The sequence below is a fragment of the Dermacentor variabilis genome, chromosome 6 (assembly GCF_050947875.1).
Source record: "Dermacentor variabilis isolate Ectoservices chromosome 6, ASM5094787v1, whole genome shotgun sequence".
Classification (NCBI taxonomy): domain Eukaryota; kingdom Metazoa; phylum Arthropoda; class Arachnida; order Ixodida; family Ixodidae; genus Dermacentor; species Dermacentor variabilis.
This window is the reverse complement of record NC_134573.1, coordinates 178,260,244-178,404,422: the sequence shown is the minus strand read 5'-3', so window position 1 is coordinate 178,404,422 and position 144,179 is coordinate 178,260,244. Positions and strand designations below refer to the sequence as shown.

Here is a 144,179-nt window from a genome sequence, read left to right as displayed (position 1 = left end):
CGCCTGCGAATTTCATAATTTAATCACCCCACCTAGACTTCTGTCGTGTTTGACTGCGCTTCCCTTCTCTTGGCACCCATTCTGTAATCCTAATGGTCTACCGGTTATGTAACTTACACATTACATGACCTGCCCAGCTTCATTTCTTTCTCTTAATGTCAATTAGAATATCGTCTATACCCGCTGGCTATTTTATCCACCACCACCCTCTTTCTGTCTCTTAACGTTATGTCTAGCATTCTTCGTGCCATCGCTCTTTCGATTGCCCTTGTTTTCGAGCTTCTTTGTCAGTCTCCAAATTTCTGCCCGATATGTCAGCACCGGTATAGAATGCATTGATTGTACACTTTTCTCTTTAATGATGATGGTAAGCTTCCTGTCAGGATCTGACAATGTCTGCCGAATGCGCTCCAACCCATTTTCATTCTTCTGTGAATTTCCTTCTCATGATCAGGGTCTCCTGTGTGTAATTTACCTATAATAGGTAAATGTACTCCTTCACAGACTGCAGAGGCTGACTGACGATCCTGAACTCTTGTTCCCTTGCCCGGCTATTGATCATTATTTTTGTCTTATGCACATTAATCTCCGACCCAACTTTTACATTTTCTCTGTTAAGGTCTTCAATCATTTGTTGCAATTTGTCCCCAGTGTTTCTGAACAGGACACTGACAGGAACAGGAACAAACCGAAGGTTGCCGAGGTATTCACCGTTGATCCTCACTCCTAAGCCTTCCCAGTTTAATAGCCTGAATACTTCTTCCAAGCATGCAACATTGGAAAAATAGTGGCTTCTTGCCTGACCCCTTTCTTCATAGGTCTCTTTCTACTTTTCTTGTGGAGAATCAAGGCAGCTGTGGAATATTTGTAGATATTTCCTGAGATATTCACGTATGCCTCCTGCACTCCTTGATTATGTAATGCCTCTATATCTGCTCGCGTCTCTGCTGAATCAAACGCCTTTTCGTAATCTATGAGAGCCATATAGAGAAGCTGATTGTACTCGTCGGATGTCTCGAATACCTGATTGATGACATGGACGTGCCCGCTTTTTAGCAATGTATGTCCTTCTTTTGTCCTCCTAACTTCACCGAGCTCTATTATATCCCATTTACTGCCCTCTAATTCCTCCAATAGCACTGCTAGACTCGCCTCACTAAATAACGTTCTAACGTTAAACGTTGCCAGGTCCAAATTCCAATGGCGGCCTTGTCCGGACCCAAGGCGTCACAGGTCTGACCACCGCCGCGGTCAGTTGCTTCACAGCTGCTGGGGACTGAGGGGCCGGGGTTTGATTGTTGTATTCATAAAGGAGATTGTGGCCAAGCACAGCACCACGGTGGCCAATCCTGCTCTGGCGAGGGAGTGCGTTACCCGGTTCTAGTCACCGTGGTCAGGCCGCACTCCAGGTCTGTTTATGCAATTTTATCAACACACGGATTTTTTTAATCCGGTGGAAAATTGCCGGCACCGGGATTCGAACCACGGTCCTCTTGCACGCGAGGCGGATGCTCTACCTCTACGCCACCGCTGCAGTTTTCCCACCGCTGCATCTGTAGAGGATACATCTGTAGTTGACGGCAAATCACTGCACACTCCTTTTCGACAGCTTGCTTCCCGGGCGTCTGCTACAGCGCCGACAATGGCAAACGCGCTCGCTCGTTTTCGCATCGCCGTCAAAAGAATGGCAATAGAAGCGTCACGAATTTTTTTCACATTTCTGCGAGAGGCAGGACTGATAGGCAGATGGCGACATATATTTTGCGCAGAAAGATAGCCCAGGCGGAGCTACTGCTGGCCAAGTCTGCCAGGCTACCCCCGCCTGTATAGCAATATCACCACTATCACCGCCACTCTAATACAAGGGGACTAACTGCTTTATATGTCGATACGAATTAGGGAAAATAATGAAAATGAAAACTGCATAATAAATAGTTCATATGGCCTCAAGGCAAAGCCAGCAGCCCCCGCAAGTCTATCGGGATGGTATATGTGATTGCGCTGCACACTGTTGCAGGTGTTCTAATGCCGCGCATATACTATACTCCCTCGGCAACCGGGTTATACGTCGAGTGCCCGCCAACGATGAAACGCGCGCTCCCTTCGCATAGGATACCCGCTGAGTGCACGGAGTGCTGTGAAAGCAACCATGAAAGGTGCAGAAAGAAGCCGTGGCTACCGACACTGCCAAATTTATTACAGGAAACTTCGCTATCTAAAATCATGACGTGCAAGTTTAGATACCTATCACACTTTAACGTCGTTGTTCATCGCTCCTCTATGACTTCTACTCAGGTTACACAACACGATGATACCTCGCACCAAGTCAAGGGCTCGTTTTGAAGTTTCAGGCGGCCTCATTAGACAGAGGTGGTCACAGTTCCCCCTCCAGTCTCCTCTCACCCCAACAGAGTGTCATGACGACTATGATAAGTCAGTATCTTGCGCGCATAGAAAAAAAAAAAACAGCATACCAGACATTAAGCAGAAGTTCGCAGCACATCAATAACGTTACTGTCTTCCACAGCAGCGCACGCCAAATACAGTTATGCACTAAAAATGATCAATGTACTTTGAAATGACAAATCAAAAAGCACCACAGAAATGAAAGCACGCGCCATTTTTGGCTATCAGTTGTGGGGTCTGGCCAATCGGCCGCCACAGCACGTTACAACGCTTATGCGCATTAGCTCGAGCGGTGCAGCGAGACATAATTATGTTCGTAAGACGGCTACCCATTATCGTAGAAATGGCTTCGTACGTCGCCAGCAGCGACAGCTGTTTAAGTATTGGGACTCGACTTACGCGTATGCTATTGGTGCAAATACACTGAAGTTCGCGCCTATGCTCATACACCCCTTTTGTCAACTACAGCGCTCGTCTTTACATCGGCGGGCATTGCAAGCTTGCTGATCTAGCTTACGGACGGTTTTAGCTTTACTGTGAATACATTTTATTTTTTTAGGATAGTTCGTTGGTAAAAATTTGTTCGTAAGTTCGCTTAGTGAACTCCGCACCTGAACCATGTTCCCGCGCGCACGTTTCAAGGCTGACGAGGGGAACGATACAACGGGCGAGAACACGTGGAACCTAAAGGAGGGTGACGTCAGGCCTCCGGAGCTGGATGTCGGAGTTCCAGAACCGGAGCAGAACGACATGACGGAGATGGAAGGGCCCCCAGTCCGGGAGGACAACGTCGAAACCGACATGTGGAAGTTCGCCGAGAGCACGGTGTACATGTTCCCTGAGTCGGGCGTGGCCGCCTTCTTCCTGATCGCCTGCCTGATCTGGCTGGCCGTGATGGTGTTCGCCGGGAGCGCGCACCACGGCTCCGTGACGGACGACGCCAGAACGGGACGCAGCAAGCCGGACGACGAACGCAGGTACGCGCCCATGCATCGGGGCCGCCGATGCTTCACGTCGAGAAAAAAGCTGTGCACCGCTGTTACGCCAGACACCGATGGGAAGGCAGCACCTATGCGAGAACATAAACGTCGTCACCGATTACAAAAGGCAGCACGGAAGTGGGTCAAGCGGCGACACGATAGTTCTCGAAGTAGCTTCCCGTGGCGTCACAAACGGCTGACCGAGGTTTATTTTTATTATTGAGAAATGAGCAGTACTGCATTGGAAAAAAAAAACGCTAAATTCAGCCTGGAAACTTCTGCAAACTATTAGCCTACCAGTGCCCAATATTGCTATAAGACATCAAGAGATGGGAATAATGCCTACAGGTACGACACAAATTGAGAAAGTGTACTTTCCGGAGGTGTGTATATATATATATATATATATATATATATATATATATATATATATATATATATATATATATATATATATATATACGTAGGTGAATATCTTAGTAAATGTCTGCAGAGATATCACAGGTAGCAGATTTTTTACAACAAAAGGGAAGACGAATCAGGTCAAGAAAGGTTGTTAGGCAGGCAAACAATAAGGGGGACATGGTGTGACTATGAACAATGAAGACGATTTGGCGAGGAGAGCGTGCGGCTGGTTCGGACAGCCCTCTTAATTGTGTACTCAGCGTTGCTGCAGTTTGTAAATACTTCGTAAATACACCTGTACGCTTCACTAATTTTGCCCCACGGCAATATCTTCAGTGATAATCTTCAGTGCTATTCGCTGCATGCCTGCAAGAGGTACTGGAAATTCTACAGTGCGAAATGAAAGGCGTAAGCACTAAATCGGGATATCTTGGCAACTTGAAGTCTGCAGATGTAATGTAGAACTGAGGTTGAACAGCGCGAATAAAAGAAGGACTCGAAGAAACGAATACCACATACAAGCGCTGACTGCTATACTGAAAATTCTTCAGTCATTTTATACCTATATATAAAATATAAGCAAACCTAGATATAGAATGGCTGGAGAATTTCAAATAAATTTCCAGTAGGCAGTCAGCGCTTGTCTGTGGTATTTGTTCCTTCGTGTCTTTCTTTTATTCGCGCTGCTCAACCTCAGTTCTAAATACGAACGAACTATAGCCCCCATCAAGATCTTGCAGATGCGATTGTTCGGTTAAGCACGCTATAGATGATGCACAACTGCCGCTGCCGCAGGCACAGCTTGAGAGCAGGTTTAAGATCAGCACGCAGAAAACTTGGCTTACGCCAAATAGGCTTGGGAAGGAAACAAGAGTTTACTTTTGCAGCTGGCCTCGTGAAGCAGCGAATGGAGGTGCTCCGGAGCAAATGCAATGTTTATACACGGTGTATATATTTGCCTTACTCGGTCATGGGCACTTCTGCACGGAGAGAAGGGAAACTCGCTGTGGCCGCGTTCTTGTGTGTGTAGTACGCTGAGGCTTGGAAATAAATAAATAAATATTTGTACGGCTGCGACCTGGCAGTGTTCCTGGCCAGTTAGTTCTGCGGAAGATCGCAAGGTAAAGAGAAAATTCTCATCCCCCGACTGGCACAAATGTGTACAAAAAGGGATTCCCTAGGGTTTTATTTGTTTACTTCGAAAACAAGAGGGAAGCCATGGGTTTAACATGCGTCTCATCCACCCGATCGACTCTATCTTAGAGCTACAGTCGGGTACATCACAATTTTCCCTTTCGCGAACTTTCTTTCACCTTGTGGACTTCAGCAGAACTAATTGGCCAAGAACACAGTTAGTGCGCATCCTTACAAAGCTTCACAATAACGCTCTTATGTGTATACATTCGGACAAGATCGAAATGCATATATTACCTGTACGCATCTGTGTTTCCCACAGCACGCTGCCATGGCCTCCGACTGAACGGCCCACAATGTATAGGACTGCACGTAAGTTCTTACGACGACGCGGCTGCGTTGATATGACGCTCACAGCGTCTTTAGATAGATGTAGAGCCGCCGCCTCTGTACTGAATTCTTCACCCAGTGCACGAGCTCAGGTTGTGGTGCGCAATAACTGACAATGTATTGTGTCGGGTGTGCATTAAATCGGCTTTTCTCCAGAACACAGAGACGCCGAAACATATGCATGGGGGCAACCGGCGCACCGACGCGTTTGAAGTCGTCAGTTACGAAGCTGCGGAAGTTACGCAAGAAGTTAAGTCACTAAAATTTATCACTCCGCGCGTTCCGTCCATGCTTCGTTGCTCGATGTCTGACCTGATGTATGAAAATATAGAGGTATAGCCTTCTATATATCTAAGCATGTCAAAATTGCCGTCTTAACACTCTCTCTCTCTCTCTGTGTGCGCGCGTGCGTGTGCTGGATCGAGAGAGAGAGAGAGAGAAATAGGCGGCGTAATAAAGTAACATACGGCCACGTACAAGCCATAGAAGTCACGTTGAAACCCACTATTGGCATTCTTTTTTCACCACAGCAGCAGAGAATACTGTCCCAAGCGCAGCAGTGAAAAAAAAAAAAAATTCAGTGCCATTCCACTTTGTGAAGGTGGATAACCAGCGAAGCTGTTTATAGGGATGACTATATTGATTTAATATATGTGTAATATACAGGCGCACACATTGGACTCGCCTATATCGACTTCTTGGTCTACGCGAACCTCTTCTACGCACGCAGAAAAAAGACGGGAACCTAGCCATATACAGCTTCACTGTAAAAATTCGGCAGAAGAACTTAAGACTGCTAAAGTGTGGGAATGCGAAAACATTATACCGTTTGTAGACCTCGAAACGTCTTGGACGCGCTCATGAACGGACACACTATAGGCACACCTTTAGACAGCCAGGAGCGTGCAGTCGCCGTGGTGTCGGAGAAGCCTGCTCGCCACGCAGGCCCGGGTTCGATTCCCACCCAGACCAAAGTGCACCAAGTTTTCTTTTCAAAGCCAAATTTACTTTGTTTACAGAAACCTTCCTGAGAAATTTGACGTCAATCCGAGCATTTTTTTTTTTACTTGTTTTCACTCTACGCCATCGGCCATTTTTGGTACCATGTTTCGGTCACGCCAACGCCGACGGATTTTCGCGTAATGGGGAATATAATGCTTTCGCATTAAAAGAAAAAGGATAGTGTGTTTTTCTTTCTGCTTCTGATTCGCAGCACTCCACCGGGACATGCAGGATGGTCAGCGCTTCTCCACGTTTAACGCAGACAGGAAGTTCACCACCAGAAAGAAAGAAGTAAACTTTAATGGAGGCGTAAATTAGTGCTTGAGACCCTGGCAGAGGAGCTAGTGTGGATGCCATGTGGCCGCGACTCGGTTAGCCCACTCTGCCAGCCTGAATTGGCATTTTGGGTCACCCGTCTTGATTGCACGCTCCCAGGCCTCGAGCGCAGGGGATTGCCGAAAAATTGCCCTTGGCGAGTTTGGATGGGCACCTCCAAAGTATGTGGTCTTGGTCTACGGTTAATGCTTCGCAGTTAGCAAGAGTTCACCACCATATAGCAAGTAAGAGTGGGTCCCGTAGGTGCGGCCCATCTTAAGTCGACACACAGTTACTTCAGTTCTCCTAATTTTCGTTGATAGTCGCAAGTTGCCTAATGGAGGCTTGATTAAATAAGGCTTGTTCGACGTCTCAGCGTCTCACATTCAATTGCCAGTGTGTTCTAATTTTCCTACGCAGAAAAGGCTTCAAGCCATCTGGTCATGCTCCCATCGATACATCTGTGGCCGAGCACCCGGCAGATTACAAGCCGGTTATATATATATATATATATATATATATATATATATATATATATATATATATATATATATATATATATATATATACACACACGCAGTGCATAGAAGTGAATAAAACTCGTTGACTATGGGATTTTTATGTTTGCGGAATGACATATTAAAAACTTTACTACACTCAAAGATTCAGGGAATATGATGGCCTTTGGCATATGTTGACTTTCTTGATATGTTTAACAACCGACGTTATTGCGTATGCCTCCACGAAAAAAAATACTTGTTTCCGGGCGCAAAACATCATATTCTGAAAACGATGAACCAACCGCTGCATAAGACACGCCAGCGTGGGGCTTTGATGCGTCAGTATAAAATTCCGGCCATGAGTACTTTATTTGAAGTTCTAGGAAGTACATTCGGATGCATCCCTCTGAAGCGTGCTTGGTAACTATACGACAAATGACGTGTCGCATTCTATCATTTGCCACAGCCATGGTGGCAGCAGGCTTGTTGGAGCCACCAGTGGGTGCACATGCAGTGGGGCATTCGTTTCTTCGCTCAGCTTCCTCACGTGTAGTGAGAAAGGCGTTTTCATTGACGGTAGGTTTTGAAATATAGCATGGCAGACGTCAAATTGTTAATGGCTTCATGGTATGGGTGTTCAGGATTAGAGTGCAGCTTGAGGAAATATGAGAAGCTTACATATTGTTATGCATATTGTTACACATGTTCTTTGCAGGTGGAGTGACCACTCATTTGATTTTACGTATAAACTCTGTACAGGAGTTTTTCTGAAGGCATATGTGGCCAAGCGAATGCCTAAATGCGTGGTGAATCGACTTATACCGGCTTACCGACAGAATATACCTCTCCATCCGGCAATGTTCCTTCATGTGGACTCGTTTTTCAGTGGAAAATCACTTTTGACCCATCTACATGATGCTCATGCATTGCAAGTTATCAATTTGTAGCATGACCTCTCAACGGAGGTTACTGCTGCGATCACGGCATTTGTATGGTAATATATATACGTGCCTCCAAAGCCTTGCATCCAAGGTTTCTGACGAGGCAGCAGAGCTACTGGCACATACATAATTTTATACCATACTTTCATGTTTTATGATCGCACGGCACTCCACAAATTATTATCATGATTTTAATATATTTATATTTTACGCACCCTAGAGCGACCATATTTTAGGCCCATGTACAGCCGTGTTCCGTATATGCTTTGCACTACATCGTTCCATTGAAAAGGCACAATCATTTGTATGGCGCACTTTGGGCTGAACTGGCCCTTGCGCCATTAAGCACAGCGTATGTGGTCATCAAAAGGAGAAAAAAATAACCCGAAGAAGGGCGCGCACGATTGCTTACTGGGCCGCCACGAGCGTCGCATGCATGCGCGTCGCACGTTCGTTGGACGGTCCGATCCAACCAAGCAGTAAACCAAAGCAGTTTTTCGCTTGACAATGAGAAAAGTGTTTACCTTCGCCAAGTGTACTCACAACGTACCCAGAGGTCTAGCTAATTAGAGTGCACGGTAGCGCATTCGAGAACTGGAGACGTAGGAGGCCTAGCTGCTATCCTGCGCGAGGCTGTGCTAACCTGCTTTACGGAAGCTGGCGTAGGCAGCGCCTCAGCCCTTCTCGCCTCTTCAGGGCCGCCGACGCGCTCGGGTGCGAGCGTCCAGTGGCTGGTGTGCGACTCGGCGCCGTGCCTGAGCGAGGCCAGCCGCCTCACGGCTTTGCTGGAGGGCGAGCCGTGCCGCAACTTCTACGACTACGCCTGCCAGCGGGTGGACGACGCGCCGCCGCTGCCCGTTCACGGCACCGCGTCGTCGGCGGACACGCGACTCGCCGACGCGCTCGAAGACACGCTACTCGCCTACGTGCGCGACACGGCGCACGGCGACGTGGCGCCGGCGCGCGAACTGCTGGCCGCCTGCGGCACCGGCTCGGCGCAGGACCTGAGCGAATTTGTGGCCGCCTACGTGAGGCCGGCAAGTGCGCTTGTCACTGTAGGATGCACTGACGGCGCAGAAACACTACCAGGAAGAAGTATGTGACAGGACTGTTCACCTTTTAGGCCAGGACGATCATACTGTACTCAAGTCCGTCCACATGCGTCGCCGTGTATACATTCCAGAGTAATCACTGGTGCTCGCGTCGATTCGAGATTGTACGACAGTATTCGCGTCGCGCGTGCAATCTGTTTAGTGGCGCGTAAACCTCGTTATCGAATTGGCGACGACGTTCACGAAGTGTACGAAAGAGCAAGCATTTCCTGCGCGATAGCAATAAATGCTGGCAGCGATTGACCAAGCGAGCGATCCCTTTCGGGAAGTATGCGCACGCGTGACAAATACATAAATAAACGAACGAGCGCGCTTGGACTGTATGTAGGTTAAACACGGGCCATCTGCGGCAAATTACTTTTACAACCGTCCCAGAACTTTGCAAGCGTGTTTTACAAACCACGTAGGAAGATTGCCCGGCTTCTTATAAGAAAGAAGACGTTAATTATGGGGGCTTAACGTTCTTAAATCGTCACAGTGGATTATGATGGACGCCTGAGCATTTTTGCATTCTGCTGCTACCTGGACGCGGCCGGGAATTGAACTCGCGACCTCGTGCACAGCAGCTGTTTTCGGCGATATAATAATTTCGCTGCCCTCCGCTAGCTACTTTCCTGTATGATATGGTTTCGCATCGAAACAGAGCAAATGAAGCACAATCCCTGCGCCTCGCAGTCGTGGCCAACCAGCGATGTGTCGAGCGACCTCGCCGTGTGGGAGGCCGCCGGACGGCTGCTTCGCGAGCTGGACGTGGCGGCGCTGATGTCCGCGGCGCCTGTGGCCAGGCGCACGGCCACGGTCGCCCTGGGTCCCGCGGAGCTGCTGCTCAAGCCAGGGGATGACGCCTCGCACCGGCAGCTACTCTCGGACGCGGTGCGCGCCGCGGTCGCATTCGTGGCGCCCTCGGCGGACGCACGCACGGTCGCCGACGATGTCTTGAAAGTGCTGTCCGATCTATCCAAGGTGGGCGCTGTCCCGCGCAAGAAGTTTTACTTCCACAGGCCGTACTAGCAACAATCCTACTCAAAGCGCGCGTCATACACGTGGCTTCTTCGCAGTAAGAGCTATTGTGCGGAGAAGCCAGCTTCGACAAATCTATCCGTTTCGCGACTGAGCCATATCCCATTTATGTGTGTTACTACCACACGCGATAGCGTGCGTGCGCGCGCGGGTGCCTGTTTTCTGTGTGTTCTATACACGCTTAAATTACACGTTTAAACTTAATTTAGGCGTTTAAAATAACGTTACTGAACGTTATAGCGAAAGGAAACGTGCGATGCTTCGGCGCAAGGAGCTCCTCTGTGAATTCTTCCGTGTCTGGCCTTCGCATGCACAGATTCAGGACGCAGCCCTGTCGGCGCAAGGGCCTCTGCAAGACACGCTGCCGCTGTCCAACCTGAGCGCCGGCCTAGCTACGCTGGTGCGTACCGCAAGCTCATCTCCGAGCTTCACGCCTTCGTCGGTGCTGGTGTTGCCCGGAGTCGACCTGGAGTCCCTCTCGGCGCTCGTGTCAGGCGGTGCGAGACGGGTGCTCCACTACGTAGGCTTCAGAGCGGCGCTGTGGGCGGCGCCGTTCGTGTCGACCCCGCCCCACAAACTTATCACGGCGCACATGCTAACGCGTCAGCCGCCGATCGCCGACAAGTGCGTCCCTCCTCGCCTGTCCGTCTCAATCGTCGCTTTTGCGTTAACGCGCGCGACAGAACAAGCATGGAGTGTGGAATTAAGTCGCGGTTGTACACGTACCTGTGCACATGTGCATACCTGCGACATGCGAAATGCCTGGAAGTTTCCCGAACAACCACGAGCTAAGCGGCTTCTCGTTCAAGTTTAAAACAAGCGCGGAAAACACCACATACAGGGTCCATTTCGTTCACCCTCCCCTTCGTGAACTACTGCACAATCTCCTTAGTTCATTGCCAGCAATGTTACTGGTGCAGAAATACGTCACGATCGTCCTGCAGAGGCTCTCTGACGAGCGTTACTCGTCCGGCACGAAGCATGTACAGGCCGAGAAGAATGGTGGCGTCCAGGCGGCGCCATGTTGAACTGGTGAAACGAATATTCAATATAATATGAATACCTTGGCGTAACATTTACTCACAATCTCTCATGGTCCGCACACATTGACCAAACATGTTCTAAGGCCTTAAAACAACTTGTATGATTACTTCGTACTATGCAGAAGGCTCCATAGCCTACTAAACTCTTGTTCTTAGGTATAAAACTCTTGTTCGCACCATTATCGATTAGGCCGACATAGTGTGATTACCCCATAACCAAAATAACATAATCAAACTAGAAGCCGTTCAAAAGAAAGCCGTCCGCTTCATTTTTCACCGATATATGACCGCTATTTTTCACCCTCGTCTGCCCTCCCTGCGCTGAACCTAACGTTAGCTTTCCTTACGTCGTGACGTGGAATCATTAAAATTTTCGCGCAACATAATTAACTTGTCCTGCCATACTTCGAACACAGCTTGCTTATGTTTCACCAAGCCTTCTTCCACTCGTAACTTCCACAAGGTTAATCTTATCACTTTCTGTCCCCCTACAAATATCTTCAAGTACAGATCCTTCCCCCCACTATAGCTGTATGGAATTCCTCACATGGCTGCCTTCGTTCACTCCCGATAACCTAATTCGAAACTGCTCTTTATGAAGCCCAGTGTGTGTACCTGCCTAAATTGTGTTTAGTTCTTGCTTTACGTATATGTCTTTCACTGTTTCGCTGCTTTTAGTATTGAAGAAAACGATTTTCCAGTGCTTTTACTGTTGTTATAATACTTAAAGTTGCCAATCTTGTAAGAGTCATTGTTGATAACAATTTTTTGTTCAACACTGTACTAGCGTATACTCCTGCAACAGCCCTCATATGGAGCTGAATAATAATAATAATAATAATAATAATAATAATAATAATAATAATAATAATAATAATAATAATAATAATAATAATAATAATAATATAGAAGTGACGCTCCTTCTGAACAAATTAGGAAGGTGCAGGAGAATCGAGTGCAGCTATGAAAGAGTAGAACGGTCAGGCTGACCCGCTTATTCTGGCAACGCAGGTCGTTGCGCATTTTTATATCCAATTTCCGATAACTCCATCGTTCTGACTGCCCTTTTCTTTGGTGTGGCGTATTTCGCGCTCACCTTGCATGCGAGCGCAGCTCACTCAAGTGCCTTTCTCAAAGGAGGCTTCTCCACAGGTCGCATTGTTGTGGGGATAAGCAGGCATCTCAGGCGAAAACATAAAACGGGGACATGCGAAGCTGACACTTCGGAGTGTTGTTAATGATGGGTAAAATAAAGGTAACGTACCATAATAAAGGTAAAGTGAGAGTGTACTCCCGGCGCAGGCAACGTGCGTGTAGCCGAGCCGTGGGCCACGCAGTGCCGCTGGTGTACCTGCGGGCGGTGCGCGGCGCTCTGGGTCCGCTGACTCTGGCGCGCATGTGGACCGACCAGCTGGAGGACCGCTTCCTGCGCAGCCTGCCGCGGCTCCTCCCGCAGCCGGGCCCCGACGCGCACCTGGTGGCGCACAGTGTGCGAGACACTCCGCTGGCGCGCTTCTATCCGGCGCTACTCGCGGACTCCAAGCGCTGGAGCGCCCACTTGCTCGCGCTCGCCGCCGCCATGGCCAACACCACAGGCCACAGGAACAACACCATGCTCAAGGTCCGCATGGCCGCCGCTGCCGCCGACCGGTGCGTGCGCTGGCGGCGCTTTGTTATGGCTTCACGTGCACGATTTCGCGCCATGAGACCTTGTATACTTCAAATGAAACAATGCGCGTGCGCATAACGGCACACTTGGAGCGCTGTCAACGTGACCGCTCCGGCGCTGCGGCTTTGGTCAGTCGGGCCGCTGACGACCTGGCATGCGCGCATACGCCGGGCGGTCTTCGCATGCAGCTCGGGCGGCTGGGCCCTGGACATGCGGCCTGCGTGGATACCCGGAGGGGCCCTGCGGCTGCCACCCGGGCTGTTCGGCTCCATCTTGCCGCTCAACAGCTCGCTGCGCACTCTGCAAATGGCACGGGTGGCGGTGCGCTTGTACACCGCCTTGGCCGCGCGACTCAGGTGCGCCACGTGTACCAACGCACGGAAGGAGCAAGCGCGTACTGCTGCGCCTGCAGTCTTGCGATCGTCGGGTCCTGTATTTGCTTATCACATGCCTGCTTCGCCCTGTCTGAGCGGGCATTCCAGCGTACGTGAGCTCCCATCCGACCTGCCTCACGGCGCGGCGCGTGCACGCAGGGACATTCCGGGCGTGTTCGATTCCCCCGTGCGCGAGTCTCAGGTGGCGAATCTCCGGAGCGTGGCCCACTGCCTCCGCAACGACTTGGATGCCATGCCGCCGGCGCTCAAGAGCGGCTTTCCGCCTGCCAAGGGCCAGCCCTGGGCCCTCTTTGACCAGGCGGTGGGCTTAGCCTTGGCGCACGATAACCTAGCGGTACGTGTATGCAGCCGCGCGAATCGCCAGATTTGTTGGCGGTATACTTGAATGCAAACTGGCCCACCGGTACATGGCACTGAGTGAACCGCTACAATTTCTGCTATATGGTGTTGAACATCCGACAAGCCACGGGCGGCTCTGAAGGCAGCCTTACCCTTCCCCATTTGCAATAACACCCCTCCCTTTCCACCGCAGCGTCTTCGGCGCATTTAATGTGGAATAAACGTGGTTTCATTCATTCATTCCTCCTTCACCATATATCCCCACCGCCCTCAATAGAAAAACAAGTTCATGCATGTGATAAACGTCGCGACAACGATTAAGAAGCTAATCTTGATGCGATATATACGCAAGCTGGCCTCAGACAAATCGCAGCTGTGGCTAAGGCGATGGTGGAAAACTAATAATAATAATAATAATTGGGGTTTTACGTGCCAAAACCACTTTCTGATTATGAGGCACGCCGTAGTGGAGGACTCCGGAAATTTTGACCACCTGGGGTTCTTTAACGTGCACCTAAATCTAAGCACACGAGTGTTTTCGCATTTCGCCCCCATCGAAATGCGGCCGCCGTGGCCGGGATTCGATCCCGCGACCTCGTGCGCAGCAGCCCAACACCATAGCCACTGAAGAACCACGGCGGGTATGGTGGAAAACAAACATTGGTGTTCGCCGACGTAGAAACATATGTTGTTGCAGCAGTGCTGCGCTCTTGGGCGGCGCAGCAGCAGTTTTGACAGCCGGGTCATTATTTCAGCATGTTCCCCCTGCAGAACGGTCGTTGGGAAACTGCGCTCATTTCCAGCGACAGCCTAGATACGCCGTCTTCCCGTAGCTTTCGTAAGATGCCGTGCGTAAACTGGACGCGTGCTCTTCCCGCCTCACGACGGTCGGTGCAAGTATATTGCAGACTATAGCCCATATTCCCAACGACAACGAAATCTCCGGCATACACCGGCGACAGCTATATTAGTCAAATTGTGTCTTTCGACACCGCCACAAGACGAGTTGGTCTGATACGCAGGAGATGCTGGACACCCGGCGCATTTGGGACAAGGACCTACGGCTGAAGGGGTTCGAGAATCTCTCCTCGGACCAGCTGTTCTTCGTGTACTACGCACTGGACAATTGCCAGCGGTCGGACGCGCAGGCGCAGCGCCGGCTGCCGTGGGCGCTCGGCGGGCAGGAGCGCGTCAACGGGCCGCTCCGCCACTGGGCCCCGTTCGCTAAGCACTTCGGCTGCGTCGACGGAGAACCAATGGTGGCGCCGAAGCGGTGCACGCTGCTCGACGCACACGGCTAGTGTGTGCTATGAACAGCGCGTGGTCTCGTACAGCCAATGCGCTAGTGCCGTTGACTAATATACGAAAGGAACTGACCATTATTTATTAAATTCGCACATATCCTAGCGACAGTGGGAAATGGCTTTGCATTACCACGATATAGCCATGGTATAGCTTCCAGCCTCGATTTTTCAAGTATGGCTGTGATTTCTTCCCCCACTGATCGCACGCCCTCGACTGCAGCGCTACAACGCCGAAATGCGTGCTTCCAACACGAGCAAACTATAAACGCGCCATGTTCAGTCTTTAGACACGATCCGGCGGCGCACGTCGCGACGTTACGAGTGTCGGCGATGCGCCAGCGCCCCGCCCTGGAGGGAGTGTTCTCTGGCGTTGACTTCCGCTTTTTCCGCCAACATTGCGTCTGTTGTCACAACGCCCACATACACACACAACGTCCTTCCATAGACGCTGCCATATTGCGTAAAACCCCTGAAACTATAGACAACAACGGCACCGCGGGGCGGCGCTGCCGCGCCGGCGTGAGAGCGCCGCATGCGGGGTAAAATTGCAGCCAGTGGGTGTACATCTCTCCAATCTCCCCTTAACACTGCTTTGATTACCTGCTGCACCGCACGTGTGTCCGCAGGTTTCGTACCGCGCGCGGTGTGTGTGTGGACCACGGAGGAAGGAAACTGAGGAGAGGCCTTAGCCCCTTCGCGCGCTAGGAGAAAAGTGTGGAGGATGTGACGTAGTATGCTCTCTTCTTTTTTGCTGATTTTTTTTATTTCATTGCCATAGCGGCCACGCCTTTCGGGCCACAATGGTGAATTTGTTATGGTTCTGTGCGCTCACACGTGTTGCGCCATAAGATTCGTAGTGTGGCAAAGGCACCGTGCGGGCAGGTTCGCGTTGGTCTCCGTGTTTTGTTGCGCTGCGTTATCTGGACCGTGCTCTACCGAATGTTGCTGTGGCCAGGAGGGACAGGAGGAACTAAAGTTCGTGAAATGAACGCGCATGCAACGCTGTACGCAATGTACCGCGCCACGGCAATGGGTACGGACGAAGGAATATTCGCGGGAAATTTTGCCCTCTTTGGCGGAATCATGCTAACGTTCTAACGATTGTTTAGTATTGCTGCGGAGCGCGCGCGTCCGAGCAGCACGGTTGCGCGCAGCGCGGCGTGGTTACGCGAGAAATGTAAACAAGAGAGGAGAGGTGGACCGAAAGGCGGAGCAACGCTTTGAGCAACGCCAACTTCCGGCTTCACTTTAGCTTCACAAAGAGTGACGTCAGGGCCTCTCCTGAGTTTCCTGCCTCTGTGGACCATAGTTTCAATCCCTCAAATGACTGTCCGCTCGTCCAGTTATGTCCAGTTTGGATGGATGGATGGATGAAAGGTAGGAGCGTCCTCTTTGAAACGGGGTGATGGCAGTTGCCACCATGCTCAGTTTCTCCCCTGGCGGAACGATTTCACCTCCCACGTGTGTACCTTTCCGCCGCTTCCCTTCAAGGTCGCGCTGCGCGCGAAACGTCACTTGTTTGCGATGGCGTCTCTTCGAGAGACTGGAAATTACTATTGTGTTGTTAACTGCCACAACAGCAATGTAAACGCGAAAGTGTTGATGCCACCAGTGAAATTCAACCGATTCCCAACAAGACGGTACGAAGAAGGCAGACGACAGACATACGGATTACTACGGTGTGCCGAACAAAGTAAGAGAACTGGCGAACGAAGAGATCTCGTTCATGATCGCTCGTGAGTGACGATTTTTACATGCCATCCACATTAATTTCATAATTACTGGGTATATAATCTTTTTCTTCAAATGGGGGGAAGACGAAGAGTTCCGGCAGAACTCGCTCTTTCACATGGGCTGCGCCGACTATCGACGTTTTAGCCGAAAACTCGTCAACTGCACCAGCCCCGACTATCCGATCGGGTTCCACTCGACAAACGCTCCGTTTCAAGACCAAGTTCACGTACGTGAGTGAATTTTTCGTCACCCACGCGACTTTGAAAATTCGAAGCGGCGAAAGCCCCGTTAGGCCTCGATAGGCTTAGCGCGTGAGCGACCGCCTCATCACTTAATAACCGGATCGCTTTGCCGAGCGTAGGAGATGGCTACATCAGAAGACATGGACCTCCAAATACCCCCCCCCCCCCTTCTCGGAACCGGTTAACAACGCCGACGAAAACGGGGACACAAGAACAATTTCCGAAGCGGGGACTAGCAAAAGCCAAGAGATCGCCGCCCACAACCAGGCGACGGACGGCTGGCAGTTAGTTCTATCGCGGCTACAGCGAGAGGCTGTCAAGCACAACCACAGGGAAACGGCCTCCTACAACACGAGTAACATAAACGGACAGCCATCAGCAGTCGGCGCGAGAGGAGACGGGCAAATCGGCCGTCGCAACATGCGCCCGAGGAAGACGAAGCCTCTGCCACCATTACCGAAGAATGACATCAAGATAATGCTGAAGCCCCACAAGGGACTAATGCTCAAGGAATATCTGAGAACAGAAATACCACAAGCGATTATTCGGGCTACCGAGACGATAATCGCAGGAAACGGAACGAACCAGCGAAAAATCACCGCAGAAGATTTCATACTGCGAATCCGAGAGGGAACGAATATCATCATCGTCTCCACACCTTCACTGGAAGTGGCTGACGTGATTCGTCGAATCAGGTGCATGGAGCTGCATGCGAGGCAAGCAACACCCCTTCAACGTGTACGTAGCGGATCCAGATGATAGCTATACAAAGGGGTGGTGCACGGATTCCCAACACACACTGAATCAGCAGATCTCCAGCAACACCTGCGAATCAGGACCCTAGGAGTCACCATCGAAAGGGCCCGAATGCTAGGACGCTCAAATACCGCTCTCCTCACCTTCTCGGGAGGCACGCGCCCCAAATGCGTGTACTACATGGAAGTAGAGATGCGGTGTACGGAGTACAGGCCAACAATCCAAATCTGCCTGGAGTGCATGCAAGAGGGACACCGCTCGGACGTTTGTCCGAACCCCAAGAACATATGCCGTGGCTGCGGACTCCAAAATTCACCCCCTCAAGGACACGAATGTGAAGTGAAGTGCGCCTCATGCAGGGCGGCGGGGCGCGAGACGCGTCGGTGCCCGAACGAACTGATCGCCGCCCAGCGCGTGAAGACGACTGGCCAGTCTCGATCGCGGGAGCGGTCGGGATAGAACAGCAAAAAGGCACCGGGGCGCTGGTTCGAGTCGACGGAAGAGGAGGACTTCTACCGGCACCGATCGAGATCCAGATCTCCACACGGAAGCAGAGCGAAGAGCAATACCCTCTCGAGGGACCCCTCCAGCTCCAGGGCTTCGCAGCGGTCGAATTCGACACTGCCTAAAAAACAGCAGGTGAGCTGGGCGAGGGTTGTTTCTCCCACTGCTCCAAAACAGAATACTGGTGAAAATGACAAACGTATTCAGAAATTGGAAAAGGAATATGCGCGACTAAGAGAACAGCTCTCAGGAGAAAAACGCAAACGAGCATCACTTGAGATACAAATATCAGAGTTAGAGGAGCGTTTCAATAGCACAATACAACAGCTGGAAACGCAGCGTCAGTCTGAAGAAATAGCCAAAACGAAAGCGGCGGCAGATATAAACTCCGTCTCTGCGCAGTCTCTGACAACCCAAATCTCAAATAACGCTTAGATAACGGCAGCACAGATCCGGACAATGAACGCGGAAAACTTGAAAATATTTATGCATGAAATGATGACGTTAGTTACCCAAAGGTTAACGGAATTTCAACAACTATGCACGAACGACTTCGAGAAACACAGGGTATTCGTGGCGGACCAGCTTAAGGCAGCCTCGAAGGCTGTTCCCACCAGAAAACGCGTAATTGGGATAGGAGCGGGTTCGGCAAAGACTAAAATAAGACACTGCGTAACAGAATCCGACGGCTCGGACACGGAAACGTCACGGGCTTAAAATAAGAGTGGGCAACATGGCTAATCACGCTAAGAAATCACAACGAATACAAAATTCAGAACAATTAGAGATATGGCAATGGAACTGCCGCTCCTTATCCAGGAAAGCGGCAGTGTTCCACCAATTAATCAAAAGCTCCGGAATCGCTCCGGACGTGATATGTCTGCAGGAGGTCGGGGCCAAGCCGGCCAAACTGCAGGGATACTACACTCAAAATGCGAAATGCGATCCTCAAAATGCGAAGGTCGCCACGCTGGTGAGCAAGTCGATAAACGCTCCATTATTAAAACTTCCGCAAACTGAAGGAGAGACTAATTCCATAGTTATCAGTGTGATGCTAAAGAAACGAAGTAAGGCACACACACTAATCACAAATCTGTACAGTCCTCCCAAAAGGAAAGGGGACGACCTACCCCACATTCTCTCAGCAACAAAAGATTTAGCGGGCACCAGGGATAAGGCGTTGATAGTGGGTGACTTTAATGCACCCCACATACTATTGGGATACGCGAAAACGTCGCCCAAAGGGTTCCTACTCGAGCGCACCGCAACGGCCTTGGGCTTACGGGCAATCAATCAGATCGGCAAACCGACGCGCACGGGTAACAGCGTCAGCAGAGACACGGCGCCCGACCGTGCCTTTACAATTAACATTAGAGACGCACAACGGGTTTCCTTTGAAGAAAACCTGGGAAGCGATCACGACATAATCCGAATAGCGCTCTCCACGCCCAACATACGGAGAACAATAGGAATGACTAAATTAACTAACTGGCCTCGTTATAGAGAACTCGAGAGAGCGCTGGAGGAGTCGGATACCCCTTACAAAAATGACTTTAGACTGTCTATAGAAAGTCTATAGACTTTTCATAGACGACGTTTCCTTTCTATAGATTTGGACTTTTGTTGATATAAAGTCTATAGACTGTCTATAGACGAAAGTCGATAAAGTTTCTATTTCTTTTTGTTTATTCGCAGTCTATAGACGGTCTATAGAAAAAAGTCGATAAGGTGTTTGTTTCCTTTTTGTCTGCTTCCCCTCTATAGAATACCTACAGACGAAAGTCGACACAGTCTCTATCTATTTTTGTCCATACTTTGTCTTTAGACTTTCTATAGACGAAAGTCGATAGGGTTTCTATTTCTTTTTGTCTATTCGCAGTCTATAGACAGTCTATAGAAAAAAGTCGATAAGGTGTTTGTTTCCTTTTTATCTGCTTCCCCTCTATAGAATACCTACAGACGAAAGTGGATACAGTCTCTATCTATTTTTGTCCATACTTTGTCTATAAACTTTCTATAGAAGAAAGTCGATATGGTTTCTATTTCTTTTTGTCTACTCGCAGTCTATAGACGGTCTATAGAAAAAAGTCGATAAGGTGTTTGTTTCTTTTTTGTCTGCTTCCCCTCTATAGAATACCTACAGACGAAAGTGGATACAGTCTCTATCTATTTTTGTCCATACTTTGTCTATAGACTTTCTATAGAAGAAAGTCGATATGGTTTCTATTTCTTTTTGTCTACTCGCAGTCTATAGACGGTCTATAGAAAAAAGTCGATAAGGTGTTTGTTTCTTTTTTGTCTGCTTCCCCTCTATAGAATACCTACAGACGAAAGTCGACACAGTCTCTATCTATTTTTGTCCATACTTTGTCTATAGACTTTCTATAGACGAAAGTCGATAGGGTTTCTATTTATTTTTGTCTATTCGCAGTCTATAGACGGTCTATAGAAAAAAGTCGATAAGGTGTGTGTTTCTTTTTTGTCTGCTTCCCCTCTATAGAATACCTACAGACGAAAGTCGACACAGTCTCTATCTATTTTTGTCCATACTTTGTCTATAGACTTTCTATAGACGAAAGTCGATAGGGTTTCTATTTATTTTTGTCTATTCGCAGTCTATAGACGGTCTATAGAAAAAAGTCGATAAGGTGTTTGTTTCCTTTTTATCTGCTTCCCCTCTATAGAATACCTACAGACGAAAGTGGATACAGCCTCTATCTATTTTTGTCCATACTTTGTCTATAGACTTTCTATAGACGAAAGTCGATAAGGTTTCTATTTCTTTTTGTCTACTCGCTGTCTATAGACGGTCTATAGAAAAAGTCGATAAGGTGTTTGTTTCTTTTTGTCTATTTCCCCTCTATGGACTACTTTTAGACGAACGTCGATACAGTGTCTATTTATTTTTGTCCATATACTTTGTATATAGACTTTCTGTAGACGAATGTCGATAAGATTTCTATTTCTTTTTGTCTACTCGCAGTCTATAGACGGTCTATAGAAAAAATTCGATAAGGAGTTTGTTTCTTCTTTGTCTACTTCCCCTCTATATGGACTACCTGTAGACGAAAGCCGATACAGTTTCTATTTATTTTTGTCCATACTTTGTCTGTTGACTCTCTATGTTATGGACAATAGTCGACAAGGTTTCTATTTTTTTCTCTACTCCTGGTGTATTGAATGTCTATAGAAGAAAGTCGATAATATGTAATTCCGAGTTCCCATACCCCCCGCCCTCTGCGAACGCGATGATATGGCACTGGTTCATGCACGACGGCACCGCAACCCTGGCGCGGCGGGCAAACCGTCCAGACTGCTAGTCTGCGTTCAGTGCAGCTGCACCGAACGAGGATCGCGGCGGAGCAGGCACCGTCCGAGTCACCAAGGTCTTCCAGGCACCCGAAGGCCCTAAATCTGGCTGCTTCCCGGACGTACACTTCGCGAAGACCAGGTGGTGAAGGTCGGATGGTGAAGATGTGGCAAAGGGGGTAAATAAGTGGCGAAAGCCCGCAGACCAGGTGGTGAATTCACCACCTCTGAGTTGTCGTGGTCTTGAATGTCTATAGATTAACAATAGACAAACATCGTTAATCTGGGCCCAACCCGTGTTCGCTGTAACCAAGCGCAGGTACCGGTGGATAATACATAGCTGCATTTGATATAAGCCACTAAAGTTGTATACTGCTGAGATTGCTGTAGAGCCTATTTGTAGACTTTAGTATACACATAGTGTATACCTCCGCATTTGTTGACCACATATGATCTACGCAGTCGCTCTCGGCAATCCCAAGACAGTCTTCACAGTTGTCGCATCACTTTTGCGGCAGTAGAATAACGGAAGCAAAACGCCGATCCAATTGTTAAAAATACATGTTATGAACGCCAGCTTCAGATACAAGTGGATTCGAAACAGGCATCAAGCTAACAGCAAAGACACTCGTAATGTTTGTAGCTGACAACGCGGACTTTGTGAATGTGCCATGAACCGATGTCGCGCATGTGGTGTTCGCGTTGTGTGTCGTCCGATTCTCGGATACGTTTCTCATTGTCTTCATATCTCGGCTGCGTCACTAACATCGGGCGACTTTTGTTGCCTAATATCCTGCACTATAAACTCATCAACGTTTCTCATTCACTTAAAAATAGGTGCAAAATTCTCTGAGCCCACCCAGTATTTCGCCGGCGGTATGCCTGCGCAGCCACGCATATGAATACCTCAATGCTGCACTGATTGCTTTGACCTATCATCGGAACAGAAAATTAGCACTAACATACGTGCGGGCATCACATTTGGCGGTACGCTGGAAGATATGCTACAAATACGCTGTATTACTCATCGACGCTGGCAATAATGCGTCTAAAAACGTCTGAAGGGCCCCGTAACGGCTTTTACAAACAGCGCATTCATGTTAGCGTTCCAGTCTGATACGATAGCCCACAGCGATTGTCATAGAACCTGCCAGCGCATATCCTTCGTCCACGAAAAAAAATGCATAACGGAAAAGAAAAGCCACCCGTTCCGGCGCGCCCGGCGCGCAGAGAGAGAGAAAGAGACAAAGAAAAAAATGAAGGAGGAAAAGGCGCTCACACTCCTCCGAGCGCGCACGCCCTCCCGCGCGGAGCTCCTGCGCATGCTCGGAGCTCTTGCGCATGCGCGGCGGTGCGCCGTCTCATCGAGTGCGCCAGGCACGTAAACGGTTGTGCCGGTGTGCGGTGTCTCCCTGAACGTTGGTGTCTGTGTATGCGTGTCTTCTTTGTGGCATCACACGTCAACTACACTGAATGGTAAGCTTTATCAAAGACGTTTTGCGTCAATACCTCATGATTATGTGAGCGCATTTCGTAGCGCGAACCGGCTGCATGTAGCGCAGGCGACTCGGGTATAGTGTCGGTTTGTCGTTGACATGGTTTGATAACGCGCTCTTGTTCTCGCTTCTACTATACGGAATGTTTTACGGCGAGCGATCGCTCGTGCTTGTTGATTTTATCATTATAGCTTAGGTGCGTAAAAAAAGGAAGTACACCATGTTTTAACTTGATACTGAGCTACCACTAAGCGGATTGTGTGTGTTGGGCAGCCAGTGTGGTAGATCTCATTTAGTGGCGCTTGATCCGGCCGCGATGAATGCTGCACCGTATGTGTAGTGAAATTCTCGTGACACGCTTTACGTATATATCTCGAAATTGTGTTAGCATCAAGAATTTTCAAACAGACAGGCATAGTTGAATAACTGCTAGCGTACTCGGATGAAAGGCCGTGTTTGCGGGGCATGCATCAGCAGTGTGTGCGCTGCCGTTTTCGCATAGTTTAAAAGTAGCAGTATTTTTAAGGTTCCTGGCAACCAATCTAAATAATTTTTCGGAAGTTACAGCAAGCAAAACACGAGACTTGAAGAAATATCTAGTAGAAATCTCTAGATTCACCCAATCTATTTATATGCAACCACAAACGCTTTTGGAGCATGAAACCTGCGATAAGCTGAGTCACTTCCAGCTTCGCAACTTAGCCGAAAAAAATTAGAGAACAATAAATTAGTCGCTCCGGGAACACCTTTACACGTTTCAAACTGAAGGCATTGCGTTAAGCGTTAAGCGGCTTCCGATGCTTCGGCGTTCTGCAGTTTACGTGCTCTTAATCACAAGGCAGCTGCTGGCGCAGATTCGCATTGTGCTAATCGTGCATGGTATGAAGCCATTGTCGTGCGTAATAAGTGTTCCGGTTTTCATTACTGTTGCATGTAGTGCCGTCGTCTTGGACAGACTGCATACAATATGCGCTGTACAAAAGAAAATAGAGTCAGATTATCAATTTGGTGGTCTTTTCTAAGTAGATAACGCACAGATTATTCAAATAATTCAGTGGGCATTGCATTTGTTCTACCCTTATCAACACACCTAAGAGATCGTAACATGTTTTAGTTGATAAGTAACCTGATCAGTACGCCCCCATTCATGTGCATTCTACTGAAAGTGTGGCAAATGTATTCATCTCGAAGTATGAGAAAAGAGACATTGCAGACTGTCCTAAGCGGAAATAAATTGCAAATCTTAACGTGATTGTTCAAAACTGCAGTCAGTATGCTGAGCATGTTCGTTCGGCACGGGCATATTGCATTAACACCTGAAAAATGTGCACAGTCCAGCCGGGTATCTTTGTTTCAACAAGTATTATTATAGGAATCGTTTGGGATTCTCGCATTTCTTTTATGTTTATAAGTACACTGTGTGTCACATGAACCTGTCTTAAAACGAAACGTACCGTTACTGGCACCGGCGACCATTACGGTTGTCTAACTGCTTATCATACTGTAGTATAACGAAACATCATAATGGTACTGATTAATATTGCCATGTAGTCTTTAGTCAGAGGTAAAAAAAGTTAACTAGAGGCATAAGTGATGAGAGCAAATTATATTGAAAACTACTAGTGAACCGTAAAAATAACTAATTGTATAACTCATTGTATAGTTTTTCCTCACATTGTTGCATTTGCTTTACGTGTGTCTCTGTGTCTTCCGTGCTGTGCTCGTGTGGCCATCAATTACGAACTTGCCGAAGCCCTTGTCAGCTTTATTAATCAAGGGATTCAAGTCAGTTGAATCTAATACTGCATGTCAAGTGACTGACGTGTTATTCGTTTTATCTAAATATTATGGACTGGCAGTACTTGGCAAGCATTAAACCACAATATTTTTTTTATTACACTTAAGCTGCAGGCGTCATAGATTGCCAGAAAATTTTCATGAAAACAGCCAGGGAAGGCTTGGAAAAAGATCGGGAAATTTTAAAATGGCCACATAGGTATGCTGTCTTGTTATATGTCATACAAGGTTTCCAGAGAATCTCTGAGTTAAATATATTTTTAAAACGTTTCACCTGATAAAAATTGAAGAAAATTGGTTCCATTTATTGAAAAATAAAAGAAAGTCAAGCATACTGACAAGGCATTTCTTACTCAATATGTGTTTTTTTTTTGCGTTAACTAAACGTCCTGAACCTCGATAGCCAAAAAAAATGTTCATCTTTCAAAGCACCTTAAATAATTTACTGTAATAGAATTCATTCGAACTATACTATCAGTTCTGTTTCCTAGGATGTGCATATCTGTCGTGCCATGACACAAAGTGCTCGTGTGGTATTTCGGGTGCTCATGTGGTATACCTAACTTGGAAACATGTTAGCACGCCCAAGAGGCCTCATTACCTGTAACAAATTAAGTGACCATATCGATACAATCAGCCCATCTGCTTTCCGTTGAAGTTATGGCCAATCACCCATTCATTTAAAAGTATGAGAAAGACATTTAAATGTGTATTAAGCAAAATAAATTACAATTTTAGGCATGATACTGTGAATATTCCAGTCACGTCTTCTGAAAATATCGCTCTGCACGGGCATACTTAACTACCAGCCAAAAAAAATGTACAGACAGCCCAACTGGGTAACGTTTCAGCAATAAATATAGAGACCATTTGGGATAAGTACAATAATGCATCATATATGAACTTGTCATAAAAGGGAACATACTGTTGCTGGCACGAGCAGCAGTTGTGACTGTTTAATTGTTCACCATACCATACAATAAAACATTGTATAAAGGTGCTGATTTGTATTGACAAGCAGCCATTAGTCATAGTTAAACCGCATTAAGTATTGACTTAGATGGTTTGAGCAAATATATTAAGCTGCTTAATGAACACACAAAGAATATACACTTGTTATTTTTGCCTCATATTGCTGCATCTACTTATTTCCAGCATACACCTGCAGCACCTTTGGGACTAATGACACAAAGGTCAAGGCCAGCCTGGCGACCATGCTTGCCAAGGAGTAGTGTAAATATTTAATCTGTTTCCATAATAGCATACGACATGAATTTAAGGAATTCGTCTATTATATCGAGCAATAAAAACGGTGAATGCATTGCTGGTGCATTTGTTTTATTTGTCGCACTGCATGATTCAGCACTATATAAATTCTTTCTGTTTGTGCAACATATATGAAAGTACAGCTGGTTCAGAAGCATTATTAATCTACTAACGGTAATGCATAAGTGCAGATGAAAAGGAACAGGTGCACATGCATAAATACATTCAAAACTTTTTGCTACCGCATGTAAACAAAAATGTAAACTAACTTGTAGATAGCCGCTACGGAGTTATGGCCTTATACACTCCTTGTAGACTTGTCTATAAGATGTCTGTGTATGTAGAGTGCCTATAGATTAAAAAAAATTCAGATTTGTTAACAAATGTCTGCAGAATGTCATAGAAAAAAAGTGTATCGGACCATAAAGTTCTGTTTTTGTAGACTGAAGTCTATAGAATGTCTATAGACTATCTATATACATTTGTATATAGACATTCCATAGACTTCAGTCTACAAAAGTAGAACTGTATATATAGTTCTACTTTTGTAGACTGAAGTGTATAAAATGTCTACGGACAAATCTCATCTGTAGACATTCTATAGAGTTCATTCTACAAAAGTAGAACTGTAAGCCTATACACATGTCCATAGACAGTCTATAGACTCAGACTTCTTATAGACTAGTCTATAAAAAGTGTATGGCCATAAGTCTCTAGACTGTCTATAGGCAGTGTATAGACAGTCTATAGACTCAGACTTTTCATAGACTAGTCTATAAAAAGTGTATGGCCATAAGTCTATAAACCGTCTATAGACTCAGACTTCTTATAGACTAGTCTATAAAAAGTGTATGGCCATAAGTCTATAGACAGTCTATAGACAATCTATAGACTCAGACTTTTTATAGACTAGTCTATAAAAAGTATGGCCATAAAGTCTATAGACTGTCTATAGACTGTGTATAGACAGTCTATAGACTCAGACTTTTTATAGACTAGTCTATAAAAAGTGTATGGCCATAAGTCTATAGACTGTCTATAGACTAGTCTAAAGAAATGTCTATAGACAGTCTATAGACTCAGACTTTTTATAGACTAGTCTATAAAAAGTGTATGGCCATAAATCTATAGACTGTCTATAGACTAGTCTAAAGAAATGTCTATAGACAGTCTATAGACTTCATAGAAAAATGTCTATAGACTGTCTATGGACTTTCTATAAAAATTTTTGTAAGGGACAGCCCCGACCAACATGCGAGAATGGACTGAATTCCTTCGACGAGCACACGGGGACACCACTAAAGCCATTGAGCGTACAGCGGAGGTGCTGGTGATAGACTCTCACCTGGTCAGCCTATGGGAAAAGAGGCAGAAACTGGCCAAGAGGTGGAAAAGACAATGTCTAAACAAACAACTGAGACAACGCATCGCTCTCTTGGCAGAGCAAGCCCAAGGCCACGCCAACGAGCTCGCTAAAAACGAGTGGGCGACGTTCTGTGGAACCCTATCAGGAACTCTGGAATTGACCAGTACGTGGCGAATACTACGAAGCATGCTAGGCCCGATGAGCACGCGTACTGAGAATAACAAGAAGCTCCAAGTAATAGCAGACAACTTCGAGGGTACAGACCAAGATCTAGTTCATGCTCTTCAGAAAAAGTACATAGGACCCTCACCTGCGGCCGGGATCGTCGTACGCGAGGAGACAATACGCGGGGGAGGCGAACCCTAAATTAGACGAAGAAATAACGTACGCGGAAGTGTATGAGGCGGCACAATCCGCAGTTAAAAACTCGGCGCCGGGCACAGACTCGATCACAAATGCAATGATTCGAAACATGGATTCGGTAGCCCTAGCGAAAATAACAAATATTTTCAATAGCGAGTGCTGGGCCAAGGGAGACTTGCCCCAAGTGTGGAAATTGGCTAAAATAATCATGATCCCAAAACAAAACAAAAAAGAATGCCTCGATTGATACACTACGGCCGGTGTCGCTCACGTCCTGCCTGGGCAAGCTCTATGAAAGGGTTATCCATAGCAGATTGCAGCGATACGTGAAAGAGCGAAGCTGGTTCCCGGACTCCATGATAGGATTTCACACGGGTTTATCTTGCCAGGACGCGTTCCTCCTACTTAGAGACGAAATTCTAACTAATATACCGTACGGCGACGAGAGACTAGACCTCAAAGGAGCCTTCTACGTCTCTCACGCCGCAATATTGGAGGAACTCGAACTCGCGGGTTGTGGTGAGCGTACATACAATTACTTAAGAGCGTTTCTTTCCAACCGCGAGGCGAGCATCAGTATTGGCCAAATCACTTCGGATTTATTTAAAATGCCTGACAAAGGAACACCTCTTCTCTTCTTTTAACATGGCGATGTGTCGCCTCGCGCGCGATCTGGGTTGGATACCCGTACTAGGTTACACGCTCTACGCGGACGACATCACGCTGTGGACGAGCAGAGGTTCACTAGGGGATAATGAATATATGCTCCAAAGCGCAGTATTAGCGGTGGAGAAATTTTCTACATGGTGTGGCCTGAAGTGCGCATCCGAAAAATCTGAGGTCATCCGGATACACGCGAAAGGCTACAAATCCAGGGGATTGATTAACATCGTAGTTGAGGGCCAATTAGTCCTAGAGGTAGCCACGATGCGAGTCCTGGGTTTGTGGCTTCAGAGCGACGGGAGAGCAGTACAGACACTCAAGACCCTCAAATCCACAGCCCACAACATAGCCCAAATGATACGTCGCGTGACGTATCGAAAAGTGGGAATGCGAAAAGACCATACCCTAAGGCTCGTACAGGCCTTAGTGGTTAATAATAATATTTGGGGTTTTACGTGCCAAAACCACTTTCTGATTATGAGGCACGCCGTAGTGGAGGACTCCGGAAATTTTGACCACCTGGGGTTCTTTAACGTGCACCTAAATCTAAGCACACGGGTGTTTTCGCATTTCGCCCCCATCGAAATGCGGCCGCCGTGGCCGGGATTTGATCTCGTGCTCAGCAGCCCAACACCATAGCCACTGAGCAACCACGGCGGGTGCCTTAGTGGTTAGTCGAATCACGTATGGCTTACCGTATCAAATCCTGAACAGGGAGGAGGAAAAGCAGGCTAACACAATAATCCGAACCGCTTTCAAAGCTGCTCTTGGCCTGCCTAAATGTACTTCAACGGAGCGCATGTTAGCTTTAGGAGTGCACAATACTTTCGATGAACTGAGGCAGGCCAGCCTGATGCGACAGAGGGAGCGCCTCAGCTTCACAAAAACTGGTAGGGCAATATTGGCTAGACTCAATATCCCAGCACACCCCATTTATCTCACAGAGCAGGCCGTACCTCTCCCTCCTTAGATGAGATCCAAAATTACAGTAGTCCCAATTCCAAAGAATATGCATCCCGAGTACAGCAAAAAAAAAAAAAAAAAAAAGGCGCAAAGCACGCGCACCAACACATTCAATCAGCGTACTCTAATAATCATAGGTACAACACGTACTACACGGACGCTGCTGTGTATGCAGAGGCGACCGGGCAGCGCTACCAAAGGAGGTACGCTCTGGCAGTCGTGAACGCGACCAGCCAACAGCAAATACCGCGTCGGCCACGGCGGGATCCCGCACTTCGGCTGAAATATTAGCAGTGGCGATCGCACTCGCTCACGCGGAGCGTTCGCGAAGTGACTCGGTCGAGGTCACGGACTCCCAGGAGACATGTCGCATGTTTCTCAAGGGGCACGTCACTGCGGCTAGCCTCGCAATAATCCCCAAATCCTTCAACCACCATCATCGCCTATTCTGGTGCCCGGGCCACGCGGGGTACAGGGGAACGAAAAGGCTAACGCGTTAGCTCGAGGGTTTACTAACTGAGCGACGGCGTCCTCTTCTAAACCCAACCACCCGCACCATCCCTCACAAAATTCCACCAATTTAAATGCCAATGACATCCTTGCTCATCAGCGCGGAGTCCGCAGAAAATAAACCGCCGCCTCACCCACAACTTAGCGGGGAAGAGGCCGCCGATTGGCGTAAAATACAGACCGGGGTATTCCCCCATTTAAAATTGCTAAACGCCATGTATCCCACGCGTTATAGGGCCAACTGTCCTTGGTGCGGTGGCATACCTACCCTAATACATATAACCTGGGAGAGCACTAAGCACCCTCATAGGCCAAATACCAGTAACACAATGGAGCAGTGGGAGGCACAGCTCGCCCGCTCCGAACTGGCAGGACAAAAGTCCTTAATTAGCCAGGTCAGGCAGGCGGCAGAGGCCAGTGGGGCCCTGGACTGAGAGGCTCCGACCACCCCTCCTTCAAACCTTTCCATTTCAATAAGGTTTCTATCTATCTATCTATCCTTTTCTTCAAATAAAAACTTTCGGTTGTTAGACCAGCGCTTGTCCTGTCTTCTCTCTCGTGTTTCGTTTGTGTGCGCGCTGCCCTAGAATGGAAACAACTTTTGTTGCATGCGCTAGCAGTGGTCAGGGTTCAAGCGTGCCGAGAAAGTGAATATGTGCACGATCCACTCACCATGACCGAGTTCATTCCTGCAACACCACTGCACCGATTGATCGAGTTACTGGTAGAAACACGCCCGCGTCTTAGTCGCACAGGCATTGCTGAAGGAGAAATGATTACTAACGCTTTCAACTTCCGTCTCTTGATCACTTTTAAAACATCGCCAAGCTATTTACGCTGCTTCCTCTATTCTATATTGTAGTTAAATTGTAGTTCTATATTGTACTAGTTAAAGCTGTGTACGCATGTCGTAGTTGTGCTGTGCGGCGATATACGTATGTTTACGCACAGTACCGATGGAAGTCCACGGCCGCCAACGGACACAACACTGATTTGTAGCAGAAATTTTGCGGGAAACTGCAAAAATGACTAACGAACACGCGTCGCCTGTGCCGACGATTTTTCCGGCGGCACATACAATGCTGTCTCCGACCGATTGCTCCGCGTCACCTGCATGGCTAAGCAGACGCTGCCCTTTCACCACATTGCAGCCATAAAAATAGATGTCAACCGCACAGATCTTCTTAAAGGGACACTAAAGGTTAATATTAAGTCAACGTGGACTGTTGAAATACTATCCCAGAAACTTAGAAACGCTTGTTTCGTGCGAAGAAGATACTTATTTTAAAAGAAAATGCGTTCTGAAGCCTCCGCATACCTCTAGCGCAGTTCAAGTCGCCCGCCCTCCGATCGAGGAGTGGTGACGTCATGGTCTTATAGTGACGTTGCGCCGTCGGTGAGTAAAGCGGCACCCGCAGCTTGTCTGCGCAAAACGCAAACACGCGGCCAGAAACAGCCAAGACAGAGCCGACAGCAGCGCGAAAGCGGAACTATGGTGGCTAGCGGAAGATAATGCGCGCGACGATAAGCTGGTTCTTTACTTTATGACGCCAACTTTGACGCTCGTTGCAATGGACGACTCTGACAACGACACATTCGCTCGCGATGCTGGGCTCGACCTCAGCGATTTAAGTGAGGGCTCGCGCTGCCGGCGCCGTTGCGTACTGCTACGACGGCAACTGTATGTCATGGCTGTACATATTCGCACATTTGTAGCTTTTCCTTCGTGAAAACCAAATGCCGCACTCTTCGACCTGCAGATATTCTTGCGCTTCGGAGAATGCAGGCAAGACCGAGGGAACAGCGCAACGGGAAAGAAATGCTTTGAGAGGCACTGCACACGACTTCAGTAAGTCGGCGTTGAACCCGTAATTCTCGGGACGAAAGTACAACGAGCACACTATGCGACTTTTCGGCTCCTTGCCAGCGCGCTGTGGCAGAGGTACGGCACTTCGAACGGAGACGTTCACTCGTTGGCACACAGTGATAACGTTGGATTCGCCGCTGCAACTGCCCTTGGCCAAGTTCCGCGGACCGTTCGCGCATCCCACGACATCACATGGACGTGGCATTCTCGCTGCTTGTTCCAAATGCAAGTTTCGCGAGCCAGCAGAGCCTGCGCAGCACGACGCGATAACGAAACAACTGAAACTCCAAAGCGCGCGCAGAGTCGAGCGAAAACGCAACCTTTCGGTCACCCATACTACTGAAGGGCACCTGAAGGGTAACGTCAAAATGTTTTTTCTTAGAATCGAATAGAAGTAGACAAGTAGCATTTTCTTCCGTCTTATAATCTAATGAAATGATCTTTTTAATACGAGTAGTTGAGTACTAGTGACATAAATTATGATGAAGAGTGCTTTCGTCATCGGGCTAGTACCGGAATGTCGCTGGGGGGGAGGGGGGGGGGTCTCAAATCCTGTCATGCATTTGCCTCAATTTTTCAGTTACTAAAGCTCTGTTCCGTTCTAGAGCATTGCTTTATCGCTTTAACTTGACTTCATAGTAACCTTTAATGTCCCTTTAAGGGGGGGACGTGGCTTTGAAAATCAACTTCCTTATTTCTTCGCGGATTTTGATGAAAATTGGCACAAATGTTTAGAATGTCTCTGATGCTTCCATAAAAGTTTCAGAGCGATATCTTGAGAACATTTTATTCAATTTTATTGAGCAGAATCTTTCTCACTCTTACTTTCTGGAGAGCCAAGGGAACATAAAATATTGTGCTCCAAAAATTTTTTTTTACCTTCACATAAAGCACACTTTCAGGGTAGACGAATAGCCATATCTTAAACCTACAAAAGGTCAAGAAAGCGAAAATGTCATGACCTGCACTGCAGCCCAAGGAACGTGACAAAAAAAAAAAAAAAAAAAACGGAGTCAAAGTATGTGAAACGGTAATAAAGAAATCAGCTCCAGAAACTGAGCAGAAAGGCAGAAAAACAGTTTTGAGGAAACGGCTCTCAAAGTTTCACCTTCTCTTCAGTTCTTTTAAAGGCAGCAAATTTGTAGTCTTTGGGGTGTTTTGTGATGTGGCGCTTCTTGTACATGTGGCCTCTGGGCTGATGTGCTTCCCCACCACCCTTTTTCTTTTTATAGGGCATTCTTTGCTACTTTTGCTCTACAAAGAGCATGGTGCCTAGGTTTCAAACCAAGTGACGTGCACAACTCTGCGTGGGCATGAATATAGTTCCAGTGTACATTCAGGGAGCCTGTACCGGCAGGCTGCACAATTGATAGCAATCTCCAGTACAACCAGTGAGGCTTTTTCTTTTCTTTTTTCGTAGAATCGACCATGTTACTGAATGAAGGCTCCGAGTGTCAGAAGCCTCCCAAGTCATCTTTACTTGACAATGGCTGTAGAACTTAGGATCAGAGAGCCAGTGATAGATACGCAGCTGCTTTCCAGAATTGTACTTTTGTATGATGTCTCGATCACTTCTGCAGCCAGGTGTCTGTGCCAGCCCAAGGGGCCTAGTGAACTGAGCTCATGATGAGGTTCTCTTTATGAAGGGGTGGTATGACAGATATTGCTACGAGCTATCGTGACGATAGAGTGAATGCGCAATATGCTTGGTTGCGGGTCGGAGATGACGTCGCGCGAAATGACTAGCCGCAGATACAAGGAGCCGACGCGCAATGTGCTTAGTCGCACAGTTCGACGTGCCGACGCGCGAAGTACCTAGCCGCGCAGTCCGAGGTGCCGACGCGCGAAATGTCTAGCCGCGGGCTCGAGGAGTCGACCCTCGATGCGCTTATTCGCGCAGTTCGAAGTGCCGACGCGCGAAATAACGAGTTGCGGGCTCGAGGAGTCGACTAGTCGATGCGCTTATTCGCGCAGTCGGAGGCGCCGATGCACAAAATGCTTAGGTGAGGGTCCCAGAAGTCCGCGCTCGATGTGCATGATCGCCGAGTCTGAGACTCCCTATGCGCGAAATGTTTAGCCGCGTGCCCGAGGATTGCGTGCGCGTTGTGCTTCGTCATGAATGCCGAAACACCGATTGCTGAAAGGCTTAGCCGCATGTCCGAGGATTCCGCGCGTGAATCTTGGTCGCGTAGTTCGCGTCGCCGATGCTCGGAATGCTTAGCCGTGAGTCTGACACGTCCACAAGCATAGGGATCGGCCACGCTAGTGCGATGTCAGCGTAGCGCCCGTTTTGACACGTCGAAATCATGTCGAGATTACGGCGAGTGGAGACGTCCAGACTCGCGAGGTGCAGAGCCGAGCAGACGACGCGAGCGCTGGACCAATGGCGAACCGCGCTGGAGTCACGTGGCAGGCACGGCCAATCGCAGACTCCGGCACGACCTTCAATCATTTGCTTTTTGTGCGCTTGTTTCTGTATGGCGGAGATCGCTGAAGCGGCAAATTTGAAGAGGGAGAAACGCGCTTTCCAACGATACAAAGATCGCGGCGCTCGGTAGCGCCGTTCCGCAGATATTGTGGCTTGAAAAACGCTGTTTTTTCTCGATTTCCGCGAGATTTTTCGTCGCCTTGGCTGATAAAACGAATTTTTTATAGCAGTTCTAAGTGGTTTACAGTGATGATATTCGGGTATCAGATAGAAAAAGGGTTATAGAAACTGATTTTCAAAAAATAATTTTTTGGCAATGTTTCGCGATGCGTAAGCCGCGTGCCCCCTTAAGCTAATAAATCGCCGACAAGAAATGAAAAACATATTCTATGGTCTCATCTTCCCTACACATGACAAATCAGTCAGGGTGCCAGACCAGTCCCGTATAACAAAAAATTGAAGGAGGAATGCGACAGCAAAGCCTATTAACAGTTCCTTCAATTTTTCTCGATTGCAATGCTTCATTGAATTGATACTTCATTTTTCTTTTTCTCTCGAATTTTTCCACGGTTACAGCATGCGTTTAAAATTGGAGGAACTTGTTACACATGGTACGGTGAATTCTCGCAGCATCATTTGCCTGCAAAATCTTGCAGTTACGATCAATACTGATGTAGGGAGAATTTGAATGGTAGGGCCAACTATCGACGCCTTCGGCAATGAATCTGCCGTTTCATTTAGAACTAGGCCTGTATGCCCAGGTACCGAGACTAAATTAATATTAGTTGAGGTACTAATGATTTAAACACTCACAAAACATGAGAACAGTTAGGTGCCGTGAGTGAAGTGCACAAGAACAAAGAACCGATCTTCATTAACAAACACCTTACACCCGACAACAAGAGGCTGTTTGCTCGTGCCTTAGCGCTCAAGAAAGAAAAAGGATGGCGCTTCCTCTGGACTAAGAATTGCCGTATCAACGCACGCAAGTCCGAAACTTTGCCAGAGGCAGAATTTCTCCCGAGGCGAACAGAATCCTGCAGACCTGCAGGGATAGCAGGAGAATTGAAATAATCTGGGCACCTGCGCACGCCTCCCTCGCTGGGAACGAGGCGGCCCACGAATTAGCTCGAGGACTTACATTCCGAGCTGGTGGGCTAGCCGAAGGCTTCACGGGGCGAGACCGCTTAGTGTGCTACAGAGAAATCACACAACACTACAGACTAGGGCGGGTTAAATATCCTCCGGCTGATGCATCCTTAAACAAGAGCCAGGCCTCCACTTCGCGTCGCCTGCAAACCAACTCGTTTCCAAGCCCGGTGTCGTGCAGCCTCTACTACCCGGGTCAGTACTCCAGCCAGTGTAAGCTATGTAAAGCCAGGGCTAATCTTAATCACATTCTGTGGGAATGCCCACAGGCTCCCTCTGAGGGAAGAATAAAGTCTTTAGAACAATGGGAGACCTTATTACTCAGCTCCGATCCGGAGATTCAACTGAAGACCGTCCAACTGGCCGAAATCGCCGCTAGGGTCCAAGGACTCCTGGCCGTCGTCTAGGTGGGAAGACTTTAAGCCTTCCCTACATCTGTTGGACAAATAAAGTTTTACAATCCAATACAGCCTAGTTCACCGCATTAACTGTGAAGCGGACCTCTCTGTTATCTCTTAACCTGAATCACGTGCATCAATGTCAATCCGTCCTCAACAGACCCCTTATGGCTTCATACTTCACACCGTCCGAACTGGATTCTTATCATAAACCTCCTTGCCGATCCCTCATACGTATTAATGCACGCAGCTTACGGAAACATTTTGATGACATTTATAATTTCCTATCATCGTGTCAACACCACTTCTCGATCATATGTGTAAGTGAAACCTGGCTCAGCAAAGCCGATAACAACTTCTTCTCTTTTTCATCTTATACACCAGAATACTGTCACCGGAGTGACAGCAGTCATGGCGGCGCAGCTGTCTTCATTTCATCAGAGTTGGAATATTCCAGGCATCGGGAGTTAACTATTTAATCAAGTAAATTGCGAATCAGTGTGGATTGAGCTGAATGCATCATTTCTCAATATTGACGCCAAAAATTTAGCGGTTGGTTCCTATTTATCGGTCGCCTTCATCATCCATTAATGATTCTTGTTTAGAACTAAACCATGTTTTGCACATGCTATCGCTAGAACGTAAAAACATTATTATTATGGGTGACATCAATATTAACCTATTAGATGTTCAGAGTTCATCATACACTGCTTATAGAGATACCATGAATGGACATGGCCTCGAATCACTTGTAACTGTACCTACACGGCAGAATATTATTGGTCCGGATACACTAATTGACCACGCATTGTTGAACCTCATGATTACTCCTGGATCTGGTGTCATTGAAGTTTCACGAACTGATCATTATCCAATATTCATGTGTATAAATTTCAATATGAATATTCAGGATATGCATGTTAAAAGAAAAAATCATGACAAAACTTCATTTGTTAGGAAAATTGCCAATGTTAATTGGAACCTGGTTACGTCGCAAAATAATCAAAAAATCGCCTTTGAATTGTTTTGCAATATAATTTCTAATGCTACTTCCTAATCAACCACAATAACCACGAGTAAGAAAAGGTTCGCATTTCCTCGTTGTCCGTGGATGACTGACAATCTTCTCAAATGCGTGCGCAGAAAAGATAATCTTTATAAAGAAACAAAAAGAGAAGCCAATTAATTTGACCCTGCTGACTTATTACAAGTGCTACTCGAATATTTTGAGCAGGCTTCATAAAAACGCTAAAAAAAGAGTATTATGAAAAGGAAAGTGAATGTGCTTGCAACGATTCTAAAAAACAGTGGAAAATTATTAATGAATTTTTAAATAGAACATCGCCAAACCCCGCCATAACTGCTACTCAAGTTGGTGAACAAACCCTGAATAATCCTTCAGCCATTGCTAACGCCTTTGTCAATTCATTTTGCCGCGACCAGCCATGTCTCTCAGTTCACATCGACAAGGCTTATCGTCTGCCACAGTTTTTTTCTCTGTCCAGTTTCCCGAGAAGAAGTGCGCACGACCATTCTAAGCTTAAAAAATACGGGAGCTGGTTTAGGTAATTTCAACTCATTTCATGTAAAGGTTATAGCTCATCTTATCAGTGACCACTCACACATAATAAATCTAATTTTCAAAACTGGCGTCTTTCCTTGCTGCTTAAAAATCGCCAAAGTTATTTCTGTTTTGAAAAAGGGTAACATAAACTCATTATTAAACTACCATCCTATATCTATTTTATCATTTTTCAGCAACGTAATTGAAAAATTATTTGTAGTAGATTTAACTAGCTATTTCACAAAGTTCAGTATTTTGTCATCTAATCAATTTGGCTTTTGATTTGGTTACTCAACTGAATTAGCGCTCATTACTTTAACTGATCATCTTAAAACAGCCATTGACACAGGTAAATTGGCTGGTACCTTGTTTATTAATTTTTCTGAAGCTTTCGATTCATTAAATCATGACATACTTTTTGCTAAACTAAACGCTGTTGGCGTATGTGGTCTAGCACTTTCCTTAATTCGCAGTTATTTACATGATTGAAAACATGTCTATTTCTGATACTCGTTCTCATACCAAATTAGCTAACATAGGGGTTCCGCAAGGCTCAATACTAGGACCATTTTTATTTCTCGTGTACATCAATGACCTTCCAGAATATATTGCACATTCTAGTTGTATTTTATATGCTGACGACAATTTATTCTTCTAACAATTGCTTGGAATCGCCAATATCTTACCTTAATGCTGATGTGGCTAAAATCGTTAATTGGTGCATAGATAATGTGCTCGATATTAATGCTACTAAATCAAAATTTGTAATTTTTTCATCCCCGCAAAAAAGTGTACAGGAGAAGCCATGCATTAACATTGGTCCAATTTCGCTTCAGGCTGTTGACCATGCAACATTTCTCGGAGTTGAACTCAACAATCATGTGAAACTTACAACTCGCATATCTTTATTAACCCGTAAAGCGGCATGTGGTATCAGAATACTAATCAAAGTCCGCCCCTATTTTCCTGTAAGTATATTAATTTCACTCTACTACGCATTTCTTCACAGCCACATCTCTTGCTGCACTTCTTGGAGCAACACCTATGCAACTCACTTGGCACCCCTGCAGCACACACAAAACCAAGCTTTGAGAATGCTAATCACTTACAGCCATTTTTAAACTAGTGCTCTGCCATTACTCCGCACATATATTTTGTCAGTAGTGCATTTAAATAAATGTTCTATTAGTGTCCCGACGTATAAAGTCTGTCAAGGAGAATTACCAATTTCTTTGATAACAAAAGAACAAACCCCACATTTCACTGGCACTCGATTTTTACACCATAATAACTACCTCCTACCGAAACAAAGGACTAACTACGGCAAATTTACTGCAAACTTTTTGGCAAGATCAATATTGAATTCACTACCGCCCTCCATTAAATCATCTCGTCCCATTCATTTATTCAAGAGGAAGCTTCATCACCACTTGTTGGGAAAGTGATTGTGTTGTTTATGTTTTTTTTTACGTTTCTGTATGTGGAATAATACTCCTAGGATCTGCCTTTTGTGTTTATACTTTATTGTTATTACTATTACTTGACTTTGCTAATACTCAGTTCCATAGGATTGCTACTGCTGTAGTTAACCGTATGAAGTGTACTTTTTCTATGTATTTATTGTTGGAGGTCTGTCCCCAGTCTTTGACTATGGGACCTCCCAGAGTCACTTTTTCTGTAAAACATTTCAATCGCATCGATAAACTGAGACTGAAACAATGACTACATAATCTATGGATCGGCTTCATTTACAAAGGGCCGGTACTACCTCTAAAAGTTCTGCAAGAAAGATTGGTACAAAGTCTGGAAGCTGCAGGGAATGTGGACCAATCGAGAATAGGGCTGATAATACCAATACCACATTTTTATTCATTCTGCGTGGCATCAGCTGTTATGACCACATTTGTTTGAAATTTCATTAAATAATCCTGTAGAGTAGCACTTAACATTCGGTACAGTAGGTGTTTTGCGTTACTTGGAAAAATATAGTCAAATTATATGTGAATTTCTTCCATCACAAATGGACTTTACTTCCGCGATTCTAATTTCCAACAGATCGAGAAAAGGTTGTACAAAATTAACTTGAGGTGTATGGAATCGAGGCCACTGTACATTGAAAAACATACTAGGCTGACGAATGAACACCGTTTAGCCACATATTATTGGTGATTCGTATGCCCTTAATATGGCGGCATTTTAAACAATGAATACTGTCGACCTTGTCCTAGTGCGAAGCTGACAATGTAAACATTCTGTATGCACTATTTTGTACTGGTATTCAAAGAGAAAACAAAATCTAAAGCATGCACTTAACGTATTTATCGCTTTACTAACAAAAAATTGGCTCTGAACATTCAAATCGCTAGCTGCCACAACCAAATAGTGGCAATGACAAGAATCGCGGTGCACTTAAAAGTACTGAGCACCAAAAGTGCTTACATGTCCTCTGAAGCTGTGGCCAAAGCTTCGTGTCATTCACCCAACCACTGTCTACGATATCTGCCGAAACAGGTTTGCCAAGCTGCATCTGGGTGTCATCCACATCGATTGTAAACACGGAGGCAGCTGAGACAGGCAAATGACAAGTCACCACGTGATCAAACATGGTGGCAACCAAAGGATCTCCTTGAAAAGGGTCTGTATGTCAGGTGTCATGCACACCGACAAAAATATGACTGGCGCCAGTTTCGGTCTAGACAACGCAGTGCCGTGTCATGGCAGAGTTTCGGTGCATACATCCTATAGCCTCCCAAGTTCCGAGGTGCATTAAAGTTCACAGATTTTCGTGAGCCTTTCAGAAATGGATGCTTACATTAAAGAGACAAAAAGTGAATTTTAGCATTTCACAATTATCGGCTGTTTTAGCACAGCATGATGTCCAATATATTGGACACTGGAACTCTACCCGGACATGTTCAGGGTAGTGGGTATGCAGTAAGCCAAGGGCAAATTTAATATTAAAAATGGCTTAAAAAGTGCAAAATCTGTTAATTAATCAAAATTTCATCACAGAAAAAGAACGAGTGATGAAGTATGAGAAATAGAACTTACTTTTTCGGCGGTCACTGTAGAAAGCCATGCTGCTGAATGCCGCCATTGCAAACTCACCTGGTGGCCAAACTACTAATGCACTTTCAACAAAACTTCATAGGTGGCGCTAGTAGGTGTCTAAAATATTGGACAATTCGGTTTCACGGGCTAAAACATGCTGCGACCTGGGTAGTGGCGGAGTATTTGATGTCCAATATATTGGACAAATGCCCCATAGCCACAACTCGGGAGGATAGTGCCCTGGGACCTCAGTTCAAATCCCGTCACATGGCACTTACGTTCTTTATCCAGTGACTTCTTTATCCAGTGACAGCCCACTTGGAAAGAACCCCACCGACTGACCTACAGTAAACCTCGGTGAGAGAGAAAATGAGTAAGCTATTGTTGCTCAGTGGTTGACAGGCAGATGGCCCTGCAGTCCTGGCCTCCCGTCAGTGTACTTCAGAGTGAATTCCATGTACACTGCTACTTATTCTTAGTCACTGAGGCAGAAGTAGACAAAAAAGCTTTGCTTTGAAACTATTTGTACATTAATTACTGCTTGTAGCATAAAGACCTGTGGGTGAAATGTCAAGTACAGGTCCTATTTTACGTCAGTTCATTAGCACAGAACTACATGGTCTCCTCCATTTTATCTGCCATACAACTCAAGACAATGGTTAGTTGCCACTTGTAGACAGCTTCGAGCAAGAGGTCAGGTAGTGCACCTGGTTTTAGATTTCAGTCTGTTATTCACATACTATAAGGCCTCTGCCGGACTACTTGACGTAAAATGGCATATAAGTTGTGGATTACTTTTCAGTATAGCTCCTCAATGTTTCTTCGCTGTAACTTGGGTAGTGTTATCAGAATACAAATCCGCGTGGGTATTTCAGTTCGGACAGTTTATCTGCACATTCAGTGACCGAAAAACTTCACTACATGGTAAGCTAATCTGGCAGTAGAAGATACCTTGAATTATTCACTATTTGGGTATACATTTTCATAGTTGTAAAATGTTACCACCCCATCCCTGCAATGCCAGTGCATCAAATAATAACGTCCTCAACTAAAAACAGTATTATAAAACAAGAATCCTGTTACCTTTAACAGAAAGATCACAATATTTGCAAAGTAGCTGCAATTTGAAAGGTGCACAGGAACCAGATCAGGGGTGTTTTCTTGGATGTTGTGGCAATTCACAATGTAACAGTACTGACCTCCACGGCCAGCCCACACTCATGCAGCAGGTTTAGCCATCATGGAACAATGGCAAACTGAGCATGCGTGGCACAAATTCGTGAGCGCATGGCGGTGACGAAACATTCCGAATTCTCCACTAGGGCAGGGAGTCACACTGGCTCTTCTGGTGGCAACCTCCAGCTTGGAAACTCCATATTAGAAGAAAATCTGGCATTGGTGTTTACGCACTGCTGGTGCAACGCTTCATCTACAATTGAAATTAAGGATACCTGAATTCCCCCAATGCTCACCCTTTACGTACAGAATTACTTGTCAGTTTCCCAAACGAACGACATCCATCATTCCAATACAAAACTGGGCTGTTCTACTTTCACTAGTATGTACCTTGTTGATTTGTAAATTTTGAAGCCTCCGTGAGATTCAGATGAACTTTCTTCTGCTTTATCAGCCACAGGGCCATGACACAGCTCCCAGCCAGACTTGCACAGCCAAGTGAACAAGGCGTAGGAACACATCATCTTGTGCTGTTAGATCATTTGACACATTAAGTTTGCCACATTTCACCACTCCGCAGGCTTGGCGGGGAAAAAAAAAAAAAAAAAAACACTGCACAGGTAGCATACGCTGCTGTGAACATCTTGGCCAAATTTTAGTTGTGCATGGCATGCAGATCTTGCAAGAGGAGTGCGAAGTAACCTTTCAAACGCTCTCTGTTCAACAGAAACCTGCTCCTCACTCTCCTCACTCTTTTCTGGATGCTTTATTTCGCAATATAGCAGATTCCCGTACATGGCTGCTATTGGCCAATATTTGACATCAAGAAGAGTGTTTGGATCAGTTCACTTCTTCCTGTTGTTACTGTGTATATTTATGGACGTAGTTCAATAAACAGGCTGAAGTAAGCGAAAACCTGCTTTCTAATTCCGATAATTACGTACTTCCAGAAGAAGCCGACTATTGTCTGCTCACGCTCGGCTGCAGCTGCCCGTGTAAGAATTAAACTTTGGCCACCCTGCTTATTGGTGACGTAGCTATTGGGTCCCACTAATTTTTTTTTAACACTCAAGCAGCCGTGAACCACGCGAAACTTACAAGGTCAGACCACACGCACGCTTGCCAGCACACACTCACTCCTGGTCGCTCTTGGTTAGACACCTTGGCAGACTGCTTCGAAATGAGCAAGTTGGATGAGGCTACTATCCGTCGGTCAAGATGGTGCAGGACAAAGCCGGCTCGCACCACGGAGTACAGCCAGACAGGAGCACATGAGCACACACATGCACTGTAGCACTGTCATGCACAAAGCAGACGCTGCAGTTACATTTAGCTGTGATCTGCTACATATATACGCCGCGACAGGTCCGCTGACCGATCGCACTGCGGTTCGCTGAGGACAACCGCGTTTGGCAATCGTAGGCGCCATAATCGGAAATACTAGTAGCGCCTACGTGAACATCCAGAACCAAATTTGAACTGCGTACCATGGTAACACTCAGTAGGCAAAGTGTTTTGTGCACACTTCGCTCCACCGTAGCCTTCGCAGTGCAAATGATTGAAGAAGGAGCCGAAGCATCGCGAACGTATGTTTGATATTTACTAACTCCGCTTCTGCTGAACCCATTGAGGAACTTTTTGCGGCAAAATATTTCTGAAATAATAGTTAAACCTCGATAAAAGGAACTTCAATATAACAAAATTCTCTATATAACAAGGTATTTAACTTTTCATAATCTCAGAACACGACGGCGCAAGCTTAAACTTGTGTCGTTGCCTGCTGGTAGCTGCAAAAAGCAGCATGTTCCAGGAGCGGGAAACACGTGGCAGCCTTCCCTGAAACACTACTTTCCACAGTTGCCAGCAGGTGGCGACAAGTTTAAGCTTGCGCTGTCATGGCAGCAGCTCACATTCCCGTAAGTTAAGGCAAATTTGCACTTTCTTTTATTAAAACCAGGCAATTAAATGTGCCAACTGTTATAGCAAATGACAGATTCCAAAATGCTATCTTTCGGCAAAATTTTGCGGTCAGCGCAAAATCTTTTCAAAAGCACGGCTCCCGGCTGAGGCTGCACATGGCTGTAAGCATGGCTGAGCACATACGCAACCGCGCTCCCTACTTTAGAGGTAATCTGCCGTTTGTATGGAGAGTCATGTAAGCTGTCTTACCGTGTGCTTATTATTGGTGGTTGTGTAATCTCAAGTTTCAGTGACCCGTTAGAGCGAGAGGCAGATGATGCATTCCTTCCCGACTGCCAGCGCTTTTCCTGGTGGCTTCAATGTGCAGGCCACATTATCAGCCGTGGGGGCAGAGTACACACAAAAGCATGGCTGGCTTCGCTTGATTCGTACCACCGAGAACATATCATCGACGTGCGTCGCATGAAACCATATAATTTATCGCCAACTCCCTAATTGATAAAAATTAATTGCTTTCTCATTTAAATTTCGTTTTTTCAATTGACCAATAATTCTGAAAATTCAGCGACCCCTTTTCGTGTGAGAAAATCAATTGGCAACTGTACTTATTTGCACATAAGGTCCAATTTCAATAGAATGAAATTTCGTTATAACAAAGCAAATTGCCAATTTTACCAACTTCATAATATCGAGGTTTAACTGTAGTCTAACTTAACTTCAATAAAAAGTGGTTCATGCCACACATAAGTTGAGTCATGCAGAGGTGTAATCATCACATCAAAATATGCATTGGTGAGCTTCTTTATGTGCACACATATCAAGATGTGAAACATTTACAAACATTTAGCCCAAAATGGGCTGTTTGCATGCACTGACTGGAAGCAAATCCTGCAGACTCCATATACTATATTGTCACACGGTATTCACATACTCTTCGTAGCATATGTTAGGATGAAGTATCAATACTTGCACATTAAAAATATTCTGAACACTCACTAGACAACTTCTTGCATGTAGCAGCACATTAAACGTATTTCGGTGTATGCCAAGAAGGCAAGTTTCCAGCATCACATGAGTTAATAAGAATGTTCGAGATATCTAGAAGAAAGTGGTAAACTGCACGAAGCATGTTCACCCACCATCTCGTATACAAGCTCACCAGTTGAATTTCTCAGCGCTTTATGAACACCAGTAAAGCCCTCTAAGCAGATTTCTTTATAGAGTAACAGAATAAGCAAATTCGTGCATGCCAGATTTGTGCCACTAACATTCACAAATGTGCCACTTCCTAGAAGCATGCAATGTGGTCTTAATACTGTGGACAGTCCACACAATTTGTTCGACTGCTTCTGTGCTCAGGGAAAATGTGCAGCTTTCAATTATACCACAAGGGAGACTTGCACTCTGCTGCATAGTACACACTTTGTTTTTCTTCTTTTATGTACACATGCTGACATGCACAGTTACAGCACCAGCATACATCCTCTCAACAGGCACAGGTGCCATGATGGCACCAATACAATAAACGTGGCGGCGGAAGAAAGCTCCTCTGCACAAGGCCATGGGTGCCACTATGACGTAGGCACCATTCGGCTGTCTGCTCTCTCCTTTGATGGACAGGCCATGACTGTGGCCACCGGGCCACACTTGTACAGACTGAGCAAGAGGAGTGGGGCCTTTATTGTGAGGTTGGGGCGGGGTGAGGAAGGTATGCTATAAGAGCAGAAGAGTTCTCATACAAAAGGGGCAAGGGAGCTGGGAGAAGTGGGAAGGGTGTGTGATATATATATATATTAAAATGCGAATCTTCTGCTGTACATAAAGGAGAGGCAGATTGAGAGTCAATTTGCAAAATAAAATGGCCTATCGCGTATATACACTGGGGGTTAAGGCGGGCAGGTGTGCAACCCACCACCTATCCTGGTGGTTCTGTCGTTGCTGGCACTTCTGAGGTCACCACAGCTGCCGCTTGGGGTGTAGTGGTGGTGGTGGTAACCGCCACGTGACGACCACGCTTGCCAAACAGGTTCCCCAGGAAGCCGTGCCGGGTCCCGTCGCCCAAGCTGGTGGCTGCTGCTGCTGCTGCACCATCCGGATGCTGGACCGTGTGGGGTGACGACTCCCGGCTCACCGAACTGGCCGCCGAGGACTGGAAGGAGACGGACTGGAGGCGGGGCCCGTTGCCAGCCGCTCTGTCTGCTGCCAGCTCACCATGCCACTGTCCAGAGAACCCGCGCTGCCTCGACGAACTGGCCGTGCCGCTGTCTCTGCAAGGTTTAAACTACAATTGGAGACACTAGCAAACAGCCTGGTACCCATGAAAACTTGACAGAATCACATATAAGAAACTCACCATGGCCCTGTGACTGTCGGCCACATGATGCAAGACTGACACAGTAAAGTACAGGGGTGGAAGTGCAACATGAATTGCATGAGAGCATTTCTCATACATGAGCTGTTGCAAAACTGTTAGAGTACAGAATCCCTCATGTAATTTTGAGATTGATGCACTATTGCTGTGGTTATTTACCAAACTCATAAATTCACTGTGAGACAAAGGATGTTGTAAACCAGGACGTACAAATGTGCCCAATAACACAACAGGCGGTCAGGAAGAACGAAGAAAAACAGTGGCTTGGCTATTTCTTATCTCTAATAAGGTAAAGCAACTTTCTTTTACAGTTCCTTTTCTTTTTTGTGCGTGCCACATGCCATGAATATATAGCTACTGATGAGAATGCCTCCTCCTTCATGTGCTGTTTTGAATTCATGACAAAGTGCGCATGCCATACTCACGCTGGTCGTGCAAGTCAAGTAGGGAGTTGGAGAGGGCTGACCGCTTGAGGCATGGGCTCTGGGCCAGTAAAGTGCTGCCGCCTCCATTTCCCTCCCCCGTGGCCTCCATGTCAGCGAGCCCAGAGTCCCGCTGGTCCCAGGGGCTGCGCAATGCCTGCTGCTTCTCCAGTTCCCCTTCAATGCGCAGGCTCTCCATCTCATCCATCTGTGCACAGCAATGGTGGCCAAGTGGGCCTCATTGTATCATATCCACTATAATGTCTTTACTTGTGACTGGCCCCTTAGCAAAGAATCAAGGCAGGCAGTGTTTCACAGATCTTTAAAATGAAATTTAGAATATGACAGAATCCAGTTTCGTTGGGGCAATACATGATAAATAAAGAAGGCATACGCTGATGACAAAGGTTAGAACAATTAATGTTTTATAGGGTTATCAAAAATTTTAAATGAATGTCTGGGGTTTTACATGCCAAAACCGCGATTTTGATTATGAGGCACGCCGTAACGGTACTCTAGATAAATTTTAACTACAGGGAGTTCTTTAATGTGCATTCTATGCACAGGTGTTCTTGCATTTCACCCCCATCGAAGTGCGGCCACCACAGCTGGGATTTAATCCCGCGCCTTAAGACTTAGCAACGCCGTGGTGGCCACTATGCCACCACGGCAGATTTTACACAGGTATGAAATGTTCAGTTTTGTGGTCTTATTGCCTTGTTAGGAGTCATGTTGCTTATACTTTAACATTACCTAACACTTATAAACTACCAATACGATGAATAAATCCAAGACCTACCCAATAGCAGTTCCCGATGCCCCAATTTAAAAAGAAATCTCATTAATCTGCAACTTCACATTCATCAATGAAAAAGGGTGCAGACAGTAGGAATCATGGAGAGTTATGAACTTGTGCAACTGTGAATCGGTGTACAACATGCCATGAAACCAAACACTGTGCGAGAGCTGTTCTCTCAACCTCCTTACCTAGTTTCAATTGGCAGAGTGTTTTATGAAGTTGACATTTCCGAATTTCCCGAGTTTTCCCGGTTTTCCCCGAGTGCCTTTGCAAAATTGCCTGAGTGACACAGAACTTTGCTTTATGTCAAGATGGGCTGACACCACTCTAGTAGGCCATGCTAAAAAATAAAAAAAGACTTCATAAATTTTGTAGTATCTGTTTTATTCAAAAAGAAAACAGAAGGGACGAGTTGGTAAAATGCACAGCAAAAAAAAAAAAAAATATTTGAAAAAAATGGTAAAACCCATTGTCGAACATTCCCAGATAGGAATAAAAAGGAGATGCTTACAGAAGCAAATATTCTCGAAGATGAGCTATTTCTATCAACTGATAGCAAGCTCACTGGTATGAGACCCGAACTTTGTCACAAGTGATATTCTAACAGGTGGTAACCTCAACTGTCCTGACATATTCCCAGCCCGCGCACAATGCCTTAGTGTTGAGTTTCACTGCTTTAAAGAGTTTGCTTTGGTTTGCATTAGGGAAATATTCATCTCAGTGTCAGCCAACACATCTTTTTCTTTAGCTCAAGCTCCTTCAAACAAGTGGAAGCACACTTCCTATCCCGTTCATTCCTCAAAACGGAGGTCCTTTCAGCTCTCGTCTTCCTTCCGCCGCGCGTTTGCCCTACAGACCATTTGAAGCATCCTCTTGCTCAGTTGTACAGTAACGTCCAATTTTTCTGACTCCCTAGAGGCCGCGAAAACGTCCAAGAATTGGGCAGTTTGAAGAAATGAATGCATGTCTTCTACTGTCCTTAAGGGCTAAACTCGCTGCAGGCACATCTCAAAAAGCACGAACGCTTGCCAGTACACTTATTAGGCATATTGGCGCTCGTACCGTGACACGAGATGGTGGGTGCATGCGGGTATAATGAAGGAATACATACTGTTCCCCGTGACAATTGCTTTCCCCCAATGCTTGTTATGCTTCACCGCTTAACACTGCTGTACTGAGGCGAAGCTGACCAGCTGACTTTAGAGAACCGGCATTATGCAACGCGCCATGCTTTCCAAGCTTCGAAGCCAATCACGAAGACAACAAAGGGGGAGTCGGTGCCATTGCTGACAGTGCATATTCGTTCAATGAAAAACATGGCACAGAATGGCAACAAGCTTCATAGCGAACGTCGAGACAGCTAGGCCTAGCGTTGCCAAGGTGGTGGCTTCGGCTGCCAGCAGATCTGCATGCGAGAGCGCCGGTTCAAGGCAACGAGGTAATCAAAATGGCGGCAGTGGTGGCTTTGATTATTGCCATTTCAGATCTACAGTCACGGCAAGAAGTCTGGAAAATTGGACGGCAAAGGGTTCTTGCGTCCAAAATTAGAGACGCTCTAATACATTGGCTCTATGGGGTACATGGTGCCGCCACGAAGCCGTCTGAATTATAAGGCACCCAGGAAGTAGGTCGTTGACTGTACACTGGCAACTCCTCCAGCCGACGACACAGTGTCAAAGATGATTCGTTACGATTCCTATCTGTTACTCAAGCCAGCATTACCGCGACTTTCGTTCCCTTCAATTAAAATTACAGCTGATTTTCCCTGATAAAAGCACAAATTCACTCAGTTTTTCCCGAGTATTTCCAGACTATTCAATATCCCCGAGAATTCCCAGTTTTCCTGGTTGGCAGACACCTTGTTAGCACAGTGCACTGTAAAAGCACGACACCACAACATTCTTCGCTCCATGTCATCTTGTGTCTGGTGAATCAGCTTTACATTTCTAACTGTGGCAATTCTGCACATTTCCTCTGCCAATGTGACCAAATGGCATGGCACATTCAATGATGTGTTTATCTGAATCTAGGCAGATAGCTCCTTTTTAACTAAAAGAGGAGTTACGAAACTCGTAAGTTGGCTTAGGTTCTAGGATTGTGTCAGGCACCATTGGAAATGGAAAAATGGCACAGTGCTAACGCCAATGCCAAAAGACAACACTGTAGCCATTACCATTCGCTGCCACAGTCACCCAGTACTACAGCGCATTGTTAGAGCTCACAGTAACAATACAACCTTCTGACTGCGATGAATGTGTGCAGCACAGGCAAAGCCATTGTTTTTTTCAGAGTTCGCTTTTACCGAGACCATGGTATCAAGTACGCGGTGTCAGTACTCTGGTGCCTACTGTGAACCGGTACAAGTGCATGGCTGGCACTGAAGATTGTAATAAATGTCATTTGCTTTTCGCTGCGGTTGTTTACTGCTATCTTGGTCAGCTTGGATTCAAGGAAAGCTTTTATTTTTTAATTTTCTGCCCTTCTGAATCTGCGGAGTTGGTTCAGAATTGAGGCTGGCCTATATTCGATTAGGTATAGCACATAGCAGCAGAACCTAAAGTTCATGCAAGTGCCTAAATGCATGCTGTTCTTTTCACTTGAATGTGAGCTCTCTGCAGCATGTATAGTGCTCAGCGATTGAAATGTGATACTCGGACAATATTGCGGCCAGTACTTTCTTGCGTCAGCAGTGGGGCGCTGGTGGCACTGCGATGATGCATTTTTGTGTCACATGAAGGCGATCACCAGCAGGGGCCTAGCCAGGGGGGGAGAGGGAGGGGGGCACTTATGGGGCTTCAGCACCTCCTCCATCCCCCCCCCACCCCCCTGAAATTTTTTCGTGCTGTCATGCACTGCCAGCCTATTTCGGCTGGCGGTGCATGACAGCATTCTCAATTTTGTCTCATTCTCATTCTTGTCTAGAATGTTTTTTTTACGCTCGAAAGGACATTTCGGTGCGATCATTGCGAACTCTGGCTGGATTTTGTGGCAATGCCCATGCACCAGGAGTCACATAAAGCAAGGAGCCCCATCCAAGCACAATGTTTCAAGGGTGTTTCGATGGTGAGTGGGCTCGTCGCGGCATATCGCGGATGCCACGGAATTTGCGGACCGCATAGATTTTAATTCCAAAACATTATGGGCATAAAGTTCTTATAAACTTTTGATGCGAAAGGTGTATTGACATTTTCAAAGTGATGCGTTAAATTTTCCATTCCGGAACTTTCTGGGTTTAATGTTGTTCTAAACATTTGATGCCAAAGGTGCACTGACTTTTCTAAAGTCGTACTTCGGACCATACAATGAGACAAGCCAAATCAGCACACTATCAGAGTAGTTGAATAGAGTGTACTACTCTAAAGTTGACAAAGCATGCAGCGAGGTCCAATGAGATAAAGCATTGCGGTGGTTCACTTGTGCCGTCAGATCACAAAAAGGAATATCAACATTTTTTTTCACCTGTGCCAAAGCATCAATGTGAAGACACTAAAGCCAGCAAAGGTAAGTACGTTTTTATTTATTTTTTACTTTGACTTTTATTTGTGGACACATTGAGCCTCTTCAATTCTTTGTTCTCGCTATCCGTGGGCTGCCAAAGCTAGAGCACATGCCTTCTCCTTGTATTGCCCAGACCACCGTGCGGCACACTTCAATGTGCGTTCGTTTTTCTCTGGCTGAGTGGATTTTTGCCTGGCAGTGTTTTGGACGCTTTCTGGCTAGCAGACAAGTTAAAGAAACAATCGTCGCTCGCCGCCATCACTGTGGGGACTCGATGGATTGCAACGCGTTCGCTTGAGCACAACCTCTCCAGAAAGTCTTGTCTCGCCGATGTGAGATACCGAGCAGTATGCGTATGGTTCTCTGTGGACGAAGCGTCTCATGTTTCCTTCGATATACCATTGGTAGGTGCCCAAAGTAGACATTCGACTGTGGTCAACATGCTTTCCTTTATGTTTTTTTCATTTCTGTGCCACTGCCCCACAAAAGAAAAAGTAAGCACATTGCTGCAGCGCAGCAAATTGTCGCATGGTGAAAGTTAGATTTTCTTGCTGCATCTTCTTTTGCAGAAAGTAATGGGCCACGCGACGCTTCCATTGCCGGATACTCGTATTATATTATTACGATAGCAATTATGTGGACACCCCAGGCGCATTCCTACCATCACTGTCTCCCTCATGTTCCATATAAAGTCCAAGGGCGATAACATCATGAACACACGCAGAATGCTGCATGTGCGAGTGAAAGCATAGGCGGGGTTGGAGGATGGCATGGGTGAGCCGACAATGGTGGCTCAGTCTTGTGTGTGCCGCCTTCCGTCGCGCGCGTTTATTAGGGAGGGGCCTTAGGATTCTGTGATTTTGCAATATGTTTACTTGCCTTGTTTAACGCGGTATATATAGTGACTTTTTATTAGATACCTAGATCTATTGGAAGCTTAGGCTTAAACAATGAAACGTTCCTTTCCTTCGAGCGCTTCCTAACCTTACGTGAGGCCTCCTCAAAGCAAAGGACCGATGGAGGAAGCAAGCGTACTCTGAAAGCTCCCTTCACCCGTCCTCACGTAAGGAGCGGCTGCCACATGCCTGGGTTCGAGATTATCTCTTAAAAGCTTTACGCGAACACCATTATTCAATAAAAGAATATGTTGTATCGTCGCACAATCTTTAAATTGAAGAGCTAATATAGAGAAGTGTGGACGCCTTCTTCTAGTTTTGTTTACTAAACTTAAAAAAGGTAGCGCATTATAGTGCAAAACTTGATGTGCTCCAGCAACGCTGGCACGCTGGTGTCGTGCAACGCCTAGCAACGCTTCCATGCCGCACACGTGACTGAAACGAACATGCCTGGCAAGACTACAGTACACTGTAACAAGATGTACCGTGCTCGCGCTTCTCCGCAGGTGGGCAACAGCCCGCATACGCAAGCAAACGTCACGTGGTTAAGCAGTGAGGTGAAGCGCTCGTTCAGGGCCAGGAGTGGCGTAAGGATGCATGAAGGTAGCTTTGGAGCTACCTTATGCTGAGGAAGCACCAAGGAAGCCTTCGCCGAGGGCCCCTCAGTAAGGAAGCTTTCAGAGTGACATAAGGTAGCCCCACCGCAATGAAGGCTTCCTTTACTGAGGTAAGGAAGATTTCATTGTTTGGCCCTTATATGTATATTAAATTTTTTCGTTGCGAGGTTTTGTGTATATGTGCAGTGAACTTTGTTTCCAGTGACACTCTTTTGCCCTTTATCAAGCTGTATCTTCACATTTGTATATTCCATTGTATGTTCCATTGTATCTTCGCATTTGTAATGTACGAAGGCAAGTCAAATGAAAGTGAGCCAACCCATCCCATGCAATAATAATTCGGTTGACTATCTACGAGGCATACGTGTAGCACACAGGCATCTCTCACTTACAAAAGTGACACGTAGGTGTGAGGATAAATGTTCTTTACTGCTCTCCTACACTGGGTTGAACATGGTTACGTGACATAATGGACGCCCAAAAAGTTGAACAGCGTGGTGCCGCGACGTTTTTGACAGTTGAAGGAGTTTCCCAAAAATAAATTAGTCGCCATGTGGCTGCCGGGTACATTGAACATTGCATTTCGTTGGCCACTGTGCAGCGTTGAAGGAAACGGTTCAAAGGATGTGAAAGTAGCAAAGACGATCCAAGAACGGGCCAAAGCCATCGTGGCATCACCCCCAACACAACAGCAAAGACTGATTATACAAGAACAGAGGATAAGCATAGATGAATTGGCAAGGCATGTGAACATCAGTCACGATGCGGGTCACACCATAATTCATGGATATCTCGGTTTACGGCTCTTGTGTGCAATGGATGCCCAACATTTTGAAGAAGACTGAGGAGTTCAGCGCTGCCTTGACTCTTCCGATCCGGTATCACAATAAGTGTGACGACTTCTTGTTTGTAATTGTGACCGGGGACAAATCATGGTGCCACTACTATGAGCCTGAAACAGCTTACAGTGGAAACATTCGAATTCAGCACCCCCAAAGAAAGCAAAGGCCATCATTTTCGCAGGAAAGGTGTTCTTGACTTTTTTTTTTTTAGATCATCAGGGGCCATTACTGATCGAATTTGCTAAACCTGGAGAGACTATCAATTGTTTCTGGTATGGTGAAATGCTGGTTCGGCTGCGTGTCGCAAGCAAGAACAAACGACAAGGAAAATTGAAGAATGAGGACATCTTGCTCCACGACAATGTCCGTTGCCACGACTTGATGTGGTTAACTCAAAACTGGTGAAGTTCAAATGGGAAACGCTGCAACATCCGCCATATAGCCCAGACCTGTCGCCTTGCGACTTCCACATTTTGGAGCATTCAGGGAGGAAAAAAAAAAAAAAAACCCAGCTCAAGGGAACCAGATTTGCGTCGGACAATGACGTGAAAGAGTAAGTTACAGACTTTGAAGCAGCAACCCAAGGAGTTTTATAAGACGGGGATCACGCGGCTCGTTATTCAATGGGACAAATGTCTAAATGCTCATGGAGGCTACTTCTAAATAACGTACACCGTTTCTCATATATTCGCATTGGCTCACTTTCATTTGCCTTGCCCTCATATATGTTGCAGAACTTCTGCTTTCTATATATTCTCTCTGTTGAGACTATAATTTCGGTGCAATTACTCACAATACACGAACAGTGATAGCGTTTCCTGCGCAATACGTTGGAACAGAGGACAGTGTCATGGAGATCTTTCCCTGGCCATTGCATATGTATAAAAATGTAAAAACAGTTCTTGAATGACTAAGTTTCATTAAAATATTTGTCCTCAACTTGTTCATTTCATGGCCTTTACATTTTTCATATCAGCAGCATGCACTGCTTTGCTGGTTTTGAACTGATATACTTTATAAGTTTGTGTGATATTTTCTTTATTTATTAAATAGACAAAAAACATGGAAGCATTGATATCAGTTATTTCGGGCACAATTTTTGGAACATACGAGTATATTCTTTTATAAAAAAAACATATTTTACTTGCCTTGACAGTGCATAGTGTTCAAGAATTAGTTTGCAGCATCTTTGACAATGGCAATGCAGTTATTCACCTATTTGATATCTCGACAAATTCAATAAGGAAGAGGCCGAGCTGCAACGTGAGCCCCCCCTGAACGAAATTTGCGGCTATGCCACTGATCACCGGTGGTGCAAAAAGATGCGGCCGCCATGCTGTTTGAGTATCATTTCAATCACTAAGCACTATACAATACTAATGACTAGCCATGTCTGTCGCAACTATGTTCCCTGCAAACTGTGGATGTTTGTGGACACTTGGCACTCATTAGGGAGCATGTGTGCAGAGCTGACGTTCAACAAGCAACAGACACACGTGCAACTGATAACCAAGCCTACACTTTAAACCTGAGATCAGGAGGTAAGTAGAGCTCTACGACCACATCTGCGAAATCGCTGAAAACAAGCCTGCTTGCCTCAAGAATGGACTCCCTCAGGTCGTCAACAAACTTGCACCGGTCGTGCTCATTCCGAGCATTCAGGGTCATCAATGCCCTGTCGTCGACTCGCTGGGTCAGGCTGATCCCATGCGGGTAATCTGCAGGCAAAGGGGTTAAGCACAGCTAACAAAACACTGAAGCCTTACTACGCGTCTTGGAGCAGCGCCTTGCCACTGAGGGTCCACAACACTCAGGTAATATTGTGAAAAAAAAAAAAAAAGACGACATGGACATAAGAGAAGACACACCGTGTCGTTCTTCTTTTTTTTGCACAATAATACTTAAGCAATGGATTACTAACTTGCCCAGGATGCTGCTCTCATTAAGTCCACAACATGTACACAGGTGAAATGGGAGGTGCCAACTGCACAAGGTCACGCTGAAAGTTGTACTCACAGGGTGCCTCGAAAAGAGCCACGTTCATGCCGCACAGGGGCAGTGACTGTCGGAAGGCATACTGGACACTGTTTTTCTTCTTGCTGAATATTTTAGTCACCTGGGCAGAGGAGAAGTCTCATCACACACCTGGCTTTTTTACACGACCCTGTCTGCCGCACACACACTTCAAGCTATACACATAGATGGTCAGTGGGAAAACAAAACTAAACTTACGAAACGCTGAATCACACACTGAAGAAAATGTGTAAGGCTTTCATTTCCTATGGTCAGATGATTTTGAAGCAATCTTGGGAGTTATTTACAGATACTGACGATAGAAAAGTTCTGCCAATTCCTACATTACAAGGTTGGTTCACAAACATTCATAACCACCAGAAGTGCCAAATTTTGGAACTTGTTATGGTCAGCTCACAGCAGGAAGTGCACAGAAAAGATGTCTTTCTGAGAAATAGCATCGTAGTAGGATGAAGCGCAACAAGTTGGAATGTGTGCTTCGCCAAGAACTGCACTTCGTGCGTGGTAGATAAAAGAGTAAGAATCTCCAGAGCAAGCTGTCCAGAAATCTATACTCTTTAGCTCTCACTGTCTTCATAGTGACAAGCAAAGAGAATCTGAAGGCTCTAAAGAAGGACATGTCCTATGTGTCAGTGGACAAAATCAAGCCTATTCCTTTCTGTAGCACCAGTCCTAACGAACATATTTTCTCCACATATTCAAACTTGTATGTAGCAACAAAACTTATTTACCGTATTTACTCGCATAATGATCCCATTTTTTAGTCAGAAAAATTCACGCAAATTCACACAAATTCACGGGTGCGATTCATTACGCAGGTTGAATTTCCCGCAAAAAGAAATTTTTTCATCCCGCGTTTGCTGCGGGATGACAAAACAGGTCAACAAATAGGTAGCTGCCGCTGTATGTAGTGTGGGACACCGAAATGAAAATGGCAGCCGGCGGAGCAAACTGAACACGCCGAACGCGATTTCTTTTTCTTTTCGCGAGTACATTACGTGCATTGAAACAGTTTCTTCCGTATCAGTAATGAATAATATTGTTAATATTGGCAAGTTTGTAGCAATAACCTAGCCATGTCCACTTTGAGGGGACAGAAACAGATGGGCGCGTTTAGCTGCCAGTGACATAGAAACACATGGACGGCAGGCTGCTGAAACTGTGGCATCTGTCTTCACTACTAACCTAATACGGCGCGTTTCCACTAAGGGTCAGCGAATATCTTAGCTGTGTTACAAGCGTCGGCGTATGAATAGAATACACTTGCAACTTGTATCAGTCTAAACATGGCTACTATCGTTGCCGCTTGCGATTTGCTGCGTGCCCACGAGTGCAGATGAAAGACTTGAAAGGTGCCTTTTTTGCTGTTGTTGACCACAACCTTTATAAAGCCTACACATAATAAAGGCAAGTTTGGCAGTACCTCTTTTTGTCATGGAAGTGCAGAATGTGATGAAAGTAATGAAATGGCACATCTACTTAAGAATGTTTGGTGCGTGCAGACTGCTTGGTTTGTCTTGAGGAGTCGTTCGCGTAGCATTCGACAGATGGTAAGCGCAATAATTATTAGCTAGACTTGGCACGTGACATATCACTGCAGCAAGTTCAGGGTGCGATCATTACATGAGAAATTTTTAAAAAATCAAATTTTGACAACAAAATTCAAGGGTGCGATCATCAAGCGAGTGCAATCATTATGCGAGTAAATACGGTATATGTTAAAGTTGGCGTAAGTGTTTGTACAGGTATAAAGAGCACACACTGTAGCACATTCCCCCTGCTGTATTGTGCTCTGGCTCAAGGCTAAGTTGGAGCAAAAATCAACACAATTTTGTTGAAAATTGTTTTCAGATTCAAACAGTAGCATAAACGTTAAAGTTTAAATAGATGGAAATGTCCAGAATATCTTAAGCATACCAGCATGGCAGTTAATGACATTAGACCTTGACGTATAGAAAACCTCTAAGCATCACGATGTGGGCGAGTTTTAAAATAGGGGTACCCAAACTTCAGGTACCCCAAACAGCGGCCACATTGCATTCCCAGGTTACCCAGAGTGACTATAGTATAGTACACTTGAACCTCATTATAAAGAAATGGGATATAACGAAGTAAATGAAATTCCGCTTTAAATCCCCAAAGGTCCATGTATTTAAAACCTCGTTTTAACGAAGTCAAATTGTTCTGCCAATGGATATAACAAACTAGATTCGTGTCTGAAACCAAAAATACTGATTGTTGCGCACCGAGCATATCGCTTTCTGCCAGGTTGTGCATTCATTCAGCGCGGCAGTTAAAAATTCCAGCATCGAATGCACCATTACCACAGCATATAGCCATGCACATGGCAGCCACACACAAGCAGCAGTTTTCTTATCACACCTCCCTCACTGTGGCAAGTAGCTGGCGAAGCTAGGTGCATCCTCTGAGATTGCCATCTCAAAGGCCATACCGAGCTGCACTGTGCCACATAGCGATGACGCTTGCACGCGGCGTGCTAAAAACTAGTGCCTCCACTTCTGTCTCTCACTGCGGTGCATTGCACTGTACTGATGCAGCTAGGCGTGACCACCAAAACTGTGTGACACTGGCATAAGCCGGCCAAGCCAAGTTGGCGTGCTTACAAGCCACAGGGCTCTGAGAAAGCGGCGGATCAGATAGTTTCGCTTTCAAGGGCCAAATGTGTCTGCGTGTACGTCCACATTTCTGGAGTTGTGCCAAGCTTTGTCGGCCACATACTTTAACGGGTTTGTAAAATTCCGTGAAAGTGAAACAATCTCCGAAAGTCATGGAGGTTGCCCAAGAATACCACCACAACTGCACACATAGTCAGCGCACTGTGTTGTGTGCCACATGCTGCTCGAACACGACGGACTTCGTTTGTATCATAGCGTGTTAGCTGTTCCCTTCGACTGCGTCGTCGTTTCGCCAGTTTCATGGCAATAGGAGTGAGCCAAGTGGAATGTGGAAGTGAAAGACGATCACGTTGGAACATAAGGAAGCTATCATAACGGCTTTCATGTCAGGTGCTAAAAAGTTGCTTGTTGCACATGCTGGAGATTCTTTTACTGTTGTATTATTGAATTTTCATTGCATAGACGGCCACGTAGCAGTTCAGCAGGCCACAGAGCCGTAGTTTTCTTTGCATGTTTAAAGCTGCGCATACCATTGGGCATATACTGCAGTAAAGGGCAACAGCCAGTATAATGAAGTAATCAATAAAACAAAGTAATTTCTGCTACCCCTTCAACTTCGTTATATTGAGGCTCAAATGTACATGGTTCCAGGCTTGAATTAGCGTCGTGTTTGCAATGTTGTTACGGCTGCACAAGGACATTCTAAAAGCAGTCCTCGAGAAATAAAATCCCATACTATTAATGTATGTGCACTTGTTACACGTTTAAAACCCTAGCTTAAAGGTCAAAACTTCTTCTTGGCAGCTCTCCTGCTTGAACTGTATGTCTGCTGTAATTTAAAAATAACTAAAATACTGAACATTATGGGTGCAACAAAGTTGGTGAGACAAACTCTACAAGCATTCATCCTAGTACAGTCTAGTGCTTGTACTCTGTTACTGTTCTTGCGTCAGTCATGTTAAATGTTACGGCTAGTTCTTTAACCCTTTGAGGATCGATTTGTCTCGCCATATGCGACCGCCCAGGGTCGATTTTTTTTTATTGCAGATTCCTATTCTTCTTAGGGACTTAATTCGAAAAAAATATTTTCAGTCGGTATATATGTACTCTTCATTCATGGATAAGAACAATAAAAAAGGAAATAAACTTATAAGAATTAAAATTTGATGCATTCTTATACACATAGTTCAAGGCTTTGAAAATGCGCACACGAGAATATTTCGCAAGACTCTAATGTTCCTGCTCTTACACTAATATGTACGTCCACAGCATAATAGAACTGTGTAGGTACGCGCACTCAAGAAAACTGTGTGGTTGTGTGCCCGTCAAAAAAGCAAAACATGCGACAAACATCCGCTAATCGTCATCTTATCGCCAACCAGAGGCAATTAGTTTTTGCGAGTGTCCAAAAAAAAAAAAAAAAAAAGGGCAACGGAAACGCATGCATGGCAGCATTCTTCCTATGCGCACCCCTGTGAGCACTAAACAAGCGAGAGACAGGTGGTCGCCCTTTTATCGCAACGAGATAGCCATCAGTTTTATGCAAGAAGCCGAAACCGCCCGTAGAACAAGACCTAAACCGCCGCCCACCCACGTGCGCGCCAATGTGCGAGTGGTAGTATATAGATGCGCGGGAGCAAACTAGCTCTAAAACAAACCATGCAACAAAAACCAAGAGAGGGAGGCCCGCGAAAAAAATTCCCTGTATTCCCACATAGTGGCAGCACATGACAGAAAAGAAAAAGTTAGGAAATTGGCGTGCTTTTTAAACATACAGAAGGCACCGTAAATATATGGCATTGACCATTTTTGGACTTGTTTGCGGCGCAGTATATTTACGTCATTGACCCTTGAAGGGTTGATACCGTATTTACTCAATTCTAACGTGCCCTCGATTGTAACTGACCAGAAAAAGGGGAAAAAAAAAACCCGCCCTCGATTGTAACGGGCACCTCATTCTTTCATACAGAAATACAACTTTCTCTTATTTGGAAAAACAAAGATTTACTCCGAATGCATTAAAGTTGCAATAAATAAAAAAAGTCGCAGTTTCACAGAAAATGCAAAGCATCGATTACGATATCAATTTAGTAGACAGCTATACGAAAAGTAAGGGTAGTAGTTTTTTAAGCCGTATAAACTTTTAAACATTCGATTACTAACTAAATTAACAAGGATGGTGTCACACGCAGACAAGCATGAACACGTCTCAATCAACGATCGCAGAAACTCTTTTAAACGCTGGGGTGAAGAAGTGTGGTAGCAGGAGCGAGGAAATTGACCTTGGTGCGGCCTCTCACTTCGACGCAAACTATGTGACGAGAACACAGTGCGGTGTGCCTAGAGGCGCAGGCTGTTGTCTCCATCGCAGATCGCTTTCAAGATAAGATAAGGAAAATGAGTCGAGAAAATGAATAATTTTCCTTTGATTAGTTACTTCTCTCCGCTTTGCGGGTCTCCGCAGAACTATTACACCAAACTCTTGCCTTTGCTTCGAGTTGTTGATAAATTCTACTTCACCCCGAAATCTGCTAGCCACCTGGTTAGCTCAGATGGTAGAGCGGCTGGCCTGGAAAGGCGGTGGTCCCGGGTCTGGTCCCGGACCAGGTCGAATTTTTCTTAAAAGGACACTAAAGCGAAACAACAAATCAGTTTAGACTAATAAAGTATTGCTTGAGAACCCTGCAGGCAGTCATTTCAAAAAAATTGTTTGATTATTAGATGAGAAAATGAAGGTCCAAGTATCAGTTTTTGAATTTCGCGCCGAAACCCCAGCGCCAGTACGCCAGCGTGACGTCAGGGATTCCAAAGTATGTTTCCGCATTTGGGCCACGTTGGCAGAATAAAGGTTCCCGAAACTTGCCACGTTGAATATTTCGTTCCTTTAGAACACAATGCAGTCAATCTGTATCGCTATATATAATTAGTAGGCCCTAGAAGATGCCATCAGAATCCAAGACGTCACAGCCCCCAGGTGCAAGAACTTACGTAGGCGTCGTCACCCGTATTTCGTTCTTGCGCTTTTTCTGGCTTACCAAACATCTTATTGTTGTAAGAGTGGTGTTTTTGGTGTTGTAGAACGGCAATTTACTGATGCAGAAGAAATAATTTTTTACTTTAGTGTCCCTTTAAACTGCGAGGCTTTTCTTTCGAGGAATCTGTATGGGTTTCCTTTGTAGCAATTGCTACGATTGGGTGGGTGTCTCATTTTACTTCGATTAATGTTTAAGCTAAAGCCATTATTGAAAACAGTGCAGCAGAGGCTCTTGAAACTAGAACTAGCCTTCACACATCTAGTAGGTTCACCTAGTAAACATACCGAGAGCATGTACCTAGTAGTTACACTGAGCATGTCCACTTAGTGTACCAGTTACGCAAGCTGGACATGCTTTGAGCACTAGATTGAATTACACAGCCTCAACATTTCTGATAAAATAAAGATAATCAGTCAACTTTAATTAATGAAGCAACCAGTGGTTACCGAGCCTCTTTATACAGCCAAAAATATGCAGCAATTAATAATAATAATAAGCTTTTCATCTCTATCACACTCTAGAATTAATTGTATTTGGTGAAAAACCTCTAGTTACATATGGCTGCCAATTTTTTTTTTTTTTAGCAAGAGATATCACTGAACTAAAAGCGCACGCCAGCCAAACTCACCAGCAGAAGGTCATTGAAGAGGAACACTTCGCGCTGATGAACACCAGGGCGCTCTTTCTTGTGAACATCATAGACCTCGTAGAGGCGGCAGTAGCACACCAGACGACGATGGGCAAGAGCCAAGTTCTGCACACAAAGCATGCATCAGATGAAGCACAGCTAGAACTGTTGGACATGGAGACAGTACAACAGCTTATATATGAGAGGTGTTTTGTACGTGAACACATGCGTCAAGAGGCTATGTTCTGAGCTTTTCTCTTCCAAGAGAATGTGCTACGCTTCAGATGCTAGTTTACAGAAAAAAAAAATCATTGTGAGATTTCCATTACTGCACACATATGCAGTCAGTGACTCTGTGGTCCCCTTCTGTTCATTGGTCTTCTTCATTTTGAGGGAGAGAAAAAAAAGTGTTAAAGCAAAAGGCACTTGAAGACTATACCAACTAAATTCTGGTGCAGAATCTTGAAGTAATGAACTAGCTGCAATTTCTTTTTCATTTTTCATGTCTGCCATACAATGAATTTTCAAATGTACACTCGAGGGCACAATGACTATACTAATTTATAGGCAAAGAACTGAAGCAGCACTTCACAACCTAAGTGCAATTCTTGTCAAAATTTCCAACCCCAGACAATTTTCACTTCTTCACACAATCTCTCTCTCTCTCACACACACATGCATGTGTCCACACAAACAAATAAAACCCCAACGAACCAATAACAAAAGGGACACGGCAGGATGTGTGCCTGCCCTCTGTCCACAAACCATGAAACACCATGTAGCACATGTCTGGCTCCAACTGACAATGCTATAGCTGACAAATGTGTCACCCTTGAAAGTTACACAGCAAATGAACAGAGCCCTTCAGTCATACAACTTAGCTAATCTCCGAATAAGCTCCATGTTTCAATATGCAGAGAGTGATTGGTGAACAATGCAAGGTATGTGCCGAATGTTTTTTCACCTATGGACAACAAAACTAACTACCATAAGTGACACTTTAGAGCACAGCAATAAAATAAGATCTTCGAACACACTATAGGCAAAGCCAAATAAGCAGTGTTTTCAAATGGCACCTTTCAAAAGGCTCCTCATCAGGTTTGGCCATTTTTAATAAACAAGCTTAGTGCATACATGACGCACTGACAACTATGTCTGCAATGTAGGTACTACAACACTGCTCGCTGCGCAAAAGCCATGCTCCTTCACTCTCGAGGCAGCGCGCTCTCAGCCTAAGCGGTCACACGCACGCATTCCTCTTCGCAGTGCATGTTTCGACACACGATGACTAATCATTCAATGAGGATGGTGCAATGCCACAAGAAAGGAGGTGGGGCTTACAACGTGGTGCATCGCTTGGCCCCAGTACAGGAGAAGGCAGGGAAGGAACAATGCTTGGGACCAATGCTAGAGGCAGAGAGAGGGAGCGTCTCCCATTGGCAGCGACACTCCAATTCTGGTGGCATGATAACAGGACAGTTAATTTCTTTTATCTGCTCCAATAATGAACAGGTTTGAAAAATTATACATTCTACAGTTTCCAGTGTATAACAAAAATTTGCAACGCGACCTGGTGAGGGAGCCTTTAATATTAAGTATTGCTTGCTTCTTATCAGGCACTTTGTAGTAGTCAGGTTGTTCCTGTCGCACCTCATATCTGGCTTCTTAAAAAAGTACCTGTTCTATAGTGGGATTGAAATATGGCCTCCTAGCAGGAGAGTCCCAAGATTTATCTAAGAGGCAACAGATGCATGCACAGCTCTCTGATGCAAATGACAACGGCTTTGAGATGACTGAAGTGTCCATCACATAGCATAGGAACAATTTGCCCAAAAATGCAAGAGCACATGTGTCTGTGGCAGTTTCCATTAGGCCACAAACGCAAGAATAGGGCCTGAGAATAGCCGTCAATGTTACGACTATCCTTCACGCGCATCACAACGCACAACAACAAGTTGCTTAAGAAAGCAAGAGCACGCATTTCCTCCATTCTTCTCTTGTGGCAGCTAACACTTTTGAGACACTATGTGACACTGCATCCCCTTCGGGATTGGCCACTTACTACAGACCATCCCTTGTGGCAGTTAATCTTTAAGATTCAATGTGTTGTTGCATTGTGTTGCCTTCGAGATGAGCCTTGGTTATAAAGGAACAGGCTGTGACGTTTCTTAGATGGAGTACAATAAATCAGTTGCTATGCCATTACAGTCATTGCCTTGCTACTGTCATCACACCCAACTGCTTGCATTACACTATCATGTGGGTCGAACAACAAAACAAAGTTAGATAGCAAGCTACCTGCAAAATGCTTCCCATGGCATAGATTTCCATAGTGCATGGGACCTGTACATTTTTTCTGTCAGATCAAACATTTCAAGTCCAACTTAGTCGGCTATGGATGATGACAAGCTTTAGCTTGTCACTAACTGGTGTGGCACATCAGTCCCCAAAGAAAGAAAGTACCCAAGCATACCCAGAGCACAAAGGGGAGTTTGGAAACCGCTATGAAGGAACAACCTACCGGTCGCTTTCCAACAATGGACTGCTGCACCTTGAGCACCTGGCTGACATGATCGGAACCAGGCCGGAATGGGTGCACCTTGATGCGCTCATAGATGCCCGTCAGCATGTCCCGGTCCAGGTCCCGACCTTCGTCCACCCCTCGCAGGTTACGGACGTAGTCTTCCAGCTTCATACGCTTGTCGGCTTTCACTGAGGGCGTGTGCAAGTCAGTGTTCAGTAGCACCACTGAGAAGGCCAGGACAAAGAGAGTATCGGGACTGGCCAGCTTGGCCACAACATCCGGGTTGCAGCGTGCGTACCGCTGGCTGAACACCTCGACTAACCGCTCAATCTTCTGGGCCTCCCCTGGTAACAGGAAGTGGCTCTGGAAACGCCGGAGGGCTAGGTCCACCTGTAGCAAAAGTCAGTACAGACAATTCCTTTACTTTAACTCATAGAAAACTATTAAAACTTGCATAAGTAGATCACAGCGTAAAAGCAATGCTGACCTTGCATACACACAAACTTAAAACCTAAAGAACAAAATATAAAGGAAACCTGTATTTCCATATAATACTGTATATCTTGCCAAGACAATAAGCCAAGTGATACAATGGCTTTTCATGCTAGTTATCACTCATGAAAAATCCATAATTTGCTGAAATAGCACATTTGGGCACACAAATCAGCATCTACACGTACGTGGAAAGAGCGACCATCTCCACAAGGTCATTTCTGCTAAAAGCCCCCGAGGGTTTTTATACCTAAGCACAGCGATGAAGATAGAAGATCACACAGTTGATTACATCCATGCTGCATCCTGGACTGCGACAGAAACTCGTGAAACTCTCAACATACTTCAACGGCCTTTTCCCTCATTCATGACAGTACAACAATTTCGTACCAATCAGCATTGATTTTCTTGAAGACTGGTGACATCAATTAAACCATTGAAATCTGGAAATCTGGGATGAATATTTTTTAATTGCTTCCGATTTAATTTTAAAAAAGCGATTAAATATGATGTCTATTTAATTGTGCGACAGACCTCAAGAGTGTCTCAGGTACTAAATCGCTCAGCACAAGCAGCAATGCAGAATCTGTCAAAGCTTGAAATTTTGATAATAGAGCTTTAACAAGGCAGGCATGCAAGCCACCCTCGTTTTCGTTTTTATAATAGTGTCTAAATTTATTTACCTCTTAAAAAGAAATAAGTGGTTTAATCCTCAAGTATACAGTTTGTACAAAGAATGTAGGACTTGTGGTCAGTTACCCATAATGCATGAGCACTTGGAACAAAAGTTTTATTAAAATCTTCCACTACACACCTCGAATGTTTGAATTACATACCAGACGGTGGAAAAAACACTCACCTGCATTCCGGCGAAATCCAGCTCTTCGACAAAGCACTCAAGCACACGGGCATTGAACGGACCCTGCAGGTCACCCAGGTACTCGCCAATGCGCATCTTGCTCAGGCCTTTGCGTGAGATGAGGAATCTGGCTACAGCTCGAGGGCAGGGGTCCAGGAAGCCACGCTCCACCAGATAACGGATGCCCTTCTCAGGCCGCTTATTGAACAGGTTCAGCCCCACCCGGTACTGGCGCTTGCGCTGCGCCTCGCTCCCCTAGGAATGAGCAGCACAAGACGGGAATTGAATCTGCCGCAACCAGATAGGGCAGGAGACCCACAGTTTCACTCGTCAAACTTCACCTATCAATGCTTTCTCAGTGTGAGAATACTTTGTTTTCTTCTGTGTGCTGTTTTGTGGCTGGCAACTTAAACTGGCACCTACAGGCAAGGAGATGCACAAGCCCTAAACAATGTTCAAGTCAACCGTTATACAGGTGGTGTGTGTTGACACACAGCTCTGATTCACATGGCACAATTTCTCAGGGTTCCTGATGTCTTCCCGATGATACAAGCCTACATTATGATTACAAATACAGTTAAACCTCAATATAACAAAGTTGGTAAAATTGGCAATTTCCTTAATTATATTGAAACTTTACCTCTTAGCTAAATAAGTACAGCTGCCGGTGATGGCAGGTTTTCCCAAATTATTTGGCAAACAGAAAAAGCAAACTGGAATGATAAATTAATTTTGTTGAATTTGAGAGTCGATGAGAAAAGATACAATTTCATGCATGTTGACATCGGTGGAACGAATCAAAGCCAGCCACACTTTCGCATCCACTCTGCCCCTGCGTCTGATAGTGTCGCCATGGCCGCACTAGAAAAGGAGACATGTGCCAACCTGTACCCCTCCCCTTCCTCCCCTCTGTCGCTCTAGTGCAACTAACCGCGTTACCATGAGCTCACTCCATTCTCTATTTCCTTGCCACCATCCTGTTGGCTCATCTTCACAAGCTTTCATTCAGACCAAAAGAATAAGCACGCTGGGAGCAATAATATTTTATCGCACTAGCAGTTTAGTTTATACAGAACACAATGCCATTCCGCTTCTCTTTGTTCGGCATCGTGCGATTTGAAAGAAAAGGTGCATTCGCAAGCAGCAGCTTGTAAGTCAACCATTTGACCATCTGTGTCCACAGAAGTTTCCATTTTTTTGTCTCTGTATTCCTTTGCGCTGGCAGTGAGATTTCATTTATGTTGAAATCATAAAACCATGAAACCCCCTGCAAAATATGATCCTGACCCACCCGCAGCACTTGCTCAGACAGCCAATCAGAGAGGCTCTTGTGCCCTAGTCGTGCAAGATGGTGCAAGTGCGAGGTGTCTTGCTGCATTTCTAGTTCATTGTGTTTCCGCCTTGTGAGCCTTCTCCCGCAGTGTTGCCGTGATGAAGCGGCAGAATTTGCCTTTCGTCGTGAAGCTCGAAATCGTAAATCGGGTCGAACACAGTGAGAAATCGATGTCCAAGGAGCACTTACAGCCCTATCCCTAAGTATAAGGGGGAGGTTATAGCTAAAGCAGCCAAACTCGCGACCCGGCCGTGTACAAATGGCTCATCCAAAATTGCTTCAGACATGCCGGCTTGCGCGTGCTCATAGATGGCTGTAAATTCTGATGAATGCGACGAAGCCGTTGCTGGTGTTGCTGAAGTTTGGAGCAAGCTGTCAGAATTTCCAGAAGCTGTTGACAAATCAATGGTCGGCGAGTTTGTGAGTGCAGGTGATGGTGTTGCGACCATGGGAGAGCCTGAAAACGACATTGCCAACATCGTACTGAGCACATGTGAAAGTGGGCACAATGAGGAAAGCAATGGCGGTCCTTTGCCCACATCTTCCAAGGTGATTGATGCACTCACACTAGTCTGGTCCTTCTGCGAGAATGTGGAAGACTGCGGCCTCAGCTGCTCGACTCCTTAGACAATGTGGTGAGTGCGTGCGTTGCAGGCAGCGAAATTGCCCAAGCAGAAGAAAATACAGGACTATTTCATGCACACTAAGCTAGTTTCATCAATAAAGTGATTTTATAAATGGTATGAGCTTTTATGGCATCCAATTCTTTAGCAGGCTTATATTGAATTATGCTATATATCGAACTGATAGGCATTTTTTGCGAGTTTGATATAGCCGGGTTTCATTTCATTTCATTTTATTACCTTAAAGACCCACGAGGGGTATTACATAAGGGGTGGGTACATATATTTTGGTGAGCGAGTGTTAACACAACGAAACATGACTGGTAACATTATTGGCAAAGTTGGATGAGCACGTGATGGCTGCGATGTCGTTGGGTAGGTCGTTCCAGTCTGCTGCAGTACGGGAGAAAAATGATGCGGCAAAAGTGGTAGTTCGGGCACGAGGTCGGGAAACTTTAAGCGGATGACGAGTGCGATGAGATATGCGGGCTGGAGGGACGATGTAGGGTGCGCGACCTAGTGAACTATGGAAAAATTTATGAAACAAGCAAAGGCTGGCAATGCAGCGAAGAAGTGATAAGGGCAATAAGTAAGATTCAGCTTTCAAAGCTGACACACTGATGTCGTAAGAATATGATGAATGGATGAATCTGGCTGCTCTGTTTTGGACTGATTCGAGTGCACTTATAAGGTAAGCTTGGTGCGGGTTCCAAATGGGTGAGGCATATTCTAATTTTGGTCTGACAAGGGATTTGTACGCTAATAATATCACATGTTTAGGGGCTTGGTGGAGATGACGTCTTAAAAATCCAAGTGTTTTATTAGCGGATGAAATGATGTTCGTAACGTGTGTACTCCAGGACAAGTCGCCACACAAGGTAATGCCTAAGTACTTGTATGATAGGACCGGTTGTACAGGGACGTTAGCTATGACGTATGGGAAATGAAGTGGGTTACGGCAACGCGTGAAGGACAAGATATTGCATTTTTGAGGGTTGAGTTCCATTAACCAATTGGCACACCATTCCTGAATGCGGTTAAGGTCGTCTTGAAGAGATGTTTGGTCAGAAGCGTTATTAACCTTGCGATAAATTACACAATCATCGGCGAACATGCGAATATTACTAGAGACATGCGTTGGTAAATCGTTAATATAAATCAGAAACAGAAGCGGACCGAGGACAGACCCTTGTGGGACACCTGACGTTACTGGGATAGGACTGGAGTTGTGGTTGTTAACGGTGACGTACTGTGAGCGGTTAGTCAAGAATTCTTCTATCCATTTAAAGATATTAGAGGGAAGGTTTAAATATGAAAGTTTTAGTAGTAGGCGTTTGTGAGGAAACTTGTCAGACGCTTTTGCATAGTCTAGAAAAATAGCATCGGTCTGTACGTTAGAGTCAAGATTAGCCTGCAAATCATGAATAAAAATGGCCAGCTGTGTTTCGCATGAGAAGCCTTTTCGAAAACCGTGTTGCGCAGAATGAAAAAAGCTGTGACAATCGAGAAAGCTCATGACATTGGAGTAGATGACGTGTTCCATGAGTTTGCAGGGTACGCTGGTAAGGGAAATGGGACGGTAGTTAAGGGGTGAATTTTTTTTACCCGATTTGAAGACTGGAACGACCTTACCGCTTTTCCACTCCAGGGTAGTTGACCTGTTAACAGTGACTGTGAAAAAAGTAAGCATAAAAATTGCGCACAAATATCCTTGTTATTCTTCAAAAACTTTGGGTTAATATTGTCGATACCGGATGCAGATGAAATTTTCATGGTTTCAATTAGGGACGAAATGCCAGATGACGTGAAGACAACTGGTGGCATAGCATAATTTATCACTGAGGGTGGTGCTGAATATGATGGCGGTATTTCAGTTTCTTTCGTAAATACGGATGAGAAGGCAGAGTTAAACATAGTAGCGCACTCAGCATCAGTGAAGACTGTGCCTGACTCATCTGTGAGGGTTATTTCTGGTGCGTGATGCGGATTGATAACTTGCCAGAACTTTCTGGGGTTACTAGTTGGCATATTCGGCAAGTCCGAGTGAAAGAAGGTATGCTTGGCATCAGAAATAGCGGCGAGATATGATCGTTCAGCTTCATGATATTTCACCCATGCGCTATGCGTCCCCTGAGACCTGGCTGAACGGTAAAGACGCTTCTTTTTGTTCTCCAAACGTTTCAGTGTTTTAGTAAACCATGGCTTTTGTGAATTAGAGTGAAAATTAATTTGGGGGATGAATCTATTAGTTAGACTTTCGAGTTTGTCTTTGAAAAGTAGCCAATTTTCTTGAACACTGCGGGAATAAAAATGTGACGAGAAGACTTGAAAAAACGCATTAAGTTCATTATTTATGGCGTTATAATTTCCTTTGTTATAAAGACAGATGGTTTTATGGTATTTGCGGCGCCGGTTTGGCGTAAGGAGAAGGTTAGCGTGAATTACTTTGTGGTCGCTTATTTCAGGTAGGTATGTAATGAGCTGAACGCTGTCTGGGTGAGATTGGTTAATAAGAGATCTAAAATATTTGCACAGTTCTGTGTTACGCGGGTAGGTTCAAGTATTACCTGAGTAAGGTTGAGGTTATTGCAAAAATCTAGGAATTCCCGTGTTTCTCCATTGTTAGCTATAGGTGCGGGCTTGGTATGCCAGTCAATATTCAGAAAATTAAAATCGCCGAAGAGGAAGATGTGTGAATTCGGATGCTTTGCGGACAGTTGACTTAGTACGTTATTAAGCTGACAGGAAAAATCCTGGCTACTATGTGGCGGCCTATGACAAACGCCTAGTAAAACTGTGTTAGGTGCTGCGTGAAAGATTAGCCACAACATTTCGAGGTCAGATGAATCTTGTATTAGGGAACATGATAAATCTTGGCTGACGGCAATAAGTACGCCCCCTCCTCGTGAATCTTTATGGTCTTTCCGAAAAACTTGAAAGTTTGGTAGATCAGTCAGAATTTCGTTGTCTGTCATGCCACCGTTCAGCCAAGTCTCAGTTAGTATAAGCAGGTTGCTGCATGATGACGAAACAAGGCTAGAAATAATTTCACGCTTAGGAATAAAACTACGAATGTTAGTGTATATAACGGAGAGCAAGAGGTTAGATAAAGAAGTGTTCTTGGCGCGGTTCCCAGAGGGTTCACGACGAGGTGATTGCTAATCTGATTGTGAGGGCCGAGTTGCTATTTCCTTGACTGTTTGCGTGGTTTCATCGAACATGTAGCGCTTGAGACCAATATGCAGTGTCTTAAAATTCAAAGCAAACTTTGTTCTCTTTTCTTTAGCGAACGCAACTAGATGCTTTCGCGCATTTCGTATTTTGAGGGAAAAGTCCTCGCCGACGCTGAAGTTAGTTTCCTTAAACTTATGACCATTCGATAATATGGTGTCTTTAATCTTAGATGAAGTAAACTTGACGATGATTGGACAAGTGTGGTTAGGTTTGTAACGCCCAAGGCGATGGGCGCATTCAATGTTCTCAGGGTTAATTGTTAACCAATGGGCCCGATTTTTATTAGTCATATCATAAGAAGCAGGGTTAATTGTTATACTCAAGTTCTGACAGCAATGGTTGATGACTGTTTCCTTAGAGCCTGCAAAATTTTCGGATGGGTTAGTATCGGGAATGCCATAGAATATAAGATTATTGCGGCGCGAGTGATTTTCTGCATCCTCAATTCGCGCATCTAGAATGTCTAAATGTTGAGCAAACCCAGCACTCTCAGATTTCATTGCTTCGAAATCGGTTTGAAGATCTGAAAAAGCTTGGAAATGGGCCTCCAGATTGGTCATTCGCTTAGTCAAGCCAGCTATCGCAACTTCAGTGGAATTGATCTTAGTTTTGAGGTCTTGTATTTCGAAAATGAGCTTGGTTTGACCGGCGGATACATTTTTTAGTTCAGCGAGCACATGGTCGATAGTGTTAGGGCCGGGGTTAGATTCGATATCACCTGCCAAGAGCAGCAAGGCACGCAAAACATTGCCGCAATCAGCTACAAGAAAAACGCAGCACTGCGGGCTCGGCAGCTGCACTAAGAAATAGTTGCTAGTTTTTTTTGCAAACAGGGAATACTTGTTACCAACCTGCATGATGAATACAAGAGGATTAGTGACTTGTGCAGGAGCACAGCCACCGAGCCCACAGAGCGGCGAAGGTGGTTGCAGCACTTTTATATTGGCGGGTGATGGCAGTGGTGATGCGGCTTTCCATTGGGCAACCAGGAATAGAAAACCGGGTAGTGGCGTTGTCGGACAGGGTGAGGCGTTGATGTTGGGCGGAAGCAGGAATAAGATGCCGTTATCACAGCAGCTGGGTGCTGTAGTCGAGACAGTGGCGGGGGAAAGGGCGAGATGAGCAGCGAAGAGCGCGTTGGCAGCGACGGCAAACACCTGCATGATGAATACAAGAGGATTAGTGACTTGAGCGGGAGCACAGCCACCGAGCCCACAGAGCGGCGAAGGTGGTTGCAGCACTTTTATATCGGCGGGTGATGGCAGTGGTGATGCGGCTTTCCATTGGGCATCCAGGAATAGAAAACTGGGTAGTGGCGTTGTCGAACAGGGTGAGGCGTTGATGTTGGGCGGAAGCAGGAATAAGATGCCGTTATCACAGCAGCTGGGTGCTGTAGTCGAGACAGTGGCGGGGGAAAGGGGCGAGATGAGCAGCGAAGAGCGCGTTGGCAGCAACGGCAAACACCTGCATGATGAATACAAGAGGATTAGTGACTTGTGCGGGAGCACAGCCACCGAGCCCACCCCGTTCAACTGTATATGAGAACATGTGAAATTTTGGAATGCAAAAACCCCATCTCTGCCTGATTTTCCGGACTTTTTGCCAGGACCGCAGATCTGAAACGACATTGATCGAGGCCACCACCGCTGCCATTTTGATTATCTCGCACGCAGATATGCTGGCAGCCGTAGCCACCACCACGGCAAAGCTAGGTCTAGCTACTTCGACGTTCACTACGAAGCTTCTTGTTGTTCGGTGTATTTTTCATTTTGTGCGTGTTAGCAATGGCACCGACTGCACCTTTGTAATCCTCGCCAATGGCTTCAAAGCTCAGAGCGCACGATGCATTACATAATGCCGGTTTTCGAAAGTCAGCTTCGCCTCAATACAGCAGTGTTAGGCAGTGGTGAAGCATTCACAAAGTATCGCAGTGAAGCATATCAAAAGTGGAAAGAGGCAGTTGTCACGGGACACCGTATAATAGCCTGCAAGAAGGTCAAGCATTGTTGTTGCCTCAGACGGTGCACTGCATCGTGGCAGAAGTGTTAAACTTTAATTAAATTATGGTGCTTTACGTGCCAAGTCCACAATCTGATCATGAGGCATACGGTAGTGGGGGAGTCTGTTCTAATTTTGACCATCTGGGATTCCCTAACGGCAACCTAAATCTTGCACGAGCGTTTTTGCATTTTGCCTTTAACAAAATATAGCTGCTGCTGCGGTCGCGATAGAACCCGCAACCTCGAGCGATCTGCACTACTTGTTTTTCTTCATTCCTTTTTCTTTCTTTTTTCCAGGAATAGTAAACATGTGCCATGGCGTACCCTAACTGTTTGTGGGTCGAATTTTTTTATTGCAGATATAAAATCTTCAGACTGCCTATTTCGAAAAAAATTTATCAAATTTTTTTTAGTGACCATAAAATATTTTTCATAGGTTAACATGCATTGTTTATTCATGAATGCAGATGGGCTTTCATAAATACTTATAATAAGAATAAATGATTAGATACACTGAAGTAGATGTACAGTCAATGTCTGATTTTTCTGACTCCCTAGGGGTTGCAAAAACGTCTGAAAAATTGAGCAGTCCAAAAAAATGAATGCATGCCTTTTAATTGCCCTCAAGGGCTCAAATCGTCACAGGCACATACGAAATAGCTTTGATGGCCTGCCAGTGCACTTATTAGGTGTATCGGTGCTCATACTGTGACAGGAGATGGCGGGTGCACATGTGCTCAAGCAAACACTTCTCACTGCATGTTCTTTGTACTATGTGGACAAAAAAGTAGTGGATGCAAGTATTGCTCTAAATGCTGATGAACTTGTACATTCACCATGTACATCACCACCAATTATTGTCAATCAATGCAAACTGCACAGAAAGCTTCGCTTACTTGGATTCCTACAGTGCATGCAATCTGCATAATTCTTTCTTTTCTTTTTTCTTTTGACAATGCAAGACAACACTGAACTATATAAATAACTGAACAGTAGAGGCATGTGTGCTACCCACCTTAGAGCCCAAAGAGTCCTTGGGACTACCCGGACCCTGATGTGGGTAGAGCAGAAGCACGTCAGAGGCTGGTGGCGAACATGAGTAGGCCGGGCAGTCCACACTGTCTTCACTGTTTTCCGAAATGTTGCTAAGCCGCTTGTCCTCCGGTCGAGTTGAGGGCAACGCAGGCTGGCCACTACCATTTGCCGGGGCTGTTGCCGCTGCTGCCTGGGTTGTCGAAGCCTGGCATCATGAATCAAGAAGGGAAGCACATCTCCAGTTGAAGTTGAAGTTTATTTTCACCACCAACAGTACAGTGTGTTTTACACAGAACAGTTGTGGCGTGGAAAGTGGGAAAAAAGCTGCGCTGATGCAGTTTACTAGCCCCACCTCCCAGTTCAACCTCATGCCCAGCAGGCAGGCACAATGCAGCTACTCAGTAGTAAAGTAAGGGCTCCTCCTCAATGAAATGTGAGCAAAAAGCATTTACATTACAGCTACCCTCCCTGTTATCTGTGAGGATGCCGTGGCCCTAAAGGGACACTAAAGGAAAATATTAAGTCGCCAGATTAATAATAATAATATTTGGGGTTTTACATGCCAAAACCACTTTCTGATTATGAGGCACGCCGTAGTGGAGGACTCCGGAAATTTTGACCACCTGGGGTTCTTTAACGTGCACCTAAATCTAAGCACACGGGTGTTTTCGCATTTCGCCCCCATCGAAATGCGGCCGCCGTGGCCGGGATTCGATCCCGCGACCTCGTGCTCAGCAGCCCAACACCATAGCCACTGAGCAACCACGGCGGGTTAAGTCTCTAGATTGAAACATTAAACTTTTGTAATAACAAATTCGTCATTTGCAGCGAGAACAACACTTTTGCAAGCGTGAAAATGATGAAAAATGGAAAATCAGAGTGGTGCCACCTGTCCAGGACTAAAGTACCTCTCTCGTCTAACGCGTGATGTGATGTCAGGGCACCAGGCAGCACTAACCGGGAGATGGATAAGTGGGAGGCAGGTGGTTCAAGGAACGCCACCAATGCGATTTGAGAGAGGAGTGGCTGATTCGGAAATAGTGGCAGAGGTGGTGACACGAAGATTACATTGAATTGACCCCGCCAAAACTGAGACCACAAACTGAAGAGCAGAAGCATAACATTTGGTGGCAGTTTTCTATGCAACACAAAGTAGTACATTGGCACCCAGAAAACCATGATACACTTTTAGACAGATAATCCATCAGATTAACTCAACTTAATGTTTTCCTTTAGATTCCCTCTAAACACTATTGTCAGCTTTGCAATGAAATGTTCGGTTATACAAGAGATAGCATCACACTCTTCCAGTTAGTAGAAAAATGTCTCAGCCACGGTGGCAAAAAGAATATCAGTATTATTTGCAGGTCCCAAGATGGCTGGGGGAAATGATGAGCCCCTATGGTTGGGTAGGGGTAAGAAGTACCAAGCAAAGGTACACAAGAACCAATAAAAACGGGTACCCTTCGTCTCGGACTAAAACAGCCAGGAAAATTCAATTCAATTCAATTTCTTTATTAAATCATGTTAACACTTCAAGATCAAGTCATAAAAATAGCAGAAATAAATTTCTTTCATCGAAATGTGCTAAATATACAGAGAATAAGGATATTCAATGAAAGGAAAATATTTTGAAGAAACATTGGCAGCAATAGGTGGGCAATACCAGGTAGAGTACTGGAAGCAAGTTTCACACCAAGCCACATGTGGCTTTGTGTGGAACTTGTACACAGACTTTTCTCGGTGGATGTGCAAAAGAGGTGCACACTGCATTTGCTTTACATTACATGTGTGACACGAGTGTACCCAGAGATCTTGCATCGGTCTTTCCCCTTTGATCGTGCTTTCAAAGAAAGTGAGTCATGCGTTAAACTTCTTCCTCGTCGTCTGCTCCTGCTCTAATCCAACAAATGATACTTGATACCTGTCATTCAGTGTTGGCCAAAGATATTTAGCCAGAAACTCTGTACTTAAAACCAAAAAGTTAGCAAGAAAAAACATATTTCTCTGTTGTGCTGCCTGTAAGCAGCATTCATCCACAAAGGATTAATACAGGTGATCCCGGATATACCAAACTTGAAGGGAATCGCAAAATAGTTCAATATATTTATAATTTGAAATAGAAAATATGACTATCTGAAGCTTATCTGAGATCTCTGCACATCTCTCTTAATTTCCCAGTACAGTAAAACCTGGTTAAACCGTACCCGCTTAAACAGTAGTTCCATTTTAAAAGTAGTAAAGTCAAATCCCCGACTCAGCGGCCATTGAACATAATGTGTTTTGTATCCGCATAAACCGTACCAGCTTACTGCGTACATATCGGTTAACACGTAGTGTCCCCACTTTTCGTCGCACGGCCTCCAATCAGAACGGCCTCCAAGCGCCTTGTGCGTTTGTGCGTGAAGTCACATCAACATCATTTCAGCACTGTGCCAGAGAGCGTTGTGGCGTCGTGCAAGCAAGGACTCGCATTATTGCCGAAGCTCGGGTAAAAAAAAAAGACGCTGGGTGCTCAGCATAGAAGAAAAATGAGACATCGTTCGTGATATCGAACGTGACATGAGGAAGTCGGCGCTGGCACGCGACATGGGTTTACTGTTGACTACGGTGTGTGGCATTTGAAATGCGAAGTTGCTCAGCAGCGCTGCTGTGACCGCAAAGAGATGTTGGCTACAAGGTTCGACTTTTCACTATCGTTGCCTCTGTTGCTGCCGAAGTGTCGCCTAGCGACCGTGATAAGGACACACGGAAAGCGACAGCATGAGCAACTCAGGCCCGATAGTGGCAGAAGCTGCGCGTTACACGTCATTCTCATGAATGCAATCGTCGCGACGAGAACAGCGCCCCGCAATGAAAAAGGCGCCAGTGACTTCTGCAATGCTACCGCGCACGTGCACGAAGAATATGCAACGCCAACGAGGAATGTGCCATGCGATTGTTTTGCGAAGAAGAGAGGGCCGGCCGAAAAGCTGGCTCGCAGCTTCAGTAAGTTTGAGGCTGCGGTCGTCGCTGTTAGGCCGCCGCGGTATTAAACGAAAATGACACTTTTGTCGAGCTAAGTGAGTAAATACTGCATGTATTTTTCCCCTTTCACCGCACTCTTTCTGAGTTCCATTTCTGACAGGTAAGTGGGCGATCTCATGTTATTTCGGTTTAGCAGTACTACCGTTTAGTAAGTACTTTTTCTGAGGTCTGGCCAACTATGGTTTAACGAGGTTTCACTGTATCGTGAACAGCCAGAACTTACCAATTTGCTTCTTCAAGACCATGTCGCTGCATAAAAGTTGGCTTAATATTTGCTCACAAATATTGCAAGTCACTTGCGCTGCAGAATGGTCTTTGCAACCCTAGCCCTAAAAGCCTGCAATGCCCAGAAAAGACCCCGGGAAGCCTTGCACATGTTGAAGTGCGTGTTGCACATTTTTATTCAGGAAATGGTAGAAATGGACACACTGCAGAAGCGAACTATCCTGTATGAATACACGCTGTGCCGTGATCAGCACACATGTACTGCGAATTGCACGTGAATGTGCTCAGCTGCGTGTCCATTACAATATGCGCCATTTAAACAGCCGATAGTCGTACGTGGGAAACAAGCCACATAAACTGTCGTGCCAGGTTTCACAATCGACTTTCTGTTGGAACCAGTGAACCTCACTTCTTGACCATTCTAAAAAGTCCTCGCATCTCTTGCATGCCACTAAGCGTTCCGACACCTCGTGGGCTCGTATGTACTCTCTCGGTTTTTCACCCTTCCCTTCCGGCCCCTACGTTGGTAACTGCCAATACTACTGACAGGCCGTTTGTTTCGAAAGTGCCCTTCAGCTTTTCAGAACATTTCATGGCCATACCCACTGACATATAACTGTGTGTGCACGAATGAAACGCGTTCAATGTGGACTTGCGTGAACTGCAGATGTAGCGTGTAGTAGTTTTGCTAAATTCAAAGTAATGTAAAGATCAGTTCAAGTGGAAGTTGGGGTCAGATTATTTTGGGTACTAGAATCCTAAAATACTGTTCGTGGAAAACTTTTGTCTACAAGAAGACAAACCATACAGTGCAATATCTCCATTTCAGCATCCCATTCGTGGCGTCACTGCTTTCATGTTCATGCTTTCATGTGGAACGCTATCAGACCTTTCGCATTCTTGAAGCAGAGTGGCGACCTGCACTTGCCGATAACGAACAGCCACAGTTTCCATGAGCCATCAATGTGCGAAGCGAGCCAAATTGGAGCACCCTGCTAATTTTTCACTCATGGCAAGCGCTGCCTCTCAGATTCAATATCTTATTTGACAGCATCTGTGAAAACAATGCCATTTAAAATTTGCCGGCATTAAAATTTACACTGACGTGAAAAGTAATTGTGTATTAGAAGAGCACTTGCAGGGGTATGGTACGGCACAGCGTGTTCGATATATCGAATATGCCGGTTGACGGGAGTTCAATGCCTGCATATTACACTAGTATACCTTTGCATATGATATTCAAGGGGATTTTACAACTGTTTAATAAGGACGATAACTCAATATATCCGAGCTTGATATATCCGGGGTAAGTTGTGAAATTGCATAGGTAAGTGCAAGAGGTGCAATACCATACACTTGTTTCCTGTTGGCTGCAGGAGAATAATGTGTGAGGGTCACCCCATTACAATTAAAACAGCAGGATTGAGTATAATTTTTTACTTCTCATTTTCGCTTTTTTTTTTTATCATGCTTGGCAGCTTATGCATCATAATGAAACACAAAGCACAAGCCAAATACAAGACTGTGGTGCACGAATAGAGCTGTGTGAATAATGCATTGCACCATTTTCTCAGCCATCATGTTCTGTGCAGCCATTTACACGATGCCTCACTATTCCAAAACAAATGACATCAAAACATTGTTTTCTAGCAAATTGGTCCTTAGACAAAGAGGACAATAAATGTGAGAACTTAGATGTTTCTGTATTTCAGTTTTGGTGAATGTTAAGAGGCCACCAATTCACAGAACTCTTGCATATGATCCCCCTAAAAAACAAAGAAACTTCATAGTGTTCTCTGGCAGAATACAGACAAGTCAACTTATAATGACACAACATATAACGACATATAGGTTATAACGATGAGTCGACTTAGTGGTAGCAACTTATGCATTAGGGCCATAAGGAAAAATACCATATATAGACAAATCTCGATAATTCGAACTCGAAGGGGTTCAAAAATTCGTTCGAATTAAAAGAAGGACTTGCTCTTGAAGTATTCGTGCACCTAGCTGGATGCATGAATGGTGCGAGTCGTGAAATATTGCGGCATGCAAGCACACAGCGATTGAGGACCACGAAACTGCCCAAGCCAAGGAGCAGTCAAGGAGCAGTCTAAGCTGGCACTGGCGCAGAGGCTGTCGAAGGTGAGGGAGTTACGAGGGAGTTAAGAGGGAGGGCGAGGGGAGCATAATTGCGAGCAAGGGTGGGAGGGATGCGGATTTGCTTTCCTGCCAGCTTACTGGATGGCGCTAATTACCTCTGCCACCTACTGCCACCGAAGCAGTGGATTTGCTGAGGCCAGACTGGGCCTCCACTGCTGCCTCCCTCTGCATGCTCGCATGTTTTTTCCTTTGTCTGCCGACAGATCGCAGCTACGTTTACGTTCCTCGTCTTGCATTCTTAACGTGACTCATGTCTTATCAAGATGACGAAGTTGTTGGCACTGATCATAATCATATTGGTGTGCGCCCTTCTGTTGGGGCGTCGCCACGTTTAAAAGACAATGAGAATGAGGTACTGGGTGTCGCCTTGATGTCCTTGTATTCAAGGTGTCTCTCGTACAGAATTGGATAGGGCGCACTGTCTCCAACAGCCTTTCCATCAAACGTTACAATGACGCGTCTAAACGCATCATTGTAAAAGAAAACAAGCGCGAACGAGAGCAACTAAGCCAACCAAAACAACAGCGAGTGAAAGTTGACGCAAGCAGATGACATTGCAAAACAAGCGGTCCAGCTGAACCAGACATGAGTACGAATAATGCGGTCAGTCTCCTGTCTGCATAATACCAATTTCCCAAGCTTACGTCAGTGTAAGGGCCACTCTTGCAGCTCGCTTGCCGCTATGGCAAACTCTGAAAAATCGGCCCAGGTTTGACTCCCACCGTGCGCGTTTTGCTGCTAGTGTGGCTGGGGCATTACGGTGCGACGCAGAAATGGTTACCTTGCCATTTGAGAGAGGGTGAAAGTGCCGCCATGTTTTTTTTTTTCTTTTTTTTTTTTTTTTTTCACCCGGTGTTGAGGGGTCTCTCCTAAGCCTTTCCTCTATGACGAGGTCAGGGCAATGCTGGTCGGAGGCACCGCTGCATGATTTGGCACGCTGTTGAGAGCATTGCCGGAACGCAGTATGTTCAAATCAACCGTCGCAAATGCTTGTGTGTTCAAATTACCGAGTGTTCTTGCCCATTGGAATATGCATAACTTTGACGGGACCATAACATCAGTTCGAATAAACGGGATGTTCGATTTAAGCGTGTTCAAATTAACGAGATTCGACTGAATAACAATACATTACTGATTGCATATCAGGTATAACAATCAAAACTATGCTTCTGGATGGCGTTTTCAATGCAGAATAATGGTGACACTGCATTGCTAAGTTCCCCTTACACAAGCAATGCTGAGACAGGGCCAAAAGTTTGCCTACGTGAGTTTGTATCTGCCGCCATTATCGCACAGCGTGTCCCGCCCAGGCACCAATTGCAAAAGCCATGGAGAGCATCACGAGTTGGCACAGCGTGCCACAACATGGCGCCAGCTGCTTTGCGTCCACATCAACGATCATGCTCTGCATGTCCTAATAACAGAAGAAAAAGAAAAAAGTGAAAAGCAAACCTGCACCCACCTTTGCTACAATCTCTCTCTCTAGGCGAATGCAGAAATAAGCGACGGAAGCTGCAAATTTTGCAAGACTCAAAAAAGTATGCGCTTGCGCAGTCAATGATATTGAAGATCCTGAAAACCGGGATCGTTGCAATGATGAAGGCTGGGAAAAGTGGCCATGCAGATCAATGAAAAAGGCGGACTTTATGCACCAGAGTGGAACCCCCCATGGGTGAAACCAACCCGGTGGAAGCCACTGGCATTTCCGACCTCTGGGAGCATGTCGCTACTGAAGAAGAAACAGGTGGTGCTTCAATGGAGGAGCTTCTAAGTGCAAATAGTGTGGCCTTGTTCTGTGAAGAGATCTCCGAAGAGGCAATTACTGTAACAACAGATGGCAATATTGTGCGACAGAGGCGACGACAGCAGCGGCAGCGAGGAAAACATTAACAATGGCCCGTCTTTTGACACCAACCCCAATGTTCCCGCAAAGTGCACTGTCGTTGATCGAGTCGCTCATTGATTTACCGCCAGTGTTTGCACAGCAGCTGGACGCGATGCACGCCGTGGTTGTGAAACTGAAACTTCCGTGAAAGCAAATGCAGATTCCTGACCATTTCAGTACAGCTAACGCTTGACATGTCGTTTAGAGATACAAACAGAAGTTTTACTTTTCACAGCCTACATTTTACATCTAATTTTTAGCGCAAATGGCAAATTTGGTTTCAGGGCTACGAAGGTATGATGGCACCTTTTCTTAAATGGTTATAACGATCGGATTTTTCATTCTTAAAATCATTATGAGTGGACTGTGCCGTACATGCGTACAAATTTGGAAATGTGTAGATACTTGCAACCAGTGTTGTGAGCTGACTTATCCTCATAAAATGAAAAGCCTGATAATATGCATTCTTCAAACTATTTCTTTTTTAATAGAGTCATATAAACCACACATGCCAAATTTTGTTAGCTCCCATGAATAAACAGTAAAATAAGATGTCCATCCTCTTCTAAACAGAAATTAAATCTGCAACATATATTCGCTGCTGACAGGCAGGACAGAAGAATTGAGCTCTATTAGCTGTGCTCCATTATCTTTACTGGTGAAACAACACCCCACTTTTACAAAAGTGAAACATTAAGCTTTTGCAGGAGCTATGTCAAGGCAATTCAGGGTGGTGTTCTCTGAAACACTGCCATTAATATTCCGCTGCTTTTAAGAATGATAAAAGCGCAGCACTTGTCCTGACAGCTGCTGTATACTCAAAATGCCTCTGAAGTTTTAGCAAGCACACTCCTAATACTGTTATTCATGCATGACAATGTTGTGCTATTCATCTAGCATGACATTTAGTGTAATGCATATTTTACACAGCAAAGCATTAAGTTGACCATGGTTCTATGCTGGAAAATAATGAATGAGTGTGTACTGTCAGTTCAGCTCACATGGGCACCTAGGTCAACATTTTTCCCACAGAAATTACCGCTGGCAGCTATCAGACAAGACCTTTCACCTCATCTACGGTTCAGGAAGCAAACACTTAAACTATTCGCTTCAATTACTGTGCACCAGAACTCAAATAATATGACTAAATTATGGCCAATCTGCACTTTAACAAGCAGAGCAGGTCTGCATGCTGGCTGAAGCACCTAATTAGTCTAACCAAAAGGCACCATAGTTCTCTCATCTACCTACTGTAAAATACATTATCCAAATGTTTCTGGTGAAACCCATTGTTTAATGGCACAGAAGTCAACAGAAGCCTCCAGTAGAAAAACAATACTTGCTGTTACAACAGCGTAATCAACTTCTTGCAGGCCCGAGTACAGTCTACAGTGCTACAGCAGAAGACACTAACCCAAAAACTTCATTTCAAGACTTACTGTACTGCTATGCTTCCAGCTTCCAGAGTTTTCCTTTGAGCTGGCAGCAGTTGTGGTGGTGGTGCCAGGAATGGAGGAAGATCGCCGGGGCACCTGCGGGGGCACACGCCTGCTGGCGGCTGCAGCCGCCGCCGCCGCTTCCGCCAAGGCCCCTTTAGTGGGCGTGCGATGGTGGGCAGGCCATGGCAGGGCACCCTCAGAGGACGGTGGACTAGCACCAGAGGGGGCGAGCAGGTCCAGTGCATGGATGCGCCGCGAAAGTCTACGTTCGCCCTTGGATGCACTGGCCAAGTCCAGGAAGCGCTTCTGCATGCAGTGGCTGCGGAAGGCTCGCTGGATGGTCAGCGCCGCCGTGCGTGCCCGCACGCCCCCATATTTGCGCTCCAACATCTCAACCTGCTTGTCCAGAAGGTCCTGCGACAACTCATACCTGCACACAGAAAAGAGAAACTAGGGAGTAGAGTGCATCTTTTAACCATTTAATGCCCAATGCATCCTATATGCTACGCTTAGTTTGATGCCTCAAAATGCTGAATGAAGTGTAGGAAACCTAACCCAAAGCCCATAATTGTGTGTTTAATATGCTGGGGTGAAGTTTTAGCTGCAGACATCGTTACAAACCATTTACAACCTGCAGACATAGTTACAAACCATTTACAAACCTAATTAATTAATTAACACAATAATTAAGTTTTAACTGAAAAACATTTGTTTTTGTTTTTTCTGCTAATGTACTCTCCATCGCTAGAAATAAATATTAACAATTTGTTCCAATTTTCCTTCATGTGGAACTGAGTTTGGACATTACAGCACAACCTGCAAAAGCAGTCAGGCTACACAGAGAATGGCGTTGCCTTTTCATTCTGTGCAGGAAGCAGGGGTCCTTCAATTTGCCAAGAATGAAACAGAGGAAAAGGACACCAAAGAAGGGAGAGTGTGTGGGTCACAACTTTGGAAAATACACACATTATGCACAAGTGAGCTTGCATTTCTTGTCCACCTAATCCACTGTGTCATCCACTCTCAAAGGCAGAACATGCACTTGCTGAAGTCATCAGCTAGCAGCAGTAAACCTACACTGCATTGAAAGTAACATGGGCGCAGACTCAGTTTTTAGGGGAATGGTATCATTGAATATGTACTGTAATATTCACATATGAGTGTTCTTTGGGGCCTTTTACACAACAATAAGAGCGCAAGCACGCCATCCGTGCTGAAGAAGTCAGACCCACTATAAGCAAGGCTTCCCACTTTAGATGTAGGCAACTGACTTGATGTGAAAGAAACAAGAAGTAAAAAAACTGATGATCTTTTCCACACAAGGCTCGTTATCTTATAATCCGGCTTCGTGGTGGATTATAGGAGATCCAATCAGTGTAGGGATCCAATTCAGTGTAGCACAGAAGCAGCCAGACAACGACGCAGATGATCTCATGCACAGCTCGCAAAATTGTGCACAGCGCAAAACCAGGCAAATGAAACACCTCACACACGAGACTCCCTGGAAGTGCCCTGTGAAGCAAAAACAAATGAGGAGGGGGGGGGGGCGGTAAGGAGGAAGAAGAAGACTGATCTTGTTGCATATACGAGACGTGATCCTTCGACTTCAGTATGGGAGAATGCAGGAATTCGCGACCCTTCAAATGTTTTTATCTCTGCTATTAACGAACCAATTTGAAAAATTATTCTGATAGAACACTCTCTATAGGACAAGTAAGAACTTCCAGCGGATAACCAACATTTTCCATGGGGCTTTTAACCAACTAGAATCCGTACACCTCACTCAATTTTGAGCAACCTTCACTTTGCTATTGCTCTAAGGTTAGGCTTTGTATGTGACCATGCCTGTTTGATACAATGGTGCTATAGTCTGAGCTAGCTCTGAAGATGGCCAGATGCCCCAAGCCTAAGCAGAGCACTACCAAGAACACATGAAAGAGCAAAGAGCAGACGTCTCAGTCTACACTGGGTCCCCAAGCCTTCGCTGCTACATTCAAAAATTTCGGAAACATCTACCTGAGGCGAGTTTAGAGTATAGCTCAAAACTTACGACAACCTAAAGCAACGTGTTTAACTACAATCATAAGAAGCCAACAAGCATTGACACCAAGGACAAGATAGGGGAAATTACTTGTACCTACTAAATGAATTAATGAAATTATAAATTAATGCAAATGAAAGTGGATGAAAAAACAACTTGCCACAGGTGAGGAACGATCCCATGTCTTTGCATTACACATGCAATGCTCTACCAATTGAGCTACTGCGGCGATGTTTCCCCATCCACTTTCTTGGGTATTTATGTTTCCTGCTAGAACCCTGGGACGCGTGACTCGTGACGCCTGCAGCAGAAAAGATGTTCCACATCTGCCGCCAAGGTTTGTGAGTGGTGGCACTGGCTAACACTCCCAGGGTTATTTCCTGTGATATCTTCCATGTCACATGGCATGGCCATCAACACAAAGCACACTTGCACTGGCAGGTGCAGTAAATGTTTCAGCTGCCACTTTTGTTGATACACTCATTTACACAGTGTAAAAATTAATGCTTGCAGTACGCCCACCTATCCAGAAGTTCTACTTATCCATGCACTTTCGTTAATTTTGCCAATCAGTGCAAACTTGCAGTGGTGTTCTGTATGATCAAGAATACATCACAGAAAAAAAAATGGTAGCTGGAAAAGTCTGAATGCATTCATCTTGAAACAAAGATTGTAGTAACGCGTCCGGTACTGCTGTTTTGTCTGTCCTTGCTTTTATGATCCCATTCTTTCCTTTATTTCTTTCATTTTTTTCGGGAAAAAAAATATGATGAATGTTATGAGACCTCCCAAAAAGAAGCAACAAACCATACTCACTGGTTGGAGTGCAGTCGTGACCGCTTGAGAGCCTCGTCGTCAAGGCGCCGCAGTGGGGGTGCTTTGCGGGGCGGTGTACTGCCACGGGTGGAGAGACCCCCCTGGTCAGCCCCATCGACACCATCCTCAGGCCGAGCCTGCTTCTGGGGAGGACCTGGCCGCAGCTCAGGCGGCTGGCTACAACACCACAGCACAAATTGGAGAAAATTGTTACTCCAAAAACCCCAGACACTGACAGTACCAGTAAAAAGACAAAGAACCTCAAGGCAGTGAACGAAGCAGCCATGAACGAGAGAGTTGACACAATATCCCTTAATTTGCTTTTGAGCAGTACAGTAAAGGCTTAACAACATAGTGTCAACACACACAGTAAATGGCCACTAAAACATAATAAACAACCACTAGAAATGTCCAACTCAATTGCAATATCCAGCAAAATACAACCAATCATGGCCCAACTTGTGTGTCTGTTGCAAAAGCAACACACACACAAGGGGTAAGACAAGCATAAGTGCTAACTTCCAACTAAATTTCATTAGTAAGAAAAGTTCGACCATGGAACATCAACTAGCCTGATCTCTCACATTGCTAAACTAAGTATGCACCAGCAAAGTGAAAGAACTGATTTTGCATAGGTGAGCAGCATTCACACGCATTATGTGACAATCGCTAGCATCAGTGCACTTTTTCAACCAGATTCATTAGCTACAACTTTGGCCCCTAAGGACAGTTTTCGTTGTCTGAAGACTGATTACATGGTGAGCATACAGTGCAAAGGTACTATAAGGTTCAGAAGACTGACTAATACAAAAGAGAGCCATTGCCGTTGAGCTTCACTAAGACAAAGGTATGGATGGTGCGGATAACTAAACCAAGAGTGATGAAAATATGTAATCGAACATGCCAGTTACAGCTAGTCATTCACTGGAATGCACATGGTGGTGTTTAATGGCATGTACAAGTCACTTGATCACATGGAGCAGATAGCTTGTCAACAATCATGCTTCCACCTTCATCTCATCAAAAAGTGACCCAGATCCTCTTGAAATCGCTGCTTATATATATTACACTCAATACCATTAATAGGATGAAAGGGTCAAGCCATAAGTTTATGTTTAAGCCTTACTCACATGAAACCACTGATACTGGATGGTGACTGTTCAGAAAGCAAGTCATCCTTCAAGATACGGACTTCTCAAAAAAGTATGTCAGTATTACCTTCACATTTACACATGCAGTATAACTCAGATTTGATAAGTGCCTTCTTGGTATTCATTTTGTGGAATATGTTGTGAAAGACATGCGCGAGTTGAATATTTCGTGCTGTAAAGAACAAAACCGCAGCGCAAGAAAAGGACACTGCTGAGACCTTTACTCCTATAACCCCTTTCATAGAAGTTGAGGTTCTGATAACACCACTGCTGCCCTAGGAATAAGGATAAAACACAGAGGCTTCTCAAGTTTTTGCACTATCCATAACTGGAATATGTTTTATAAGAGAGTAAGTTCCTTAAAATATTGGTCCTAATAAAAACTGGCCACTGTTTGAGTCTTTCGTAATAATGAGGGTCACTATGTGGCATAACTGTGAGCACTGTACAACACCACATGCCTAATTACTAACAGCAAGATCTTGTTCACCGCACATGAACATAAATGTGTACATCTATTAAAATATTCCCATTTCAATAAAGACCGTACTATCACAAACCCTAACAAGGACAAAATTTGTTGGAGTACTATCGCAACAGCAGTGGCTTCAGCTGTATTGGAGAGAATAAGTAACAAAGAATACACAGCACTGCAATGGATAAGAAAGCAGTTAACAAAACCAGCTGACAGAAGAGAATGTTTGCATACTCAGTTTGGTTTGCCCTTACTCTTAAGGGGAGACGCTCTTAAAAAAAAAAAAAAAAAACATTTCTTTAACATTTGTGCCAGAGAGTTGAAAATCCATTCACTTATAGAGCATTTTAAGCAGATTTCAAATATGTCATTAGTTTCTGTGTAGCTGCTATAGTTCTTCAGTTAATTCCTACACAATTGCAGAATAGATTGATTTTGCAGGCACTTTACCGTGTAATAAATTTTTGCAAAACGCTTTGTACTGTAGCTTATTTAGCTCTTTTTAGACTGCAAAGTGCCAATATCTATTCAAACAGCATGTAAAATTATGAGAACAAAGAAAAACTGCGCAAAAAAGAACAAGTGAGAAAGAACCACACGACACACGCGCAGACTGACACAGGCGCAGACTAAAATTACTGGAACTATAAAAAAATTAGGACACTTCAACAAATTTTTTTCAGAATCGCATGAAATTAACCTTGTACACTTACAATTGTCTTATACTAACGAAATTCGGCATACATACTCTTGAAGATATGTACAGTGCTATTATCAACTTGAAATTGCAATATCTACAAACAGTAAGTTGTAAAAGTACATGGTTATATTTCAGAAAATTCAGAAAAAAGAATTAGTTGAAATGTTCTAACTATTTTTGCGTAGTTTCAGTAATTGTACAAACTGTTTGGCTAGATATCGGCACTTTGCGATCTACTAAGAGCTAAACAAGCTACAACACGATGCTTCTTGTGAAATTTATTACATAAGAGAGTGCCCATAAAGATTACTATATTTTGCCATTGTGCATCACATAACTCTAAAACTATAACAGCTACACAAAAAGTAGTGCCAAATTTGAAATCTGCATAGAAAACTCTACACTTGATGGAATTTTGAAACCTCTAGTACAAGTAATAAAAGAAAGTTTTAAGGAGCATCTCCTCTTAAAACAGGTTTTAACTGCCGCTAGCCAAGTAAAATGCAGATGTTAATGCAATTTATGCTGAGAAATATTTCAGCCATCTGCTGTTTGCTACCTTGTACAATTAAACTGGAGTACTTATGAAAAAAAAAAAAAGAAAACAGGCCATGTTTGAAATAGGTACCATCAAACCTATTACAAACACTTTAGTATATTCCCTATAAAAAGCATTGGTGCACTAACACAAGATCCTGTGGTCAGATGATAAACTAAACTATTGCTAATGCAACAAATAGGCATTTAAATAGGGCCTCAAATGGGTTAAAAAACAGCAATTCTCTGGATGCAATAATGGTGCTTTTGAAGTGCGACTTGGAACAAAACATGCAAACTGGGTGTGCATGTGTTCAGGGAGAATTTTCAGATATAGTGACATACTGGTCGCCAAGTTTCATTTCTGATGCTCATTTTTTTCATCAAAAATATACAAATTACAAGGGAGCAGCAATACAGGTAGTTTGGACATTGAACATTTTGTGGGAACCGCAAAACTTCCTGAATCTATCTGGTGTGTAGTTCCAAATGCACTTATTTACAACTAATCATACAAGAATGAAGAATTTTAGTGTGCAGTCTTGACTAACACCATTACTTTTGTATGCCGCATCAATGAAAGTCGGTGTTGCGTCCTGCTGCACTAGCATGAGATCAAGCCCAACTGTCACGAACACGAGTTCATACACTGTTTATTAATAACGTCATACTTGGAACACTACTGTAAATGAGACATACCTAATAAATAATAAAGCGCTAATGAATTGATGGTTCTCGTCTACCTCGTTTAACTAGCAAATACCTCAAGCAATGAAAAATCTGTGGCATGGTCCGCCAACATGTTTAGTAGCACGCTACCAAGCGAAATTGCCCCGTTTTATTTTAAACACGCGAATGAGGGCACTTGAAATGCATCAATGAGCAGAAACATGAGCAGCCATGCATGCAATTTTACACTGCCTGCAGTGCACCGATGAGTTTTGGAGTTGCAAAACTGCCAATGGGGGAGACCTGTTCACTCAGCAACGATCGATGTAAGCGGTAAACTAATTGCTCGAGTACGCGTGAATAGTGCGACATATATCAACTTGAGAGCAACGGCAGCGTTGCGCGTGTACAAGGAAGGCAGTTATTTCGCTCCTTCAGCGCTTGGCACACGGAGCGTCGCGTTGGCAGCAGTTTCGTTTTATCTCGGACCGGTTGTCGGTTAATACGCGGCGCGTTCCCTTTTCAGTGGCGCGCTGTATGTGTGCCCGACCACTGGACAGGCTGGAGCGCGTCAGAGTCCGAGCTCCCCCCTATGGACGGCTCACCGGTCGACCGCGGGATAGCGGCGGAAGGACGGGCGGTCGCGGCAGACCCGCAGCGCCGAGCCGGGCCCCGCCAGGCCCGCCTGGAGGGCCAGGCAGCGCCACAGCAACAGCAGCTCGTCGCAGCGGCTCGCGGGGGGCATCCACATTGCGAGGGCGGCCACATGGCGCGCACGGGCCCGCGCACCCGCCACGCGCTACAGCTAACCACGAACGCCGAGCTGACGGCCGTTTCCTCATGGTTTCCTCCCGAGTAGGAGCGCGCAATGGCGACCGCGATCTGGGTCAGGCGGCCAGCCTACCTGTGCTGGGTGACGCGCAGCACGGCGCGGCCGTACGGGCTGAACGGGTGCAGGAATGCCCGCGGACCGCGGTCCCGAGTGAACACTGCCTCCTGACAGACGAGCGGGGGCTCGCCGACGCCGAACATGACGGCCGCCCACCGCTGCTCCCGCTGTCGCTGCACCACCACCACCAGCCGCCGCCGTCGTTCGGAGTCCTCTCTAGCGTCCTTGGCGTCCGCAGCGCCCTCTGCGCTCCGCGACGCCTGAGAGGCCATGAGAGGCGGTGCGCCCGCGGCTACGCCTGGCAGCTCCCGGCTACAGACGACCACCACCGCGGTGTGCGCCCGTCCACACAGGCAACAACGCATAAGCGAAGCGTCATGCTGCAGGTAGCGATCTCCATTGCCAGGCTCCGCCGAGCGCCGCGGCCACCCACACGCGCGTGATACCCGTTATTCCGGGAGCCGTTATCGCGCGGCGCCTCAGTTTGACGTCTTGTTCCGAGCGGCGGCGACGCTTTGAGGAAAACGCGTACGGCGCGGTCAGTCGGATAAATGAAAGCGCTCCCCTCTCCTCTGCCCTCTCCTAATCGAGCCTTGAAGCGCGCTCGCCGCCGCAAGACAGCTGTCGCGTGCCGCCGGCCACTCCTCCTCGCCGCCGTCGCAACATGCACCTGCTCTCGGACAGCTGCATGCCGTCAACAGCGGTCTCCTTGGCGGCGGCGTCACAAAAACGCCCAGCGGGCAGTCGCTCACGATTTAAAAGCCCTCCACCAGGTACACGCAGACACATAATGGCCGGGACTCCAAAAGGCTTTGCAGGACATCGTGAAATCGCTCGCGTCAGCTGAGCAATGCGACATGATGCGCTTCTCCACCTACTCTGCGCATATCAGATGACAACCTCACGGAGCAGCTGCTGCGCCGTCGCGCATCGCATTCCTTTCTGAAGTCTATTGGAACTGATGCACAAAGCATATCCAACCGTGCAGCCTTTCAGCACAAACGTCAATTCTCGACATGATCGTTTCCAGACGTGGAATTTGCTCACCTTTGGCGCACGGAAATGCAATAGCCAAGCTTAATGCGATTAGGAGCTAGACTGCTTCGCGAGCTTATGTAGTCTCCCATTCAAGATTCAATTAGGAGGGGTTTCCTTCCACGCATGGTGATGGCAAGGCACCAATCAGATTTTGTCTTCGCAAGTTTTAAACAGTGCGAGGGCAAGCACACTGGACAGAACTTCTACTGGCATATTTCAACCTTACAGAACCTACAAGATATGAAAAATGTATTATCGTAAACTGTTAGGCCTACGGTGTAGGTCAGGTAAACAGTACTTTCCATGCACATGTTTTTTGCCACTTCGGGCATGCATTCCAAATCGCGTCTGCTACACGATCATTTGCGGGCGTAGAGCTCGTAAAAATTCAGGAACGATTGCAACCGTTATTCACAACAGCACGTCTGTTGAAAGACGATATATAGCAAATCTGTCACCTTTCATGCTCGAGCGCCTCCAGGTTGGCGTATCCAAGCTGCGCACAAATGTCGTTTATGTCGCATAACAACGCAGCTTTTTCCTGCTGAAGTAAGTGCACTCTGTTCTGCAACTCCTGTATCCTCAAGCAATCGGCCTCGATGAGCTTGTCTTTCTCCGCTGCGCTCTCTCGGAGCTTGCGCAGACGTTCAACAAGGTCTAGTTGTGGACAGCTTACACCTTCGGTCATAGTGAAGGACGAAGAGCGGCCCCATCACTTTCTTGGCAGAGTCATAATGCAAACATCACACACACATACATTAATCTGTGGCATGTAGCCGCTCCACCGAGCTCACGAGTCAAACAGGCAAATGAACTCGCGCACGACGAATCAACTACTTTCGCGCAATAAGCATCGGACATGTAACCGTTGTTCCGTCAGTTTCGTATTCAAAAGTTAAGCGCTACTGCTTTTACTAAGTAATTTACGCATAATTTCGTTTGTCTTGGCTGGTAAAATGGTAAGACTGCGATAGAGATAAGTTTTCAACTTACTACGAACAAGTCACGTGGCCTAACTTGGGAGGGCGGGGAGGTTTGGGAGGTGCATGCTCTGGAGGGCGATGAGCATGTGATTGTCTGGCTTTGCGTGCTTGAAACAAGCTCGGTGATGCTATGTAGCTGGCGGCTGGTAGGTGTGTGCAGTTTACATGCAGAGCCTTAAAGCACCAGCTGCTGTTTTTGGAACTGTGGTGATCCGGTTGCTCGTTCGTCAGCAGTTTCGGCTGTCGTCCCGGCGTGTTTCACAGCATGAAGTTTCAGCCTTACGAAGCACGTTTAATACCCTCGGACCTTCGTCACGATGAGTGTATTCTACAAGTGGCGGACAGTCTCGATCACCTCAGCAGAGTCGCCAACACAATTCTGGACGGTTTGCAGCAACGGTTGAATGAATACAAGGGCCGCCTCCAGAGCATTCAGAATCGTGCAGACTTGGCAAGAGCCAAGATTTCGGTCATACGTGGCAGCAGCAAAGCCACAAAGGTGAGCAATTGATGGGGCATTAATTGGTGGCTGTTTTAGACCTTCCTTTTTCCACTGGGTATCGAAGACCTCGTCGAGTTTAAAGAAACGCAGAACGTCAGAGTAGCTGCATCACACTCTGCTTCGGAAATTCGAAGCATCCCAGGCTGTACCTTCACAAGAATACCAATTATAAGTGAATAAGCTTATCTGGTAATGCTAAAGTTTGTCTGTGAGCAGGTTCTCCTGCAGGGCTCTGAAAATATATTCTGTAGCATTATTTATTATAGCTTTTCACAAGCCCATCGTTTCAAAAGAGGCAAAGGAAACTTCGTCTTTTAAAAGTTATACTTTTGTATTTGTGTCCTACCACTAGTGCTGGCAAATGCAACTGTACATTGATATGCTTTTGTACTGGCACTAAACCTAAGGTGAGCTTATGATGATATACTGTTTGGTGGTAAACTATATGTCGCCATATGTCTTCATGCAGTTATTTCTCCACTTTGTGCAGTTTGCACATGCCATCATCTGTGGCGATATTCCTTCTCCTTATCTAACACGTGAAGCTTGAGCATGATTGTGCAGTCTTCTTGTAGCGCTTTACTTTGTCAGTGTTCATGTTCCCATTGTATTTGTCAGGTTTTCTCCAGTTACAAGTATCCTGCAAGTGATCCAGAACCTGCCCAAGAGCTGCTGGCCTCTTTGCCAGCCGTGCCACTCCAGCCGACCTACTGTCGAGTGCGAAGTCAACACTTGGCCCCCGATGAGCGACTTCTCAAGGAGAAATTACAGTTCTTCAACGTCCGTCCACCTGCCAAGGCTAACTCTACTGCCACGAAGCCTGTCTGGCAGGATGAGGAAGGCCTTGGCAGGTTGCCAGAAAGCACAGAGAGCGTTGGGAGCTTGCTTTTGTTCAACACTGGGGAAAACCCGTAAGGAATCCGCAGTATAGTAGTTGCCATTTGTGCTGCGTTGCACAGGAATGGCATGAGCAGTGTGGCTTGGTATTTTCTTATAGACCTACTTACGCACATATTCAAAGTTGTGAAAACTACCACAAGCTTTTCAAATGTAATGCGATCACATTTAGCAAGTATAAACGTTAGGAAACACATTTAAACTCTATACTAAAGTTGTCTAGCAATGCCAGAACAAGCCTCATTGATATTATCTTGACATCATGGCATTGAGCTAAATTTGCTGACATCGTGTAGCAGTAAGGCTAGGTATGAAGATGTTGCTCTTAAAATAAGATTGCTGCACACATTTCTTAATGCTACGCTCACATGGGGCAGTGTATTATGATGTCATGATGCATTCACTTGGTACTGAAAGCAAAACTGTTTCACAGAAGCAGGTATTGTAGTAAATTGTTCAGAGTGCTCTGGTACTAACTAGTACTTTTCTGTAATTTGGAGGAATTGGATGTTCATTTAACATATAAAGAGAAATATGTCAGAAATGTCATGGCAGTACTCGTTTACTGCTCTTGATAGACTGCAAAAGCTACTTGACTGAAATTTGCCAATAACGACAAATTATGACAATGAGAGTTCACAATTTTCTTGTACTTGAAGTCCTGATGCAGAGCCCTGTCCTAGATGCATCTCTTGAGTTAAGTGTTTTGATACTGGAAAGAAGGAATGTTCCTTGCTTGCATTGCATTGCATGTTACGCTTCTTTATAATGCATGTGCCATTCAACATTTGCACGAGGTGATGAAGCTGCAAAAGCAAAGCATAGAAACTGTATAGGTCAGATGTGTTGCAAGCAAGTTGACTTGCAGAATCAGAGAATTCCTTATGTTAGCTTTGTATTGATGTCATGGTGACTTTCTGCACACATTTAAAAGTGAATCTGTCAATTTTGCGAAGTTTCTATATCTTACACTGTCTTACAGACACATAAGTATATAATGCATGGGCTCACCCCAATCTGGTAAACAGTGTTACAAGTGGAAGATAGTACCAAGGCTGTTATCATTGTGCTGGTGCCTTTTAATTTTTACTGTAAAAACTGTTATCACATATGCTCCCATTTGCAAACTGCAAAGAATGTTAATTGAGTAAAAAGAAGCATTCTATACTCTCACCTGAGAGTTATTAATTGCTGTGTGACATGCCCATTCGATACAACCACACATAAAAGCTAAATCAAAAACTCGTGTCGTACTAATATACTTCTATGTAGGAAAAAACTGCCATTGGTGTGATCATAGCAAGATACTTCTAAGCGACCAGTGCTGGTGTGGAGCATTGAAATAGGTTTCTTTGTAGCATTATAGCTCAATAGCAACTTTTCCACACGTGAGTTTTCCTCCACCTTGTGGAGGAAACACAGCAGTTCCTCAAATAATGCACAGTGTTTAGCTGGTGATTGTGCCTGTGTACTCCCCTGCTTTTAATTTATGTAGTGAGCAAACAGTTGCATTTGACTTTCCTGTACTTCATAGCTTACAGCAGTGCAGTGGCCAACTCGTGTTGAACCAGTCTGGCATGAGCCTTGCATTACCTCCTTCACAAGTACAGCGAATATTTTGAACTCATCTTGGATTAAGCCTGTCTGTGCTTTATAAAATGAATCGCAATGTCTAGATCCTGCCATGTTGCACTTCCTGAATGCCCAGGTGAATTGAATTGAGTTTACATTAAGATAAAGACAACTGCCATAAATTTAAGTACACCTACCGTAAGACAATTCGAACAATGATGACGTATCTATAGCAGCTTAACTTTAGCAACACAGGCATTAAGGAGTAAACTTCAAGAGCTTTTGAAGGAAGACACATTAAGCTAACATATTTATGTCACTCCAAACAAGTCTCCAACACCTTCCGCAACAGAAACAAAGGCAGGTTTGCATTAATTCTGCCAGTGAGTGTATTTATCATCGGAGCAGTCTACACCAAGGTACTCTGTACACTTCCTTTAGCTGAGAAGTAGGCAGGAAATAACAGTATCAAGAATGAGGTTGGGAAATGATAAATTATCACATATCCGTTGTGGTTGCTTAGTGGCTTTGGCGTTACACTGCTAAGCACGAGGTCGCGGGATCTAATCCTGGCTACAGCGGCCGCATTTCATAGGGGGTGAAATGCAAAAATGCCTTTGTTCTGTGCATTGTGTGCACATTAAAGAACCCCAGGTGGTCAGAATTAATCCGAAGTTCCCCGCAATGGTGTCTCACAATCAGATCATAGTTTTGGCATGTAAAACCGCAGAATTTAATTTTTTTATTATCATTTCATTTGACATTGGCTTGCTAAATCCAGTGCAATTACTTACATGTGTTTTCCGTGCTTCTACAACCACGCCAAAAAACCCTGGATGTCACACTTATGTCTCCAGGTACACAAGGTATGTACAGCAAGACCCCTTAGGTGGAGCCAAGCGAACAGCAACTCGGACAGAAGAGGCACCCACAGGGCCAGGGCTCCTTGGGGCAGCTCCAGCTTCCATGAGTGGAACAGGACAACGTGGGGTACCACAGGAGGGGTTCCTGTACAGCCCAGGCATGGGCCAGGTACCACAAATGGATGCACCAGCTGCCCTTCCTCATTTGCCAGGTGAGGGTGTTGGGGATGTCCACGCTTTGTCGTGCCCTGTCACAGTAGATCAAGAACCCTCCAAATGAACAGGCTTAGCTACCAGTGCATTCTCTGTAAGTAGTGTACATGCATGACGTCATAAATGCCACCAATACCTCATCAGGCCTATCCAGAGCCTGTTTGTGCGTATTTATTGCCTTGGTGTTCAAATGCCATTGTGTGTTTTTGTTTTCTCCTACTTCAAAAACTTCGATCTGGAAAATTTTATGCAGTGGAGCTAACTCTTCTTTTGCTAAGCATTTCAGCTTGCAAACAAATTGTTCCACTTCTGTGACAGCAGGCAGCGACGACTGCAGTTTGAGAGAACCATGGCCTCCGAGATCAGAATTTTGCAGGCAACTTCAACAGAGTGTTAGAAGTTTGAAAGTGGTAGATAAAAGTGAAATACCTGTGATTTGCTTCCTGGCACATTGTACTATGGCATGCCCCGCTCTTTGGTGCAGTTTAGATATCACCAGTTGACCTGCAGTTACCCTTCGGCAACACTAAACTCCAGTGACCCATGATGCTATGAAAACATCTAAAAAAAGAATTATGCAGAGTCCATACCTGATGTCTGTCCAGGTACGCAAAGCTTTTTTAGATTTGGAGAACAATCCATTGAAACACAACACATGGTACGAACAAAGTGCAGCACTCTTTATTTACAGATTACAGTACTGGTGGTGCCACAGTGAGATGAGAGATGTGCTGTGAATTCTCTCAGCCACCATGGCGACCCTTGCAGAGCAAAATTAAGTTTCCTTCAGCATTAAAATGTGTTGAATCACAAGACATGACATGCTTGACCTTGCATAAATGCACAACAAACAATAAGAGATGCACAGAAAATTTCAGTGACGAACACGCTTCCTAACTCTGCTAGAAACTAGAAACTCAGCTAGGATCATCAGTTAAAAGTCAACCATATGAAAGCAACAGATAATGAAGCCAAGGAAAGCATAGGGGAAATTATATTTTATTTTTAATTGAGGTGTAAAAATGAAAAAGGGAATGAAAGTGTATGGAAGACAGTAGGAGCTGAACCCCCTTATGAGCACAGCAAGCTGTCTTTTTGTTCACTTTCATTTTCCTGTACCTTATCATTTCTACACTTCAATTGAAAAAGAAACATGAGCCATTCCACTCTGTGAAGGTGCATGACCAGTGAAGCTGTTGAAAACCACCACTACAACTGCTGAGGGTGGTATGCAATGCTTTATGGCTTTAGAGTAGTGGTAGTAGTGCTATGTCATAGTAATGGTGGGAATGAGAGTAATCATAATTTTGACAGCAAACCACGGCCCAAAGTGGTGCTGCAACAACATTCAAAACAGTTGATAAGCTGGTTATTTTATATACGAAGGGCTAGGGTCATTGCACCCCATGTTGAAAGCTGGAGTTGCCGGTGCAGCTTGTGCAACAGTAATCCTTACTAGGAAAAGCTTGCGGGGAGCACTATGTGCTTCACATTGCTATCACGAGCGCCTTATCATCAATTATGTGGTTCAGATTTTTTTTTTACCTTGTAAGCTGTTGTAAGTTGTGTACCTGTAAGCTGTAATAGTAAGCTGTTTGTATGTTGTATGCGTGATTTTTTGTTTCTGTACCCTCCTTTCTGAAGAGTAGGCAGGCGTTATGCCCCTTCCAGTGGCAGTTGCCAGCCTGTTCCTCGCTTCCTCTTTCCTGTCGAGTGTATATATGTTTTCAAAACAAAACAAAGAATGTGTGTGCCGTTCGCTGCACTTTGCCTTACGGGGGTATGAGCCATTGATAATGAGTTTTCGAAATGCTGTTCTGTGCGTTGTACGTGTGATTCCGAAGAATGTAAGCACTGTTCACTTCTTATTGCTGAGTGCTTGTAGCCTCTGCCTTACGGGGCTATGAGCGATTAGAGTGCTTGCATGCTTACAGGTGTATGGGCCATTGATTGTGATAGTTTTTGTTCACGGCAAACAAAAATACATGGAACCCTAGCCATATACAGCATTGCTGTAAAACAGATCATTTCGCTTATGTTTTCCTTGGCTTCATATGGTTGTGACTAATATATGTGTCCCACGTAACTTGTGTCAAAATTTAAATATATGCAAGTGCCACGTAACCGGACAGAACCAAGGTTAACCTGGGTTAACCAAGGGCAAGTCAGACTATTTTTATATTTTGCCTAATTACATAGTTAGTACTAATTAATTAACTTCTCAAATATTATATTCAGAGAAATTTGTCAATGGTGAGAATTGTGAACCGTCCTGAAAATTTTCCGATTTCGTCACGAAACACCCTTGTAATCCAATGTTGTTAGACAAAGAGCCTGCTTGGATCCCAGAAATAACATTTGAGCAAGTTCACGTAGCCTCATCTTAAGTAGGTAACAGCTTTCATTCTTGTCAGTGTCTTTTTTGCACTGTTGCTTAAGATGTATGCGACTAAAGGGCCCATAGGTCTTGGCAGGTGCCCAAGAAAGCAGACTGGGACACATCATCATTGTGGCAGGTCTCAGTTTATTCCATTAGACATTGGCTGGTACTAGCATGTCAAGCTGAGCACTGGTTTAGGTTGAAATGTGAGCATGCTGTGAATGTGTTGATGCTATTTGAACGGCTGTCACTACTACACACTCGAAATAAACTGGGGCGAACTTCTGAAGTTCAAGTTCATAAACTTCCTGCACTTGTCATCGTAAGGAGTGTACACAAACCATAGACAGCAGTTGAATTCAGCAGTATGCATTCACTGCGCACTTCCCTGAGCACACAAGTGGACAGAATTTATAGGCATTGCCAAGTTGGTACAGTAATTTCAGTCAGAATAAGTGCTTGTCAAGCAAGAAAACGTTGACCCTTTTCACTTGCAGCATGGTAAGCGAATGTTACTAAGGGAGGCAATGTGAGGAGTGGGTCACAATAAAGTACATCAGTGGGTTTGAATGTATAAGGGTTGCAATACTGACATGCTGTTTGTAAGTAAACAAAAAATGTATTTTAAGAATATCTGAACTATCAAACTGACCATAACTTCATAGTTATCTGATGTGGTGGCTTAGTGGCTATGGCGTTGCACTGCTACGCATGAGGCCACGGGATCAAATCCCGGCCTCAGTGGCTGCATTCCACACAGAGAAATATGCAAAACCGCTCATGTACCATGCGTTAGATGCACATTAAAAAACCCCAGATGGTAAAAATGATTCTGTAGTCCCCCACTATGTGCCCCATAATCAGATTGTGGTTTCGTCCTGTAATATCCCCCTTTTTTTAACCTCTTACTTAACAAAATAAACTAACAAAAGGGCTTTTATTCTTTAGTTTGCACTGTTTTGGTAAAAACACTGTTGATTTTAAGTATATGTGACATGGGCTCTGTATTCACTAATTTGATATATAATTGATTTAGATCAGGTGATTGAACTAATACCCTAATAAAATTGCAACTTTATTGATGTGTGACTTATTGTATTGGCTTTAGCAACTATACTTTCACATAGTCAGTACATGTCTACCTCAAAACCCAGGATAGAAACCACACTTGTCAGCTTTGTTTAGCGATGTGTTTGCTGTTTGTACTTACCGATTTTGTTCAAGATCAAAAAAGCATTGTCATGTATGATGTCAATGTAGCCTACTATTGGAAAAGTGAGGTTCTTGGTCTGAAATTGCCCCCTGTCGTATAAGCAGAAACAAAGCAATCTCACAGCTGCTTGGTATGTTTTGTTCAGGAAGCTGCCTAGACTAACCCAGTTATTTTTGACAGAGTAACAAGACAGATATCAGCACAAAATGCTTTATGAAATGACCAGATGTGATGTACATAGTCATTAGGTCTAGATGTAGATGTGTTGTAGATGTGGGGGCTGTACAAGATGCTGGTTCAGCAGCCAATGTGATGTGTGGCACCCAAAATACATGCTGATCTCATCCTCATCCACCTCATCAAGCTTAGTTGTTTGTTCCAGTGCAAAATCTTTTGCAGTGCATTAGGCAAGGGTGGAGACAGTAGCACACATACACACTGTCCTTGTTTACTACACTGATGAACCATCTCGCCAAGATAAAGTTCTGTTCATTCCACGCTTGTGAGCTGTGCTTGTGACACTGTGGCTAGCAAAACGGCACCTTGTGGCTGAGCAGGTGTGAATGGAAGCAAGTGATACCTTCAACAAAAAGAGGGCTTGTCCAAACTGCAACTGAGCCTGGTAACCATGTTTCTTTAAACTTCTTCTGCGAGAGGTACAAAGTGTAAATGCTGCTTCTACATTACTGAATAAAACCTGGCTGCATAACCATTTCTCGTGGTGTTACCACAAGGTTATGTGCTCAATTCATGGCCACCACAGATGCATCCTGGTGGGGGTAAAATACAAAAACACTTGTGTGCTTAGATTCAGATGTGTGTTAAACCCCAGTTGGTCAAAATTATTTCTCACCATGGCCTCTCTCATAGCCTGTGTGTCGCTTTGTCACATTAAACCTCACAGGTTAATTTGAATGACATTGCTTACTAAAGATCTTGTGGATGGCACCTCTGCAGGCATAGCTGATGACCTGTCCTATTCAGAAGACTTGGGGCCATCTATTGCACCATCGTGGCTTCCAGAGCTGCCTGAAGTGCCGGCTGATAGCTTCGTGGATGTTCCACCACCCCTTCCTGAAGGGGATGCCACTGACCTACCTCCACTAAGTACCACTTCTGAGCCAGTGGTGGAGTGTCCGCCTCCCCTGGAGCCAGATGAAGTGCCAGAGGTGCAATCTGAAGAGGTTGTGCCCAGTCAAGATGCCGCGAGTGTGCTAGAATCAAGTACTAGGCAAGTACTCCACATAGGGCTCTCTGGTGCAGTCAGGGTGTCTACCAACTGGGAAAACCGGGAATTCTCAGGGATTTTGAGTAGTCTGGAAATACTCAGAGAAAACTCAGGGAATGTTCGCTTCTATCAGGAAAAATTAGCTGTAATTAAAAGGGAACGAAAGTCTCGGTAATGCTGGTTCGAGCAACAGAGAGGGATCATAACGAATCATCTTTGACGCCATGTCGTCGGCTGGAGGAGTTGCCAGTGTACAGTCAACGACCGACTTTCCGGACGCCCGATAATTAGGGCGGCTTCGTGGAACCACTACATACCCCACAAAGTCAATGTATAAAAATGTCTGAAATTTCGGTCGCAATAACCCTTCGGCGTCCGATAACCCTTCGGCGCTTTTGTATGCGGATCTATTGATCTACCACCGTGGCAAACGCTAGGCCTAGCTGCTTTGTTCGGCGCCGTGTTTTTCATTGAAAGGATTCGCCGCTGTCACCAATGGCACCGACTCCGACTTTGTGGTCCTCGCAGTTGGCTTCAAAGCTTGGAAAGCACGACGCGTTGCATAGCATAATGCAGGTTCCCAAAAGTAAGCTTCGCCTGTATACTGCAATGTTACGCGGTGAAGCATACGCTAAAGTATTGCTGTGAAGCATAACAAGCGTGGGAAGGGGCAATTGTCACGGGACACAGTATGTATTCCTTAATTATCCACACGTCCACCCACAATCTCCTGTCAGAGTACGAGCACCGAATTGTGTAATAAGTGTACTGGCAGGCCTTTTGGTTGTGCCTGCAACGATTTGAGCCATTAAGGGCAGTAAAAGACATGCATTCATTTTTTCGAACTGCTCCATTTTTCGGACGTTTTTGCGGCACCTATGAAGTCCGAAAAAACGGATGTTGACTATACAGCCGACCAAGAGGATGCTTCAAATAGTCCGTGGTGCGAACGCACGGTGGAAGGAGGACGAGAACAGAAAGGACCTACGCATTGAGGAATTAACAGGAAAGGAACCGTGCCACTGCTTATTCCAAGGAGCTTGAGCTCAAAAAACAAAGTGTTGGCTGACGCCGAGATGTAGGTTTCTCTCATCCAAACCAAAATAAACTCTCTAAAGTAGTGAAACGCAACACTGAGGCATCGTGCGCGTGCTGCGAGTATGTCGGGACAGTTCAGGTTGACATACCAGCTGTTGAGACAGAATCTCGCTTGCGACAATGTTCGGGCCTCATACCAATGAGCTTGCTATCAGTTAATAGAAATAGCTCATATTTCAATCAGTCGCAGCATCCACATTTGTGGACGCGACCTATTTTTCGTATTTCTGTGCAGTGGTAGCAAGGAATAGAGCACAGAAATTAAGCTTAGGGTAAATTTATCAATATCAATTATCAATTCAAGTTTATTTGCATCTATACATGTACAGATGACAGGAGTGCAGACAACCTTTACCTAATTTACTTATATTCTACTTCCGAGTGATATGTATTGTTACAGAGTACTGCTTTAGTGAAGGCACTACCATGTTTTATGTGACGTTTGACGTGTGGCATGGCGGTACCAACCTTGAAATATACTTTTTCTTTCTTGAATTCGAGTGGGGGATTTAATTCTTTTTATGAAGAAACATAGCATGGCTGACTTTATAATATCCAAATATTTAATTACCTACTCTAATTCTGATAACTCATCATAAAATGCTCAGAGTCATTCTGCCACCTTAATTTGCTTTCAGTGAAGTCTCAAACACCATCTATGCTTCACATATGTATCGACAGTCGATCATGATTCGTGCCTGAATGGTATATCTGAAAATACCTGTTTCTGTGTGCATCTCATTTTATTCATATTTGAGAACGTTTGATTCGATTTGCAATAAGCTTTACCATTTTTTTTTCAAAGATATTTTATTTGCTGTGCATTTTACTAACCCCTCCCTTCTGATTTCTTTTTGAATAAAATAAACGCTGCTCCTTACTATTGAAACTGGATTGTCTTTTTTTTTATTTTTTAGCATGCTTACTAGAGAGTGACAACATTGGGCGACATGTCAGCCCATCTTTACAAAAAGCAAAGTTCTGTATTACTCGGGGAATTTTGCAATGGCACTCGGGAAAAAGCTTGAAAACTTGGGGAATTTGGAAATGTCAAGTTGGTAGACAACCTGTGCAGGGGCATGAATAAAAAGGTAACCAACGTTGCTGGCTCTTCCACATTTTATGTGATGCTAGCGGGCACAGAAATGCACAATCAATGCCAAGAGTTTACAGGATGTGGGTTTTACAGTAAAGCTATGTTTTTGCATGGTCTTGGCACCCGGAGTACAGCTAGACACTGCATAATGTTCTTGTGATGAAACGTGGAGTGGACTCTGAAATCTTGCATAGGCTGCATGAAAATCCAGCAATATCATAAAATACATCTCTCATGAATTCCTTGTTAGTGCATACTTGCTAATAAAGAAACGGCGACTGCTGTTTTGAAGTCAAGATTATGCATTTCAACGTAGCGCAACTCCAACAAAGCTTTAAAGACAGTTGCTAGCCACTTTGATGTCCCACCATCAACAATTCACTCTCGTCACACCAAATATCAGTGTCTATCTTACTGGATAGCCACTATGGCATGGGCTGTTGTACCTCAGTGGCTGATGCAAGGCTTTTAGGTTTCTAACCCTTCGAGTGCCAGGTGTTTTGAGCATATCCAGCTGCTGTCTGCTGGAAGATTTTCCAAAATGTATCAAATTCAATTTCTGTCTAAATAACACATTAGCAGGGTTTAGATTCTTATGGTATATATTGGCAGTATGTTGCTGAACCTTTTACAAAGTTTCTTGATGTGACTATTCATACAAAAAATTAGTCATTAGGCAAATTAATTTCATTTATCATATGCCTCTTCATTGCTATCATAGTCACTCAAAAGCATACCTTTGTCTGTATAGGAATTCTGCAAGTCAGAGTTCACAAGAAGCTTCTGAACTTACGCATCATTCAAAAATTGCACAGGCTTCTTGCAACGGTCTGCTATGGCAAAAAAACGAGAGATGCGAGCTTGGAGATAGACGTGAGCAACACTAACAGATACAGTCGAATGCCATTAATTCGACCCTGGCGGGACCGACGAAATGATGGAATTATCCGGCGGGTCTAATCAAACAAAATCCAGAAATAACGCTGTAGCACACTACTGATTCATTTGGCTGTATTTCCCTGATTCTAACACGCACCCGAATCAAATGTGCACCCACTTTCTTTGTGTCCAAAGTAAAAAAATACTAACCTAAAGATGACACTAACGCTCCTAAACAAAGTAGAAATCTAACCTAACCTGCAAGTAGAACAACCTGCAAGTAACAAGTAGAAACCTAACCTGCGCCTAATTTTTTAGAAAAAAAAAATGCCCAAGAGTTTAATGTCTTGCACAACGGCAGCCAGTTTTCTAAAGTCAACGTTGCCGCAGTACATTTTTGTTATGCGGTAAAGCATACGAAAGCCGCAAAGGCTGTTTTTGGTATCGTGACCAATTGCACCGCGCAGACAATTTTCAGCCCAATTTTCGTAGAAAACAGAAAAACTCTCATATTAGAATCGGGTAAGTACCGTAAGCACACATTGTTAACTACGATTATTGCTTGAAAATTTTCCTATGGTCAGCTGAAAATAAGTATTTTCGACTGGAGATGACGAGTTCAGTGCATTCGCTGTCTCGTAAGCTCCACCAAGACAGGCACTGCCTCTAGATGGGTCACAATAGAGGTCAAGCGCATGCGTGCTGGCTGGTCAATTTCGAATTAGCTGGCAAAGGCCAATTTTAGGATTGAAATAACTAGGTTTGGTCCCATAGAAATGCATGGGCACCAGCCGGGACCCTCGGGCGGTGCCTTCGGCCGAGATCGAATTAACAAAAAAAATGTCAAATTAGTCCGAGTCAAATTAATGGAAGTCTACTTTACAAGTAAGGTTAGCTTTACCGCACCACCTGTCATACACTACAAACAAAAGCAGCCACACATTTCAGTCCAGTATGTATGGCTCTTTTCATTTGCAGATTTGGAGAAAAGCAAAGAGGGAGTGTAAATTGACACGGCTTTACTTGGGCTCAGCAAGCTGTGTGCTGAGGCACCCAGATGAGCCCAACATAATTATGGTTGTAGGTGTCGTATGTAGTTGTCTCTGCTGTTCACCATGTTAAGTGAACACCAACTAGCCCAGCTCTGAACTTTTGGGGCTTTGTTGTTTTTTGCATCAGTGATTTCATCCCAAAGCTTTTGAGGAGTCGATCACATGTGGGAAGTGAGTCATGGTGCTGATCTGATTGATGGCTCTCTACCTTGCAGGTCAAGCAATGCAGAACCACATGCAGAGTTGTCGATGCCTGTGACAGAAGATGGCAGTGCCCGCGCCAGCCTGCTGGAGTCTATTCGACAGGCCGGCGGCAAGGCAGGCCTCAAGAGTGTGCGTCGTCCACAGCAGCAACGCAAGCAGGTGGCGCAACCTCCCATGCCCTATGTTTGTATTATAGTGGTCTTCATGAGTGTGGCACCGAGTAGTTTGAGTGTTTTTTACCTTCCCCTTTTGTTTCTCACACAAAGCATGCATTGTGCAATATTCAGAGTGGTACTAGGTATATAATTATTTCGTGGAGACACATAAACACCACACAAAGGAGAAAGAAAAATAGGACAGTGAGTGTCTTCTGATAAGGACACCATGCTCACCACTGTGAAGAGGAGTAATGAATGAAAGGAATAAGAGAAGAAAAAGGCACAGAAAAATTCATCACATCACACATGGTACAGGAGCATCACTACGTACGAGAGTCAGGTCAGCCCTGCGGTTGAAAAGAATTCTAAAACAATGTTGATTTACTGTGGCTGGCCATAAAGCATCTAGAATGCAGAAAGCCAGATTCCCACACATGGTTCTTCACAACTACTTTCCCACATGTCTTGAATGCAAAGCAGTACAATGTAGTAGAACTGTGACAGCAGTATGGGATTAATGAGGGCATAACTTTTGTAGGAGTAATGCCCCATAATTGTATATGTGTAAATACAGTATACTGTTGTGATGATGCAAAAGGCTTTCCCTTTCTCCTAACTCGCAAAGCTTAAGCCATAAAATGCCAGTGTTCTTTAAATTAGCATTGTGATATTACAGCGGCTGCAAGCCTACTGTGCCTTTTCAAAAAAGGCTGTGTGTGGCTCCAATGTCAGAGACTGGGCTGTGGCAAGCATCCGCCACTGCTTGTACCAAGAAGCGGCATATGCACAAGACCCCCATGTGTAGCTTGCACAATTTTAAAGGCAGCAGGTGTACCCAAGTTGTGAAAAAGGTCTATAGGAATGTGCTGCCATGTAAACTTGTTAGAACTAGTTATTAATCAAAGCTGTGATTTTCTTTTCATAACTAGAAAAAAAATGATCGAATTAAATTGTTCCTTGCCATCTATTGCTTTATTTTGTTTGTTACAGTATAACATACCACAAAATTAAATACTATCTGCTTTGCCTTTTAGGCAAAGCTGGGAGTATTGGGAAACAATTTGCGACTCTTTGGCAATTGAATACATGTACAAGTAACGTACACTCGTAGATTTCCCTTTATTGGCACAGAAAGTAATCTTCATGTTTGAATGCTGGGAAGCAATGTTGATGGCTTGTGGTTTTGAGATTTTTGCTCCAAACAGCAAGAACACTTCAGTTCTCTATGACCACATGTTACGTCTACCTGTGATGAAATGCTAGGTCATAAAGCATCTGTACACTGGCTAGATTTTCTTTTTCTGTGGACACAATTGCCTATGCCTACACACCACAGGGGACTAAATTTGCGTCTATTGTACATTCTATTGCACAGACTTCAGTTACAGTCAAACCTTATTATAAGAGTCTCACCCAACACATGTACCTCCATTATGTCCTATGTTCCTTACTATAAAGCATATATTCATTGCCCACTGATATCGGCAAGAAACATTTTAGATTTAATACTTTGTTATAGTACCTGATAGTTTATTTTATCTGTATTTGCTATAGCATTATTCGACTAATTGTTTGTTGTTGGCTGAATGTTTGAATGTTGACTGAATGAATATGCCCTGGTGTGTTCACCACCTTTGCCCGTTCCTCTTCTTTTAGGTCATTATTCAGTTGTAGTTGTAGCAACATCGACATCGAGGAAGATGAGGAGAATGGTGGCTGGCTAGGAACAGGCCATTGCCTAGGAATTGAATCGAGCGCGTGGCTCAGATCACGTGCAGCGGATGCAAGGGCCAGGTCATTTATCCGCCGAGGAATGACCGTCAGCTAGGGCCTTCTGCACAGTAAAAATGTGCTCCGGTTTATTGCGGCTCATCATCATCACTGATTTTGCATGCCACATAGGAATGCAGCTGTATTTGCACACATTCTGTCTTTCCATTTGAAAGCATCATATAAGAGGTAAAATGGCTCACATTAGCACAACCTTTAGACCATGCCATAATGTACCTGTTATTGGAAGTTGGAGTGATTTGTACAGTTAATCACAAAAGTTTATAAAACTACTTGTCCCATGCAGCCTTGTATTGACATTTTCAGCCTGTACTATTTTATGTGAACAACAGTGTGCAATTTTACTGGCTATGGTCAGAAACTGCTTGGAAATGCAGCATTTTCTGAAATCCTGTGGTCCATAACGTGTGCTATGTTTAGTACATCTGCGTTTAATGCTGTACTATAATTATTAATATGCAGTCACACTGGTAAAATCTGATCGCATTGCCTTTTATTTGTAAATTGAAATGAAATACAGGTAGCTATATAGATACTAATCATTATAATGTGCAATAATAAGTAAAAAAAAAAAAGCTTGCACAAAAGCACTTAGCTAGGTCAGTTTTGGAGAAATTAAGAAAATTTGCCACACAGTCTAAGAATATTAATTTCTTAGTGTCGGGGATATCAGCATAGTTACCAGAAATAGTTGCTGTTAGGACTGCTAGCAGACACTCTAAAGCAGGTGGGCTTCTACTGTGTGGTCTTGTGTGGTTGTAAACTTACACATTCTCAAACTCTTATCACCTGAATTTCTTTTCTTTTTTACCTAGAGAAAAACGTTGAATTGCTCTTGTATGTGGGGTTAGAGCATCCCACCATTTACTACTGCAGGGTGAAATTTGTAAGCTTCTTATGAAAAACTGAACTGGGCGTATAGTGCACTAGTGAAGAGAATGCTGCATGTTTTCTCACTGTATGTCTTTTGACATAGAAGGCAAACTGTTTCACATCTTATTGCTGCGTATAAAAAAAGTTGGTATTGAAAAGACAGTGTCTGAAATTTGTACTTGTGAATAGATGCAGCTGTAAAAGTTTCAAGGAGAGCTCAGCCTCCATTAGCAGCTGCATGTGCAGAGCTTTCTTTTCAAAGTGAAAGATGGCAATCTGACAGCATGTTTTTAATGGACAATTACATGTTATGTTAGAAACTACTTTTGCTTTCTTAAGGGTCCCGTGCTGATTTAGGAGCTCAGAACTGGTTTATCGTAAAAGTTCAACAACCAACTAGATGAGCTTAATTTCCCTTTGTAGGTGGCACCACCTGGTGGTGATCTCATGTCTGACCTGAAGAGCAAGCTGCAGCTGCGGCGCAGAGGTATCTCGGGTGAGACAGATCATGCAAGCAGGCCCACAACTGAAGTCACATCGCCTTTGGACAGAGTGCTCGAGATGATCCCCCCACCCAAGGTGGAGTCCGAGGAAGCCAGCACCACAGACACTGAGTGGAATGACTCTGACTAAGCAGCACTCCTGGGGCCGTATTCTGAAATGTTCACCTTCCGCGATAGTCACATTCAATAAATCAAGCGACTGCTTACCCGTGACGTCGGCGTGCACTACCAACGCGCATTGTCGACCGCTTCATATCGCATGAGAGCGCGCACCGTGCGAACGCAGAGCTGCTCGGGTGTGTTGTTTTCGAGTGTAGTGGCCGCAGTACGGGTTCTGCGCACTGACTGTGGTTAGTTATGGCAACTTTAGGTAAAATAAATTGAATAAGGAAGTGTGAAATGTTTTACTTTAAATTAATGAACAAATATCACTGTGAAACAACGCGTGTAAGATGCCACCAAAAAGGCTACTGTAAACTACCACCTATCATCTCTACTACACTCCACCATCAACTGAACGCCAAAAGTCATGTTCATTTATTCAATATGTGTCAAGAGCACCCATCGACACTGACGTTAAAATAATGTAGGCCAGAACTACTAGATAGCGCTCATTATTTTCTGGTTTTGCTAAAACCGCCAATCAGTGCGCGCCGTTGGCGGAGGCGTGGCCAAGGCCATAAGTTCGCGGAAGGCGAACATTTCAGAATACGGGCCCTACTTTCACCACACCTACAGATATTGTATGACTTCACTGGAAGCATTCCAAAGGAGCAGGCCAACCTTTTTCTTTATTTCATTCCCCTCCTTTTTTGTGTTGGGTTTAACAAATGAATTTGCATCAATCTGTGCTGTTATACTCTGGTTGGTTACAGGAGTCTGCAGTAGTCACCTGAAAATATCCTAGACTGCTGCTGCTATTAAAAGAAGATTTAAAAGGGTGCACATTCGACTCTGGTAAAGCTGCTGGAAGATGTCATTTCGTGAAAGATTACTATGCTGAAGGTTAACGCATAAAGCTTGGCCTTTTTGGTTGCTTAAGTTGTGTGACCTAATTATAGTGGTAAAGATAAAACATATCTGTTTCATATTGTAGTCAAGTTTTTACCACTGTAAACATGTCTTACAACTAAGCTGGAGGAGCTGGTTGCGGTGTTGGGCTTGTGCAATTAACAAGTGAAATTGCTTCCGCTGATTAGTGTTAAACTTAAGTTGCTGTTTGTGCTCTAAGTAAGCTGCTGGCAAATGCCATTCTGAGGAAGGACAACTGAGCTGTAGAAGCCAGTTCTCTCGCTGCTGTTATAGTACTGAAAAATGTTGGGTTCAGTTAGAGTACACAGAACCATCTGGAGCAATTTTTTTCTTTTCTTCTAGAGATGCGACTTTCACTGCAGTAATTGCTTAATAGTATGAATTAGATTGACCCCATTTTGCTGCCATGAGAAACAAACATTGAGTGTGCAAGGAAAAAGCAAGTAAGTCTCTTATACTTTTGTATAAGTTTGGTGGAAATTAGAAGTGCCTAGTGTATCACAACCAAAGCTGTCCTTGGCGTACAGCATGGTTTGGTCACTTTTCCAGTTGGGGAATTTTCTTTAGGTCTGCTGTTTCATGTGCGTTTCATACTGTCATTTGACTGAATTAAACTGCAGTCCTTGCATTCATGTCTTTTTGTCTTCATCAATACTCTGCAATCATTATTAACTATTACTGCACTATCCAGTAAGCAACACTACCGCAGGTGTAGAAATAAATTTTTGAAACCATATTCCATACAGATAAAAATTTGTGGGGTCTCAAACATACTCTTGGGACAAAGGAACGACAACACAGTAGTGCAGTAGCGCAACGCAGTAGTGCAATGTTTAGCGCATTTACTGCACCTTGCATACGCCAATACAGCCAGCCAAATTATTACCATTAGAACATGCCGATGGGTGCACGACAAATCAAGGAAATCTGACTCACCGCAACAAGATAGCAAGCGAATATGTTGGCTCCCATGCTGGACACCAACAGGTAATTGTTCATGTGTATTGTAACGAAAACGGTGGCGCATTCGAATGATTGTGTTCGTCCACTCCGGTGTCCTGCTCCTAAGCCTTCCACAGGATGGTCCTGCGAATGGCCTGTGAGCATGCAATACGTCCACGCAGCAAGCTGGTCCCAAGCCAAATAGGAACAAGGTACTCCTTCTTTTACCCAAGAAACCCCACTGTTGGGTGGCATTAGCAGCGCAACACTTGCACCATCTCTCATATACTAGTTTGCAACCACACCAACTGCCCCCAGCGCTAAGCCAAATTACAGGAGGCACGAGCCATGTAGGGAAAACAATATTAGAGGATCCATGAAAGTCGAGCATCCCACAAATTTTATGATGCTGAATTAAATATGAATTGAACATTTCTTTTTTAAGTTTTGAATAATTTACAGATATTGAAATTATTTGTAATGGGCATCTTCTTTTTGGGTGTTTCTCAAAGCAAGAAAACTCTGACGATTACGATACTCCATGATGCAAAATTTGAGCGTAGCTCAATACGTGCTTTCATTTCGTGATATACTGCACAGACTGGCAACGACCGTCAGTGCCTTCGCAGAGGGAGGAGCAGTATGGGAATGCTGGCATGATGAGCGGCTTTGGAGCCAGCTGTGGAAGAAGACAGCAAATGCACGAGCAGTAGCACAAGTGCGGCTACGCTGCGGGACACTGACGCTCATACCAGGAACGGGTGCCCGAGAGCTGCGCTCTAATATGTGTTAAAGTACGTCTAGTAATGCGAGTGCTAGTTTTTTCGAACTGTCATCGCACAGCTGAAAAAAAGTATCTAGGCACATTAGGAATAAATAAAGGTTCAGATATATTGGAGCATTGAATAATGTAAACACCTCCTACTATTAATAAAGGTATGGTAATTATAGGGCACTTAATGCCAGGAATGATTATAACAATACCTTGTTACAGGGTATTGCATTATTAGCAGCATCGAGATCATTTAAACATATAAACAGCTCATCAGTTGGTAGAAGAAACACAACACATTTTAGAGCGCAGCTGTTGGGTGCTAGTTCCTGCGTTCAGTGTTGGTGTAACGGAGCGAACAAACACAGCAAAAGGAGAAAGAGCCAACGCTGAGTGCAGTGTTTGAAAGCAGAGGAGGAAGGTGCAGCGGAACCATGAAGTGTAAAGCTGAAGAGGAGGGTATGGCGAAAGAGTGACGAAAAATTATGCCAATCCCACGCACTGTGGGAATCTATGTAAGCGAAGCTTTCCATGCTGGATGCTTTGATTGATAATTAGCGGTGATATTGACAGCTAAAGCTTAATTTCTTCAACGTTTAGGCTAACACAAGAGTGGTGAGTTGATGTTAAATGCTGTTTGTCTGCATATTACACAGAACACACAGGGAGAGGTGTTTGCTTGAGGCATTGTTGGGCGCCATATTTTATAACCTCTGAGAGGGTTAAACATTGTCATTGCCTCACATGGCACATCGCATTGTGGCAGAAGTATTAAACTTGAATTGGATTATGGGGCTGTACTTGCCAAAACCACACTCGAATCTTAAGGCAAGCCCTAGCGGCAGACTCCAGATTTTGACACTTGATAATTTTGACACCATGACATTCTTTAACATGCCCAAAAATCTAAGTGCACGTGCATTTTCTATTTCGACTCCGTCAAAATGCGGCTGCTGCGATTGAGATCAAACCCACGACCTCTAGCAATGCCGTAGCCGCAAAGCTAATGCGGCAGGAACAGAAGTGTTGATTTGACAGTTGACCGCTTCCGTAGCGTCTCCTGGACCTTGCGGTGCATTTAATTAATGCAGCTCTGCTTCTGCATGCCCTGCATAAGTTGCTTGCTTGACATATTTGCATGGCGTTTCTTTTTCAGAAATAGCAGCAATGTACTATACTATACATTGAACTTAAGCTTATCTTGTTTCCCCGCAACCGTTGTCGTATAGTAGTGGGGTTGCCTTGCCTTCTCACGTCACCTCCCCCGACTCTCTTGTATGGGAACTGCCTTCTTCTCCCTCTCCTTCTCCTCTCTACAGTTCTATCTGCGTCCCCTCTGGCCTCGCACATTAGTAGAAAGGGAAGCGCTACAGTTTGTACAATGATTCTGAGGGGAGTCACGGATAATTACAGGTGTCAAGCAGCTAATGTGGCGATGGCCAGGGAGCTCCAGAGGGCATTGTGCACATTCGATGCGGTAGTGTGAAAACGAGTTTCTCCTGTCACCTTTCCCCTCATACTCTTACTTGCGCCTGTCGTATATATACATGCTCTGAACCACCCCTGACCACGACAGCAGTAGCAACAGCAGCAGCAGCAGCAGTAGGAAAGTCGAAGGAAGAGGCAAAGAAAGCTTCGCTTTAAAAGCGTAGTGCCATGCAAGACGCGCTCTGCGGCGACAGCTATACGAGATGGCACCAGAGTAGCGCGCTGTGGTCTGTTCACCGATGGCATGCGGCGAGTGTGTCCACCGATGCCATATATGGAAACAAAGCTCTGCATGAGTGGAGGCCTGTCTGTGATGGCTGCTGTGAATTGCACCCGCGCATCGCCCACGTGCTACCTCTCACGATCTCCCAATTAGCAAGGCAGTCTCGGCACACTTGGCTCCGTTTGCAATGTGGCGCATGAGACAAAGTGTCCATGCCCAACAATATATCGCGAAATGAACATACGGATAATACGTATCAAGCTCCGCTCGAATTTCGCATTAGGGAGTATCGTAATTGTCGGTGAATTTTTTTCATTTTCATTCAAATGCCAGTAAAGTTTCTTATATCCTTCAGCTCCTACTAGGGCTGGAATATTTGCTGTTGGGTTTATATTAACTGGAGCATTATAATGTTCACTAATGTTCTTAAGCCTCTTCAAGCAGTTCGATTTTGCATGCTACACAAGCTGAATAACATGACCAAGAAAAATTATTTCTTGTATTTATGACTGTGTGAGCAAGCAAAGAACCACCTTTAACTTGGCAACTGGATGGAACACATATTAAAAATGCCCTTGAACCACCTCTCAATCTTGATTCGCCTAGTTGTGTGGTTATACATGGCACGTGTAGTTAACAAGTGGGATGTTAAGGTAGCTCTCAGTCTTTTCTAACAGTCGGCTCCTCTTTGCTATTTTTCGAAATGCCAGCCGACTGCCAGCTGATGTCAGATGGCATGGCTGCTTTGAGTAGAAATGGTCTTCAGGCACGGGTACCTCAACCATTTTGATATTGCAGAGAGATGGAAGCAAAAATGTAAATAACAGGAAAGAGTGAAAAGACTGAAGAAAGCAGGAGGGAAGAAACAGCCAAGTATAGTAATTTCAGCTGCAGTTGCCGACACACAGCTCAACTGCAGGCATAATTCTAAATGTTACGGTTGGATTAACAAAACCATTCCTTGAAAAGCGTTGTGTAAAGCCAAAGATGAGTGATTATTTCAAAGGGACCTTCACTGCTCTAATAGCATGGAGAACCGTACAGCACTGAAAAGTGGATGCAGTGATTTTATTTTGTACTAGTGGTGAGGCTTTGCAGACTATGCAAGAACTGATATTTTTATTAACACATGTTTCCACGTGCAGATTTGTATGCATTTTAGTAGGGAACTGAACGTTTCTGTAACATTATTTTGCAGTAGTGAAGTTCAACTACATTCAAACAGGCAAATGCTCGCTTCTTTCTTTTGCAGGTAAAGCAGCTTTGCATAGTATCTTAGCATGTTATTAATGGAATGCTTACATACATACACAAAAGTTAAGACAACACAGTCATGTTCCTGTAACATCAGTAAGAGAGAATATATGACTCGTCAAGAGTGTTGCTATCATGATGGTCCGTGTGCTTTCGCAAGAGTCCGTTTTCATCTGCGTGCACTATTATGGTTAAAATATTTTACCCTTAAAAATCGATCTTAAAAGGCCCAGCATCATCGCTAAGAAGCCCTTCAGTATTTGAGGAGTGCTGTTGGTTGCAGGTAGACATAACTTTCGAAAGACGTGCTGGCAATGGCGTGTCTGAAATTTTTAAAATTTAATTGATGGAGGATGACAACAGAATTTATTGTAGAGTGTAATTAAGTTGTTAGAATGTACCTACAAGATATGCTGTCTTCAGAACTGCTAGCAATGGCTTAACCTTAGCACCTCCTTTAAAGTCCGTCTTGTGCTACGAGCCGAAATCACCCGACTGCACCACTTAACACGAGATGCATGACAAGACACTGTCGGAACTCTTAGGCTAGTTGTTGAGCAAGATTTTCATCTGTGAAGTTTAATTACTGCCTTATCTTACCATTGAAACAGTAAAGACTTTGGTTGGACCACGAAAGAACATGGTGAACATTACACAATTGCATAATTTCACATTCCATTTCCTCACTGCTAATATTTTCTTAGTGGTGCTGTTTTGAATATGCAAATCTGATGATAGAATGTTGAACAAAGAAAACATTAGGTTGTGTCTTTTCACATAACCACCCTGTCTGAAGCTGTCTAGCCCTGCTTTTCTACACAGTGAAATAATTTTATTTCACAGGGAACTTTTAGTATAGTACCGATAGTAATAATAATGTATTAAGGAATAATAATGTATTAAAAAGTGGGGTTTACTCATCAACCCTCGTCGTTGAACACGGAAGAACCCATATCTAATACGGATTCACTGCCAGAGGGTATTTGTGAATGTGCAAAGGAAGCAAAGCAGTTCTGCAAATTGCAGCACACAATAAAGAAGCGTGAAAGTGAACCTATTATACAACATAATGATCAATGGTGGTATTTGGTTAGTTGAGATTAGGAAAAGGGATTGGCATCCTAAGCAGTTTGCACCAAACTAAAGTTTTAGGAAATATGCACTTAAACCAAAAATACCATGGCTACTAAACATCACTGAGCTCAGGGAATGAAGAAGCTAACTAGTTGCCTAGCATCTACTGATCTGAGCATGTTATCAGGTAGTTTCAGCCAACACAGCTTCGACCATTCCACGTGGAAGAGCACATATAGGTTCACTGATTACAACATCATGCAGCTACACAGTCTAAAGACTGCATGAAATAGAAAAATAACCAATATACTTAAGTGAGAAAAGCACACTTCAATTTCATATAAAGAGCATACAAATATCTATTATTCTTTCTCATTCTTTTTTTGACCCTTTCAGTGTCACTGATGTACCGTTAAGTTTTCACATTTCTGTCCCACCATGTCACAGAAATCAGATAGCAATGAGAGGATCATACCAAAAGAGCATTTGTCATTATCCGTGTGATTTCTTTCTTTTTGCATAACCAAAAATAAACCATTGTGTTTGTTTTGCAATATCAAAGAAAAAAGCCCTGATGCCGGAGGTGCGTCGCCTCCCAAAAAACCAGACACTGAAAGGGTTACAATGTTAACACACATGGTTACACTCGCACTACGTACGTCCACGTCTTGTCCTTCACTTAATATAGTCATTGTAAAACTAAGTGCAATATAACCATGATAATTACGAAGTAGTTCAGTCTCGCACTAAGCAGGTCTCCGAAGTTGCAGTGGTGGCTGTTGTATCATGTCAAATGGCAGCTGGTGCTTGAATGAAACCAAACTAGCAGTAACTTGGGTTATCAAAACCACATTGGAAGTTTATTCCCTAGCTATATTTTTACTTCCGTCTATTCTACACTTGAAAGTCGGACACCTCAGCGTAAGCTTTCCATGGAGGAAGAAAAGCAAAATTTTTTTGGAGGTAGATGCAGTTGCCTAATCCACATTTCTAGAACTGCAAATATACATTAAGAAATTCAGTGTAATGTACTGCAATTTATTGTAATTTATTGCAAGCAGTAGACTACGGAGTCCAATAAAACTGTCCAAACAGGCTTAACCACACAAATGACAACCTCAAAAATGAACATGCTTGTACTCAAGGAGAGATAGAAAGAAAACCTGGCCTTTCTGCTCTTGCAAGAAGGGAATGAGTCAAGACTTGCACACCAACCGCAATAACAGCAGAGCTCAAACACCTTCCCTGCTTTGTACACATTAAAGTTGTACAGAGAATGCCTGCAAAGCTCCGAATTTCATCTATATTAAATTTGGGCATGTTTTTCATAACAGTCACCATTACTCTTAAAACCAACACAAATACACTAACTGGTATTTTAATGCGATAGCATATATTTGGCTGCCGGAGGGTGTTACTATGTTTGCCTGAAAAAGAAATTCCACGCGGCCAATGTTTCCACTATAGAATGACCCTTTCTTAATGTTGATGCTTCTCGGCAGGCATTAGATGTAAATCTTCTGCCTTAGTGAAAAACCCTCCAACGATAATTCATATAAATGAAAACGAAATTGGCTCATTTGTGACAGCATGACAAAACATGTAGTTTCAGGTTTACTTGAATCACCCTGCACTTAAAGAACCAGTCTATGTCAGTTCCATGCTTGTACAGGCGGAGCCTTGCATGAAGTCTGTAAAATTGACGCATAAATGCTGAACTTGCCATTTAAGTTCATATTTAAGCAATTTGTATACGCCTTTGAATGTAGGCACATGTTGAAATGTTGGACGTTGTTGATGAACAGGCCAATTTCTTATGGACACTTCATTATTCCCAATATTCCTGCATTAGTTTTAATGTTTCCTTACCATCTGTGGCATATATCACCTCTGAATATTTTCTTAATTGCTGAACGTTTTTACAGTGAAGCATATTCTTTACATTCAGATTGCATCAAAGTATATTCAATGCTGCCATCTGAATGCAAAATTGCAGGTAGGGCACCTGGCAAGCACATACCCAGGATTTTTTTTCAGGGGAGGGGGGTGCTTTCACTAATACAAATGTTACTAATTCCCACCGTTCGGTACAAAGGCACGTAAACCCGCAAGAGAAATGAAATAGTGTATATCACAAGTGCACCTGTGATATACACATATTCTTTACTTGGCAAACCAGGAACCACATCAAATTGTCTCGCGCAGGGAACAAACACAGGAAGGACACAGCCAAGAACAAGTAAACAAACGAAAGCGTAAGATGAAGATTTCTAGGAGTGTTTTTCTAGTTAGCTCTGGAAGAATTATCGAGAAAGATACATTTTCGGAACAATCAGTTCTTTTGTATCCCTCATTTACTGCTCTACCAAGTTAGGTGCCAAACCGACTCAAAGTTATTTGGGAAGGCTGTGAAACGTAAATCATTGAAAAGATATCAGTGGGGCCTTTCCAGCGGGAGCACCTTGAGATTTCGAAAGAAACATTGAAATAATGAGAAAGGCGAAAACATTCCGCTATTTTTTAGCTGGGAGAATATCAATCTGTTTCACGCCCTCAGTTCAGTGGCCTTTCCCTTGACCCAATCAGCGATCGCTTCCACGCCTTGTCCATAATAATACTGTAACAGCAGCTCATTGTTGATCACCGAATAGCTGTCAAGTCTCAAGATCGATTTGGCGACACCTTAGGAATACAGGCGAGTAGTAGTGGCATGGGCATATGCCACTCAATTTCCCCCCAACCCCACTGGGAATATATACCTGGCACCTAGACTACACTGGGAGTAGAAAATGTATGAAATCATTTTATTGTATCTGCAGCTTTCAAAGCCTTCTCATGCCTGAATATAAGAAAACTAATTGCGATTATTTCTAGACAGAGCAGCCTTATGTTAACATTTTATAGCCAAGGCTGTAATGAAAGGCCGTACAGTACAGAAGCCTCAAAAGGCAGTTGTGCTTTTTACGCACCTACAATGCATGCTCAAAGAGAAGTTAGTTTTCAGGCCAGCCTTTCAAGTGTTTAAAAAGTGCAGGTCTAATCTAGGCTATTAGTAGGCTCGTCCATTATCGCCTTTTCCCTCCTACATTGTCACCCACATTTACTCTTCCTTTCCCTCCTCCGCCAGTGCAGAGTAGCTAGATGGAGGAATGTGCGCAAGACAGAACTCTGACTTCTCTCCAGGCAAATACAAGTTTGACTATTGGAGCGAATTTACCATGTACCAAGCATATATGGAAAACCACCCACTTTTTATCAAGTTACCAATAGCTGGTAACATAGCTCGAGGTTAAATACTAAATGGTTATTACCCGTCAAGGCCACACAGAGTGGGGCAATAGAGTAAAATAGAAAAAGACGAGGTCCAACAAGGCTGCCTTTATTGGTGGACATGCACTCGCAAACAATAAACTCGGCAAACTCAACAACAGCATAAATAGGGAGCAATAAGTTAAATTGGTTGCCTGTCCAGGGACAAAAAAATTAAAATGTGGGAACAGGAAGGCACAGGGCTAATGAACTGGACTAGCTTCTGCATTTTGTACAGAGTGCAGGGACTGCTTGCCTCACAGTGTTGATCAAGGCAACAAGGAATGCCGAGAAGAGGTGCATGCCTTGCAACTACCTTCGAGGGTAAAAGGCCTCAAAAGACAAACATGAGAAGTTGATGGCTTGTGCAGGAAGTGACTGGATGTTTCCTGCCCTGTCGAGATCTCTTGACAGTGGTTGCCTCGCGCAGTGATGAACTTGTGCCCCGAACTGAAAAAAAAATCATTTATGAAGCTGTACAACCAACACTGTTGACTGTGTGTATGTATGCAAATGCAGCAGAGATGTGAAGCCTGTGGCTAGTTTGAAACAATGGTGGAGCATAATGGTTCAATGTCAACACGTGTTTAGCCTGCCAAAAAAACCCTCCCTTTTGTTGGGCATCTTTCTGGGCAGTCGTGCTCCTTCTCAAAAGTAAAAACTGAGCCTAAGCACTCTGTACGCAACGCATCACCTAGGTGTGAGGTGTCCATCAGGCATAGCCATTGGGCTCGCCCGTGCGGAGGCGCCACGGGCACTGTGACCACGGGGGTGGGCCTAGCACACGTTGCCGGCCAAAGTGCACAGAGATGCTGACTGGGTGCAGAGGGCTGGGGTCATCGCCCATGCACGAAAAGGCAGGTCCAACGACGGCGGGGTCTAGGGTCACGGGAATGTAGTATGCGCCGCGTGGGTGCAATGCAAATGCAGCAACACCAGGTGGCGCAGGGCTATCGGCTGGCTCAGGGGGAACCTCAGGAGGAGGTGCTGATACAGTTAATCTGGTGGGACTTGGGGCAGGTGCCAGCGGTCCCTGGGTGTGGGAGTGACGCCGCTGCTCTTCGGTGGGGGCGGAATTCCGTTCAATAGTACTCCACTGAGCATCCTTATGGAAGCGGTCTTTGATGTCATTTTTGAACTTGTAGGTCTCCTCAGTTGGGGCTGGAGTCACAGGCATCGGCTTTGGGAGAAGATAATCAGAGCGCCGCATGACCTCTTGTACACTAAGACCTGGATTCTGCAACATTTCTCTCAATTGACTGACGGAAGAGCAGGACGACGAGGATGAACACGAGTTGTCTGGGTGCGGAGCTGTCGGTTCTTGCTTTGGTTGGCGATCCGGATTGTTCCTTAGCCGCTCGAGAAGGGGCTCAGGCTCTGTCGGCGTGTCCTCATCAGAAAGCATCAGGCCTGATGGGAAGCATGGCCCTGCAGATTAATGAGCAAGTCAATAAAACAACCCCTTTCAACTTTGTCTATTTCATGTTGTTTTCCAATTTCAGCACTGTAAATATGACAATTCAACCAACTAGCCCAGCTGACGTTCACTATGCATTGGTACATAATGTCAACAGTGCAGTTAAGAGTGGCCATTAAACATTAGGACACTTTGGACAGCACTGGCTGCATAGAGAAAAATAATTACAATATCTGTCAATAGCGTTCTGTTGCTAACACAGAGTTTATTTGTTTTTGCATGCACCAACCCTCTGTCAATTCTAAATAGCAGAGCTACAAGCGTGCACAACCAATGGCCTTTAGTTACATCAAGGCATTGACTTCGGCAGAATCTGGTGGGCACTGCAACAATGCAAAACTGGTCATTGCCCTTCTCCGCTACGAGAAATTTGCATACCCCAAATCTTCTTTGCCACTTCATGCCCATAGCGCTGCCTTTCTGTTGAGATGCTCACCAGCTCCAGAGATCTTGTCGAAGTGCTTCTGCAGGTGGGCAACCAGCCGTAGGCACATGTCGTCCCCCGCACCATCCAGGTCCACAAGAAAGCGCGCCGTTTCCGAGAGGCACTCCTGGAAGCCCAGCCGGTACTGGAGCCGGTGGTCGCTGTCCACCCTCTGGACTACTTCACAGGTGGCTGTGGTGGGGTAAAGCCAGCACTGCAGAAGGGAAGTATAACGACAGTGTCTGCACATTTACTTACTGGGGTCCTTGCAGGAGTGTGCCTGCAGGTGCCGCAGGTGTTTGATGGCCATCTCGATGATCTCTGTCTTCTCAATGCGGCCTCTGCCCTGCAAATGGGGACACCAGGGAGGGTGAAGGCCCGAGGATGGCACGCTGCTAGGGACGGCCCACATGCGGCGCTCTCTCGGTGCTTTGGCGGGCAGCTGGGCAGATGCTTTTTTTTTTGGACAAGAAACGTGTGACGTGACGACACAAGACATTTACGTTTGATGCCGGCCTACGGGAGCAGTGCGTTCACCTGCTGCAAGAAAGGCCGCTCTCTCGCCGCATCTGTGCTGCGGCGCACGTGCACTGTGACAGAGAGCACACAGCTGCCGGACTTCACCGAGCGAGACGACACACAAGCGAGACAAGCATCTGAGCGGGCGGCCAATGCGCGAGGGGGCGCTCCATGTGGGCCGGTGGTAGCCCGTGGGTGCGCGCGAGTGGGGCAGCTACCTTCTTGAGGTAGACGGCTGGAATGAGTCGGCTCAGGTCGGCCAGGCAGTTGTTCATGCGGTCTCGGCGCCGCTTTTCGATGATCCGGTGAGACATGGGGTCCTGCGCGCCGTGCAGCCAGAACGTTAGCATAAGTGGGGCCGCCGGCGCCCCGGGCGGTGCCGGCATGCACGTGCGACCCGGAATAGAGGGGCGGCCCCCTATTTTCGGGGCGCGCCCATTCCGAGCCGCGGGTGTCGGGTTTCGGCCACGTGAGCGGCAGCGCGCGACCTTGGCGCGGTCGGCGCAGGATCGATTCGTCTGACCGTCCCGGAAGAAGCGCCAAGGAGAGCCGGTCGGGCCAGCGCCGATGGCTCTCTCGCGCGAGCAGCCGCCACGTGACGGCGGCCGAGTCACGTGCGACGGCCTTCGGCGCGTCCTTGGCGCGACCGGGCGGCGGTAAACAAGTGGAGGAAGTGATAAAAGAGAATGCCCAGCAGCAGGGCGCGGCTGCGGTGTGTAGTCGCAGCACTCACTCTGCCGAAGCGGTGGTGCCCTCGATCCCAGTCCAAGCGGCGGGCTCCTGGGCGGGGGCGTCCGCAGCTTGGACTGCAATCCTGGGCACCACGTCTCCCGCAGAGGCTCGTCCAGGCCCTCCTGCTGGGCACACTCACCCGGGCGGCCTTCTTGCGGCCCAGCTCCTCGGCGTCCTCGAGCATGTCGCCCGGCTGTGGCCGCCGCCGCTCCAGGGCGCAGAAGTTGAGGCTCCTGCGCGAGCACCGACGCAGCTCAGAGCTCGGCCGGCAAACGCGCGCGCGCACACGGGGCCTCACCGCTGTTCCATTTTGAGCCGTAGCGCTTGCTCCCAGCCGGCGTCCATTGCGCTACTCGCGCCGCTGCCGTGTGCCACGATAGCCAACCTGCGCTCTGCCGCCGTCGAGGTCTGCTGCGGCGCCGGTCACGCGGCGCGTCACGCCGCCGCTCACGTGCCAGCGCTGACGTCAACGCCTCACGCGACCCGCTGCGTGCGCCGGCGAGCGGAAACAGCGCCGCAGCCGGCGACGCTCTCCCCCTCCGCGCCAGCAAAAGTGCGGTCGCGTGCACCTGCCTGCGTGCGTGCGCGCCCGCCCGTCCGCCCTTCACTTGCGCTGCGTCGACAGGTGGAGCCACCGGCGGGGTCCCGCAATGGACTCCTCACCCCCCACGGCGGCATATGTTGCGGCAAAACACCGCACATATGTCGTCTGCCGCTATTGGACTAAACTGTCGAGGCCGCCACGCGAGGCACGTATTTAACAGCTGTAGCCCCAATAATGGATTGCGTTCGCCGAGCGCGTTCCCAGCCATTCATGAGCTTGTCGCCGCAGCCCTATTTGGACAGGAGAGCGAAGCGCGCGCCTGATTAGACGGGGCGCGCTCTTCTTTATTCGCGCTTTATCTTTGCCCGAAGGAGAGCCACTCGGCGATATCGGCGCGTCGGAATGAATTCCGGCGCAGCTAGACATTTCTACGTGCCCATTGTCGAGAGGGCAATCCCCTAAACACGCGCACGTGCTCGGCCTTTTTCTTCCTCCCTCTCTTTCGTACTTGCTTGCGGCTGATAAGCAGTTATTGCGCATCTGGAGAGATACGGCCAGCTGCTATAAAAGTAACGCGCGGACAGACCGGAAACAACGCTCTCAAGTGCAACGCGCTTTTGCTCACACAGCGAGAAAAGCACTCTAGCTTGCAGACGAGTTCGGCGAAGACACGTACATTAATGCTCCGCGTAAATGAGTATGTCGCACCTTTTCATTATAAAGATGTAAAAATAAGTGCTACATTCAGAGGTGCACTGAACTGCTTTCACAACAGGTGTCGGAAAAGCAAAAAACAAAAGAGTTGAAACATGAGCGGCCGGGTTATGACGGTCGCGAATATAGTGCGCTACATATACAGGTCGGGATTCAGGTCATTCGCTTGATATACGGGTCGCAACCTTACAATTACCGAGAAAAATACTAAATCGAATCAGCGTCACGGTTTGAAACCTTTGCATCGTGTTTCTTTCCTCTCCCCCCTCCCCCTTCTTATTCTGGTGTTGCTAGTGCCCTAGAGCATTTACCGTTATACTAGCTATATCACCGTTAACGGCGCAACCATCTCACACAAACACGCGCACACAATTTCCGTGCTGCCTTCTGTTACACGCGGCAAACACGGCAATAAAATTAGCTGGAGAAAACGACGCGTTAAGCGTGTATACAAAACCAAACTGTAGGTCCGAGCATGAAATTTGAGATAACTACGAGGATAAACTCAGCCCGCATGCTTGACGAAAGTTGCTGGTTATATTCCTCAATATAGTATCTTGTTTCGGCGGCAAAGCTTTCATAACAATTTGAGACCCACAGTTGCTGGTCTACAGAATAGTTGCGGGTAATTGGACAGGCGGCAGTGCCGCAGTTTGCGGAATATCCCGCATCATTCACAGCGAAATGCAACAAAACCAGCATTTGTTGGTATAAAATTAAGGTAAACAACGCCCACCACCCCCTTTAAGAGGAAGGTTTAGCTCGTGCTCAACTCCGACGCGGCCTATTCAAGTACATGTAAAACGCAAAAACGTTTTTGTGCGATAACCCCTGGACCGATTTTAATGAAATCTGTTGCATTTCAGATAAAGTTAAATTCTAGTGACTGTTGGAAGCGAAATTTCGATTTAGGGCTTGAATTTTGTTTAAAAAATTTCAAATATTCGACCGTTTGAAAAAAAAATAGAAGCACGAAGTTTACAAATTTATAGTTCTGCTTCAAGAACAGGTATCGCGGTTTTGTAAACGGAATCCATTAGATCTTTCAAAGCGGACAAAGTCGATATGTCATTTTACATCTTACGTGAATTTGTTACGTTGGTTACAAGGGTTTTGCAAAAGCTGTATTTCCATATTACTAAATTTTTTTATATTCATGTGTAACATATCAGTTTTGTCCGCTTTAGATGCACTATTAGATGCAATTCACATAATTGTATTATCATTTTTCGTTGTTGAGTTACAGAGTTGTAAACTTGATAGTTTCGTTTTTCAAAAATTTTTGATTTCGACAATTTTTAATAAAAAATTGACGACCTAAATCAATACTCCGAGACCAGCAGTCACTAGATTTTAAGTTTTTGTTTTAAATGCGACAAACCTTGTTAAATTTGGTGCAGTGGTTGCCGAGAAAAACGAATTCTCCTTTTACATGTATTTAGATATGAGCACCCGAGCTAAAGCTTCCTCTTAAAGCACAGACAAAACAACCCCGCGCCGTGGTCCCCTCTCGACAGAACACCGCCACTATTAGCCTCGTGCGCGACCGATGACGGCGCTCTCCAATTACTATCCGTGTGTGTGTGTGTTTTTTTTTTCTTTTCCTAGCGGTAGTTTTATTATTTCCAGCATTAGGAGGACAACACACCTTGTATATTAAATGTATCTTCCATATAACCGCCCGATGTGACAGCCGATGTGATAGTCCAGTGGCTATGGCGTAGCGCTGCTAAGCTCGAGGTCGCCGATTCGATCACTTCCCTGGCGGCCGCATTTCAATGGGGGGCGAAATGCAAACACGCTCGTGTGGAGTATACTTAGATTACTATGTACAGTATACTATGAGTATACTATGCACAGTAAACTAAACTGCGCATTACATGACCTGCCTAGCTCCATTTATTTCTCTTCATGTCAATTAGAATATCGTCTCTCTCTCGTTCTCTCTCTCTCTCTCTCTCTCTCTCTCTCTCTCTCTCTCTCTCTCTCTCTCTCTCTCGCTCTCTCTGTGTGTGTGTGTGCGTGCGTGCGTGTGTGCGTGTGCGTGACCATATCTCTCGCGGGCAGGGACACGATCTCGTGACTCAGTCATAAAACATCGCGCCGAGCGAGTAAATGAGTCCACACAGCTTTGGAAACACGATCGCAAGGCTTATTCGCAAAATTTCTCGTTGACTAAGCGGCATTGTAGTTGAATGCAAATTTCACAGTCGGCTCATAATTCGAGCCAATCGGTGTTGCATATTAAAAAAAAAAAACATTATTTTACTAACAAGCGGTTTACCTTGAACATTAGCGGGGCACCACGCGCTATCGTTCCCAATCGTCAAGCATGCTTTGCACTGTTTTCTTACTAATAAATCTCATAACCACTTTCTGATGCAGAAATAAATTGTCTTTTTTTAGGTTAGTATAATACTATTTCTGTTCAACGCGCTTTCCAACTACCGGAAACGCAGAAAAGCCCGTGAACGTACGTCCTACTTTTATACGTCTGCCCCCCCCCCCCCCCCTTCTTTTTTCTGTGTGTTTAGCGCTCCGGCTACTTATTCGCTCAAGCACCAGCAAACCTAAACCCGCTTACAGAAAGAACAAAATATATTGGAGCCGGTGATCTAAGAAAAGGTAATAATAATAATATTTGGGGTTTTACGTGCCAAAACCACTTTCTGATTATGAGGCACGCCGTAGTGGAGGACTCCGGAAATTTTGACCATCTGGGGTTCTTTAACGTGCACCTAAATCTAAGCACACGGGTGTTTTCGCATTTAGCCCTCATCGATATGCGGCCGCCGTGGCCGGGATTCGATCCCGCGACCTCGTGCTCAGCAGCCAAACACCATAGCCACTGAGCAACCACGGCGGGTCTAAGAAAAGGTGGTCGCCTGTTTTTGTTAAACGATAGCCGTAATTATCATAGCTGGACGAATCGAGCCCGGGGAATGTGCACGGTATACCCACGATAAGAGCAAGGACACAAAGGATTGCGCTGAGCCGACTAACACGCAGGGCCAAGCTGTGTCACGGTGGAAGTAATCAATTTTAATTAAAAATTATGCGAAGGTCAGTAATGCAGCACAAGACAACGTAATTTTGCTTTGCTCACTAATTTTGTCCGCTATTCCATTAGACTTTCCAGACCTCACTTTGCTGTAATACCGCTAATGCAGTGAACACATTAACGCACCGCAGTGACCACCTATTTTTCTGAGAACAGCACCAAACTTCTTTCGTGATATGCTTAACGCGCTGGGCAGCAACACAATCTGAATGTCTGTGGCAAACGGAGTGGGCCACCGAAAACGCAGCACGCGCTGAACAGACAAACACTGTTGCAGCGCAGACACAGTAGATGAATGCCAAATGCCGCAGTTCATTGTCGAAAAAGGGACGACAAATCATCATGAGTGGGCCATGAAAACGGAACACGAGAAGCCAACGCCGTACACGCGCGTATGATGACTAGCAGACGACGCCAGGTGCAATCCACACTGAGCGTGGTGACGACTACTACTACGCTCGATTTCGCAGGAAACAGTGTTCTGGAACATTCTGTACATACTGGTCGAAAAAGCCTGCAGACTCGCATCTCAAAAACTCGAGCAGAGCAGGTCGGCCGACAGCTTCAAGTTGCGTTCACGTAGCGAGCGCGGCGCGGCAACGGACCCCCACCCCCCACCCCCTTCCCCGATGACGTCACACGTGAGAGGGCGCCACTCAAAGATATCGTGCAAGTTGTTTCGCCACACCTATGACCACAACGGCGACCACACGCCATTCGCGGACAGCGACAATTCACGGGCGGCTTACGGAAGACAACTGTCATTTATAGACATTTGCATTTTCAATACAGGAGTGGGACTTTGAGCAAGAATTCTTTGTTACACCGGAACCACCAGCGGTGCACGTGCATACAAATCGGAGGACTGCACGCTGCATCCGCTTTATCTTTAGTGTAGCCGTCCCGTCCCGACATAATAAAGGAATATAATGAAGTTTTTTATATTCCGCCGCGATCGAAGTGCGGCCACGTAGGCAGGGAATCAAAATCGTGACCTCGCGCCAGCCCGCCAACGAAATGGAATCTAGCCGGAGCCACATTATCACGAATTCTTTTGCAGAACCTCCGAGCCGTGAAGGAATGGAGGAGCATATTTAGTCCAGGAAATACAACTGAATAAAAAATTATGATGATCCCACGCACTGTGGGAATCGATGTAAGCGAAGCTTTCCGTGCTGGATGCGTTGAATGACGATAATTAGTGGTGATGTTGACAGCTAAAGCTTAATTTCTTCAACGTTTAGGCTAACACGAGAGTGGTGAGTTGATGTTAAACGTTACCTTGCGTGCACCACTGCTGTTCGCGTAGTACACAGAACACACCGGGAGAGGTGTTTGCTTGAGGCGTTGTTGTGCGCCATGTTTTATAACCTCCGAGAGGGTTGGTTGAGCGTTGTCATTGCCTTACATGGCACATCGCATTGTGGCAGAAGTATTAAACTTGAATTGGATTATTGGGCTGTACGTGCCAAAACCACACTCGGATTATGAGACAAGCTGTAGTGGTGGACTCCGGATTAATTTTGACATCGCGACGTTCTTTAACGTGTCCCAAATCTAGGTGCACGTGCGTTTTCTATTTCGTCCCCGTCAAAATGTGGCTGCCGCGATTGGGATCAGATCCATGACCTCTAGCAATGCCATAGCCACATTGCTAACGCGGCAGGAACAGAAATGTTGATTTGACAGTTGACCGCTTCCGTGGTGTCTCCTGGACCCTGCGGTGCGCTTTAGTTAATGCGGCTCTGCTTCTGCACGCCCTGCGTAAGTTGCCCGCTTGACATATTTGCATGGCATTTATTTTTCAGAAATAGCAGCAACGTACTGTACCGTACCCTGAACTTAAGCTTATCCTGTTTCCCCGCAACCGCTGTCGTATCATCATCAGCAGCAGCAGCATTTTTTGTCCACTGCAGGACTAAGACCTCTCCCTGCGATCTCCAATTAGCCCTGTCTTGCGCCAACCGATTCCCACAAGCACTCGCGAATTTCCTAATTTCATCGCTCCATCTAGTCTTTTGTCGTCCTCGATTGCGTTTCCCTTCTCTTGGTACCCATTCTGTAACCCTAGTGGTCGAACAGTTATCTAACCTGCGCATTCTCTCTCTTAACGCTATGCCTATAGCATTCTTCGTTCCATCGTTCTTTGCGCGGTCTTGTTCTCAAGCTTCTTTGTCAGTCTCCAAGTCCCCGCCGTCGTATAGTAGTGGGCTTTCCTTGCCTTCTCACGTCATCTCCCGCCTCCTCTCTTGTATCGGAACTGCCTCTTCTCCTCCCTCTCTTTCTTCTCCTTTCTACAGTTCTATCTGCGTCCCCTCTGGCCTCGCACGTTAGTATAAAGGGAAGCGCTGCAGTTTCTGCAATGCTTCTGAGGTGAGTCACGGATAATTACAGATGTCAAGCGTCTAATGTGGCGACGGCCAGGGAGCTCCAGAGAGCATTGCGCACATTCGACGCGGTCATGTTTAGTCACCACTGGCCTCCTTGAAGCCCTCGGTTTCAGCGAGAGCAGTGGAAAAGTAAACATATCCGCAATAGAGATTAGTAAGAGGCGAGTTGAAGATTGGTGGAAGAAATGTAGGGAAACGACAAAAAACGGAAACGTACAAAAGCAAAGTTCGCAATAGGGGGTCAGAAAATTTGGTTGTGGTAGTTCATAGTGGTTTTTATTTATTTTTTAACCTAGGTAGGACATTAGGCAGTATAATAGCAAGAGCTTGGTGGCGCAACCCACCGCCCCGTTCAAAAGGAGACGCTCATAACATCCATCCATCCATCCATCCATCCATCCATGCGGCGGGGTGAAAAAGAGTTTCTCCTGTCGCCTTTCCTCTCAGATTCGCGCCTGTCGACAGGAAAGTAGCGGGCGTGGAGTTTTCAAGAAAGGAAACGCAAAAGGCAGATGATGGTTAGTGTTGTGCGCACTCTTGGAAAAATTGACACCCTTTGGGGCTTATCTTGTCCCCCAACGATAATCGTCATCCGTCTTGCCCGCGTTTCCTTTCTCTAACGCGGCGAGCCCGATACGTCCCAGTCACAAGCGGCATGCGCGTTATCAGTGTGACGCAGCGTTCTTGACAGGAAAGTAGCGATCGCCGAGTTTTCAGGAAAGGAAACGCAAGCAAGGCAGATGACTATTATTGTTATGGGACAAATTTACACCCCAAAGGGTGCTACCATTTTAAGAGTGTTGTAGATGATGATGTATGGGGTTTTTTGGCGCAAGGGCCAGGTATGGCCAAAGAGCGCCATGTCTGTGCTAATGGTTTTGCAGTGTACTTATGATTACTATGAAGTTGGTGCAACGTGGCTGTAAAGGGGCCTTAAAATATACGCACTGAAGTGCGTAAAATCTGTATAATAAAATTATGGCGATGACGTATGACTTGTACTATGAACATTTAGATGCATACAAAAAGAGTGATACGATAGGTAAAATATAGCAGATTATAAGAAATGCTAGAGCACTACTGCCTCCTTAGGGCCCTTGAAACACAAGGGCCTGGAGGCTTGTGCTATGCAAAACAATTATCGCAGTGGCATCCTCTGGAGAGAGGAGGCGCTACGAATGCATGGGACTAATAACGTGTAAGACCACATCTCTGATGAAACCTAGGACTGTGTCTGCATTAAAAAGCGGTTCTGGACCAAGAAGCATTGCAGGATGAAGAGGAATGTGCTGTCGGTATGCTAATGAAAAATGTCTCTTTCTCTCAGTTTCGGCTTCCCGACACTCCAGGAGGACATGGAGTACGGTCAGCCTCTCCCCGCATCTACCACAAGTTGGAGGCTCACTTCCGGTTAGTAGAAAATTATGGGTGCCAAACGTGTGTCCTATTCTGAGACGACAGAATAGGACATCTGTTCGGCGCGATTTTGTAGTAGAGGGCCAGAATCCTAACTGTGGTTTTATCAGGTGGAGCTTATTATTCGTTTCCGCGTCCCACATGCGTTGCCAGTGGTCCCGCAATCTCCTTCGCAAGAAAGGCCTCAGATCTGTGACAGGCACCGCAGCGGTAGGGTTAACAGTTTGCGATGCGATTGACGTGGCCATCTCGTCCGCCAGAACGTTACCCTCAATGCTCCTGTGGCCAGGCACCCAGCATATAATGATACGCTGGTTAGATATGTACGCTTTACACAAGACGGTGTAGAGTTCGCTAAGTACAGGATTTTTGTGTGTATAGACTGACATCAAGGCCTTCACGACGCTTAGGGAGTCTGTATATATCGCTGCTTTTGGAAGTTTTGATTTTCTTATATGCTTCACAGCAGAGAGTAATGCGTAGGCCTCAGCCGTAAATATGCTTGTTTCCGGATGCAGTACGTCGGATTCCGAGAAGGATGGGCCGACGGCTGCATAGGATACCCCGGCATTTGACTTCGAAGCGTCTGTTGTAGAACTCTGCACAGGAATGCTTGTGCTGGAGTTCTAGGAAATGCATTCTGATTTCGGCCTCAGGAGCGTGCTTTGTAACGAATGAAAGATGTGTCGCATTGTATCAGCTGCCACTCCCAAGGAGGTAGCAGCTTGGCTGGATGCATTAGGCGAAGCTCGGGGAGTGGGACATGTATCTCATCACTAAGTTCCCTCACTCGAAGCGAGAAAGGCTTTCTTACAGAAGGACGATTATGGAATAGTGTAGTGCAGGTCATATCGCTAACAGTGTTAAAACATGGATGTTGATGATTGGAGTGTATTTTTAGGAAATATGTAAGGCTGATGTAAGTTCTCTGTAGATGGAACGACCATTCATTTGATTCCGCGTATAAGCTTTCAATCGGGCTTGTTCTGAAAGCACCGGTGACTAAGCGGATACCTAGATGGTGGATAGGATCTAGGATCTTTAGTGCGCTCGGAGCGGCAGAGTTATATACGACGGCACCATAGTCCAATCGTGATCGAATTAGGCTCTTATAAACATTCATCAGACACTTCCTGTCGCTACCCCATGTTGAGTGGGATAGAACTTAAAGCAAGTTCATTGTCCTTAGACATTTTTTTTAAGATATTTAATGTGCTGTATAAAAGTGAGCTTGGAGTCAAGTATAATACCTAAAAATTTGTGTTCTTTGTTGATAGGTATTTGATGTCCACTCAGTTGAACACAAGGATCTGGAGCCAGGCCTCTCTTTCTAGTAAAAAGAACACAAGAGCTTTTGTGGGGGTTGATCTTAAATCCGTTTTCGTCAGCCCACTTGGAAACCTTGTTCAGGCCCTGCTGTACCTGTCTCTCGCATACTGCGAGGTTGCAGGATTTAAAGCCTATTTGTATATCGTCGACGTATACGGAATAAAAAATGGCCGGTGGCAGTGAAGCACGTAGTGTGTTCATCTTAACAATAAAAAGAGTGCAGCTGCAGAGCACACCTCCCTGGGGTACACCAGTTTCCTGCGTAAAAGGACGTGACAGTGCATTACCGACTTTTACTCGGAAGGTACGGTTGGACAAATAGCTTTCTATTAGGGCGAGCATATTGCCACGGATGCCCATTCCCGACAAGTCTCTCAAGATTCCGTAGCGCCACGTTGTGTCGACACAACTTGTTGTGTCGACACAACTCGTTGTGTCGTACGCCTTCTCCATATCGAGGAACACGGATAGGAAATATTGCTTATGTAGAAAGGCGTCGCGAATGTTTCCCTCAATGCGCACAAGGTGATCAATTGTGGACCGCCCTTCCCTGAAGCCACACTGAAAGGGATCAAGCATTTGGTTTAATTCCAGGAAATGTATGAGTCGCCGATTAATCATTTTCTCAAACAGCTTACAAATGCAACTTGTGAGGGCTATCGGGCGGTAACTTGACGCCAACTAAGGATCTTTACCTTGCTTCAGAATGGGTATCACAATCGCTTCTCTCCATGCAAGTGGAAGATATCCAGCAGCCCAAATAGTGTTAAAAAGTGCAAGTAAAGTCAATTGTGTATCAGTGTGTACGTTTTTAATTATGTCGTACATAATTCTGTCAGGTCCTGGTGCAGAGCTCTTGCATGTGATCAAGGCAGCTCTTAGCTCGGCAATGCTAAAGGGACGGTTGTAAGGCTCATTCTCTCGACCTTTTCTTGGTAATGGCTTACGTTCTTCTGTTTCTTTGTGTTTGAGAAAGGATTGTGTATAATTTCTTGGACTTGACACGCTCTAAAAATATTCCCCAAGTGAGTCGGCCTGGTCTTGCAGTGTATCTCCCTGTGTGTTTACCAGGGGGAGTGAATGTGTTTGCCGCCCTCTAATCCTATTTACTCTGTTCCAGGCTTTGGCCTCATCCCTAAATGAGTTAATACTTGATAAAAACTTGTGCCAGCTTTCTCTTCTGGCCTGTCGGCGGGTTCGCCTGCCTTGGGACTTTTTTTTCTTTTTCTGATAACATTCTCATAACATCCATCCATCCATCCATGCGGTGGGGTGAAAAAGAGTTTCTCCTGTCGCCTTTCCTCTCAGATTCGCGCCTGTCGACAGGAAAGTAGCGGGCGTGGAGTTTTCAAGAAAGGAAACGCAAAAGGCAGATGATGGTTAGTGTTGTGCGCACTCTTGGAAAAATTGACACCCTTTGGGGCTTATCTTGTCCCCCAACGATAATCGTCATCCGTCTTGCCCGCGTTTCCTTTCTCTAACGCGGCGAGCCTGATACGTCCCAGTCACAAGCGGCATGCGCGTTATCAGTGTGACGCAGCATTCTTGACAGGAAAGTAGCGATCGCCGAGTTTTCAGGAAAGGAAACGCAAGCAAGGCAGATGACTATTATTGTTATGGGACAAATTTACACCCCAAAGGGTGCTACCATTTTAAGAGTGTTGTAGATGTACATCCCGAAGGGTGTACCTTTGTCTGAGTGTATTGAAACTTTGGTGCACGAGCGTTCTTAGATTCTGCCCCATCGAAACGTGCCACGAGGATCGAATCTGTGACCCTCGTGCTCACGCGGTTTCTTCACTCGTGCAGCACTCGCACTTTTCGATCACTTTCTTCGCTATACACCTTCCTTCATAGGTCACTATACATCTGGCTGATGCTAACTTGAGTTGAACGTCCATAAATTGCACAGTGGGTTGAGCCACCGCAGCAAGTTGACCGCGATGTTCAGGTGCAAGCAGTCGCGGTCAGCACTCTTTTTTTTTTATTATTCCTTCGCAGTCACTAATTAGAACGTCTGTCTGTTGTACTTTCCGAGTCCTAGAAGCATTTCGTTTGAATGACCTGCGGCGTCCCAAGCAAAGCCTCCGGCCGAGCCGACGACAACAGCCTGCGTCGTCGGTCTTATCGCAGACAATGGCCAGCGCAGATAGCGTCCGCCGGCTGCGCTGTGCAGTGCCACGAAGCGTGTCACCGCACAGGGCAACAGATACACCCGACCGGCGCGCAGTGACATAACGACAATATTTCGTGTTTGACGTCCCCCAAAACAACCGTATATATCCGTGTTGCGCGGAGGTGCCTTGAAGAGCGCAGGATAAGATAGGCTTCGCGGCGGCTTCCAGTGGTAGACCACTGAAGCGTGCGTGACGTATGTTAAGCCTTGTGCAAATTTACGCTTCCATTTCGGTCAGGCTTGGTCTCGACACCATGCAGGCACTTCTCGGCACATGTACCAGCCCGTCTCGCCCACTTCTTGCTCACCCCGTTAGTTTACTTTCCATGCATAGGTTATAAGGTAATCTCTACGAGCGCGGGTTTTGAAGCGTGCGCCTTTTCGCAAATGGCGCAATTCAACTTTGGTTAACGACGATTTTTTATTTATTCGCGCAGAAAGTCACGCAACCAGGAGACCAATAGGAAGGTGATTGCACCGTATGCCGCTGTTGCGACTCGAGGTAGCGTTTAGGCCAAGAATCCTCCAGGCACACGGATGAGTACGTACGTTGGGGAGTAGGAGCGAAATAGAAGCGTTTATTTTACATTATTTACACTTGCTCCAGATATGGAATCCCACTCCACGTAGGAGTGTTTTAAATGTTTGGGCTCACTATATGTCTGAGCCCACATCAGGACACTTCAGGCAGGACATACTCCTGCGCCCAAGGGGTCTGCTTTTAAAGCAGTTCATTTCCCCAGTTGACTAGACTATGGAATCTGACGACTATGTGTAACGGTCAATCACAATCGTCTAATCGTTCACAAAATGCCTCCCATGATGTCGCATCATTCCGCCGGACTCCGCCTCCAGTTACACTATCGCCCCTACATATGGCGCAACCACATGGCAATCTGGGAACCTGACGTCGACGCAGTTTGCACGGAAGACGTGGACCCCTTGCATCAATTAGTGGGCTCTGCGTGACGTTCAGCTTGCAGCGACCTGAGAAGCCTGGTCTTCACGGTGGTTAGCGCGTCTTCAGAAGCCGGTGGTCGTTGTCACCTTGAAGGGAGCTTTTTTGTTGACCTGTCAAGAGTCGGCGCGAGAGCTGCGTCGACGTCTGGGCGGGCGTTGATGAAGGGGGCTGCCTTGTGGCAAGGACTAAGGAATGCCCGTTGCCGTTTCGAGACGTATCACCGCCCCCACTGCCTTCGTCAACATAAACAAAACCATTCGACGTATTGCTGAGGAAAAATCGGGGAAACCTTACGCGGGGGCGTGACTTTAAAATGACCACATAAGGCCAACACCTAGACGGTGAAGCCAATGAACGCACTGGGAGCATATTTTTTAACAGTCGAACTATAGTAATTACTGTGAATTACAGATCTTCATGTTCAATCAAGGAAAAGGGAAATGGAAGTGGAAGGAAACTCAACTTCCCTTGTCAGTGGGAGACGCAGGGTGACGCGTCTTCATAAATATCGCTGAGCAACTGTGCAGAGAAAACATCCAGTTAACGCACTGCCCGGTGAGGAAAAAGCGTATACGCCTCCCCTCCTCCGTGACCGCGCGTGTTGGCGATTTGCGACTAAATATGCGACGCCGCATTTGAGTCACGGTTAGCACATTGAGGGGGACAACTCGACGAGTATGCGTGGCGCTGTTCTTGTACACACCATACAGGGCGTGTTTCAGAAAATGCGCTCGAAATTAAGATGAGATAACAAAACGATTTCCTGGGGAGTGCTTCTACAACACCGACATTCATTTTACTGTATGTGGAGCGAGGTGGTAATTGTAGATAAATATAAAAGTTATAATAACCAACATTTATATTGAATGAGTCAGACGATGGATTCGAATGAGAGGCGGAAGACGTCATCCTAACAGTTCATAATATAAAACCATGGCGCCGTTTCTTGATATTTCAAAATTTCCTTCGTGTTGTGCCCGTGGCATGTCTAATTGAGTTGTTCAGACTAAACCTGTATAGGCTTGCCTGTTTAGCTCTGCTGAAACTTGCTTCTATACAGCACGATTCATTACAGAATAAAAACAGAAAACAGGAACTGCAGCTTCGCCTGAATGGCAAAGCACTGATAGTGATAGCAAAGTATTAGACAACAACACAAAGTAAGGCTTGTAGTGTTATATCAGCTGTATAAATTGCGGTGAACATTCGCTTACTACTTAATTAACAAGTATGGTGTAAAGCGTGCGCAGTCAAACATGAACATATCTCACTTGATGAAAGCGAACACTCGCTGTCCTAATGCTGGCATTTTGAAGGGAGGAAACAGAAGGGAGCGAACGCTGCGCACTGCCTCTCGCTGAGCCGTGCTCCCTCAAGGGCAGCAGAAGACGATGCCAACCTTTTCCTACTTCATAAAGAACCATTTCTCGCTCTCTTCAATGCGTCTCTGAAACTTGGGATTACGCGACCTCCAAAACTAGGCGAAAATTTATCTGGAGTGTGCCTATAAGTGCCTTTGGAAAAAAAAAAAACAAAGCTAGATTGGGGGGAGCAGTAATTTAAGGGTGTACGTTGTACCCACGTAATACTCCTCTCTGGGAGTATCTTCAAACAGAAACAACATTACCAATATTCAGCCAGTAATAGACTGCAGTGAGACCATACAATCTAACGTCCACTTTTTTTTTAAAGCATTTACTGGAGCAAACAGCTGCCTTCAACTCTCACAAGCAGGCCGACAGGATCAGCACCACTAGACCAGGTGGCACTGGTGCACTATGTCAGCTAACACGTCACCGCTGTGGTGCCCGAGATGTCGCAGGCCTTTTGAGAATTTGGGACCGCTATCGACTGGGAAAGCCTACAAAATGTTGAATTTTGTTCTGAAATGTAATGCGCTCCACTTTTTTCTTTATCAGTACAAACATAAAGTACTATTCCAGCTGTTGCCACAATTTGCAATCTTGGAGGGATATCTGGATCAATATAGCAACACAACATATTTCCACCACTGAACAGAGGAGTGTACTGAGGAGTGTTCTGCAGTAGGATTCCTCTTTTGCATTTCCTTAAGAACACTTACTGCCATCTAGCAGCACCGCCATGAAGCCTGCATGTGACCTCCTAAATAAATGTTGTGCTGGTGCATGCGAACGCTGAGAAATGCATCATGCGGCAAGCGGGCTCCTCTCTCACGCTTCTCTCGACAAACTGGGCCATCTAGTGGTACTTCCGAGTAGTCCATGCGTAATCACCGAGACGGGAAGTGTGCAGCGGTGCCTGCGAATGCTGAGAATTGCTTGCTTGCCGCACACTCAGTGGCACATACTCAGTGACCAAGGTTGGCGACAGGTTCATAGAAGAGCAGCACGTACCCAGTGCATTCACGACACAACTCGCTAAACCACTGGCGTGAAAGACACTCACTGAAAAGACGCACCCACCCAGTGCATTTCTGGCACAGCCTGCTAAAGCCTCGAGTTGCTGCCATTGAGGAACTCTTGTAATGGTGGTTCGATTCTGCTCAGCGTCAAGAAATTTAAGGGATCTGGATTTGTGACCCAAGTTGGCATCAAAGAGGTTAATTGAAGACCTGCACAGACTGAGGGGCGCATACCCAGTGCTCCAAGTAGGTCTGACATTTGGTTTCAAACCCCTGTTCCCTCAGCGCAGCATCCTGATGCACTACCCATTCAACCCAGTGACCCAGGTAAGTGGAAAGACTGTCACATGCAAACATAAATACAGTAAATAGAAAGACAGGAGTATAGATAGATATTTGGCCCCTGAAAGTGCCTGAAGTACCATAAGAATACCAACACATTAAAATTTCCTTTGTGAGGACATTAACCTCGTACTAAGCCTACAAGCGAAAGGGCAAATTTCAAGGTTAAATTCAAGTATTATATCTGTGTCACTTAAAGTGCTGCCATGGATCTGAACCTGTGCGTGTATGCACACATGCAGAACTTAATGGTCCTCGTTCTCGTGGCCTGAAATAGGTGCGCATGGGTTGTGCAGAGCTGCCATCCGTACTCTCTCAATTCTAGTGTGCTGCTCAGCAGCAAGCACAAGGCAGCTCTGTTTACCACGATAAACAACAAGAATGCACTGGCAGAGCACGACAGGTGTTGCTCGTAAGCGAGCATGCTCTGTTCGACAGGAAGGCCTCGGGGGTCACTCGTCCCAGCTGCCTGTTCTGTTCCTAGTTAAAAACTGAGCCCTCAGAAATTGCCTCGTAGAAGCTGGCAGTAAGTGAGGCCCCAGCACTAATTATTTATATAGATGTTTTATCCTCAGAGACATAGCCAGAGGTCCAAATGCACCCCTGAAACACTTTACCAGTTCATCCCACCAACCTGCCATCTCTTATTTCAGAAATGCAATGGAATAAAACAGATTTGGACAGAAAACACAAGAGAAGTACAGACGCATATGTTCGAAGTTGTAGAAATATCAGACATTTCTCACACATAAAAAGATTATACCTAAGCAACTATGAAAGTTAGAAAAACATGAGTTACCTTCAACCACCCCTAAATCCACAACAAAGAAAGTTAGAACAACTTGTTCACATTTATTTCTGGCCATGGAGAGTACATTCATACAAAAAGAAAAAAGGCAAATGTAGTTCAAGTCAAATATTGAATTAATCAATTAATTAGCAATTGTTTCCATGAACTATCCACAACTGAAAATTTGCTCCAGTGTATCAACAACGCCACTATGGGCTTTGTGTTAAGTTATCCATGTTTAAATCAGAAACTTCATGTATGAAAAATATTATGTTGTGCTTTGTGGCGTAATGACTCTAGCTAAAATTCTAATAGAAGTTTGTATTAGTCTGATGCAGTTTCGTATTAGTCGTATAAGTTTTGTATTAGGCCAATAGAATTTTCTATTAGCTGTACTGATTGACCTATAAGACCAATAGGCACTATGTATTACATGTATTAGTCTTATACAAACAGCGTTGTATGTCTGCTAGTTTCTTTATTAGACTAGTTTGTCCTATTGACTCTATACAGATTGTTGCTGGCCTGTTATGGAACATGCATTGTTGAATTCCGTTGCCCTTGTTTGCTGCTTGCTTAATGCAAGGGTGAAAGTTTATGAAAAATTAGACTTTATTGGGGACAATTTGCAGAGAGATGTCTCTAATTATTCGCTGAATCATTAAGAATGCTGCTGTACATAACGTGCAGCACATTGCATTCGCGCATTTGTATTATTTTCATCGCACCAAGCTAGTGAAATGCGCGCCTACATTGTCTTCCCAATTGTGCTTCACTGGCGACGTCTCATAACTAGGCCTCTGTTCAGCCGCATCGAGATGAATCAATGAGGAAACAGCTAGTGTTTACAGCACAGCAAATACTTCGCCACGAAAAAAAAAAAGCATAACAAACAACCAGCCGTAATCTGAAAGGCAGCGTCACGGTGCCTGGTGAGTTTACGAACGATGGTGCAATCGCAGCAACTATATTTGTTTGCCAAGTTTCGTTAGTCCAGTACCTTCTGTTGGGAAGTGCAGATAAAATCATGTTAAACTTGTAACCTAAATTGATAACTTAATACCGCATATAAAAGGCCGTACAATTTATTGACATCAAAGATCAGTATCGTAGAGAAGGGAACACGGCGGACGGGAAGATTGTAAAACTGCGAATGTAGTCAGCCGTAGTTGCGCACAGCACGTGTGCATTGGCGGCTGCCATGTTGCAGTGTCTTGCAGCCATGTCAACGAGAGGCATGCGTGATTTTTAGTGAATGAACTATGTGTTTTTAAGGAACCCGAGGTGTTGGCGCCTGTGCAATCTTATTTGTGGAGTAGTATATTTGGGTAGTTTCATCTATGGATGTTGTGTGACTTCAAAACAATGGAAGGCAACTGTTTTTACCCCTGTGCTTCGCGGCTTAGTGGATGTATCAGCGTGCATCAATGTGATGCGTTTCCCCGGCGCCAATTCTACCATTTGGAGGTAATTATTCTACTTATTTATGCTTCTATAGTACAGTATAAAGTTGTTTCTTTTTATCCCAACGATGGATGTACTTCAGTACAGTGTCATTGGGCCGATTGTTATGCGCATAGCAGCAATGACATGCTTGTTTCCGACAATGATGTACAAGATTTCTGTCTAGAGTTGTTCCTTATCTGCCTACAGTTTTGATGTAACACACAGAACATCTTATGTTCACTTTATGTGCTGTCTAATTGTTCTGTCGTGTCAGGTCATGTCATTTTTCATTATGATAAACATGTCGAGCTAAGCATATCACACTTTATCCTAAAATTAGTTTGAAAATTGCGGGGCCATATTATTCCAATTTAGAAGCAAATATTTCCAGCTTAAACATTTCGTGGTAGAACTAGCACCCCTGCTTATAAATGTTTCTATGTGTGTGTATGTTCCTGCCCAGTTTTTAACCTCCTCCTCAAATGGAAGTTCGCTGGTCGAAGTGGTGGAGTAAAAGATCTAGCAATAAAGATTGCTGACCTGATGAAGATCTCGAAAGAGGAATCTGTAAAAATACATGATGTGCTAATAAATGCTTCTAGCAATTATGCATGTTTTTCATTCTGTATCTGGTGCATTGCAACCTTTTCTTTCACACCAACAGACCTATTAGACTAATACACTAATAGACCTATTAGACTAATATGTCAATAGACCTATTAGACCAATACACCGATAGACCTATCAGACTTATAGAGCAATACACTAATAAATTTATTAGACTAATACACTAATCTTATAGGCTATTAGCTTTTGTATTAGAATTTTTGCTAGGGAATACTAATGTTTGCCTAGAAATATTGGAGCTAGTGTCATCAACATACTGTGACATCATAACGTAACAAAATTTGCTGACATCGTACAGAAATAAGGCTAGGTACGATGATGTTAAAGGGGCCCTGAAACACTTCTTGAACATAGTAAGAAAACGTAGCCCATCTGTGGAAGAGATTTGTAGAAACAAGTACTTTAGTAAATTATTTGGAGGATTCTGATGATTGCCAGTATGTTTTTATGGTTTAGAGAGCATTTAAAATTTTCCTTAAAAACAACAACAAAAGAGACAAATTGAAGATGTTATGTCAGTTCTTAAGATATTTCTGCAAGAAGCCTTTGTTCAGCAGTGGACTTATTTGGGTGATCATATTCGATCTATCTACGGGATGTTTACTCAGTGCTTACTTTCCCTTTTTTCCTTTTTCTATTGCCCTTTCCCCCACCCCCAGTGTAGGGTAGCAAACCGGGTGCTCTTCTGGTTGACCTCCCTGCCTTTCCTGTTCTTGCTTTCTCTCTCTCGAAAACTATGCCATGCTCAGCATTCATTCCAAGTGGACATGCCTTGCGGACTCGCTGGCTACAATTTGTATATTGCAACATGTGTTGCAAATTAATTAATAAACATGCTAATTAGTGTACTTTACAAATTAGTTCATTATCTTTTGATTTATTATGCAAGTAGTGTCCATCTATATGAGTAATCCAGCTTAAGGACTAGAATTCTGCTCTCTGCCACAGCCAATTTTTTAAAGTTCTGTATAGTCTAGCAAAAAAAAAAAAAAAAAAAATCCCTTATAGATATACAGCTGCTGTTCTTGATGAGCTTATTACATTCTGCTGTATTAGTCATACAGTCCTCCATCCAGCTCTTGGTGCTGAAATCCTCTTTGACATTGCCTTGCCACCTCTTTTAATGCCATCTAGTACCACCAGAGTCAATTATCACTGCCCTTTTGCTGATATAGCTCTCGTCCTCCTTTATTACGTGGGCAAACCAACTGACATCTTCGCCCTTGAACCTCTGCTGCAATGCCTACAACTCTGACCTGGCATTCATAGCTTCTTCCAAATCCTGTCTAAAGACTGGTGAATATTCCACATATTGAGACATTACATTTGAGTGCCATTGAAAGGCTGTTGTGGTATAGACCCTTTTTGAGGAGGAGCTTGCTCTAGAGGAATGAGATGGCGCTTTTGGCATCATGCCCATATTGCCTCAGTGAAAGCGCATGAATGCGAAACCATTAACGTTTCTGCCTTGCCATTGAGCAATCAGCTGTCCGAAAATGCGATTGCGTGTTGCTAATGCACTATGCTCCATTCATGCTGCAAAATGCGGAACGGTACATGGAAGACGTCTGCAGTAGTTGGCTGCAAAAATAATGACTGGCATATTAAGGAAAGGAATGAATCTATGTGACCAAGTCTACAGACCGCTGTAGCATAATGACTGCCTGTATTGCCAGCCCTTCACGATGCACAGCTTTTCTCAACGGTAAAAACATTCGCCAGTGTTGCATCGCTAATCTCCAAACAAAGAACTTCAACCCGGATCGTTGGCAGGAGTGAGTACCGCTTGTTACACAGTGTCAAAGGAAGTAGCACCGCTTCCTGGTGTAGCAAGTTTCTCGCATGTTATCTACACACGTACACTCCAACTCAAATGCAATCTTATGCCCACTCTATCGCCAACGCATCAAGAATAAGTGAATGGGTGCAAACTCGAATAAATGTGCTGAAGCATCGGTGACAGTGATCACACCGACAACACTCAAATGTTCAAAGCTGAACGTTTGTGACGGCTTACAAAATAAGCAAGCGACTAAAAATAATATGTTTTACTACAAGCTATTGCAAAGTCAGAACATCTACGCGCAAAGCCTTGTGCGAAGCAAGAACAAATCTATCGCAACTAAGCAGACCTGTGAGCGACTAGGCAGAAAATAAACAATCATGTAGTAAACGCACCGAGGAACTTCGCAAATACAGAGTCAGAAACATGACAAGTGGCTGCTTCAAAGTGTTTTCCAAATAAAGAACAAAGAGTAAAAAGACTGATCCTGATTTATTTCATAAGCAGAAAGTTTGGACAGCTTGGAATATATTTCTAGCACCGCTTTTAGTACAAGCACCATATATGCTGTCCGCACTGTTTGGACAAGGTGTAATGAGCTCTGAAAGCGCTTACATGTCCTCTGAAGCTGTGGCCAAAGCATCTTCTCATTCACCCAGCCACTGTCTGTGATGTTCGCCGAAAAAGAGGTTTGCCGAGTTGCACCAGAGGCAGCTGGGCAAAGCAATGGTCTCCTCACCACGTGATCAAACATGGTAGCACCCACAGGATCCCCGTGAAAAGGGCCTATACGAGGCCTCTCAGAAAAAAAGTTTTAAGACCAACAGCTAATCCTAGCACAATACGCACCTTGTGCCATCTAGTGGCAGGTTTTTCAGTCATTGAGCTTAAAAGTGCTTAAAAAAGTTACATTCTGGGATTTTACGTACTAACACCACAACATGATTATAAGGTACACCGTAGTGGGGGATTCCAGATTAATTTTGACTATTAGAGGTTTGTTAACATGCACGTAAATCGAGGTACACAAGCATACTTACATTTCACCTCCATTGGAATGTGGCCACCGAGACTGGGATTGAGCTCGCAACCTCAAGCTCAGCAGTGCAATGCCATAGGCACTGTGCTACTGTGGCGTTTGTTGAGCTACGAATGCTGGACTGAGCACATGTGAAAAGTATTTGATGGATTTAAAGAAAAAATGACAATCAAGGGCTTTAGAAAGATTAGTGAAAAAGTAGGAAAACTAGTTGTTTACATAGAACCAGTGTAAGAAAACTCAATTGTAGGCCGCTAGGACCTTAGCACCTTTAATGGCAACACGAACATATTCTCAGTTGTGCGAGCAAAAACTGATGCCCTGAGTTGCTTAATTAATTAATTTATTATACAAACATACATTCACTCTTTATAGCATTACAGTAGAGAAGAGACATGACAATACCAGAACAATGGAAATCAATATTAAAAAGACATGCACCCTGACAGACATAGAACAGGCGGCATACTATTGTGTACAACAAAAGAGATAAAAATATATACACAATGAGCTAAAGAAAAGAAAATGAACACGATATGCACAGTCAGAACAAGTACATGTTTTAATAAGACGTCTAACAATTTAATGTAAAAGGTTAACTTTGATGTTTGGGGGCTGGTGCCCTCAGTCCATTCATTCCACTTATGGATTGTCCGAGGCAAAAAATTTAAATTAATTAATCCTCATTTTCATTGATCCTATTTTCAGACTGTCTTCCTGCCCACATGATATGTGCTATGGAAGCTCCATGAAAACCACTGAGCAAAATAAGTCTTCACTTTTGTTGGATATATGAAGGATCCTTTGTTTTTATGTTCTATATTTTTTTTTTTAATTCGGGGAGTAAAATTTGGGTGTTCTGTTTTAAAAAAATATGGGGGGAGAAATGAGTTTTTAGTCCTCTGGCAAGCCAAAAAGTATGGTATTTTTGTGGTAACCTCTACCAATGATTAACACAGGCAATGGTCTTTTTGGGCACAAACACTCCATTTAAGCAAGCAAAATCACTCAGGAACATTTAATAAAGAAGAAAGCTGCTCGCAAATCATGTGACAAACTCATATATGCAATGCCTCGTTGGCATGCAGAAATTACGAAATGTTTTTTGGAGAGACCACGTAAAGAATAACAACAAATAGAGACGTGTTTGGTGATCCGTTCTTTAGCTTATCGATTACACTTTTTTAACAAATAAAGAAAAGTACTAATAGCAATGCACACAGGTGTTCTTTGCAGGAGGTGTGATGCTTTTCCTTATCTTACAAGCCCACGTTGACATAGATATCATAATTATACATTTGGGGATTTCTGTGTCCATCCTAGATCTGTTGGACATTTCCTGCTTGTCTGTGATCGTCCTGTTTTACCAGTTCCCATCATATGTTGTTGCAACAATATTAATGGAATTCTAACTAACCAAATCTGCCACATTTCTTTAACATAACATAGCGTAGTTGGGTAAACATCCTCTCAACGTCACAGCTAGTGGCCTCCATGCGGAGGAATGTCAGCGCAACGTTTGCTTTCTAGTGCACTAACACCATTTACATGCACCTGATGGGGAAGGGGTAGTAGCGTGAGAAATGCGGTGCAATACACCATTGTCGCATTCGTGTAAACACATCTACTAAAGGCACAACAATGTTTCATTCGCTCAAGGCCAGCAGGCATTTACATAGATTACATATATGCTGGTTTTTGTTTAAGCGGTAAGAAAAAGAAGAGACATATACCATGTTCATATATCCATAATATTATTAATACAGCATATCTTGACCACACAAAGTGGTTGGGATCTTGTAACACCTGCACTCATTATTAGCCTTGACGAAAGGGCAAACTTCCCAATTTTAATCAAACTGATTCAGGGTGAAAAAAATGGGAATCATGAAGTTTTACCCGAAAACGAAGGACTCTAGATATGTGCAATGCTTATAATAGCCAGCAGCAGCCCTATCTTGAATTTAGCTCTAAGAAAAACGAGTAAATCTGAACAGAGTATTTTCTTGAAAAAACG

General features: G+C 45.1%; 3 protein-coding genes across 9 annotated transcripts; 1 reads left to right on the top strand and 2 right to left on the bottom strand.

The window, feature by feature from the left end:
- Positions 1 to 44,262: 44,262 nt before the first annotated feature.
- On the bottom strand, positions 44,263 to 91,255 carry siz (Brefeldin-resistant Arf-GEF family protein schizo). Of its 3 annotated transcripts, none has more exons than XM_075696952.1 (12): positions 90,869 to 91,255; positions 84,952 to 85,128; positions 82,095 to 82,524; positions 73,336 to 73,560; positions 65,131 to 65,385; positions 63,777 to 64,169; positions 61,256 to 61,381; positions 54,939 to 55,038; positions 54,519 to 54,640; positions 46,274 to 46,478; positions 45,689 to 45,744; positions 44,263 to 45,641 (listed from the first exon to the last, which is right to left on the bottom strand). In XM_075696952.1, the coding sequence occupies exons 1-12, from the start codon at positions 91,096 to 91,098 to the stop codon at positions 45,393 to 45,395; spliced, it is 2,568 nt and encodes an 855-aa protein (XP_075553067.1). In that variant the 5' UTR covers positions 91,099 to 91,255; the 3' UTR covers positions 44,263 to 45,392. The 3 variants fall into 3 exon arrangements, with proteins under 3 accessions (XP_075553067.1, XP_075553066.1, XP_075553065.1); XM_075696951.1 differs by lacking the exon at positions 90,869 to 91,255 and adding an exon at positions 89,388 to 89,892 and having other exon boundaries at positions 73,336 to 73,545; XM_075696950.1 differs by lacking the exon at positions 90,869 to 91,255 and adding an exon at positions 89,388 to 89,891.
- Positions 91,256 to 91,417: 162 nt separating this feature from the next.
- LOC142585877 (WASH complex subunit 1-like) lies at positions 91,418 to 109,575 on the top strand. Its single transcript, XM_075696953.1, has 6 exons — positions 91,418 to 91,892; positions 92,514 to 92,806; positions 95,222 to 95,439; positions 99,991 to 100,264; positions 104,602 to 104,749; positions 107,836 to 109,575. The coding sequence occupies exons 1-6, from the start codon at positions 91,659 to 91,661 to the stop codon at positions 108,043 to 108,045; spliced, it is 1,377 nt and encodes a 458-aa protein (XP_075553068.1). The 5' UTR covers positions 91,418 to 91,658; the 3' UTR covers positions 108,046 to 109,575.
- Positions 109,576 to 118,063: 8,488 nt separating this feature from the next.
- Positions 118,064 to 121,863, bottom strand: LOC142585878 (uncharacterized). 5 transcript variants are annotated; one of them, XM_075696955.1, is made up of 7 exons: positions 121,460 to 121,863; positions 121,163 to 121,394; positions 120,648 to 120,749; positions 120,169 to 120,256; positions 119,923 to 120,102; positions 118,704 to 119,437; positions 118,064 to 118,459 (listed from the first exon to the last, which is right to left on the bottom strand). In XM_075696955.1, exons 1-6 carry the CDS (start codon positions 121,504 to 121,506, stop codon positions 118,722 to 118,724), a joined length of 1,365 nt encoding a protein of 454 aa, XP_075553070.1. In that variant the 5' UTR covers positions 121,507 to 121,863; the 3' UTR covers positions 118,064 to 118,459; positions 118,704 to 118,721. The 5 variants fall into 5 exon arrangements, with proteins under 5 accessions (XP_075553070.1, XP_075553069.1, XP_075553072.1 ...); XM_075696954.1 differs by having other exon boundaries at positions 118,064 to 119,437; positions 121,460 to 121,860; XM_075696957.1 differs by having other exon boundaries at positions 118,064 to 119,437; positions 121,301 to 121,394; positions 121,460 to 121,852.
- Between the last annotated feature and the right edge of the window lie 22,316 nt (positions 121,864 to 144,179).

Bases quoted from the DNA above. Each gene is read 5' to 3' on its own strand.
- LOC142585878 (XM_075696955.1), bottom strand. From the start codon at position 121,506: ATGGACGCCGGCTGGGAGCAAGCGCTACGGCTCAAAATGGAACAGCG. The intron at 120,750-121,162 runs GTGAGTGCTGCG...CACGGCGCGCAG, and splicing joins GGCACCACCGCTTCGGCAGA to GACCCCATGTCTCACCGGAT. The intron at 120,103-120,168 runs GTAAGTAAATGT...ACCCCACCACAG, and splicing joins ACACTCCTGCAAGGACCCCA to CCACCTGTGAAGTAGTCCAG.
- siz (XM_075696950.1), bottom strand. From the start codon at position 89,737: ATGCGTTGTTGCCTGTGTGGACGGGCGCACACCGCGGTGGTGGTCGTC. The intron at 45,745-46,273 runs GTGAGTATGGCA...TAAACCTTGCAG, and splicing joins ACTTGACTTGCACGACCAGC to AGACAGCGGCACGGCCAGTT. The intron at 45,642-45,688 runs GTGAGCTGGCAG...CCCCGCCTCCAG, and splicing joins GTTCTCTGGACAGTGGCATG to TCCGTCTCCTTCCAGTCCTC.
- LOC142585877 (XM_075696953.1), top strand. From the start codon at position 91,659: ATGAAGTTTCAGCCTTACGAAGCACGTTTAATACCCTCGGACCTTCGT. The intron at 91,893-92,513 runs GTGAGCAATTGA...TGTATTTGTCAG, and splicing joins GCAGCAGCAAAGCCACAAAG to GTTTTCTCCAGTTACAAGTA. The intron at 95,440-99,990 runs GTGAGGGTGTTG...GCACCTCTGCAG, and splicing joins TGCCCTTCCTCATTTGCCAG to GCATAGCTGATGACCTGTCC.